Source organism: Papio anubis, chromosome 3 (assembly GCF_008728515.1).
Source record: "Papio anubis isolate 15944 chromosome 3, Panubis1.0, whole genome shotgun sequence".
NCBI classification, from domain to species: Eukaryota; Metazoa; Chordata; class Mammalia; order Primates; family Cercopithecidae; genus Papio; species Papio anubis.
The window spans coordinates 67,650,524-67,794,702 of record NC_044978.1 but is presented as its reverse complement, the minus strand read 5'-3'; the positions used below and the strand labels follow the sequence as shown (position 1 = coordinate 67,794,702).

The window sequence follows — 144,179 nt, the reverse complement described above, 5'->3', positions numbered from 1 at the left end:
CAGGATTCAATGAGCTAACCTCACATCAGCATAGGGCCTGCTATGTGGTAGACGTTTAATATAATTACACACTTTTATTATCATTAATCCAAGATGAAGATACGTGGTGGGCGTGCCAGTGGACATAATCAAGACTACCCAAGAACCTGTTTTTAAGGAGAATTGTGGTGTTTGAGCACAGATCTGAGAGGTGAGATGAATTTCCAAAGGCAGATTCCCTCTTCTAGTACAGATGTTTCATGTAAGAAAATAAACAGGCCGAGGCAATGGCGCATGCCTGTAATCCCAACACTTTGGGAGGCCAAGGCAGGCGGATCATGAGGTCAGGAAATGAAGACTATGCTGGCTACCACGGTGAAACCCCATCTCTACTAAAAATACAAAAAATTAGCTGGATGTGGTGGCAGGCACCTGTAGTAGTCCCAGCTACTTGGGAGGCTGAGGCAGGAGAATCGCTTGAACCCAGGAGGCGTAGGTTGCAGTGAGCTGAGATCACACCACTGCACTCCAACCTGGGCAACAGAGTGAGTCTCCATCTCAAAAAAAAAAAAAAAAAGAGAAAGAAAGAAAAGAAAAGAAGCAGTGAGGCTATGAAGTTAATGCAATTTAATGAATGTGAAGAGAAGTTCAGATCTTGTTATACTTCATAAATTCCTACAAGAGAAAGAATCCAGTTTAGATTATAGGTACGAAAAAAAATTATCATAATTCAGAGACTCTCTACACAGAAGAAAATGTGTAAGTATAATGAATGTGAAAAACACTTCAATTCTGTCTCACCCTTTACTGTCCATCACAGAACACACGCTGGATAAGGCAGATGTGCAGTGACCCTGGAAGCATCCTTAGCAGAGCTCTGCTTTGCCTCATGTCAGCAGCCTTGCTGGGCAGAAACCTCACACACATAATGAATATGGAACCCTCCAGGCCCCATGAACATCAGAGGGCTGGCACTGGAAATATTTAGATCCCAGCATTGCTTCTCTCTCCTCTTGACTACTCAGATGCTCATTATCTCTGTGTTCATAGATTTTTGGCTCTTGATTATGTTTTAGCTAGGTCAAAAAGTTTGCTGACATTCATCAAATCCTATTACTACTACTAACTTTTAATGGTTCATCTGAGCTATTGAATATAGTCAGAACTCTCCAAAATGTCTCTGTGTGCATTCTGAAGTTCTGAGCAGGAGGCTGAAGGACCTCAGGGCACGGAGTGTGTTTTCATCTTTCATTCCAGGAGAAGTCTGTGACTTTGCAAGATTAAAGAGGATGTGAGAAGTAACCAGCCGGCTTTCTGTATGGATAGGGGTGAATATGGATTTCTGGAACAGTGGACTCCTGTGGAGGCTGGACTATTTTTGCATAAGCTAGAAAGAATACATTCGGCAGAAAAGTGCCAACCTGACATTTGCAGGAAGGAAAAAATGCCCAGATACAACTGTACACATATGAAGAATACCAGGAATCACATGGGAAGAACAATAGCATAGGAGCAGACTAATAAGTCTTGGCAGAAAACAAGGAAGTGGATTGGGGACAATACCATGACTTCAGATATCTATATAAATTATCGAAGTATAGGGTAATTCATAATACATCTAGTGAATTTAAAATTTTAGCACAAAGGAGAGGAACACTGTGTCAAACAAAAGATATTGTGAAATGGGACAAAAAAGTAAGAATGCAGTGATGGAAGACTATACTTTGCCTAGCAGAAACACTAGGTAACATTTATTGATCAGTGACTATGTATCACATATGGTCACATATGTTCAAGGTGTTTCTCAAGTATTATTATCTGTCTTTTCAGATGGGGCAACTGAGGCACAGAGAGGCAGTCAGGTGATCAATCTAGGATTTAAATGCAACAGCCTGGCTTCAGTGTTTAAGCACTGTCTCTCTAATAGAGTAGAACTAGCCAACAGAGAGTGAGATAAATTCATATACCAGACAATGGAATCAATCATTGCAAGATCATTTCAATTGCAAATAAAATGAGAGAAAAAAAAGTGAAATTCATGTAAGACAGGCATCCTGGGCAGGCATTAGATATAAGATATAATAATGCAGTTTAATTCAGAGAAATAGCTGGCACAGAGACAAAATGTAGTACTGATTGATTATTTCAGCTGTTAGAAAATCTGTTGTCCAAATGTCCTCCCTTCCTCTGTGTGGGTTCTGAGAAGCCACAGCTCGTGAAGGCAGTTTTGCATCAAAGCTGCAAGGAATGTGGAGGAATCATGGAGAACAGGGTGAGAACCACAAGTTTAGGGGCTGGCAAATGGTCCTCTTTTCAAAAAGCAGACAGAGTGGGCTGGGGTGAGGAGAGGAGTCTGGAAATTATGAAAGAACAAGTTTAATGTCAATCCATATCAAAACTCTGTGTTTAAAAATACAGTCTGTGAGCATGTAGAAGTGCAGCCATCTGAAAACCACTAAAGTCGTACTTTGTATTTTGTAGGAGTGGAGATCAAATTCCAAATGTAGGCCAATAATTTCCAGTTCCTTCACAGTAGATAAGACTGGCTAAAATCTACTGTGCCCACCAGGTTAGAACACACACCAGTTATCTCAGCATGCCTGGTTGTGTTGGCAATAGGGAATCTGGAATCAGTGACTTGCTGTCACTGACCAGACATCCAGTGAGCCCAGAGTAAAATTATGATTTACAGCCTATTCCTATTCATTACCATGTTGGCTCAGACCGTTTGACAAGGCTTCTAACTCACTTTTTTTGCCTAGAGTTTGTCCCAGAGGCTTATCCCTTGCTCTAGTCCACTAGGTTCAGCTTCCTTTAGTTTCGGTCTCTGACCCAACGTAAATGGACTGATTATCCAGATGTACAATGCTACCCACTGCCTGGATACCTACTCTCAGGCTTCACCACATAAGTCTGCCTAAAATGTACACTAATTCAACACCTGTCTTTGAACACTGCCTATGGTGGAGGCAGTCCAACTCAGACTTCCAGGGCCCCATCTTCTTAAGAATCCAGCTTTCTCTCTCTCCCTGCAAGGCATCACTCATTGCCTTCCTGCAATATAAACTGATCCTCTTGGGCCATAATAAGAAATGCCACAAGCATAGTAAAATGTAATTTTCCCCTGGTATCTGACAAAACCTCATGATTTTCTGTTAACAAGATGGGGAGATGTGGTGTGGAGGATAGAACAGTCAGGTGGATTGATATCTAGCTGAATGAAAACTAAACTCAAAGTGTCTTGAGAAATGAATCCATGTCAAACAGCCTAGAGGGAGGTATGGGCATATTCTAAGACTATGTCTGACCCAAACTTAAACAATGATTTTGCCAAAAACCACATAAAGACATAAAAGGCAAAAATGTTAGCTAAGTTTTCTATGACATCAGCCTAAGAGAGTTAATATGTTGGATAACTGTATGAAGAAATTTTTATTATTTCCTTATTTGTGAATTATATGTCAATAAAGCAAAAAAAAAATAAGTAAGTTTAGAAATCTAAGATTTTAACATCTCTTTACAAGTTGGAAAGCTGAGGTTTAATTAAAATCAACCAACCAACAACAAAAATGAAAACACCTTAACTAAAAAAAAAAAAAAGAAAGAAAGAAAGAAAAAAGGAAAATACAAGCTGGGCCCAGAGCACCTTGTAAGAAAGTAAAGAGTGCTCAAGAAAAGAAAGGATGGAATACATAATAGAAATACAGGAGCCAATCCCAAAGAGCTCACCGCCCTCATACAACCATAATCTTTCACCTGGATTGTGGCTGCGGCCTCCAAACAACCATCATCTTTCACCTGGACTGGCTGGGGCCTCCAAACAACCATCATCTTTCACCTGGATTGTGGCTGGGGCCTCCAAACAACCATCATCTTTCTCCTGGATTGTGGCTGGGGCCTCCTAACAACCATCATCTTTCACCTGGATTGTGGCTGCGGCCTCCAAACAACCATCATCTTTCACCTGGACTGTGGCTGGGGCCTCCAAACAACCATCATCTTTCACCTGGACTGTGGCCTCCTAAATCGGTTTCCCTGTCTCCATTCCTGCCCTTTCAAGTCACTTCTCAACATAGCAGAGTGACCTAACCCATTATTCCTCCACTTGAAAGCACTAACCCATCATTCCTCCACTTGAAACTGTCCAATGGCTCCCCATCACACCCAGAATAAAATCTAGCGTTTGTACCATGGTCCACAAGGCCCTCCACTTGCGGCTGCTTTCTCCCTTAGCACCCCTTCAAGCGCCAGCCCGTGGTGGCTCCCTCCACACTGGCCGGCCTGCTGCAGCTCCGTTACATTGGGCAAGCTCCTGCCTTAGCTCCTTCGCGTTCCCTAGTCCCTCTGCCTGGAAGGGCTTCCCCCAGATGCCCACAGTGCCGGCTCCTGTGGCTCCTTCAATCCCTCACTCAACTCTCATCTCAGGACGGCCTACCCGGACCACCTATCTGACTACAGCTTTTCAAGGGCCCCTTACGCTGCTCGAATTTCTCCTTTTTCATAGCAGTGTCTCCTTCTAATGGCACAAGATAATTTGCTAATCAAGTTTTATGTTTCTTTTCTGTCTCCCTGCTCTAGACGATAAGTTCCTAAAGGTAGGAATCATCTATTTTTTTCAGCCATGTACCCGATAACCCAGAACAGTACCTGACACATTGTAGGTACTCATGTCTCTAGTGTGTATGTATGTTTCTCTACAAAGATAGGAAAAGGTGGAATTACTGCTTATGTGCAGTTTAAATGTCAATAGATACTGCCAAATTACCCTTCAATGTATCCATTCAGATTCGCTTTCCTACCATAGTGTATGAGGACTTGTTTACTCACACCCGAGCCAACAGCATCACTTTTTAAGTGGAATGTAATCTAACTGGAGGGCTTCCAGAGGGAGCAAACAGAACGGTAGAGTCTGGCACTCTCTAAAAGAAACTTCGTCTGTTTAACCTAGAGAAGAGAAAATTCTGAAGAGCTCTCATGAAAGAAGAATTCTAATTATTCTTTGACATCCTAGTGCTGTAAAATCCTGCCTTCCCAGACCTACCCACAGGGCAGCTTGACCCATACTTGCTTCTGAATTCCCTGTTCCTAACGATGCTAATGAATTCAATTATTTGTGTAATGACTAAGGGGCAAAATACCAAATAAATTCTCTATCTTTTTTGATATCATGTTTACTAAGGAGCTGACTTCATATCATAAAGTAGTTGTAACAGTGTAACAATTTCGTCTCATTTTCTTTTGTTCGGGCCCCAATATTAAGATGACATGTACTAGATAAAAATGTTCTAATTGCCAATTAGCTTGTTCAATCTCATCAATAACTTTAAACTACAAGAATGAAATGTTTTAATCTATCAGATTGGAAAATATAAAAAAAGATCACGTACTGTTATGTAGAGTATAAATGATTATAACAATACTGGAAATCAATCTAGCAATGACAGAAATACAAAATGTGCACATGCTTTAAGTCAAAAATTCTATTTTTAGGAGTTATCCTAAGGAAAGAATTATGGACGTGCACAAGCACTTAGCTAATAAGGGCTTCCAAATTCATTCATTTATACTAATGAAAAAATGGAAGCTATTTAAATATCCATCTATGTAAGGTTTGTTATGCAAATTATGTTACTAAGTTTAATGGACTACATGCAGCCATTAAAATTTTGAAGTAGGTCTGTGTGCTGGGTGTTTCCCCACTGACCCTCTAGATCTATCTTTCACCCTTCTCCACCCTACCTTGCATCCCAGGAGGGGCATCAATGGGCTCCCTCATCCTCTGGCTTTGTCTGGGTTTGGCCACTGGGAAGCCATGGTAGAAAATGAATGGTTGGAAGGAATGAGGGTTCTGAGTATTCCTTCCCTTTCTTCCCTCCCTGCTGAGTCACCAAGCACTGGCTGTGTTTTCCAAAGACCTTGGCTCCTGTTAAGAGGATATCTCCCATCACTACTCTCCTGAGTCCCAGCAACTGCCCTTCCTTTCACCTTTCTAGACCCAGGGCTGGTAACAGCTCCATCTCCCCACTGTGGCTGTCCCTGAGGTGCTTGTCCAGTCTCTGCTGGTTCCCTAAACCCTGCCCACAGTCCTGTAATGCAGCTTTAATTTCTGCCATCCAGTATTGAAAGTTCAACAAATGGAGAGGAGAGACATACTACATTTTTGGTTCTGCATTTTCATCCTATTTTGATGTACAAAATCATACATCAAAACATAGATTGTGTAAGGGACACAAAAAAATTAGTTTATATACAACATTTAAAATGTGAAAAAAGTTGAAGTTTCTGTATTAGCTATTATATCTTGCTTCGAGAATGTGATTTAAAAAGAAAGAAGATCAAGCTAAGAAGTAAAGAATAAAGAGTAATCCATTACAAAACACTATTATAACCAAATAGGAAAGTGTCCTGAAGTGTTAGGGTGATAGTAAAGACCCACAGACCACCGTGGACTTTAAGCAGTAAAAATCCCATTGAGAGGAGAAATATCAGCTACCTAATCAATCACATGATTACTTTCTCTAATAGACTTAAAAAATAAAATATATAAGGTAATCAGCCCTAATTTTAAAACCTCAGGAAGACTTTTAAATAATAGGAATAACATTTTTCTCAATATTAACACATTTATTTTTATTTTTATATATATATATATATATATATATATTTTTTTTTTTTTTTTTTTTTTTTTTTTTTTGAGACGGAGTCTCACTCTGTTGTCCAGGCTGGAGTGCAGTGGCCGGATCTCAGCTCACTGCAAGCTCCGCCTCCCGTGTTCACGCCACTCTCATGCCTCAGCCTCCCGAGTAGCTGGGACTACAGGCGCCCGCCACCTCGCCTGGCTAGTTTTTTGTATTTTTTAGTAGAGATGGGGTTTCACCGTGTTAGCCAGGATAGTCTCGATCTCCTGACCTCATGATCCGCCCGACTTGGCCTCCCAAAGTGCTGGGATTACAGGCTTGAGCCACCGTGCCTGGCCTATTATATATTATCTTATGTTTCAATACAAATTTTCTAAATATGATAATGTATGGTATTATCAAGGTTAACTTTTAAACATTAATTATTTAGATTATAGATGGGATAGGAACAATCTCTAAGCAGCATTTGGTTTTATTTTCACAGGTAATAGGAGTTTCCTCCAGCTGCAAGGCAGAAGTTATCTTCCAAATCTGTTTTATAAAATGCAGATCAAGGCCCATGAGTGGGTCCTGAAATCAATTTACTGGATAGAGTAAGAGGGGGCAAGTAGTATTTTTTAATGACATAAAATGACTAGAATAGAATTAGAACAAAACAGAAAGTATCAGAGTGCCTTTCACTTAAGTGTACCATATAATGAAACTTGTATTTCATTTATTTTCATGTATATGTACGTGCACTGGGTCACAAGGCAAAATGCATTTCTTACTGGGTCTTGGTCAAAACCTTTTGAAAGCCTCTGTTCTAGTCTGTGCTAACCTCTAACAATTTCGCTGTTTTCAGCCAAGGTTACAGTACAACTAATAAAAGCAGCAGACAGAAGTAAAGGTGAAGATCAAAACAGAACAAATTTATAGCAAATGTATTAGGCTAGAGAACACTTTAATGTTATTATCTTAAAAGCAATCTTTAGACTGATAAAAGCTATGGTATTTAACTGTCATGGCTATAATGGCATTAGCTGTAACTTTTGAATCTCAGTGGGAATGGTAGGGGAATAACTGTATTGCACAACTAGTAACTTACCTTTTCTGATATTTCTCCAAGAGAGGCTGTTCATTAAATTACTTTAAATAGATATCTGGTGTGATTACAAACAACATGGTTCAAATTAAAAAGTAATGTTGATAAAACTGTCACACATTATTGAGAAAAGCAATGAAAAAAAAAAACAGCACTAGAATAGGTTCCAAATTATCACTCAAAAAATAATAAAAATATGTTATATACATGAAAAAATAGGAAAATCTATTAAGGGCATAGGATTATGGAATATCTTTAATAAGTGTCTGAATATTTATACTGAGTACACATTACTTTTACATTCAGAAAAAGAAATAAGGATATATTTGCAATATTCTTCAAAAAAGAAAGCAAAAAGTGAAGGCTCTCCATCTCAAGAATTCCTGGGACCCAGGTTTTCCAGAGTCAAGCAAATCCTGCCTTTGAGCGTTACAACTGGACCAGGGTGACGAGGCCTCTTCCCCTGAAGGCATGTCAGATATCCAAATATTAGGTTCAAAAACAATTTCACAGGCCAGGCCCAGTGGCTCATGCCTATAATTCTGGCACTTTGCAGGGCCAAGGCAGGAGGATCACTTGAGATCAGGAGTTTGAGACCAGTCAGGCCAACATGGTGAAACCCTATCTCCACAAAAAGCATAGAAATTAGCCGGGTGTGGTGGCACGCGCATGTAGTCCCAGCTTCTTGGGAGGCTGAGGCAGGAGAATCGCTTGAACCCAGGAGGTGGAGGTTGCAGTGAGCTGAGATCCCACCACTGTACTCCATCCTGGAGTACAGAGTGAGACTCCAGCATTAAAAAAAAAAAAAGAAAAAAATTCACAAGTGGCTTTCCTAAATTTTAATAAATTTACTTTTTCATTATAAAAGCAGTAAAGCAACATTTTTTTTTTTGGAGACGGAGTTTCTCTCTGTCACCCAGGCTGGAGTGCAGTGGCCTGATCTTGGCTCACTGCAAGCTCTGCCCCCAGGTTCACGCCATTCTCCTGCCTCCCAAGTAGCTGGGACTACAGGCGCCCGCCACCACGCCCAGCTAATTTTTGTGTTTTTAGTAGAGACGGGGTTTCACCGTGTTAGCCAGGATGGTCTCGATCTCCTGACCTTGTGATCCACCCACCTCGGCCTCCCAAAGTGCTGGGATTACAGGCGTGAGCCACTGTGCCTGGCTCTAAAGCAACATTTTTAAAGTCTGGAAAATAGATGCAGGAATTCCAAATCTCACTGTTTAATACAACTATTCTCATTTTATATATTCCCTTACAGCATTTTTTTTTTTTTTTTTTTTGTGACGGAGTCTTGCTCTGTCCCCCTGGCTGAAGTGCAGTGGCGCGATCTCGGCTCACTGCAAGCTCCGCCTCCCGGGATCATGCCATTCTCCTGCCTCAGCCTCCCGAGTAGCTGGGACTACAGGCACCCGCCACCACGCCCGGCTAATTTTTTTTGTATTTTTAGTAGAGACGGGGTTTCACTGTGTTAGCCAGGATGGTCTCGATCTCCTGACCTTGTGATCCGCCCACCTCGGCCTCCCAAAGTGCTGGGATTACAGGCGTGAGCCACCGCGCCCGGCCCTTACAGCATTTCTTTATGTGTATTTTGCATGGTTACCACCATGGTAAATACAAAATTTTATGGTCAGATTTATTTTTCATATAATATTACTACATTGTTCTTTTTGCTACATAGACTTCATATATTTTATTTTTAAATGGCTGTGTATTATTGCATTAAGTAAAATCATGATTTAATTCATCATTCCTCAATTACTGGAATGAATTTCTTAAATATTTATTGAATATTTCTACAATGCCCACAACCTAGATATAGATGATATCTCTATCGACACTTACATAGATAAGTACAGAGAGTACACAAAGACTTTATAAAGACCATCTCCTTTCATTTTTTTAAATGAAAATGTCTTTAAAACATATTTCCAGCACTGGACTAGATATTTTCGCATATTTTCTTTCATCTTATCCTTAAACTAACCCTGCAGCATCAGGCTAACAATCCCTATTATAAGAATAAAATAGGCCGGGCGCGGTGGCTCAAGCCTGTAATCCCAGCACTTTGGGAGGCCGAGACGGGCGGATCACGAGGTCACAAGATCAAGACCATCCTAGCTAACATGGTGAAACCCCGTCTCTATTAAGAAATACAAAAAACTAGCCGGGCGAGGTGGCGGGCGCCTGTAGTCCCAGGTACTCGGGAGGCTGAGGCAGGAGAATGGCGTGAACCCGGGAGGCGGAGCTTGCAGTGAGCTGAGATCTGGCCACTGCACTCCAGCCTGGGCGACAGAGCAAGACTCCGTCTCAAAAAAAAAAAAAAAAAAAAGAATAAAATAAAATACAATAAGGAAGACAGAGGAAGTGTATAGTTAATATTTAAGTAGCTAAATCTCAACCCAAATCTGACACCAAAATCTTAGGACAAGATGTCTTTCTAAAATATACTTTTCAAATCTCTTTTTATTAGAAATAGAGGATAACTTAACCCTGTACTACTAAGACATTTTAGAATCTAAGCATAAAGACTTTGATGTTCTGTTTGGCCAGTATGGTATTTTATAAATTTGTGAACAAAAGCATCTAACAGTAAAGCACATACCATGCAGCTAGCCACAGTCCTTACCCCTCACCTCATGCACATGTGGGCATGTACACACGCACACACATACGAACACACACAAATACACACAAACACAACCACACACAACATACAACCACACATGCACATCGTACAAACACACATGTATAGACACTCAACCACATACACACAAATACACACAGTGTTATAGTACCTTTATGCTATGAACCTGGCCTTTGAAGGCATCTGAGTTCGTGTCCCCTTTGTTAGAATTTTAACCAAAGAGAGGAGACACCTGTTAAGAAACTGGGAAACTGGCCAGGCATGGTGGCTCACGCCTGTAATCCCAGCACTTTAGGAGGCCGAGGCGGGCGGATCACGAGATCAGGAGATCGAGACCATCCTGGCTAACACAGTGAAACCCTATCTCTACTAAAAACACAAGAATTATCTGGGCGTGGTGGCGGGTGCCTGTAGTCCCAGCTACTCGGGAGGCTGAGGCAGGAGAATCGCTTGAACCCAGGAGGCGCAGCTTGCAGTGAGCCGAGATCCCACCACTGCACTCCAGCGTGGGCGACAGAGAGAGACTCTGTCTCAAAACAAAAACAAAAACAAAAAAAACTGGGAAGCAGCTGAAGTAAATCTATAATCCTCAGAAAATTAATAAATTTGGGAGATAATGCTGTTCATAGCAGTAGACAGGTGATTACTGGGATTATTAAATTAAACCAATACATTTACACTGAGATACGCAAAATTCATATTTTTATTTGTTCTGCTTTGAAGATTATGCCTGTTATGATATTGCCCCAGACAAAAAACTGGCAGGATAACAACATGGTCATGAAATCAATAATTCATATTTGTGAAGACAATTTTAACTTTTTAAGTACTTTTACATCTGTAGTACAAGGCTCAGGAACAAAAATAAGAGCAATTAAAATGATGTATAAGAACAACTAAAACTGAAATGGCCACATAACCAAACCATATAGTCTTTAAGAGCTCATACTGAAACATCAAAGGAAAAACATTTTTAAAGAAGATTTGATTATATTGCATTTCCGGAAACCTCGTCCAGTTATTGTCTAATCCTAAATAATTTCACTGATGTTTAATTCTTTGTTTACCTAGATGATGTCAAAAGGGTTTCCTCCCTTGAGGGACTGATAAATTTCCCAAACACTTAAGGACCTGGAGACGGCCCCAAGTTGCCTCATGTTCTAATTATGTTTACCTTGCAATATTTGGAACTCAGTAAATATTCTAAGAAAACCATTTTAGGACATTAAAATCTGATTTTAGACAATTCTTATCCATTTTTTATGGTTTTGTAATTATTACAGATAATTATGAGTGAACCATTTTTTAAAACCTTGTATTTCCTTTATGCCCTGTGTAAAAATAAGCACTGTGATCATCTAATATTAGCACAGATTCATATCTAATTGGCATCCATGTTGATTGGATTATAAATTCATCTTTTTCAAATCTTGATTTAGAAGCACTCAGAAACATCAATTCATAATAGCATGCAGGAGAAATAACTATATTGAGTAATGTGGGCATTTGTCACCTGAGAAATTAGAAGTAAACAAATTGCATCCACATTAAAGTATACATACATAGGTGGACATGAGAAGTACTCATCTTATATTAATCTTATATGTGCTCTGTATGCACATGCCTTCAGATGCCAGATAACAAAAATCCTGCTTTCTGCTTGTTCTAAAGCAATCTTCTGCATGCCAGAATAGCTCACCAAATTGAGTCTAGGAAGTGATTGGATTCTGTATTAGTTTGTTTGGGCTGACATAAAGTACTAAAGACTGGGTGGCTTAAAGAACAGAAATTTGGTCGGGCGCGGTGGCTCAAGCCTGTAATCCCAGCACTTTGGGAGGCCGAGACGGGCGAATCACGAGGTCAGGAGATCAAGACCATCCTGGCTAACACGGTGAAACCCCGTCTCTACTAAAAAAAAAATACAAAAAACTAGCCGGGCGAGGTGGCAGGAGCCTGTAGTCCCAGCTACTCGGAAGGCTGAGGCAGGAGAATGGCGTAAACTCGGGCGGCGGAGCTTGCAGTGAGCTGAGATCCGGCCACTGCACTCCAGCTTGGGCGACAGAGCGAGACTCCGTCTCAAAAAAAAAAAAAAAAAGAACAGAAATTTATTTTCTCACAGTTCTGGAAGCCAGAAGTCTGAGATCAAAGTGTCAGCAGGGTTAATTTCTTCTGAGGTCTCTCTCCTTGGCTTGCAGATGGCCATTGTGATGGTTATTATTATGTGTCAACTTGACTGGGTCACAGGATGCCCAGATAAACATTATTTCTGGGTGTGTCTGAGAGTGCTTTCAGAAAAGATTAGCACTTGAATTGGTGTACTGAGTAATGCAGATGGCCCTCCTGATGCAGTTGGGTACCATCTCATCCACTGAGGGTCTGAATAGAACAAAAGGTAAAGGAGGGAGGAATTCGACCCATTTGTTTCTGAACTGGGATATTTTCTCTCATCTCCTGTTCTCAGACTAGGATTTGCACTATCTGTCCCCTGGTTTTCAATCCTTGGGGCTTGAACTAAATTATACCCCTGGTTTCCATGTGTCTCCAGCTTGTAGACAGTAGATCATGGGACTCAGCCTCCATAATCATGTAAACCAATTCCTCATAATAAACCTCCTTCATATATATTTATATATATAAAAAGGATGCGTGGATGTGTGAATAGATGTTATGTATTGTAATGTACATATGTATATATTTATATATATATGCATACATATATACGGTATACACATACATCTATATATATGTATATATACACATGCATAGTTTTCTTTGGAGAATGCTAGAACAGCCATCATCTTCCTCTATCTACACGGCATGTCTATGTTTTAATCGCCTCTTTTTTTGGATAAAAGTCATATTGAATTAGGATCCAGCCTAATGACTTCATTTAACCTTAATTACCTCTTTAAAGGACCTAGCTCCAAATACATTTTGAGATACTAGAAGACAGGACTTCAGGACTTCAGACTGGGCACAATGGTTCACACTTGTAAACCCAGCGCTTTGTGAGGCTGAGGTAGGAGGATCACTTGAGCTCAGGAGTTTGAGACCAGCCTGGGCAAATAAAGACCTTATCTGTCTTGTTCCTACTGCCTCCTCAGCATCTAAAACTGTCTACAGCAAAATATATGCTTAATAAATATGATTAGATGTTAAATATCTGAAACCCCATCTCTACAAAAAATATAAAAATTAGCGAGGCGTGGTGGCACATGCCTGTAGTCCCAGCTACTCGGGAGGCTGAGGTGGGAGGATGGCTTGAGCCTGGGAGGCAGAGCTTGCTGTGAGCCAAGATAACGCCACTGCACTCCAGCCTGGGCAATAGAGCCAGACTTTGTCTCAAACAATGAGAAAAAGAATAAGTTAGGACTTCAACATATGAATTTTGGAGAAATACAGCTTAGCCCATACAATATTCTTATTTCTATATTTCATAACAGTGAAGCAAGTAACTATTACCTTCGCAGAGTTGGGTTGCCTCGTTTAAAGAAAAGAAAGAAAAAGAAAAATGAAATTAGAAGATATCTAGCTTTTTAAACTATATTCTTCACCAACTCAGCCAGACAAAGGCAGTTTGGTCCATAAAGAGATGATTTCCATCCTAAGTAACAGTGAAAGGACTCCTTTGCCAGCCAGTTTGGTCCCCTCCTGCAAAGCTGTACGCACATCCTGGTGCATAATGAGAACAAAGAAAAACAGAAACAAAAGCAGGGTGACTGAATGACTCTCCTCTTCCATTCATGATCATGTCTGTTGTCACCACTAATCCTCAAAAGCCAAAATTAGACATTAGGATGGTGGTCCTCAAACAACTAGGACAAGTTCACGTCACACTATCTAGGAAGCATTTTTTTGTATGTTCTCAACCTCAAACATATCAGAATATGCGAGTGAAGAAGTGAAGCAGGTAAGATTAAATTCAACTGTATACAACATAAAAGTGAAAATATGGGTGACTTTACACAGAAGAAGTTTGGAGAAAAGTGGTCTTGAGTAGGTATGGTTGCTCCATGGTCATCAGAGATCCAGCTCTTTCCTACTCTCTGGCTGCCATTCTCAGCACAGGCTTCCATTGTCACGACAGACTAATGTCCAAGGGGGCTTCTGGAGCTGGGGCCATTGAGACCCTGCAGGCAGCAGGGAAAAGGCAAGCAGAAATGGCAATAGGGGATGCCCTAGTACATCTGCCTCTTCAGGAGTCTTCTTGGAGATCCTGTCTGGTAGCTTTAGCTTTTAAGTCATCAGCAAGGGAGTCTAGGAGAAGTAATGTCTCAGACACACCATTCTGAATAAAATTAGTTTGGTTCCATAAAGGCCTAGGGATACGTGTGTTGTACGAGCTTACTGAGGGATCCTAATATTAATACATTCTTGAGAACCACTGTAAAAGAAACAATTTCTTGGATAAGTTTCTTGAGTAGGCCATCCCAAAGAAATTAATTGAAGGACACATTTGTCATTTGACTCCCAGCATCCATTCTGCCTGTTCTCAACAACAACCCAGATTTTCATTTGGGCATCAAGCCCTTGCCTACTCTCAGTCTATATGGTCCAGGTGCAGGCCCATCTTTAGCCCTAGGGATCAGGCAAATGATCCCAGCCTAAACCTCATTAGCATGTATCCTGTTGGCCAAGTAATTGGTTCAAAGGTAGGCATATGACCTAAGCCTATTCAATCAGAATGTGTCTCAAGACTTTTACTAGAATGTAAACTCAACAAAAATAAGGACCTTACCTGTCTCATTTCCACTGCTTCCTCAGCATCTAAAACTGTCTGGAATAAAGTACATGCTTAATAAATATGATTGGATATTAAATATCTGAAAATGGAGCTCAGAGATTAGAGAAAAACTAGATTTTGATAACATTGTTTGAATCTCTGTCTCTATGTACCTCAACTAAATCTACCCTTGGTTCTTTCAGTTACTAAATCCATCAATTTTCTTTATTTGCTTACAGCATCTTGAGTTTGAGTTTCTCTTACTTGCACCCAAAAGGTAACAGGGAAGTAGGCAGGACCAGTAGACTAAGTAATTTATAGATTCAATACTATTCCCATTAAACTACCATTGACATTCTTCACCGAATTAGAAAAAACTACTTTAAATTTCATACGGAACCAAAAAAGAGCCTATATAGCCAAGACAATCCTAAGCAAAAACAACAGAGCTGGAGGCATCATGCTACCTGACTTCAAACTATATTAGAAGGCTACAGTGACCAACACAGCATGGTACTAGTACCAAAACAGATATATAGACCAATGGAAGGGAACAGGCCTCAGAAATAATACCACATATCTACAACCATCTGATCTTCAACAAACCTGACAAAAATAAGCAATGGGGAAAGGATTCCCTATCTAATAAATGGTGCTGGCAAAACTAGCTAGCCATGTGCAGAAAACTGAAACTGAATCCCTTCCTTACACCTTATACAAAACCCTAGAAGAAAACCTAGGCAATACCATTCAGGATGTAGGCATGGGCAATGACTTCCTGACAAAAACGCCAAAAGCAATTGCAACAAAAGCCAAAATGGACAAATGGGATCTGATTAAACTAAAGGGCTTCTGCACAGCAAAAGAAACTATCATCAGAGTGAACAGGCAACCTACAGAATGGGAGAAACTTTTTGCAATATACCCATCTGACAAAGGTCTAATATCCATAATCTGTAAGGAACTTAAACAAATTCACTAGAAAAAAACAAACAACTCCATCAAAAAGCAGGCAAAGGATATGAAAAGACACTTCTCAAAAGAAGACATTTATGCAGCCAACAAACATGAAAAAAAGCTCAATATCACTGATCATTGGAGAAATGCAAATCAAAACCACAATGATATACCATCTGACCAGTCAGAATGGCAATTATTAAAGAGTCAAGAAACAACAGATCCTGGTGAGGTTGTGGAGAAATAGGAACGTTTTTACACTGTTGGTGGGAATGTAAATTAGTTCAACCATTGTGGAAGACAGTGTGGCAATTCCTCAAGGATCTAGAACCAGAATTACCATTTGACTGAGTAACCCCATTACTGGGTATATACACAAAGGAATGTAAATCATTCTACTATAAGGACACATGCATACATATGTTTGTTGCAGTACTATTTACAATAGCAAAGACATGGAACCAACCCAAACACCCATCAGTGATAGACTGGATAAACAAAATGTGGCACATATACACCAAGGAATACCATGCAACCATAAAAAGTAATGATCTCATGTCCTTTGCAGGAATATGGATGAAGCTGGAAGCCATCATAGTCAGCAAACTAACACAGCAACAAAAAACCAAACACCACACGTTCTCACTCATAAGTGGGAGTTGAACAATGAGAACACATGGACACAGGGAGGGGAACAACATACAATGGGTCCAGTCGGAGGTGGGGGATGAGGGGAGGGAGAGCATAAGGACAAATAGCTAATGCACACAGGGCTTCAAACCTAGGTGATGGGTTGATAGGTGCAGCAGACCACCATGGCACATGTATACCTATGTAACAAACCTACATGTTCTGAACTTGTATCCCCGAACTTAAAGTAAAATTTTAAAAAAGAAAAAAAAATCAGTGAGTCTTTTCAACAAATGGTACTGGAATAATTGGACATCTACATGCAAAAACACACAAAAATTAATTTAAAATGGGCCACAGCAATGCAAATGTACAATGCAAAACTATACAATTATACAACCCCTGGAAGATAACTTAGGGAAAAAATCTAGGTGACCTTGGGTTTGGTGATGACTTTTATATACAACATCAAAATCATGATTTATGAGAGAATAAATTGTTAAGTTGAACTTCCTTAAAATTAAAAACTTTTTCTCCACAAAAGCCACCGTTAAGAGAATAAAAAGACAAACCACAGACAGAGATAATATTTGCAAAATACCTATCTGATAAAGAACTGATATCCAAGATATACAAAGAACTCTTAAAACTCACAATAAGAAGAAAACAACCACCCAACTATACAATGGGCAAAAGGTCTAAAGAGACATCTCAACAAAAAAGATATACGGATGACAAATAAGCATATGAAAAGATGTTCAACATGATACATCATTAGAGAAATGCAAATTAAAACAACAAGAAACCACTAGACACATATTAGAATGACTAAAATCCAAAACACTGATAACATCAGATGCTGATGAGGATGTAGAGCAACCAGAGCTCATTCATTGCTAGTGGAAATGCAAAATGGTAAGCCACTTTAGAAGACAGTTTGGCAGTTTCTTACAAACTAAGCATAGTCCTACCATACAATCCAGCAATCATATTCCTTGGTATTTACTCAAATGAGTTGAAAACTTAACATCTACACAAAAACCTGCATGAGAAAGTTTATAGCAACTTTATTTGTAATTGCCAAAACTTGAAAGCAACCAAGATATCCTTTAATAGGCGAATGGATAAACAAATTTGGATACATCTGTGCAATGGACTATTACTTAGAGATAAAAAGAAATGAGCTATCAAGCCACAAAAACACATGGAGGAAACTTAAATGCGTATCGCTAATTGAGAGAAGCCAATCTGAATGGCTGCCTTACTGTATGATTCCAATTATATGACATTCTGAAAATGGCAAAACTGTGGACACAGGAAAAAAAAAAAATCAATGGTTGCCAGGAGTTTGGAGGCAGGGAGAGACAAATAGGTAGAGCACAGGTGATTTTTAGGGCAGTGAAACGATTTTGTGTGATACAGAAATGGCGGATGCATGTCATGGTACATTTGCTAAAACCCATAGAACATACACCAAGAGTGAACGTTAATGTAAACTGTAAACTTTAGTTAATAGACAGGACTGAATATTAATGTAAACTCTGTAAACTTTAGTTAATAATGTATTAACATTGGTAATCAATTGTAACAAATGTAACATGCTAATAAAAGATTTCAATAAGAATAGGAGAAACGGAGTGTGGGGTTGGGGAGTGTGGGGTTGGTATGTGGGAACGCTCTACTTTCAACTCAATTATTCTGTAACCTGAAAACTGCCCCTCAATTATGAAATCTATTAAAGAACAAATCAATAAAAATAAATAAAAATTTAAAATAATCAATGAGAATAAATTTTGAAGCAATATTCCCTCTATTTCTATATATGTTTCAAGTTTCTATAACAAATTTGTACAAAATGTATATACCTAGATAGTCCACAGGTAGGAGTTTACCCTATAGATATATGCACATATCAATCAAAGATTTACGTGAAAGGATTATGTACTATTGTCAGTAATAGCAAAAGTCAGGAAACAACTAAATACCTATTAACAAATAATTAAATAAATTATGCTTTTTTTACACATGAAATACTACAGAGCAGTTAAAAAGGGACAGCTGGCCAGGCGCGGTGGCTCATGCCTGTAATCCCAGCACTTTAGGAGGCCGAGGCGGGTGGATCACCTGAGGTTGGGAGTTCAAGACCAGCCTGACCAACATGGTGAAACCCCATCTCTACTAAAAATACAAAATTAGCGGGGCGTGGTGGTGCATGCATGTAATCTCAGCTACCTAGGAGGCTGAGGCAGGAGAATCACTAGAACTCAGGAGGTGGAGGTTGCAGTGAGCCGAGAGCACACCAATGCACTCCAGCCTGGGCAACAAGAGTGAAACTCGGACTCAAAAACAAAAACAAAAAAACAAACAGGACAACTATATGTGTAGAATGCAAGTAAGCTCCACGATAGGGAAGGTATTGTTGCTTTGTTATTGTTCACTAATACAGCCTAAATAGCCAGTGTGTCTGGCACCTGGTAGATCCTCAATAAGTATCTGTTGAATAAATGAATAGAGAAAATGGTTAAATTTGTTTAAAAGCAAAGTAAAAACAATGTGCATATAGTTTGCTTATCTTGATAGGCTGAAACATGAGGGCATCCCTCTTGACCAAGAGCTACCCCAGATGTAGACTGTGATTTTCCATGGAGTTGGGAGCAGAAATAAAGGAAGCACAGTGTTGGGTGGGGATTTTAAAAATGAATCTGAACCCTTTTCAACAAAATTACTCAATCCTCTTAGTGTGTAGACTCAGCCTTAGAGTGGATGATTACAAAAGTTCAAACGCATAATATTTTATGGTGAATACCAAGACTTACAATAAAACTTACAGTAATCAAGACACTGTGGGAATGACATAAGGATGGCCCTATAGAACAGAACAGAGAAACCAGAAAGAGATCCACACTTACGTGGTTATTTTTAACAAAGATATCAAAGTAATCCAATGGGAAAAATCTCTCCAACAAATAAAAAAGCAAAAACAGAAACATTGTTTATATATGGGGAGAAAAATAACCTCAATCTTCACCTCATACCATACACAAAAATTATTTATTTATTTTTGAGATGGAGTCTCACTCTGTTGCCCAGACTGGAGCGCAGTGGCATGATCTCAACTCACTGCAACCTCAACTTCTTGGGTTCAAGTGATTCTCCCACCTCAGCCACCCAAGTAGCTGGGATTACAGGCACCCACCACCATACCCGGCTAATTTTTGTATTTTTAGTAGAAACAGGGTTTCGCCATGTTGGCCAGGCTGGTCTTGAACTCCTGACCTTAGGTGATCCACCAGCTTCAGCCTCCCAAAATGCTGGGATTACAGGCATGAGCCACAGCGCCTGGCCAAAAATTAATTTAATATGGAAAATAGACCTAGTAAAAGTTAAAACTATAGTTTCTAGCTTAGAAGAAAACACAGGAGAATATTTTTGGTGACAGGGTATAGGTAAGTCTCTTAGGACAGAGAAAGCAATCAACATAAAAGAAAAAAGTAGATAAATTAAACTTTAAAATTTAAAATATATCTTTTGAAGACACTGTTAAGAAAATGAATAGGCTAGCCACAAAGTGGGAGAACATATTTGCAAAGCATATATATTTGATAAAGGAGTAGTGTCCAGAAGATATTAAGAATTCCTATAACTCAATAACAAAAGACAAACAACCCAAAACAGGGCACTCGTAGAGAAATAAGGTCCAAGTGATGCTTAGTGTGATGAAACAACCAGATACATAAGAACTAATCCAGTAATATTATACAACCTTCATACTTTATCCAATGGAAGAATCATTTAATATTTCAAGAAGATAACATTAATTGGCATATAAATTTGCCCATTAAAAAGTAAATTTAACATAAAAATAAATATTTCTATCTATGAATCTCATTCTAATTGACCATTAACAAAGTTCGGTAATAATAACTCACCAATAAAAAGCCACATGAAAAACTGTGTTACATATAGTTTATTTTTATTTCATAGCCTTTTAAAAAATATAAGCCACCTAATATTTTGAAAAACATACACAGAATAATCATTTAGCTGCCACAATATTACAAAAATAAAATGACACAGAATAAACTGCACAAGAGAACAAAATAATCTCTGCTGAGTCACTCTGACTGGGAACACATGATAGTCACTAGGAAGGTGAAGTGGAGCCGTACTGCCATTTCTTCAAGATCAGTTATCACTCAAATCAATCACAGGTACTCCCAGGAGACCATTCCATTCACTACACAGGAATATGTGCAATATATAGATGTCAAGTTAACATCTTGAATTTAATTCCAAATACCATTCTTTCTTTTCCTCTGGGAGACAAGTTCAATGGCAAGCTAGAATAGTGAAGACCATGGGACATCAAGCCCATGACTGACCCACACCTCTCCCAGCTGGTTCTACAACGCAAGAAAGAGAATAAAGTATACTGTGCTATCTAACACAAAAGCTAGTAGCCCCATTTGGCTATTTAAATTTAAATTAATTACAATTAAACAAAATTTAAATTTTCCTTCCTCAGTCACACTAGCCACATTTCAAGTGTTCACTAGCCCCATGTGTCTAAATGGTTAGCATATTGGACACTGCAGATATAGAACATTTCTGTCATCACAGAAAGTTCTTTTAGACAGCCCTGGATGTGGGAAGTGTTTCTTCTTTGCTTAGCTAGGATGTAGGCTGCTTATAGAAGCAGCTTTGAGAGGCAATTCTTCTCCCAGGATATTCCTAGACTGGTGGTGGAGTCACAGAAAGGAGTAAGGTAGCCTTTCTTTGCATAGATTCCCCCTCCTCCATGCATGAAAGCAACGGTCTTTTTATAGGAATCAAATACACAAACCCAGACTCCACCAAAATATAACTGACAGGATAATTAGAGAGGAGAGAAATGATGCAGATGAGGGAGCAGCGTGGTAGAACATTCTTTATCCTACACCAACCCTCCATAAAGAGGTTATGGCCACCAAGGAAGTGCGCAGGTACCCAGGGCCCTCTAGAAAATCCTGATGTGGGACAAGGATATTGGCTAAGAGAGGTCAGTCCTGTCAAGAGTTTTGTGAGAACACCTGACATGCCTTCACTCTGCTCACTCTGTCAGAGGGGAGCAGTGCTGCTTGGAGCTTTGACAGTTGTGAAGGAACTAGAGTTTTGATCTTTTTGAACTTTATACTCCTCTGCAACTGTATTTTGTAGCCAGGGCATAAAATGTTAGTTGTCCTCCCAAGATCCACCACCATCTTCTTCCTCATCAAGAGAAAATGGATTTTTGTCAAAGGCAGTTATATATCCAGCTACGAAAACTACATTTCTCAGACAATCTTGCCGATAGCAGTAGCCAATGACACAGTTCTGGCCAATGAGATGAAGGCAAAAGTTATTGGCCTGCTGAGGAAGCTCTTAAAAAGGAAGTGGATTCGAACTGGCATGCCCCGTTTCCTCTGTGGGCTTCCTCCTCCTTCTTGTGGGCAGCTGCAGGGACCATCTTGGAACCTGGAGGAAAAAGCCAAAGGAACCTCAGCAGCCACCCTAATTAAGCCTGACACCCGTGAGCTGCTGAACCAACACCAGCAGCTGCCTGCCTCTAACCTCCTTGTTCTATGAGAAAAGAACAAACCCTCTAATTTGTTTAAGCCGCTCTTCAGTCCAAAACTTCCTATTCCATTATTAAGATAAAAATTCATCTTGATTCCCAATAGGAAAGTGTGATTTTCATCTGAAAGGAAAAGACATCTTGCTTGAAGAATCTGTACCTATTCAATAAATTCAAGTAACTTCAGAGTCATACTAACAAAACAAAAGTCACAGATAAAGGTTTTAGCTCAAACCCACCCATGTCTTCAGGATCTGTCTATACAGACCATGAATGGCAGAAATGTTTGGGTTCATTATACAAAGTGGCTACTATTAAGGAAAATAAGAAGGTTTTTTTTTAACCTTAATCCATCAGAAAGCTTTTCCTGCATGCTTATTAGGTTCTGATTACTGGGTCTAAATGCCCTTCTGATAATCCAGCTTTCTGTATGGAAAGATGCTCATGAGTCAGATACTTAATCAGATCATTATTAACCCATAACATTATTTATTTTGTGTAGACAAAATAAAAAGTGGAGGACTGAGAAATGTATTTCACTGATTCAAACAAACAAAAAAAAACTACATCAAAGATTTACAACTCAATTCTTAACCTTCCCTTGTATGTGACACAGACACCTGACAGTGACATTCTAATGATCCTAGAGTTTTAATTGTGGATTTAGCTTAAATATGCACAAATATCTCGGAGTAGCTGCTAAAATTAAAAACAAAGTACAGCACTGTGTAGATACCTTATATATTACATTAGTATCTTTAGTATTCTACCAGTCTCTAGATTAGTAAGTGTGACTTAGAAAAAAACAAACATTTCCCACTATTCTAAATGGTTTAACCATTTACAAACTTTAAAATTTTGGTCATTTAAAATTTAACTCCATTGCACTGATTTTGAAACTATAGACAAAATTGGAAATATAGAATGTCAAACTAAAAATAGAGTATTTCATATTTTTTACTCACCTAGTTCCAAGTTTCCACCCCTGCAAGCGAACCAAAAACAAATCCTGGCACCTTGCCATTCCCAGAAAAGCCAGTGCATGGCACACTCTGGGTAAATTTTCTCTCTTATTCTGTAGAATCACACCAGATGGCATCAGTTCTGCATCTACAGCTGTGCCCTAAAATTGAAGTTCAGACATAGGAATCTACTTTATTAGACATTTTAGATTTTGCAGGTGTGAGTGTGATGTCATTCTCATTCAACTTAAAATGGTTATCTTGCCAAGTAGAACTGCAGATCCATTGCACTTACAAGTTTGGAAACTAATGCAACAACCAAGCTTGTCTTGATAAGATCTGAAGCCATTTTAAACACCTGAAATTTAGAAACAATGATGAAATAATAATATTTGAAATAAAATACAAATATTACATAATAGAATTATGGCTCATTTCCTTATAATGTAAGAAATTCAAGTCACCTTCTAGCATTGCTGAAGAATCACTAAAAACCTTTTTATTGAAAATAAAACATAGGAATCTTCTATAATGAAGTTACATTTATATAATAAGCAGTTATTTTAAATATTCTTGACTTTTCAAGTGCTTTAATGTCTGTCTCATACTTACACAGTCTTTAAAAATAGACTTGGCCGATAGCGACTGTCAGAACAGGGGGTGGTCAAGGGATGGAGTAGCCAACATGTAGAAGCCTGAAACCTAGATCATTGTGGGTGTCAGAGTATTTGATCTAAGTCAAAAATGCATTAAGGTAGCCAAAAATGTGAGTTTGAAAGTAGTCCTAATTTGGGAGGTCGGTCTATGTCAGGTCTTGGAAAAATGATGATTGAATAATTAAATAAATAGCAAAAGACAGCTCATCTACAGGTGTCAAAGTTTCAAAAGCAGAGCCTCTAACAAAGCAAGGGCAGGGCAGGAGATCAACAGCAGCAAGATCTAAGAGCAAATGTGAGTTACCTTAATTCCCAGAGCTTAGAGTCAAGTTCCAAGCAGAGGTTGAGTAATAGGAATAAATATTCATTGTGGCCTGGATAAATGGGAACTTGGTCATTAATGAATTTGATTACAAGGAGGTAATAAAATGACCCTGGACACAAGATAGAAAGGCACCACTGCTTTCTTAGGAACATGAGTCAGTAGAACCAGCTGAGAGATTGGATTAATACTCAGATGGTAATAAACTAGTCACCCTGACTTTTCAATAGTCTCCTGTCTAGGAAGAATGATGGGCAGGTTAAACTCATGGATACCAGTGGTGGTGCTAGGAAGATTAAAGGATTGCAAACTCAAGAAGCCAAGCATGTGGTTAAAATAATTTCCATTCTGGTTATTCTAAAGTGTGAAATGATTGTTTTCAATCCTTACAAAAACTATCATTGCTAATTAATTACTCCCACACTCATCTTCAATGTCCGTATTAACCATACAACCCTTTAACTAAATGCCACTGCAGAGATATCAACCAATTAGAGAACTATTGTTCAAAGCACAATACAGAATCACTGCAGTTGATTCAGGGAATTCAAACTGGGAATTCAAATCAAGTCTTACCACAACTCTGATAAAGAGGTGAGAATTTGCTCATACCATAATAATTAAAGTAAACCACTTACTTATTAAGAACGGGCCTGTTTGGGGAGAGTGAAATAGAAAGTGGGAAATTATCTGATGTCTTGGGCCAAAATTATTCACCTGAGACTATTTTTCCTTTAAAGCATTAAAATAATTGTCTTACACTTCACTTTTATATTATCAACTTAGGCAAACTTTAGTATTTCATTTTTTTAGCCTCTCTATATGGTCTTTCTTTGTGTCTAAAATTAGTATTTTCGATACTATAGTTATGACTTAGCTTATCCCACACTGACATGACTAACCCAAATCCTCCCTTACTGAAGACAGAGTATCTGCATCACATATTTCATCCCATGAACCCCCGCACTGTTTTTCAAAAGAGCAGAATGATTATTAAAAGTGCAAACACTCCTGACATCTCAGTCAAATTTCCACAATCCTCTACTGAGACACTGATCCTCGAAATGAGTTAGGAGTCAGTTTGGCTTTGTAGTTCTGGTAGAAGCTCACCAGATTTGAGTGGGAGAGAGCCCTTTCCTTGTACCCATTTCCCCCATCCTGAACCTACATGTTTTTAGGCCCTGGATCTTTAGAAGTTTAGTCATAACTAAGGCCAACGTGAAACCATGTGCCATCCCAACCTACCATTTGCAGAAAGCTTCCATCTCCCGTTGTTCCAGCCTTCTTTTTGCAGGCCCAAACTGTCATTGCAGCTGTGGTCCTCTATGCACCAGTCAAGGGCAGCAGCTCGGCTCTAGAAAGAGAGACGACATAAATCTAGGGAAAAGCTTCCGAAGGATGAAGATATTTCCCAAACTAACATTACCGAGAGGGTACTTAGGGCATACTGGTACTCAAGTTTGCTCCTGCCCGCCCATCTTCTGCAAAAGTTCTAGTAATTTAAACTGAAACTACAGACCCGCCTCTCCGTCCTTTTTCCTGTTTCCCTACGCTATGCAAACAGTACCTCTTTTAGCTGGCTTTCCAGGCCATCACCCAAAAGGTCACGTACCGGCGAACCCTAAGGCATCTTTCAAATGACTCTCACTGTAACGTTCACCATCCGCTGTCCCAGATTCCAAACCTACCCTGCACTGCAATCCGCAGACACTAACTGTGGTTGGTGGCTAGAATATAAGTAAGGAACACCGGGAGGAAGGGATTCCTCCCTCCAAATGGGCGACTGAATCTTCCCTCCCCCACGCCCCACCCCAGCACCACCAGACGAACTCCATTTACCATCTCTCAAAGCGCAAAAATGTTTAAAGCAATTTTTAAAATACTTCAAGTGCGCTGTTTCCTCCTGCCACCTGTCCCAAAGCCCACACACTCTTTCTCAAAAATGTGGATATTCAGGTTAACCTTCGATTTTGTTCGAAAATAGCTAAACTGAATTACCCGAATAATTTACTTTTCCACTCCTTGGGTATAACTAAAATGTAGTTGAACCGAAAAGAGCTTGCTGTTGTCCAAAGTCACTCCGGCTCCAAGGGGCGAATTCTCTTTTCGCCATCTCTCCCAGCCCTGGAACAACTTGGGGTCCCTCCCGAAGAGCAAAGCGCCAGCCCAGACCCCATACACCCACCGTCCCTGGCACCCGAACGCTCTGCGAGCCCCGGGCCTCCCACAGGAGCGAAGACGCGGGTACCTGCGCCTCACGCCGGAACCGACCCGTCAGAGCCGCCGAGCCCCGCACCTGGAAACTGGGAGGCCACGAAGACGGAGAATTGAGGCGGAGACCCAGCCCAGGGCCCGCGCAGTTCGGTGCCCTCCCGCCAGTGCCCGCACTCGGGTCACACTGCTTGCTCTCGGGAGAAGCCCCAAGGCTCGCGGTGCACCGAGAGGCGCCCGGGCTGGAGAGCCCCGGCTGTGTTGGCCACGGAGTTCTTCAGTTGCTTGATGACCACGAAGAGCAGGAGGAAAAGTAAAAAGAGCAGGAAGAAGAAGAGCGCCAGGTAGAGCAGCAAGTTGAGTTCCCACTCCATGCTGGAGGCGCCGGCGCTCGCTTGCCGTGCGCGCTCGGCACGGGCTGCAACTGCAGGGCGAGCGCGCCGCCCGCACACCCACCTCCCCGCACTCCCGCCCCTCGCGAGGCCGTGCCGCTTTGGGCGCCGACTCCGGGGTCCGGGCTCTGCCTCCCCCGGCTCCGAGGAAACGCGCCAAGAAGCTGAGGAAATCCGGCGCCGACTCTCCCCGCTGGCACCAGAGCCTTCCGCTTCGCTGAGATCCTTTCAGGTGCTCTCGAGGACGCGAGCGACTTCCCTAGGAGCGAACTTCCGCGGGCAGGGACGCCAGAAGAGGTAACAGCTCAGTCTCCCAGGGGAGGTCGGGACTGGTGTTTTGCAAATGATTTAAAAGTTCCCCCCCAACATCCAGTAGGGTCCCTAGCCCCCTGTCTTCCGAATTCATTTCTTTCGTTATATCCCTCCGTTCCTGCTTTCCGAAAAGACAGGGGTTGCCATGGCCCAGAGGCCCAAAAGAATGAAAGGTGACAGTGAAGACGGGGTCTGAAAGGCTATGAGATGATTTCGTGCTATGAGATGTCTGAGTGAATTCCTGTTCGAGCTGTTTTGCTCTTCAGAGTAGCAGATGCATTCAATGTTGAATGTACTTTTCTATGGACAACAGGTCATTTGGAAAGGCATTAAGAATACAATGTATTTCGGTAGTTATATAGCACAAAGTTTTAAAATATTGGCCTCAAATTCAGTTTCTTTGGTGAAAGGAGGAAAACAAGTTTACTCAGTGTTTCTTGAGTCCCTAAAGCCTTTCTGTATCTAGTTGACGTGACCCGAAGCCCATATTGCGCAGCTTTGAAAGCTGTTCAGTGTATCTATTACTGCGCAACAAATTAAACCCAAATGTAGTGGCTTCAAACAACATAAACATTGATCATCGCTCACAGTTTCTGTGGGTCCGAAATGTAGGAGCACTGGCTGGGTGATTCTGGTGTGGGGTTACTCATAAGGCTCCGTTCAGATGTCAGCCAGGTCTGCCTTCAGCTGAATGCTTGTGTGGAGGTGGAGGATCCACTTCCAGGATGGTTCACTCGCTGGCTGCCAGGTAGGGCTGGTTGTTGGTGGGAGGCCTCAGTTCCCTTCCATAGGTGCTTCCAACACAGCTGCGGGCTTCCCCCAGAACAGGTGATGAAAGAAAACAAAGCAGAGGCTGCAGTGCTCTTTACCACTAGCTTCAGAAGTCATGTGCGGTCACTATCCTACTGGTCACACAGGTCAGCCCTATTCAGTGTAGGAGTCCAAGAACATGAACGCCAAGGAGTGAGGATCACTGGGGCCGGTCTTGGAGTCAGCTATGACAGCTGCTAATACAGCCAGTTATCATTGCCCATTTGTAGGCCTAACTTTATTTTATTCTTTGTTTATGAAGATGCGGAATTGCCTCCTGGACTGAATTCTGAGGATGAGGCCTGACAACATCCCTGACTGTAATAAGTGGCTGCTCCAGAGATGACAGGGGTTCAAAGAGACAGGATGGTATGAAAACAGTGTGTGAACTGTAAGTCTCATGGACCTGATTCTAGTGTCCGCTCTACCTGTCAGGGGTCACTTTTGCTTAATGACTCTCAGTCCCCTCCTCTGTGACATGCCTTGCTTATCTTTCCCTTGGATTTGTTGTGAGGCTCAAAAATGAGCAAATGTTAAATAAAAATGTGTTTTGCTATATAAACGTCAGATACTGTTATTATTCTTTTACCAAGGGCCCCCAATGCTACAAGCTACTGAACAAAATTTCCAGGCCCTAGGCCTCTCCACCAAGCATCTTAGTGCATAAACGAAAAGAATCTTTTTTTTCATTTTCTCTTTGTCTCTCTCTCAATAACATTATATTGATCCACTTCAAGGCAGTGGTATGCTGGAGCTGGCTCATAATGACTCACAGGAGCTGATTGTTAAATTTTGTAAACCAGTTATTAAATTCCAGCTGTTATTAAAAGTTAAATTATATAAAGCTACAATTATGTTAACAACAAAGGTAATTAATACTCAAAACTCATCACTTTCTAATTATTTTATTAGTTTGGTACAAAGGCAAAAACCACGTACTACATTTCACTGCTGTCTGTGCACTTGAGGTTAATTCCATGTGTTGTAGCTGTGTGGTGAAGATGCTGCATAGTGGTATGTTACTGCGCATCTCTTCCCAGCTGTGTTCAGTGCTGTCGTGTTGGTAGCTTGAAATTAGCTATGATGACTGGGTTTGCCTTGAGAAAATGGACAAATGCTACAAATCAGGACCAGGCAGGCAGTTGTTACATTAACCAGCACAACACTGCTCGTGGGGCTATTGAGAGAAATTTAAAGTCTTATACAAGTTTAGCAAAGATTTGTGATTTTTTTTTTTTTTGACCGCCCAGAATCCACACACCTCCACTCTAAGCACCACATGTTCCTACGGATGGAATTCTCCATTTTATGTAATCTTGGCAAGAAGACAGATCCCAGTGCCTACTTTCCCTTGCCACCTCCTGTTACGGAAACCAAGGGGATCAGATATATCTTTTACCCACTCCTGATACAGTGTGGGGAGGAGGGCAAGAAGAGCTATGCCAGAAACTTAGTCAAATATCCTTGTCTCCAGGACTCTGAACCTTGGGAGTTGACAGAACAGGAGGAATGTTCAGAAGTCAGATGCATCCCCGTTGCTCGGGCAATCTGAGCGCCAGAACAGTCCCAAGAGTGACCTAGGCATGGCTACTGCTGCCTGCCTCGACGGCATCCTCAACTCCTGGCCCAGACCGGGCCCTCCTGCTTTCTTTCCATTCCATAACCTTTCTCTGGCTTTCCAGGAAATCTTATTGCTGTGAGGCCAAGTGGTTAGTGCCAGTTTTCAAAGGAGAACGCTGACCAATTATGAAGGCATTGCTTAAGTACTTGGCACATGTGAAGCACTCTTAATTAACAAGGTGTTTGGTAGGAAAGGCGTGTGATTTGGCACATTGCCATCCAGATATCCAAGCTATCGAAGGATGAAAATTGAAGCATGGAGAGGTTAAGTGACCTGCTGAAGATCACACAGCTGGCAAGTGGCAGGAGAGGGATGTGAACCCAGGAAGTCTGGCTCCAGAGCCTGCACTCCCAACCCTCATGATTGTACTGCCTCACAGGGAAAAGTGTACTTTTGTGTGCATGACCATCAAATTAATCAACATATTTTTTTCTTTTGAGCGTCAGACTAAAAAGAAACACATTTCAAGAGACATATGTCTTCTGCATCTCAGCTCCTACTTTTGAAATCTTGAAGGTCAGAACTTCAAATGAGCCAGTGTTTGCCTGCAGAATGCTGTGGGAAAAGGCCAAGGGATGAAGGTTTTATGTTGCCAAGCTCAAACTCGTGTCAGCCTTTCTAACCATAACTCTTTAGATTATCCATTTATCTGAGCAGCTTAAATGGATTTATAGGTATTAACTAACAAATTCTGATACTCACTTTCCATAGAATTTGTATTTAAAATAATATTGCTGCCACAAAAAATAACATATTACATTTAGTAGATGCTCCCAATGCTTTTCAGTCTCTGGTTATATTTATGTACCTCATAAAAGGCTCTGAACTTCAGTTTATATTGTATAAATGACTCCATATGAATAAAGCAGAATCTTTCTCTTCCTAAAGATGCACATTAATGGAAATTCATAGAAAGAAAACCCAAGCATTTTAAAAAGCAGAAAGGATACTCACTATAGATAAGAGCATAACTGCTTCCAGCAACTAAAAGATGCACAAATGGGTAGGTGGAGGGAGCTGTGTCACTACAATCACATACGACTGCCCAGAGTGTGGACCCCACATACACTCCCACTAACAGCATGCCTCGTCCCCCACTCAGAGTTAGACTTCATGCATCTTTCATCTTCTCAGTTTCCTCCCCGTGGGTCTCAAAACAACTAGATGTTGCCCCAGAGCTGCCCAAGGTCTTAGCCTATGGACCTCTATGGCGTGTGGCAAGATGAGGGTTCCCCTTCCCTTTTCCCACCTTGTTCCTCCCAACTCTCATCTCTTATAGGAAGCAGGTATTTGATCATAACAAGCATCATAGATATTTATGAGAAATGATTAATACCAGGAACAGAAAGGTTTATGTGTCTTGTAAATGTGCTTCTCCAAAGAGTCTAAACACCTAAGAAGACACCCAGAAAGGGCTATAAAAATCTACTGTCACAATCCTACCTGGACTTACCTGTTGTTGGCACCTGGAGGATGGAAGCAGCTTCCCCAGGAGAAGGGCAGGATAAGAGCAGGAGACAACAGAAAAAGAGATTTCCAGGCACCTTTCTAAGGCTGACTCAACTTGGCCTGACGTGAACCCCTCCAAAAAACAAAGAAATGTTTTGCAACATGCTCTAGTCTTGAAATGTGTTGTTAACCTGGGTAGTAAGACAGGTTCTTAAGTAACAGCACACCTTCCCAGGTGCTGCAAGCCATAAGAATTGAGTGACCCATAGATGATGTTTGCTTAGATGGGGACACCTTAAAGCACCCATGCATGTGCTGGGGATGAGGTCCATACTCCTTGGAAGCTTCCAGGCCCTAGGACCCTGTCCTGGCTAGTTAGGACCTGAATCAGCCCCAGTGATCTTGATGACTCCAATGGCCCAGAAATATCCCAGCCATACTATTCATGCCTCTGTGGCACCTCACCTCCCTTGCTTCTGCTCTATACACAAAAACACCACCATGTTCATTTCTGCGGAAGAGATACAAACTGGACCTCCTTGAAATTGCTGCTTGTTGATACTCTTTATCACCCCTACAACCCTCTAGATCTGAATTAGAAAGGCTAAGAGAATGCTCGCTGCTGTAGGAGAACAGAAAAGTCAATTGTTCTGCCTGAGGGAGTTGTATAAAGTTGATCAGCTATTACTGTAACACCCCATGAGAGGATTTGCTCTTTACACCATCACCTCTTCCCAGATCCCATCCTCAAATCAACTGTATAAATATGCATTTTATACAGTGCATATAAAATGAGATGCTCTTCAGGAAATAAGTAAAATTTATGTGATAAGCTATTTAAATTTCATGTAACCGTTCAGGAATTCCAGTGAGAAGGAAGTAAGGAAGGGTGGGAGGAAGGGAGGGAGGGAGAAAAGGAGAAGGGGAGGGAGGGAGGGAGGCAGGGAGGGAGGCAGGGAGGGAAGGAAGACAAAGAAAAGAAGTCTAATGAAGAAATTTATTGGAGGGGTATGTGGGAGATAGTCCTATGTGGGTAGCCCTTGAAATCCAGAATTTGCCACTAAGAATAGTTCTGTGAAAAATACTCTGGATTCTGTCCTTGATTTAGAATGTCTTTAAACACAGCAGAAGATACACTAAGTCTGTTCAATATTGGAAAAGAAAAATATTAAGTGACAGATTGTAATTGCAGCCAAATGCTATATCTTCAGTTTGGATTCTGCAGTAAATTAGCAGGAACATTGAAAAAAGTCGATGTGACTGTGGCAGACCCTGGACTTGATCAATACTATGTCATGTAGCAAAATAAAGAATCTGAGCATTATTAAGCAATGTATCTTTTGTTCAGCATAACTTTAATGGCAGTGGAGAAACTGTTGCTGCTGATGACAGGTCTGCAAGCTCCTGCATGAGTTAACGATGAAGAGCAACGAGCTTGCACACACACACAAGACAAAAATTGGGCAGTCCAGAGAGCGGAAAAGAATGGATAAAAGTAGATTTTGTCTGTAACTCCTACATCCTTAGTGAAACACTCGCTTGTGAGATCTAACCACCTCAACACCTAGGGCTTGCACTCCCAGACCCAGTGACCCCATCTGCCTTCCAGACATGTGCAGGTAGACACCGTGGCACAGACTGGCAGCAAACACGCTTGGTTCCAGGCCCAACCCTAGATACTCGACCTTGTACTACACCATATACTGTAGTGCTGCAAATGGCAACAAGACTTTATTTAGGTATCTACCTCTTCTCCATGCATCCCATGTGACTTAGAGGAAACTGTTCCAGGGAATTGGGTCCATAATGGTCTAAAATTCATTCGGGGAATATGAAGATTTTTTTTTCATCCAGGAGGGCACATCTGATGTAAATTGATCTAATCTAATTCAAGTTTTACAGTGTCCAACAAAGAAAACAAAACCACTATAAGTATCTAAAGTAAGGGAATTTAATATTGTTTAAACTCGTAAAATTAGTTACAAGGCTGTTGAATGGTAGAAAGAGTAAAAAGGAGACAGTAAGTTTACCACAAGATTGTAGCTCTCCTGGACTAGAGAAGCAAAGAGGAAAATGGGATTACACAGAGCCCATGATCACTGTATCAGGAAAGACCCCCAAGTGTCCATGGCTGCTGCCGCCAGTGGAGAAGTCGAATCTCCCAACTGGATCCAAGGACTGGGTTCACCAGCCACCTCCCAAGACACCACCAGAAGCCAGGAAACAAAGAGGTATTCTCCCTTCCTCTCATCTTCCAACCTCATGGTAATGCCTCCCATTATGACATTATCTAATGGAAAGCTGGGTGACCGGGGAGTCTAGGCTCTCAGCAAGATGGTTGAGAGGAGAGAAGGGCAAGAATGAAGCTGAAATACAACAGGCACTACCCAGCACAGGAAGTACACATGATCCACGCACTGGGGAGAGGGTTCTCTCTCATGCATGTCAAATGTAAGTAAATAAGAATGGCAGCCCAGTTTCTGGTGGTAGCCACCTTACGTCCATGGGGAGAACCAGCCACAGGATGTGGGTGATTTGATAAATGGCACGGTAGAGAGAACCTGCTTCCCTGATGGCACTACTGGGCCAGTAAATCCGTCAATCTTGAAGGCTTGCCTACCTCTGGGCATTCTATTTTGCACAAAAATGCATTTCATTATTGTTTAAGCTGGTTTGAGTTTGATTATTATGAACTGCTGGAGGCACCCTAAGATACATTCAAAAGTCTCAGTTTTCTTATCTGTCAAATGGGGCTAATAGCATGATAATGACATCTACTTGAATAAGGGTGTTGTAACTGTTAAATGGAATAATACATGTGAAGCACCTGGCATTTAACAGGCACCTAACAAATGGTGATTTGTGTTATTTTTATTACTATCATTTTTAATGGAGGTAACAATATTTCTAACTGTGTTGCCAAGCAAATATAACTTAATAATAAATGTGGTCAGCCACTCCAGGCCAGCCTTCCATCCCTGCCACATACAACTTTCCATGCTGAGGCCTACACACCACCATCCACCACACAGCCTCCACCTCCCTTTTTTCCTCCTCGTAAGAACACTGGCGCCAACACCAGGACCTGGAGAGTGGATCAATCTGGAGCTCTTCATCTGCCACGGCTGTACTTTCCATACCTCACTATGGAAGCACTAGGATGATGTGGAAAGGAACCATGCTGAGAAACTGATAAAACAGCAGAACCAATAAGGTGACCTAATCTTCAAATCCTCAGGAAACCAGAGCATGAGAACTAGGAGAGTAAACCGAGTACAAAGGAGTATGTTTACATTGTTTAAAGTATTGTGTCTTTACTGATATTATCTAAATAGGCCACTGACATTACCCAAATTACGAAACAACCCTGGGTTGTGTGACGTTCTGGAGACTCATTATGTGAATGAGCAGGAGTAAGCAGTTTGCATGAAGTGGTGGCCGTAGAATCTGGCATGTGGAGCATCTCTTTGACAAGCCCATCCTAGGCTTGAGCCTGGGAACTCATGGCCATGGGGTTGACTTTCCATGGTCACCAATATACTACACACATCTTTGGGTTATCTTCACTCTTCCCATAGACTGTACCAAACCATCTGCCTTTTTCCCTTCAATATTTGTATCATTCATTTCAATAAAGTAAGTTGCTACCAGAAAAAAAAAGGAAGGAATGAAACTCTAGCCCCAGACTCCTTGAGGGGATGGATTTGAGGTTTCTTCCTGGCTCCTCCTTGGACCAGCACAATGATTAAACCTCTTTCAACCAAGAGTGTTAGCTCATGCCTATAATCCCACCATATTGGGAGGCTGAGGCAGGTGGATCACTTGAGGTCAGGAGTTTGAGCCTAGCCTGACCAAAATGGTGAAACTCCACCTCAATTAAAAATACAAAACAGTAGCTGGGTGTGGTGGTGCATGCCTGTAATCCTAGCTACTCAGGAGGCTGAGGCACGAGAATCGATTAAGCCCAGGAGGCAGAGGCTGCAGTGAACTGAGATGGCACCACTGCACTCCAGCTTGGGTGACAGAGTGAGACTCTGTCTAAACAAACAAACAAACAAAACACGAAGGAAGGAAGGTAGTTAATTCCTAAATGATTCTGATGATTAACCAGATGTGGGAATCACTATTCTACTTCAACTTCTTTATACTGTAGATAAAGACGTTGAAACCCAATGAGAATAAGTGACTTACCCAAATTCAGACACAAAAGAAGTACAAAAGTGAAAACTGCAATTCAGGCTTACTGTCTGGTAGTTATGTTCTTTCCACCAATTGAGAATTCCTTTCTTTTCTTTTTAAACTATGTAGCAGTTTTCCTATAGTTAGAATTGTTTTTGAAATGCTAATTTTGCCTCTGGATTAGAATTAATTAAAACCCACATTAAACTTTTAAAAAATTATTAATTCACAATATAATAGACTGCAATGTTTTATCTAAGAGAACTCAAAGAAATGAATTCTTCAAAAAATAAGACAATTATAATTTTTCAATCAAAAATAATATTAATAATTTTTTAAAATTTAATGAAAATAATGTGTCTTACTTACCACAGTACCTGGAAGTTCTGCAAATGAATCACTCACTTGAAAGGTTTTGAATAAAGCTAACCTTCTCCTGTCTGTGTTAGATCTTCTCCATGTGCCTTTCAAGTCTACCCTCCACCCTACTGTGTGTCCCATTAGCTCATATTGATTAGTCACTCCTTGCCCTACACTTTCTGCTAGGCTTTCTCCAAGGGAGGCATCACTGAAAGATGGAAGCAGGGAGGGGTTGTGGTATTTATTCCCTGGCCCCTCCCTGCCAGGCTGGAAGTTAATCATAGCCAACTCCCTCCTCTAGAGTCCTCAGTGTCCAGTAGCTGCTGATCTCACCAGGTTCCAGTACCCACCTTCTCCCTTTGCCTCTTTGAGATTATGGATGGTAACAGTTTCCGGCTGTTGCTGTCATCCCTTCATTACCATCTGTTATGAACTAATTGTTTGCTATAGTCTGAATATGTGCCCCCCAAAAATTCAGGTGTTGCCAATGTGAAAGCATAAGAGGTGAGGGTTTAAGAAGTGATTAGGAAGGCCGGGCGCGGTGGCTCAAGCCTGTAATCCCAGCACTTTGGGAGGCCGAGGCGGGCGGATCACGAGGTCAGGAGATCGAGACCATCCTGGCTAACATGGTGAAACCCCGTCTCTACTAAAAATACAAAAAACTAGCCGGGCGTGGTGGCGGGCGCCTGTAGTCCCAGCTACTCGGAGGCTGAGGCGGGAGAATGGCCTGAACCTGGGAGGCGGAGCTTGCAGTGAGCCGAGATCGCGCCACTGCACTCCAGCCTGGGTGACACAGCGCGAGACTCCGTCTCAAAAAAAAAAAAAAAAAAAAAAAAAAAAAAAAGTGATTAGGTCATGAGGGCTCCTCCCCCATGAGTGGAATTGAAACTCTTATAAAGGAGGTTTCTTGCAGCATTCATTTGGCAAGCTTGCCCTTCCACTTTGTGCCCTGCTGGGGCACAGCGTTCCTCCCATCAGGAGGGTGCAGCCCTCCCCAGACAACCAAACTGCAGCACCTTAATCTTGGAGTTTCCAGCATCCAGAATGGTGAGAAATACATTTATCTTCTTTATAAATTACTCAGTCTCAGATATGTTGGTCCAGCAGCACAAAACAAACTATGATAATATTTGTGTCCCCTGGCCCCAATTCATATATTAAATCCTAACCCTGGATGCATAGGAGGTGGACCTTTGATAGACGATTAGGTCATAAGGGCAGCACGCTCACGAATGGGATGAGTGCCCTTTAAAGAGACCACAGAGAGCTCCCTCACCCCTTCTAACGTGTGAGTACACAGTGAGATGACAGCCATCTATGAACCAGGAAGTGGGCCCTCACCAGACACATAAGCTGAGGACACCTTGACCTTGTACTTCCCAGCCTCCAGGACTGTGAGAAGTAAGTTGTTTAAGCTACCTAGTCTATGGTATTTTGGGTACAGCAGCTCAAACAGAGTAAGACACCATCTCTTTGATCATCCCTTTAGAGGATGCCTGGCTCTTGGCAGACCCCTGAGTGATACTCCACTCAGGCATTTCTCTTCTGCCTCTGCATCCCTTGAGGGATGGCATTCTAGATGGCTCCACTGTGGATTAGCTGTGTGTCTTTAGGAAAATTGTTTAACCTTTCTGACACTAAAGTTCATCAACAGTGAAAATAAAACGTTGCAGGATTGTTTTAAGAATCAAATGAGAAATTTATGTGAAAGCATTTTATAATGATTACTACATTAGAGGTAAAACCAATGATCGATGTTTGTTTTGAATTTTATTAATTTTTATATATAGAAGCACATTGTTGAAACTTTCCCTATTTCAAAAAAATTCAGTATATCAGGGGACTGAAAGAGAAGCTATTTTATGTACAAATGATGATATGCCTGTGCAGTAAACTGAGGAACTAATATTGACTCCATCCCTACTGTCTGGTAAAACAATTTCACAGCTTTTTCTGTGGAAATTATGAATCTGCTTGTGTGATGACCTTGATAGAGGGGGTGTTTACGTCATCCAGGTGGTCTCCTAAAATACTGGGAAACATTCTAATCCATTTGATTGGCATCTAGGTAAATGTTTCTCGTAAACAGCATTTTTTCTTTTCTTTTTCTTTCTGAACATGGAAAAATACACTTAACATAAAATTTACCATCCTATTTATTTTTGTGTGTATAGTCCAGTGGTATTACATATATTCTCATTCTCGTGTGACATTACCACCATCCATGTCCAGAATTTTTCCATCTTGCAAAACTGAAACTCTATGCCCAGTAAACAACTGCCATTTCCTCCTTCTTCCAGCCCCTGGCAACAGCCATTCTAATTTCTGTCTTTATGAATTTTACTGCTCTAGGTACCTCATATAAGTGGATTCAGTAACTTTCTTTTCTGTGACTGGCTTATTTCACTTAGCATAATGTCCTCAAGGTTCATTCATGTTGTAGCATATGTCTGGATCTCCTTCCTTTTTAAGGCTGAATAATATTCTGTGATGGTTAATTTTATGTGTCAGTTGGACTGGGCCCTGCGGTGCCCAGACATTTAGTCAAACATTATTCCAGGTGTGCCTGTGAGGGTGTTTCTGGAGGACATTAACATTCTCCTATTGGTTCTGTTTCTCTGGAGAACCCTGACTAATACATATTCCGTTATATGCATATACCATTCCTGTAGATATATTTTATTTTCGTTAAAACTGCAGTTTCACCATATGATCTAAAACATTAAAGTAATCTATTTTAGTCGGAAGTTATAGGAAAGCATACACATATCCCTCCTGGACTATTTCCTGTAGAGTTTAAGTATGCTTAACATAGAAAGCCACAATGCTGTTTTGCACATATGAATAATATTTCTACTTAGTTTTCTATATTTAGAGAGGCCAGTTCCACAGTGGCTAAGGTATAGGCTTGGTATGATTGCCTCCATAATATGTCGTATTAGAAGGCACATTGTCATGAATACCAATTTTAATTTACAACAGAAACCCTGGGTGAGAGATTCTAAGGCCTCTAGTTGGAAATATATCTGGAAATTCATTTTGCTATCCTCGTCATAAACCAGCTATCAAATGACTGCCTACCCAAGCCTCCCTCTGGCTTTTGTATCAGCCATCTGGAAGCCACCATGAATCTATCTAAGGAATCTTCTAACCCTCCCCTCTGAAACCGTTATTCCCGATGAGAAGCTGCTGGCTCGGAGAGACAGGCAAGGACTCTTTTTGTCACTTTATATTTATGTGCTTTGTTGTAGTTTAATGGCTCTGAACACCTAAACACCAAGATGACCAGCATCATAGAGATGGCCAACTTGAAAGCATTGTTTTTCAAGAATTCAAAAGCTATGGTTTTAAATTCACCACAGGAAATTGTCTTACAGTTTTTTTTTTTTTTTTTTAAATCACCTATGAATCATTGCAAAAAAGAAACTGTTCTGGGTGTTTGTGAAACTCGTGTTATTTGAACACTAATACTGTCTTGAGGTTTTCTTCTGCCCCATCACAGATACTGTTGGTTGAACTAAGTGATGCTGTTATAGTCATTACTCAACAATGAAAAAGAGGACTTGTGACATCTGAAGAAAATGCGTATTCCTTGTCACTGGTATACATCTGGCTCTTGTGTGCGGCCCTTCATAATCATGACCTCTTCAAGTGCTGTATGGCTGAGCTGGTGGGCTATGATTTTCACTATACATCACCAAGAATTATGTTTCTCCACCCACCCCAGCTGTGGTTGAACTGTTTCTCACCTTCAAGAAGAAATGAACACACAACTCATTATACAAAGCTCAGCACCTGCTACTTACATATTTTTCACATTTAATGTTTTCATCTATCGTGTGTATCTTGTCAGATGAAAAAGTCTTTTGCAAGAGGAAAACAGCTATATATCAGTTTCATCATTTTGCTGATGCCTTGGTTATATTTACTGGTAAGACTTTTCCTCCTTCTCCAAATTTCTTCATATTTTGTGGTGCTGTGGAAAGAGCATTGGTTGAAAACTTCAGAGCCTGGATTCTCACCGTCCCCTGCCAGCATAAGCCATACAACATCGCACATGTCTCTAACTTCATTGTGGTTCTATTCCTCAAATTGGGGGATTAAATATAATTATCTCCAAATCCCTTCTAGTCCCAAAATTCAAATAGCTTATCATTTTTTACTGCCAAAACCAGGGATGGTGGAAGAGAAAGATTACCAGAATGAGTTGCTGCCAGCTGCCAAGATGACAGAGTAGGTGGGGAACCCAGAGTGCTTTCTTTCAGGAGAGTCATTGGCTCCAGGAAGGGCCTCTGACACATTTGCAGAAGAGGTTCCTTCACGGCTCACTGCTCATGCCAGCCACGACTTTATTCCTTTTATGAATACATTAAGTAAGTGGGGTTACTCATGTGTCACCTATATATCAGCCACCTTTCCACTGTGTGCAAACCACGAACAGGACTCAGCACAACATGTTGTTTCCCTCAAGGAGAAAAATCACTCCACAAAGCACGACTGAACAATGCAGACAGCACCTGGAGTTGTCTCCTTTTCATAACCTTTCTTCCCCAGCAAAGTAGTCACTTCTCCCTCCTTTCCTTTCTTTGTTATGCAGGAAACCTAGGTGCCAACCTGAGCTAATTTCTACCTGTAGGTTTATCAAATTGCCTTTTAAATAAAATTGTCTCTGCCCCCAAGGAATTCTCCTACTAGCTGAGAAGAAGGTATTATTTTCCCTGAGTATTACACATACCTCTTCAACTTCTCTGATCCAGCTCAAACCATTTCCAAGTAGAAAAGGATGTGAAAGAAAGAAAGCTACGTTGATAAGACCTCCCACCTATACTTCTGAGGACAGGGCTTCATGCACTATGTGATGGCATGCAGTTTTTAGTCTCTTTCAGATTACTTATTCAAATAAATAAAAATTAATTTGTACAGGCTTAAGAATGAAACTTTCCCCATCTCTACCACCCTGAGAAAAAGGCTTCTCTTAGTCTTAATTTTGAACAAAAATTGGTCTTATCTTACAAATTCCTTTTTAAATACTGAAGAACATTAGTAGAGCATTTTTTATTATCAAGCAGTTGACAATACATTATTTTATATCTTCTTTAACATCACAATAATTATTTCACAACAATCTTATAAAGCTATTACATTTGGTATGCTATTTGGTATTTATACATTTCTAATGAGATTTACAGATTTACTCTGCCAAAGAAATAATGTGATATTTGCTCCCAGCTTCAACACAAGCAGAATACTAATGTAAAGAATGACTATTTTGTCTACCATCCTGTGATAAACTATTGATAATCATAATTGTAAAATAATTCATACATAATGGCAGTGTGTTTCTACTCTATGCGCTGTTTTTTTTTTAATACTATGAAATTAAATTGTGACATAACCTTGCAGAGATGTCAAAATTATACTCTCCTAGTGAAATATATAAGGGGTAAAATAGTACTGTGTCCTTTCACTGAACTGTTAAATAAAGACAGTCTTTTTCTAAAGGAAATATACAAATTGTTTAAACTTATCACTGCAGATTCAACTTTGTCAAAATTTAACAGTTATTTATCTGGTATGTCTAGTATTTTTTAAAGGCATATTGTGAAAAACATTGTTTCATAGTAAAGTGTGGTGACCTAGTCCCTGGGGTCTGGAGCCAGTGGCCTAAATTAATAAATCTTGGCTTTACTCCTAACTAACATGTGACTTCAACTCTTGGTGCCTCAATTGCCTCATCTATAAAATGGAGATAATAATATTATTCTCATCATTGGGTTGTTGTGAAGATTAAATGGTTTAATACATGTAAAATGCTTAGAACAGTGTCAAGAACATAATAAGCGCTCAATAATGGTTAACTGTTATTCTTATTGTTAACATGTCACAAGTCAGGATATTAACATACCGATGTCAGCGCTAAGCTGTGAGCACTCTTGTGATAACAGAAACCAGCTGTATGCTTCATTGCCCACCTCACTAATCACACTTCCCATTCTCCCGCTATTGTTTCTGCTGGTATTCGGTATGCTTATGGGTTTTTTAACCTTTTTTTTTTTCTTTTTGAGATGGAGTTTCACTCTTGTCGCCCAGGCTGGAGTGCAGTGGCACAGTCTTGGTTCATTGCAACTCTGCCTCCTGGGTTAAGGCGATGCACCTGCCTCAACCTCCTGAGTAGCTGGGATGACAGGTGCCTGCCACCATGCATGGCTAATTTTTGTATTTTTAGTAGAGGCTAGTATCAAAATCCTGACCTCAGGTGATCCGCCCACCTTGGCCTCCCAAAGTGCTAGGATTATAGGCATGAGCCACCACGCCTGGCCTAAACTTTTATATATACTTCTATATATAGGGAAATATAGACATACATTTTTAGAAACAGGGTCTCATGACATTGCCCAGGCTGGCCTCTAACTCCTGAGTTCAAGCGATTTTCCTGTCTTGGCCTCCTGAATAACCAGGACTATAGGCATGCACCAGGGTCCCTGGTTGTTTTTTACGTTTAAATTTTTGATACATCCAGAATTTAATTTTTGATAAATCCAGAATTTAATTTTTGATAAGGTGTAAAGATCCATCCTTTTTTTTCCATTTGACTACCCAGTTCTCCAAGAATCATTCAGTCAGTGAATAATCCATCTTTTCTATTACATTTTCCTTGTTCATTCACTCTCCACAACCTTAGACCAAAAGTCTTCAAACTAGGTTTCAGATATACCTAAGGGTATATGAAGACTTTCTAAAGGGCATACGAAGGTCGGACACAATGGCTCATGCCTGTAATCCCAGCACTTTGGGAGGCTGAGGTGGAAGGATCTCTTGAGTCCAGGAATTCAAGAGTAGCCTGAGCAACACAGTGAGACCCCTTTCTCTACAAACAAATAAACATAAATGAATAAATAAAGGCACACAAACATGGTTAATTTTGTGACTATGTCCAAATACTCAATGTCTACGTACTTTTTCCTAAAATTATTTGTCTAAGAAGATGTCTATCATCAAGGGTACCTTTGCCTCTCTTTTTTTCCTCTCTCTCACCTTTATTTCTTAGAGCAGTTTTCACAACAAAACTGAGCAGAAAGTACAGAGTTTTCTCATATACCTCCCGTTCTCACACAGCCATCCTATCAACATATCACTATCACTGCTCCCCACAGAGCTGTACATTTGTCACCAACAATGAACCTGCATGGGTATGTTATTACCCAGAGTTCACAGTTCACATCAGGGTTCTCTCTTGGTGTTATATGCTCTATGAGTTTGGACAAGTGTGTAATAACAGGTATCCACTATTACAGGATCACACAGAATAGTTTCACAGCTCTAAAAATCCTCCGTGTTCCACCTATTCATTCCTGCCTCTCTCCTAATGTCTGACAACCAGTGATCGTTTCACTGTTTGAATAGTTTTGCCTTTTCCAGGGTCTCATATATTGGAGTCATACAGTATGCAGTCTTTTTAGATTGGCTTCTTTCTACTTGCCATGCAATGAGTCAAGGGTTTGTTTCTTTCTTTCTTTCTTTCTTTCTTTCTTTCTTTCTTTCTTTCTTTCTTTTGTTTCTTTCTTTCTCTCTCTCTTTTTTTCTCTCTTTCTCTCTCTCTCTCTCTTTCTCTCTTTCTTTCTTTCTTTCTTTTCTTTCTTTTTTTTTCTTTTGGGGTGAGTCTCACGCTCTGACCACAGGCTGGGGTACGTGGCAGTCTGACTCACAGCAACCTTTGCCTCCCCAGTTCAAGCTATTCTCCTGCCTCAGCCTCCCAAGTAGCTGGGACTACAGGTGTGTGCCACCACGCCCAGTTAACTTTTGTAGTTTTAGTAGAGATGGGGTTTCAGCATGTTGACCAGGATGGTCTAAATCTCTTGACCTCATGATCTGCTCACCTCAGCCTCCCAAACTGCTGGGATTAAAGGCATGAGCCACCATGCCCAGCCAGGTCTATTGTCATAGTCTGCTTTCCAGATTTTTTCCCCCACTTTAACAATATCTTACTGACTCCTAACTTATCCTAACTCCTATCACACATTGCCAAATCAATAAGAAATCCAGCAATTCCTTTGATCAAGGCACCATAATACATCCTCTCCTATCCCCTCATTAAGAGATAGGTTTCCAATAAATTGTACTTTTTAGGTGACAAGAAACAAGTTTTTTCTCGCTGCACAGCTTCAGTGGTTCTTCCCTACTCCACCAGCTTCTAGCCAATGTCAGCCTCACTGAGCAGCTTCTAGCCACTGTCAGCCTCACTAAGCTCCAACTATTTCCTTTTTCTAAGACAGTCAGCCCACCTCTAGGAAGCTCCACTGTCACATAGTCAAATAAGTGCTCCCTGTCTCCTCTTAGTGCCCCAGGTTTCCACAAGTAAGGTCCTGAACCTACACACTCCTCTCTGCGGGATGATGGTTTGAGAGATTCTGTGTGCTTTGTTGGTGTCTCTTTGATATAAGACTTCCAATAAACCTTACTGCCCCCTCTGTGTATCATCCAGGGGGATTGTGCCACCTAATAGTCATCTAAGAATGGTTTATCAAAATTTATAATGTGTGCTGTTTTAATCAAATGTATATCACCAGTATTTAGAATAACAAGTAAATCCAAAAGAAATTGTTTTACACATAGAGTCACAGGACATATATTTTATATGAAGAATGATTACCAATTGAATTACCAATTGAAGACATTAAATATAAATATATTACATTAGGATAAACATGTATTGGAGATGTAGAATAGAAATGGAAGTTGAAAGAGAAAAAGGATGATGTGAAGTTTCTGACTGTTGGAGAGGAGCTCGTTTATTAATGTCTTAAAGGGACGATGGTGATGGATTCCAAATTACTGTGGTATCTGTACTTCCACTGGAGAGTGATAGAAAAGCTTCATTTTAAAATATAAATATTTACAATGTGCCACAAACAATATCCTTTGCTACTGTTTAAATTTATGATGAAATATTTAAGATGTCAATTTTAAAATATTTGAGAAGGTACATCGCTTTTCAGGATGCTTTTAGAGGGATTGATTTTTAAAGAATCCTAAAATATATTCTAGGCTGCATTGTTTCTTTCTTTTTTTTGAGACGGAGTCTCACTCTGTCGCCCAGGCTGGAGAGCAGTGGTGCGATCTCAGCTCACTGCAAGCTCCGCCTCCCGGGTTCACGCCATTCTCCTGCCTCAGCCTCCCCAGTAGCTGGGACTACAGGCGCTCGCCACCGTGCCCGGCTAATTTTTTACATTTTTAGTAGAGACAGGGTTTCACCGTGTTAGCCAGGATGGTCTCAATCTCCTGACCTCGTGATCCACCTGCCTCGGCCTCCCAAAGTGCTGGAATTACAGGTGTGAGCCACCGTGCCTGGCCCATTGTTTCCTATATTCCCAGCTAATGCCTGTAATCCAAGCACTTTGGGAGGCCAAGGGAAGAGGATTGCTTGAGGTCAGGAGTTAGAGACCAACCTAGGCAACATAATGAGATCCCGTGTCTATTGGAAAAAAAAAAAAAAAAACTTAGCCGAGTGCGTAGGGTGCCTATAGTCTCAGCTACTCAGGAGGCTAAAGTGAGAGGATCACTTAAGCCCAGGGGTTTGAGACTGCATTGAGCTATGATCACACCACTGCACTCCAAGCTGGGCAACAAAATGAGATCCTGTTTCTAAAAATAAATAAATAATAATAATAACATATATTTTTAGACCAATTAACAGGGCACTTTTATATACATTATCTAATTTGATCCCAAGTGCAATCTTCAATTTAGAACGAAGAGCTTTCTGCAAAGTGCACAAATTCAATTCCAACTATGTGAAGAAACATGGGTAGAACTTCCTGAATTGTTTCCAAAGATGAGCATAGTCTAAACCCGAAGAGTTATTTGGCATTATTTTCCAATTTAATAATGTCAGCATTCTTCATTCAAATATAATTTGTTCTTATGTTACAGAAGGTTTTTTAAAATATAAGAGTGGTGGGGGGTGGTTTTATTGTTATATCATCAAAAATTTAGATCTGGAAAGCTTGTTAATAAAACTATGTCAAGAAAAATCAAATCACTTGTCCAAGGTAGTGGCAGAACACAAGTTGGAAACTGGAAACTCTGATCCTCTGTTCAAAAATCAATCATTTAAGAAGGAGTTTATCTTAGCTTGTACACATGGATGGACATTTTGTCTTGTTAAAAACAAGTTTATTGAAATATAATTTACATACACTCCTTGAATTATGTAATTATATGTATCATATATTAATATATAATGTAAGTACACTCCTTTAAAGTATACAATTCAATGGTTTTTGATACATTGCAGACTTTTGCAACCATAATCATAACCTAATTTTAGAACATTTCATTATCCCCCAAAGAAACCTTGGCCCCACTGTCAGTCACTCTCCATTCCCCTTTCTCCTTACCACCTCCTTCCTTCCTCAGTCCCACGATACCACTAATCTACTTTCTGTCTCTAAATTCTTCTTTTTTGGGTATTTTATATCAACGAGAACATACACTATGTGGTCTTTCTTGACTGGCTTCTTTCACTTAGCATACTGTTTCTGAGGTTCATCCCTATTGTGGCATGTAACATGTATCAATAAAAAATTCCTCTTTATTGCTAAATAACATTCAATTTAATGGCTATAGTACATTTTGTCTATTTATTCTCTAGCTGATGGACATTTACATCATTTCTACTTTTTGGCTATTATGAATAATGCTTCTTTGAACATTTGTGTACCAGTGTTTATGTGAGCATGTTTTCATTTCTCTTGGGTAGATATGAAGGAGTGGACTTGCTGGGTCATATATTTAACTCTCTGTTCACTTGTGTAACTCTATGTTTAACATTATGAAGAACCGCCAAACTGTTTTCCAGAGTGGTTGTACAGTTTTACCTTCCCGCCAGCAATATGCAGGGGTCCCAATTTCTCCACATCCTCACCAACACTTGTTATGTCTCTCTTTTATATTATAGCCAACCTAGTGGGTGTGAAGAGTGGATTGAATTAATCAAGATTCACCAAATAGTTGTGCAACTCCCCACTTCATTTCACCAAATAGATTCAAAATCAAAAACACAAACTTTATCATGAACATACAGGGTTATCTAATAAATCAACAAAAGGTTTCTAATGTCTGATTGCAACTGTACTGTGTCAGGTACTAAAGATATTAAAAAAAAAACACTTAACATTAACTCTATATTGTCCACAGTTCACCCTTTATGCATTAGATAGAATACCAATTAATAAAATACGAATCCTGTTATAAACTGAATATATGTTCCCCTAAAGCTCGTATGTTAAAACCCCTAAACTCTAATGTGATGGTATTTGCAGGTGGGACCTTTGGGAAAGTAATTAGGTTTAGATAAGGTCATGAGAGTGGGGCCCCCATCATGAGATTAGTGTCCTTATAAGAAGAGTAAGAGTCCAGAGCTCTTTCTCTCTCTGTCATGTGAGGACACATCAAGAAGGCAGCCATCTGCAAGCCAGGAGGCGAGTCCTCACCAGAACTCAACCATGCTGGCACCCTGATCTCAGACTCCCAGCCTCCAGAACTGTGAGAAATAAACATCTGTCATTGAAGCCATCCAGTTGATGGTATTTTGTTATAGCTGCCCCAGCTAACTAATGCATAATGCACATCCTCATCTTTAAGGAATCCTCAAGGAATTTTTATTTTCTGATTAGGAAGAGACTAAATTTAATAAAACAGATAACAATTACAGAGCAGAATATGGAAAAGAGCTACAGAATTTGATACCATATGTATCAAAGTGATATAAACAAGCAGAAGGAGGTGGGATTCGTAGGAAGGACTGAGGTAACATTTATTGGGTACTTTTCTAGCTAAGAAACTGTTTGTTTTTGGGGGGGCCCATTGCTTCTTTTTAGGCTGCTAGAAAAGGACGATGAGTGGGTGGATGGGTAGAACAAAAAGGCTAAAGGAACAAACAATGCCCACATATATGGAGGCAATAGACTAAATGTTAATATTTCCTGTCTCCAGGAAGTCCCTATTCATATTTAGATTCTTATTTTCACAGGATCATGTCTGGTAAATTGGACTATTAATCTGCTTTGGCAAGCCTGGTACATTCCTGGGATGTCACAAACATACCTTCCTGATATTCAGGAAGCTCTTTTCTGGTCCAGAAGTCACAGGAGAGCCTTGTGGTTCTAGGAAGTTATTTCCCTGTTCCAAGACTGCTGTTGCAGAGATGCCAGCAGCCCTGCATCCCTCTCTGACCCTGTGTGGAACCACAGCAAGCCCACAAAGCCCATCTTGGTGTTTTAAGAACTGTGTCTCATACACAGCTCCTCAAGCAAGCTGTCAACTTACCTTATCTGTAGGTAGCTCACTTAATACAGATGGTGTCACCACCAGAACAGCCACTGATACATCACATATCTGAGGGCATCTTCTTTGTCGCTTATTTCTCGCCCCTCCTTGGAAATGGGCTTGCGTTGTTCCCTTTGCCTTTTTGTTCTACCACCCACCCACAAGCATTCTCTCTTGGCAGCTTGAAAAGCCCTGGCACTCTGAATGTAACTACCAATGGGTGCTCTTCGCCAAGTGGGTTCTGACATCACGTTCTGTTGCCAACAGCCCTGCCTCACTCCAGCTGTTCTGCCTACTTCTTTCTGAGCAGTGTGACACCCACAGAGAAGAGTGGGGTAGAGCTCAGCCCAAGGGAGTGTCTCTATTTCTGCCCTGGGCTCTGCTGGAGGCTCTTAAATATTGGACATGCACAACCAAATATGTACACATGACTGTGCACTGAGCACAGGGTTTTTGCAGAGTGTGGGCTAATCAAATGATCAGTTTGTTTTGTGGCTTGGGATGGAATGAAATCTTCTTGACTGGTGTCACAACAAGACAAAATAGACATCAAAGCCTGAGGGATATGGCCACAGGGTGAAGCTACCTACTCCAGTCCACAGGGCTGCTTTTGCAGAGTTCACCTGGACATGAGCCAGATACTTGAGCCTCCCCACTTGTAGATGGTGCTAGGCAAACCTTGTATTTCTTCCCAAATTCTATCTATGAAAAAACATACAGCATCTCCATAAAATTAAGGGGGAAAAGTCCTACCACTCTAATATCTTCACTGGTTTAAATTTCATGTAATTACTTTGAGTTCTAACTGCTATGAATTTATTTTTACACAATGTTAATCAACCAGCATGTATTTCCTTCAGGGTAAAGCTCAAAGTGTTGCCATCTAAAGCCACTCCATCAACAAATATGCACTGATCACCTTCTCTGTGAAAAGCAGAGTTTTAAATTGGCTTCCCAAAGCCTGATTACCAAAACATTGACTAATCTCCTAAAGAAAAATTGAGTGCACTGAGAAGCTTGTGAAATATATTTTGGATGGCTAGATATGTTGTGAGGTTTTTTTGGATTCTGTAAAATTTTCCAATTCTGAACAAATGTCTTTATGCATCTTAAATCACTAGCCTGGCTCTATCGTACTTGGTTCTTTGCCTCACCTCAGCTGACTTTGGTGTCCTTCACATTATTGTAGATGACTGAAACACCATCTATGCTTCTCAAGGAGATTTTGAAACTATTTTAAAGAAAAGAAGGTAGTTTCATTGAAATGTTCCACATTTCATTTATATAATGTCAACTAAAGGTTCTATAGAGTAATTAATCCTGTTTAACAGTTTTCTCTGGCCAGGCGCCATGGCTCACACCTGAGTAATCCCAGCACTTTGGGAGGCCAAGGCAGGAGAGTTGCTTGAGCTCAGGAGACCAACCTGGACAATATAGGAACAGCTTGTCTCTACACAAAATTTTAAAAATTAGTGGGGCATGGTGATGCATCCCTGTAGTCCAAGCTACTCAGGAGGCTGAAGTGCAAGGATCGCTGGAGCCCAGGAGGTCAAGGCTGCATGCAGTGAGTCACGATTGTGCCACTGCACTCCAGCCTGGGTAGAGTGAGGCCCTATCTGGAAAAAAAAAAAAATTGAAAACAATTTTCTCATAACAAAGGTGTATGTTAATTTTAAATAAAATATTTTCTAATTTAAAGATTTAATGTATTTATTTGTTAGTTTCAGAGAACCTGAAGGCTCACCCTGGAAGTCTGTTATAATCATATTGGTCTTACCTATATGCAATATATGATTAGTTAGTCTATCTTGTTAGATGTCCTAAACATGCATAGCTTCCCCACTAAAGAAGAGAAAGCATCAAACTTATCAATGCCTGACTTTATCAAGTTACCTTATTTATCTCAGCATCAGAATCCTCATCTAGTCCAGGTTGTTGGGAAAATTAAATGTATGGGAGTTGCTTTGAACAGTGCCTGGAACATGGAAGGAATGCAAAGGTGGCCATGAAGATCACTCTTGCTAGGCAGTACCACTTAGGCTTGTGGCTCCAGGTAAACGTGTTCCCATCTTCATCCTTTTCCCGCTCTTCTCCCATTCATTCGTTCATTCATTCATTCACTCGTTCAATATTTACTAAGCTCCTTCCATATTCCAGGCTCAGGCAGTGTGGATTAAAAAGTGACTACAACAGAGCTTAACGGGAGACACACCCAGGCAAGCAGACCACTTTAATCCATGCCATAAATGCAAAGATAGAGGAAGTATCAAATCCTCAGGAGCACAGAGTGGGGGTTTAAGCGGGTCTGTGGTTTTAGGAAAGGCTTTTTGCTTTCTCTGAGATGCAACCTGAAGAATGCTTAGGAATTGGCCAAGCATAAAATGTGGGGGAAAGTCTTTCAGGCAGGTAACCCCAACGCAAATGGCTGAAGTTAAGAGAGAACTTGGTACTTCTGAGTAATTTAAAATAATTCAAGAAAGTTTAAGATTAAATAAGAAAGTTTTAAAAGATGGGTCTGAGGAAATAGGAACTAAATCAGAAAAGGCATTGTAAACCATGGTACAGGGTTCGCAATGTATCTTAAAAGCAATGGGAAGCCATGGGAGGGCTATATATAAAACAGCATTGTTAGATTTGTGTTTTGTTTTCTTTTTGGGATGCAGAGTCTCACTCTGTTGCCGAGGCTGGAGTGCAGTGGTGCAGTCATAGCTCACTGCAGCCTCGGACTCCGGGCTCAAGTGGTTCTCCCACCTGTCTCCCCAGTGGGTGGACTGCAGACACAAGCCACCATGCCTTGTGTTTTAGAAGCATCATACGAGATGTGGAAAATGAACTGTTCGAGGGCAACACTGGAGGCTAGAGAGTTAAGTTGGAGGCTGATAACAATAATTTAGGCAAAAGATGATAGTGGCCTGAATTATGGTAGTGACAATGAAATTGGAGAAAACATATGGGTTAAGTGTTTAGTAGGTGGCCTCAACTGGACTTGGTGATTTATGAGAAGGAGTGGGTGTGGTGAGGGAGGAATCAAGAATGATACTCTGGTTTACTGGTTACTGGGGTATTGCCATTCACTCAAGGGAACACAAGGAAGAACAAGTTTAGAAGAAAGATAGAGTTCAGTTGTGGACACAGTGAATTAGAAATGTCCCTAGAACATCTGGAGACACTGAGAGCCCAGAGAAGAGGTCTGGGCTGGTACAATAGATTTAGATGTCATCAGCATATTGCTGGTAATTGAAACCACAGAAGTGGAAAACTAAAGTGAGTGTATAAAAGGAGACATTTTCTCTGACAGAATCCCATGAAACACTGGCACTTAAGAGGTGAACTGAAGAAGAGGACTCCCCAAAACGAACTGAAAAGGAATATCCAAAGAGGTAGAAACAAACAGAAGCGTAACAAGTCACTAAAGTCAAGAGAAAAAGGTACTTTGAGAAGCTCACTAAAGTCAAGAAAAAACAACATTTCAAGAAGACAGATGATATTAAATGATACAGAAAATTAAGAGACTCAATATTTATTAGTTTTAACAAGGAGATGTAAGTCTATCTAGATTCCACAAACACACACAGAGACACTTACATATACATACACATACTCACAGATTTTAAACCCTTAGATAAGAGGCTAATGTTCCCCTAAGAGACAACAAGGTCTGCTCTCTCTTGTTTTTTTCTCCTACCACCTCCATCTTTTGCAGTTTCTTTGTGACTCATCTGTAGCCCTCAGCATACCAAAAGCAAAAAGAGAAAAGAAACAAGGGGTAGGGTACAACTCGAAAGTTCTGGGACCAAAACTGAATCCATTTCAGTAGTACCCTGATTCTGGCTGGGGTTTTTTGGTTTTGGTTTGGGGGAGGGGGAGTTGTTTGTTTTTCTTGTTGTTGTTATTGTTTTTGGTGCAATCATGGCTTACTGGAGCCTCAAACTCCTTGGCTCAAGGGATCCCCCCAACTCAGCCTCCAAAATAGGTAGGACCACAGGTGCATGTCACCACACCTGGCCTTCCTTTCTTTCCTTCCTTCCTTCCTTCCTTCCTTTCTTCCTTTCTTCCTTCCTTTCCTTCCTTCCCTCTTTCCCTCTTTCTCTCTCTCTCCTCCTTCCCTCCCTCCCTCCCTCCCTCCCTCCCTCCCTCCCTTCCTTCCTTCCTTCCTTCCTTCCTTCCTTCCTTCCTTCCTTCCTCTCTCTCTCTCTCTTTTTTTGGTAGAGACAAGGTCTTGCTATGTTGTCCAGGGTGGTCTCCAATTCCTGGGCTCAGGCCATCCTCCCCTGTCAGCCTTCCACAGTGCTGAGATTACAGGCGTGAGCCACTGCATCTGGCCAATTCTAGCTGTTGAACTGAAACTTCCCAATAGAAGCAAGTTATCATTATTTTAAAAGTAAACTGCAGAGATAAAATGCTAACTTGACCACTGAAGTCATGAAGTTTAATTCTCATCTTCTAAGAATCCAATTGACTCCTAGAAATTTTAAGAAGGGAGATAATGGACTATAAACTTTAACATTTCAGAACTTTTACTACCAACTTTTGATTCAGGTGATACCATCCAGACAAAACAACAACAACAACAACAACAACAACAAAAGTACACATAACTCAGTTTCTTTGCTATGTTTAAATGATCACAAATTATTTATTAAATAAAAAATGCAGTGGGAAAAGCTTGCCACAAAGAAAATGACTGACTTATTCTTAAAGTCCAAGTATAACTCTGAGAAATTCAAATATATGAAAGATATAATTGGTCAAGGGGTTAGATATATGAACATTTTTACATTTTCATTTTTTAAACTCCTTTAAAACATATGGTTTAGTTAAATAGGATTTATTTACAGGGCAGAAGAATGTCACATTATATGACTCACATCCTACCTAAATTTTCCTGTTGGAGCTTTTCCTCTGACAGATGAGTAATCTCATTTTATGTTGGATCAGACCCACAATTTGATACAGAGTTATGGCCTGAAATAGGAGCCAGTTGCTAGCTGCATAATTCAAATGCTCTTCAAGCACAATATAGTCATCTCATTGCTTTAAGAAAAAATTAACATTATATGGGAAATTTTTGATGGTCTTCATCACTAATGAAGTATACACAATTTTGATCCTGAAGAGAACCAGAAGTTCCCCTAAATTCCAAAATATGCAAAGAAGGCAAATACTGTAGTACACTAAATAGAATGAAGAGAGAGCCTGAATTCAGCAAAATCTGGTGCCAATCAGATTAAAGACCCGCACAGAGGAACAGAATCAGCATGAGATTACAGCTTCTTCATCTACCTGCCCCATGTCTCCACCCTGAACTCTTCAACCAATCAATGATCTCTTCACTTCCGCCCACTCTCAAACCTTTGAAAATACAAGCTCAAAGTCATTGAGGGGATGGATTTGAGGTTTCCTCCTGTCTCCTAGTTGGGCCAATCCAATGGTTAAACCACTTTCTTTGCAAACAGAAACAAAAACAAAAAACAGTCAAGTGAAGCTGAAGAAGGAAAGAAGAAAAGAAAGAAAAAGAAAGAAAGAAAGAAAGAAAGAAAGAGAGAAAGAAAGAAAGAAAGAAAGAAAGAAAGAAAGAAAGAAAGAAAGAAAAAGAAAATGAAGAGCTTTATACTGATTGCACACAAAAATCTAAAACAGGTGATCAGATAGTCTGTAATCATTTAGAAATGTAAGAGGTGACGATTAGGCATCAGCATGGGCTCATCACAATCGAATTTTACAGATAATATAATGGTCCTATCAAAATAGGGTTATTTTTGGAAAATAGATTGCCAAGCTGCTACTGTACACACCAGAGAACCTAAAAAGATGAAAATTTGAGTTATTTAGCCATAACAGAGTATACAAATATTCTATTGGCTATGTTATAATTTACTATGACTTTGCAAAGTCACTTGTTCAACAAATATTTAGTGAGGGCTTGCTTCGTGTCTCACATTGTGCTGAGTGCTTATCTATGAGGTAGAAATTGTTATCAAGAGGTAGCAGTGTGTGACTTAAGCACACAGACTTGGAATGAGATAGCCTCCATTCAGATCCTGACCTTGTCACTTAAATGGACATGTGACCTTGAGAAAGTAACTTAATCTCTGCCTCATTTTGCTCATCTGTAAAGTGGAGTGCAAGGGAATTGTGAAGATTAAATAAATTAATAAATGCAAACATCTTAGAACAGTGTCTGGCATGTAGTAATTGCTCTATGAGCATCAGCTGTAACAATTGCATTTTAGAGAGGTGCTATTGACAATGTTTGTGTTTCTCTCAAAATAATCCCCTGATAATCCTCAGTGTGATGGTATTAGGAGGTGGTGCATTTAGGAAGTAATTAGGTCATAGGGGTACCCTTCTAAAAAGAGACACAAGAGCGAGGCTGTCTCTCCACCGTCTGAGAATATAGCAAGAAGGTGGCCCTCCGCCATCCAGTGTCTTGATCTTGGACTTTCCAGCTTCCACAACTATGAGAAATAATTTTATGTTGCGTAAGCCACCCACTTTGTGGTATTTTATTATATAGCAGCATGAGCTGCTTAAGACAAGAGGTAAGATCATGTGTCAAGGACATCACAGTTTCCTCAGCCAAGATCTAAGCCCGAGACTGTCTGAGGCCAAAGCCCATGCCCTGAACCACATCAGAAATGACATTCAAAATGTGTGACGTTTTGGGCTTTCAAAAAAACCTTTGACATCCACTTCTTTATACTTTTACTTTAATCATGTATCCAGATATGCAAAAGACCTAACTTGTCTGGGAAGTTATTTCTGGGTCTATATGCCAAAACTTTCCTAGAGGCCAGGAAAGTTACTTAGAACATTGGGCTTGCAACTTTGAAGGCTATACCTCTCCTATTTTAAAAGGTATGTCATGGCCAGGTGCGGTGGCTCTCGCCTGTAATCCCAGTACTTTGGGAGGCCAAGGCAGGCAAATTGACCGAGGTTGGGAGTTAGACACCAGCCTAACCAACATGGAGAAACCCTGTCTCTACTAAAAATACAAAGTTAGCCGGTCATGGTGGCACATACCTATAATCCCAGCTACTCGGGAGACTGAGGCAGGAGAATCGCTTGAACCTCCCAAAGTTCTGCAATTCCAGGCATGAGCCACTGTGCCTGGGCCATTTACTTAATTATTGACTCCTCACATTTTCAGGTTTCCTCAAATGCCCCCTCATCAAAAAGGCCTCTCTCCTGATCACATCACTGCACAGTAACTTCTTGGCCACCCTCCCTCACCTGGCTTTTCTTTTCTTTGTATCACCTCTCATTACCAGACACTGTTGATGGTTTGATTATTACTGTATTGTCTACCTGTCTCTATAATATAGCTCCAAGTGACCTGTTCTATTTTGTTTACATTATCCCAGTGCTTAAAACAGAACCTGGCACATAGTAGGTTCGCAAAGAATACTTATACAAATGATTGAATTCTTATAAATTTTTACTTCTTACAAATCTAATTTTTATTAGTAATACTAGAAACAAAAATTAAAGGAAACTCCCATTATCAAACTTTTTTTTTTTTTTTTTTTTGAGACAGGGTCTCACTCTGTCACCCAGGCTGGAGTGCAGTGGCATGATCACAGCTCACTGCAGCTTCAACCTCCCCAGGCTCAGGTGATCCTCCCAAGTAGCTGGGACTATAGGTGGGTGCCACCACACATGGCCAATTTTTGTATTTTTTTGTGGGGACAGGGTTTTGCCATGTTGTTCAAGCTGGTCTTGAACTCCTGGGCTCAAGGAATCCTCTTGTCTCAGCCTCATAAGTAGCTGGGATTACAAGCGCACACCACCATACTTGGTGTTAGCAACACCAAGTTTCCCAAATGTTGGGGAAAAAAGGCAAACAGGGACTTTATTTATACTATCATTGAGATGAGAATAGTCTAGCGAATTATGAGATTTATAAGTAATGCTCACCTGAGAAGAGTTTGTGCTCAAAGTTGCAGTAGTCATCTTTTGCTTCTTAGCAGCTTAAAGCAGCACACACTAATTATCTCATGGTTTCTGTGAGTCAGGAATCCAGGCACAGATTAACAGGGCTTGCTTAAGGGTCTCTCTTAAAGCTACAATCAAGATGTCAGCAAGGGCTAAAGTCTCATGTAAAAGCTCAGCAAAGGAAGCTTAACAAGCTCACTTCTGTGACTGTTGTCAGGCTTCAATTCTCTTTGAGATGTAGATTTAGGTCGTAAATATTGACCTGGCAACTGGCTGCAGAACACCCTCAGTTCCTTGCCATGTGGGCCCCCCAACATGGAAACTTGCTTTATCAAATGCAGCAAGAGAGGGAGTCTGCTAGCGTGATCAAAGTTATATTTTCTTATAATCCAATAGCAGAAGTGCCATCCCCTTAATGCTGAGGTATTCTGTTGATTACAAGTAAGTCATTCGAGGGGAGGGGATCACATAAGGCCCTAAATATCAGGAGGTATGAATCACTGGGGACCATCTTAGGGGCCTCTTACCACTGAAATACTATCTCAAAATAATATTATATTGCTTGCTAGAGAAATGTATGCTTGAGCCAGGCACAGTAGCTCACACCTGTACTCAGGAGTAACTCACGAGTAACTCAGGAGGCAGAACTGAGATGATCACTTGAGTACAGGAGTTAGACTAACCTGGGCAATACAGTGAGACCCATGTCTAAAAAAAATAAGATAAAGAAAAGAAATGTGCCTACATGATACCACCTTCCAGCCTAGGCTGTCCATGATCACCTCACGGGACAGTCAGCATCGTCTGGTGTTCTCCCACTTCTGCTGAAGCTACTGCCTCTGAAACAGCCTAAGCCTTCCTTGTTAGACAACTTTAGGAAGAAGCAAACAGGGTGAGAGTGAATAGATACAAAACAGAAACTTTTCCTCTTAAGTCATTTATTTGATTAAGGAGTGGATCAACGGTATGGGTGCAGCATCCCTGGGAGCTGGGCTAATGGAGAGTGGCCAACGTAGTACAAATAACATATTCTGTAAAAGCCTCTCCATCAAGAACCAGGGCCACTTTTGCACGTCCAACTCCTCCTATTGCTTGTGATAAAAGCTCAATATCAACATCACTCTTGCCTGTACGCTAGCTTTGGAATTGTAGTCAGACTTCATATGTCTCTTTGCATTAATGAGCCCTACTTCATCATTATACTTCTAATTGTGTGTCAGATTAAAGCATGAGAAATTGAGTTTGGATAATCTAATAAGAGCAGCTTTATTCTCTACATGGATATCAGATGGCAAAGTAATCAAAAGAGGAAAGTTAAGATCCTCACAGACAGATAGGCAATAACCTGGTTTGGTGTTAAGAGTGAAGAGAATACACTCGCCATAGAAATGAATTCCCATTTACAAGCAGCAGCACAGAGTACAGTCTCTGGAGTCAGGCTGTCTGGGTATGAATCCCGGTCCTCTGTTACTAGCTGTGCAAACTTGGACAAATTACTCAATCTGTCTGTACCTTGTAACATAGGCATCTGTAAAAGACAGATAACAAATACCGTTTCACCGTAACAAATGTACCACACTGATGAGGGCTATTGATGGTGGAGGAGGTTGTGTATGTGGGGGAAAGGTATATGGAGACGTTGTGTACTTTCCACTCAATTTTTTCTTTACCTGAAATTGTTCTTAAAATTGTCTATGAGTTTATAAAATCATGATGTTAAAATATGCCTCAAGATTAGATTGTCACTGAAAGCGCTCCTTCCACAAAATGAGTGAACACCAAGTTAGCAAACACTGTACAGAAGTACCTCGTGTTGAACTTTGCTGGCACCAATCACAATGCCTAGCACATAGCAGAAATTCCACCTAACTCAGGAAATCTGTAAGCATGCAGTTAGCACTGCCCTGTGGGAACAGGGGAGTGAGGACACCTCCCAGCACATTTTGCACAAAACAGACAGGGAATCCTAGAGCTAGATAAGATTGGGTATATCTCTCTCTCCGAGAAATTTAGATCAAGGCTTCTCCAACTTTAATGTGTATAAGAATTACCTGGAGGGGGCTGGGAGCAGTGGCTCATGCCTGTAATCCCAACACTTTGGGAGGCCAAGGCAGGCGGATCATTTCAAGTCAGGAGTTGGAGAACAGTCTGGCCAACATGGCAAAACTCCATTTCTACCAAAAATACAATAAATTAGCTGGGCTTGGTGGCACACGCCTGTAGTCCCAGCTACTCGGGAGGCTGAGGCAGGAGAATCGCTTGAACCAAGAGGTGGAGGTTGCAGCGAGCCGAGATCCCGCCACTGCACTCCAGCCTGGGTGACAGAGTGAGACTCCATCTCAAAAAAAAAAAGAAAAAGAAAAAGAATCACCTGGAGGTATTGCTGGAGTGGGTTGTAAACTAGTTTCTGATTCAAATCGTTTGGGACAGGACCTGGGAATTTGCATTTTTAAGTGGCTCTCTGGTGATGCTGATGCTGCCGGGCAGTGGATCACATTTAAAAGTTGCAAGAGTTTGGATAAAGCTGAATTCTGTTCAGTAGACCCTCTGGGAAGAGTTTGGGATCAGTAATCTGTCCGAAAGAGACTGAAGAACTCAGAAGGCTGCATTTGCTTGGTAATCACACCGTGTTTACTTAGAATGAGAGTTTATTTGGATGGATCGAGGGTGATAGAGGTTATGAGAGAGGAACTAAACAGGCTAGCAAGCTATGTTTTATTTTTCTCTCAAATAGTTTTAACAATATTTGAATCATTTTGGCAGGGCGTGTGTTGAAGGCCAAAAGAATGAGGGCCGTGATGAACTCAGTATACCACTGGAGGCTATATGAGTAAACAGCAAACTGTTTCTCATGAAAGCAGGATGTTGGCAAACTGACAAACTGCGTCTGCCTCCCAGAAGGAACGCTGAGGGGAGGCATGACCCAGGCACAGGTGTTTCTTGTGATTAGGCACATTTGAAGCCTGTCAGCAATAACGTGAACCTGTGATCAATCAAGCAGCTGACCCACTTTTACCTCCTTCTCCCTGCTCTTTCTACCCAATAAATACAAAGGGCTGTTGCCTTTGCTCACTAGAAGCAGGGAACCTTCTTCTTCTTCCCCTGGTTCCTTCCTTTAAAACAGTTTCTTTGAAGTTTTCATTGCTGCGTTCGTCATCCTTTGTTCAGTCTCGTAATTACTGTCTCAAACAGTCACAGTAGTAAGTCTTATAATTAGTCTCAAGTAGTAACAGTAGTAACTGTCGTAGTGACGGTCGCAAGTAGTAACCATGACAGTCAGCCACAGGCATGTGTTACATGGGTCACCACAGTCTTCCCTACTTTCTATGGTCCTATATCTGACCAGCTTCACTCATTTGTAATTGGCCTGGACCCTGAAATCATTTGGCTTTGCAAGCCCTCGCTCTTCTCTTTCTCTCCTTCCTCCTGTACTAGAAAATATTTCAGAGCCCATACAGCTTTAAAATTAAGAGATGTTATCTACAGACTTTCCCTTTTGTGTCAGAGAACAAGTTCCTACTAGCACAGAAAAGGGCCATAGTTACACAGTATTTTCAACGACATACCCTTATGCTGCAATGAGGATTTCTCAGGTAAAAATGTCTTTATAAATAATCCCCCAAACATAATTTATATTGAACACAAGCACTCTTTTAAAAGAAAAATTCACAAATAAAACTGGAGATCAAAATTAATACATAAAGGAATAAACAGGGTGCATTATAATAGTTTATGGTTGCCAGATTTATTTTTTAAAAAATATGTCGTTACATTTGAATTTCAGATAAACAACAAATAACTTTTTACTATAAGTATGTCCTGGGCAATATTCGGAACAAATTAAGCACACTTATATTAAAAAAAGTATTCATCGTTTATCTGAAATTCAATTTTAGCTAAGCATCTTGTATTCTATCTGGCAATCTATATAAGTTTTCTATTTATCGACTGAATATTTGTGTCTCTGCAAAATTCGTATGTTGAAATCCTAATTCCCGATGTAATAGTATTGGGTGGGGCTTTTGGGAGGTGATTAGGTTGTGGGAGCAGAGCCCTCATGAATGGGAATCTGAGGCTCCTTATTAACAAGACCTCAGAGAACTCTCTTTCCCTCCCACCATGTAAGGACACAGCAAGAAGATGGTTGTCTGTGAACCAGGAGGTTGGTCCTCACCAGATACTAAATCTGCTTGTGCATTGGTCTTGCACTTCCCAGCTTCTAGGACTGTGAGAATAAATTTCTGTTGTCTATGAACCACTCAGTCTATGGTATTTTGTTACAGCAGTCCAGACCAAGGCAAACTTACTGCAAACTTAACTGGCTCTGAACAACATAAATTTATTATCTTATAGTTCTAGAGGTCAGAAGTCTAAAATGTGTCTATAAGGTGACTTTTTTTGGAGGCTATAGGAGAAAATGCATTTCCTTGCCTTTTCCAGCTTCTAGGGACCCCCTACATCCCTTGACTTGTAGCATCCACCTTCAAAGCTAGCAGCATAGCATCTTCTCTCTTCTTTCTTTTTTCTTTTTCTTTTTTTTTAATTGAGATGGAGTCTTGATCTGTGGCCCAGGCTGGAGTGCAGTGGCACGATCTCGGCTCACTGCAATCTCTGTCTCCCAGTTCAAGTAATTCTCCTGCCTCAGCCTCCCAAGTAGCTGGTATTACAGGTGTTCACCACTATACCCAGCTAATTTTTGTATTTTTAGTAGAGATGGGTTTTCACCATGTTGGCCAGGCTGGTCTCGAACTCCTGATCTCAGGTGATCTGCACATTTCAGCCTCCCAAAGTGCTGGGATTACAGGTGTGAGCCACCACAACTGGCCATCATCTCTCTTCTGACCTCTCCTTCTGTCATCCTCACTTCTCTCTCTTTCCTGCCTCCTTCTTGGGCTCACCCAGCTAATCCAGGAAAACCCCCCTATTTCAAAATCCATAATTTAATCATTGCTGCAAAAAAACTTCTGCCACATAAGGCAACATATTCACAGTTTCCAGAGATTGGAACATGGACATCTTTAAAAGAGGCCATTGTTTTGCCTACTATACAACCCTATAATAGTTATTTACATGACAATTAGTTTAATTCACTAAAGCAAAGTCTACTTATTTTATTTGTAGAAGACTAATTGACAAATAACTTTTCTAGATTGTATTTATTGCTTAGACATTAAACAGTACAATTTCCTACAGATTTCTATCAATGAGCATGAATCTTCTTTTCATAGATGAGAACAGATCCAAGGGCATCAGTGATGTGTCCAAGATAGAGCCATATGCATAGTCTGAGTAAAGTGAAATGAAAATGTCCCTTCCTTGACTTATCCTCTCATTTGTTGTATTTTTGATAAGCCAAAAACGGATACTTTTTTATTCCTCTAAATACGTTGGAAAAGCTTAATAATAATAATATGAGAGATCACATATAGCTTCCTGGACATAACAAATGATACGATCAGAGTCAAATGAAGAGCTCTTTTCAATATCCAAGGAAGCCAGAGATGGACTGGATAGTCTAATGGACTTAAAAATCTATAATTCCAATAAAACATATGCGAGGGAAATTTGCACTACATTTGACATATTAGTGTTCAGCTGTCAATACATAAAATCTTTTGAACATATTAACTAAGTGGTTTCCAGTTTGAATCTTGAAAAACAACAAAACAAATATCTTTGTTAAATGTAGTTGAAAGTCAAAATTCCCTTAAATTAAAAAAATAGCTGAGTGTGGCAGAACAATAAAAAGAAAACATAACACTTTTTTACTTTTTTCTGACAATAAAAGCTATTCACATGCCTTACAGAAGATTTGGAAAGTTCATAAAGAAAAAATATCAAAATGAAAAAAAAAAAACTTTTCCCAGACTCCTACCACTCAGAGATAACCATTCTTAATATTTCATCTTATTCCCTTCCAGGATAATTTTTGGGTACACCAAATTCTACACAGACAAATTGTACAGCAGACATATGGTACATAAAATGAGAAACTTTCATTTGTTCACTCATCCACCCAGTTTTTTCCTTTTTTTTTTTTTTTTTTTTTAAGATGGAGTCTCACTCTGTCACCCAGGCTGCAGTGCAGTGGTACAATCTCGACTCACTGCAACCTCTGGCTCCCAAGTTCAAGTGATTCTCTAGCCTCAGCCTCCCAAGTAGCTGGGATTACAGGTGTGTGCCACCGTGCCCAGCTAATTTTTGTATTTTTAGTAGAGACAGGGTTTCACCATGTTGGTCAGGCTGGTCTCAAACTCCTGAACTCAAATGATCTGCCTGCCTTGGCCACCCAAAGTACTGAGATTATAGGCATGAGCCACGGTGCCCAGGCCTTTTTTTTTTTTTTTTTTTGAGATGGATTCTTGCTCTATTGTCCAGGATGGAGTGCAGTAGTGTAATCTCAGTTCACTGCAACTTCCACCTTTTGGGTTCAAGTGATTCTCCAGCCTCAGCCTCCTGAGTAGCTGGGATAGGTGTGTGCCACCATGCCCAGCTAATTTTTGTAATTTTAGTGGAGACGGGGGTTTCACCATGTTGGCCAGGCTGGTCTCAAACTCCTGACCTCAAGTGATCTGGCCGCTTTGGCCTCCCAACGTGCTGAGATTACAGGCGTGAGGCACCGCACCTGGCCTCCACCCATTAATTCTTTCACCAGATATGCTATAATAGGCCATTCATCCTTTTATTCACAAGGTACACTAACAGTCTCAGTGGGTGCTACAAAGGTTCAGAAGACATGGACTTTATATTCTAGTAGAAATGTATTAGAATTCCTTTGGACACACTTTTACAAAGACCAACTCAAATGTATTGGCTCACTAGAATCGCATGGGGTCAGGAAAGTGCATTTCTCCAAGAAATAAAAGGATGCTGGTCAGACAAAGCAACTGATGTTCAATAAAGAGAATGCACACTCAAATAGTTTGTTGAGAACTAGGTTATTTTTAGACAGATCATCCAGGTTAACATGCTGATTCAAATTGATTCTTCTTTTAAGAACAGAAAGTAAGGCCAGGTGCGGTGGCTCACGCCTGTAACCCCTGCACTTTGGGAGGCCAAGGTGGGCAAATCACCTGAAGTCAGGAGTTTGAAACCAGCCTGACCAACATGGTGAAACCCCGTCTCTACTAAAAATACAAAAATTAGCCAGGTGTGGTGGTGCATGCCTACAGTCCCAGCTACCCGGGAGGCTGAGGCAGAAGAATTTCTTTAACCTGGGAGGTGGAGGTTGCAGTGAGCCAAGATCATGCCGCTGCACTCCAGCCTGGGTGACAGAGTGAGACTCTGTCTGAAAAAAAAAAAAAAAAAAAGAATGTATCACATTATCTGAACTTCTTCTTAATCTTCCAAACCTATTTTTCCCTGAAATCATGAAACAAATTTTCCTTTGGCATTCAAAAATTTCTTATAAACACAAGGTTGTAAAGTAGATATATTTTATGATGGTATGTAGTAGTAAGTGGAGATGGGTCATACACGTTTGGATTAACTCAAAAATAAAAAGACAAAAGCAGGAGTGTTAAAATTAGAATATAAAAGTGAAAGTAGAAAAGAACAGTGGAAATCCAACAAAAGCGGAAGGAAAGCAAAGTAATCAAGCAGCAATCTCAGAAAAGCAATCTGTCATACTGAGTTTGGGCAGTTGCATGGGAAGCCTTTGCCAAGCCAACAAGGAAGGAGGAAACTAACATTTGAATAGCTATCATGTCCAAAATGTTTCATTAGATACTTTCATTCAGACCACTTAACACAGAGTAATTGTTACTTCCAATCTGAAGATACAGAACTCCCAAATAAGAAAGATTATTTAGCTCACTCCAAGTCCATTTGAGCTGAAGTTTATCTGAAGCCAAAGTCCATTCTCTTTCCATTACCAAGCTGCCTTGCAGGAAGTAACAGGCTATTTCAACAAAGGCCTATTTCATTGCTGAAGGGAAAAATTACCAAATGGCCACTGAAAGAACCCAAGGATTTAAATGAAGAACTTATCTACCAGCAGTTCTGGTGTGAAACTGTACGATAAAAATGAACTTATGTTGTTAAAGAACTTAAGTGGTTAGTACCCTGTAATCCCCTTGCCGATTTTGAAAATTAATCATTTCTGTCCACTTTCCTCCTTCTTCACAATTTCTGTCTCCAGACCATGTGGAGCTCATCCCATTTCAGTTTTTGCATATGTTACTCTTTCTGCTTGAAACACTTTTCCTCTCCAGATGGCATCAAGGGTGCTCCTGCTCAACACCAAAGATTTACTTTACTTAAATGTCACCTCTACAAAGTCACCTGTTCCTGCAACTACCTCTATTAAGATAGCATTCCTATTCTCAGAGAGTGCTTACCATTGTGTGAAATTGTTCTATTTGTTTAGGGTTTTTTTGTCTTTCCAAAAAGAATGTAAATTCCTTGAGAGAAAGGATCTTGTCTACCCTGTTTCTCCAGCACTTAAATTATTCTTGGACAGAGTAGGCCCTCTTCAAGTATTTATTGAGTACATGGATTGCAAGTGGTACAAAGTGAGACTAAAATGTATCACTGGTAGAAATAACGTGTGAGAAGCTACCAAAGAAGCCAAAGAGAGACTGCGTAGGAGTTACAGTGCCTACCACCTCTAAAGCAAAAGGAAACAAAATAATAATATGCAAACACTTAAATAGTGCTTACTCCATGCCAGGCACCGTTCTAAACATTTTATGTATCTATTTACTCATTTTATTCCTCATAATAAATAGGTTTCTCACTCCCCGCCGCCCTCTTTTTTTTTTTTTTTTTGGCAGGTGAGTAATGTGAAGCACACAGGTTAATTTGCCCAGGGTTATAGTAGTTAACGACAGACTTAAAATTTGAACCCTGGCAGTGAACACTTTTTAAAAGTACTATTTGATACTGCCTCTCCAAAAAAGCTGATTGGTGGCAGCATGGCCCAGCTAAGGTTTCTCTGTGACCATAAAAATAAGTCTATCGACTTAAAACAACTGGAGAGGGGATGAGAAATAAACGGTACATTTAGTTTCAGCCCACAGAAGTAGTAACATCATTGGTTATTACGTGCGAAAGTTCTCCATTCTCATCAACTTCTCAGATCCCACAAAATTTCACCTTTGGCCACAAAAACATCCCATTTCACCATCTTAACTTTCTCCCGCAACCCTTATGCCGCCTCATTCCAGTGTTTGTTCATTTAATATGCTCCAAATCCTGCATCTGCGGCTTTCTAGGGGCCAATGTCAACTCATCTGTGAAATTGCAGTAGTATCTCTCTAGTCTCCACCCCGCAAGAGGACTGAGCGAACGGTGAAGTGTGAGAGCGGTCTACTGATATTAATTTCTACCACTCTGATGGTTATTTTGAGTATCCTTTTCTCCTCCGCATTTTATGAGAAAAGAAACGCAATTTCACGTTCAGAAACGCCCTCCCTAAGCCGCACTGGCTTCTTGCTGACCGCTGGCCCGCCCCAATCACGCTTTGAGTCTGCGCAGTAGGGACTGCCCAAGCCCTTGCCTATTTCCTGCCGCCACGTTTTGATGACGAAATTTTCCTGCGCCTCGGGACCGGCAGCAGCGCGTAAGGAAAAGTCAGTTTCCGTTTTTCCCGCGGATTCTGGTGCCTGTGGGGCCGGTGACCCAACACCATGAAGGAAACGCCACTCTCAAACTGCGAACGCCGCTTCCTACTCCGTGCCATCGAAGAAAAGAAGGTATAGTTTGGTCCCCGCAGAATTGCGCGCTGCATGGGCGCCCGGGTCTCAAGGTGTGGACTCATACCTGGCCCGCCTGGGCCGGGGGAGCCATTAGGGGAACGACCGGCACGTTCACCCCATTCCCCAGGCTTTATTTTTTTTCGACAGGTTCTTTTCAAGTCTCTAGTCACCCCAGCAGTTGTCCGTGCTGTAGTTTCCACTTTCCTGTATGGGCGGGGTGGTTAGGATTCCACTTTCCCCGAAGTGCTTAGCCCAGGGCCAGACAAAAAGTAGTTGCTTAAGACATACTTGTTGAAGGAATAAATGAATGAATGAATTTGTGCTTAACAGCGGCTGGATGGCAGACAAACCTATGATTATAGGAACATCAGGATCTCATTTGGAACAGATTACGGATGCTGCATTGTGGAACTTGGCAAAACAAGGTAACAGGATTTAAATGAGATAACACATTGAAAAGGGAGAAGTTTGAAAAAAGACCTTATTGACTCGGTTGTTTATAAAGCAGCTAAGAAGTCTGCACAGTATTCTTTGTTTAGCTGACAAAAATAAGTATTTTTTATGCAAGATTTTTTGATTTTGTGGTCACACTTGAACTTTTTAATCATAAACGTATTTTCTGTCACCTATCACATAGTTCTGACTTCTGTAAATCGTGTAGACAACCAGTAGTGCTCATATCGAATTTGTTTCTCACACTAATATAGAGATCTTGAGCATCTTGTCATTAAGTGTACATCCTGATTTCCTGTTTTTCGAGTGACATGAAAGTTAGGTTTTCAAATATTCATTTGAAAGTTGTAAGGCTATTTGGTCAGTTAATGGTGGTGAACTATGGCATGTGAAAACACTTAAATCTCAAGTTTTCATGCCATCTTGTATCAATAAATACTTGATTTAGAGGTAAAGGTCATTGATTTTTTAGAACAATCTGTGGAATAGTAAACATTGTAATAAGAAGAGAGGTGTTTTTTCTGTCGTGTTTTTAGTTGCACCAATTTATGTTTTATTTCTGTGTATATTATACTTTACATATATTTTTTACTTCCTATGATTTATCTGGCTGACTATGATATTACTCACATTAAGAGTGAAACTTGTGATCTGTTTCAGATTTTTTTTTTTTTGGAAGGAGAGTCTATTTAGTTAATACTTTGTACTTTATCTTTGCAGAGTTCTTGGACAGGTTTCCTGTGAACTTGTTTCTCCAAAACTCAATAGGGCAACAGAAGGTATTCTTTTTTTTAACCTTGAACTCTCTCAGATGGCTGCTCCAGCTTTCGAACCTGGCAGGTATTTAAATCTTTTTCTTAAGCTGCTTTAGTCATAGGAGAACCTAACAGCAATGAGCTTTTGTTTTAATACCTGGTGTTATATTTCATGACAGTAGCCCATTCCTATTTTCTTATTATAGGCAGTCAGATCTCTTGGTGAAGTTGAATCGACTCTTGGAAAGATGTCTAAGAAATTCGAAGTGTATAGACACTGAATCTCTCTGTGTTGTTGCTGGTGAAAAGGTGGGGAATATGCCCATAATTCTTAATCTTAGGATGAATACTGTTGATTCATGGATCCCAGTGTCTGAGCTTTTATTCTCAGAACTTTAGTCAACTCAAGTTTTGTACTGATTCACTTCACTTCAGATGTTCTTGAGTGATACCCTTAGAACTTTGTGCCACCTCTATCTCTCTGAAGGGATAAAAAGCATTATCCTAAAAGGGTGAAAATAGCAACTTAGATTTTTGTGTAAAAATATTTTATTCAAAGAATTTGTGGCTTTTTCATATAATCTCATTTTCTTATCTGCATGTGTTCATAGAAGCAGGTAGTTTTCCTTTTTCATGCAGAACTCAAGAACAGAAGAAATCCTTCATTTGGATAGGTTTATTGATTTACACAGGGCCACACCATATCAGTGGCAGGGATAATTTTGAAAATCTTAGTCCCAATAAATTGTGCTGCATTAGGATATTAGAATTATATTCTTTTTTTTTTTGAGACAGAGTCTCACTCTGTTGCCCAGGCTGGAGTGCAGTGGTATAATCTCAGCTCACTGCATCCTCTGCCTCCCCTGTTCAAGCAATTCTCCCACTCAGCTTTCTGAGCAGCTGGAACTACAGGCGCCTACCACCACGCCCGGCTAATTTTTGTATTTTTAGTAGAGACGGGGTTTCACCATCAGACTGGTCTTGAACTCCAGACCTCAAGTGATCCACCTACCTTGGCCTCCCAAAGTGCTGGGATTATAGGCGTGAGCTACTGTGCCTGGCCAGAATTTGATTCTTGATTAGGGTATTTTGACAAGCATTTTTATTCCAGAGAAGTCATTTAGCTTTCCATATTCCATACCTAAGTATAATACTTCCTATTTGCATTACTTGTAAGGTTATTAAAAATATCACAAAACCTAAAAGGTTAACGTTTTTTAATTTTTGAAAATATTCATTATTTTCTGTTAGGGACAGTGACACTTTCGTCCAGGCAGGAGTGCAGTGGTGTTATTATAGCTCACTGTAACCTTAAACTCCTGGGCTCAAGGGATCCTCTCTCCTTAGCCTCCCGAATAGCTAGGACTACAGGCGCATGCCACTCCACCCAGCTAACTAAAAAACTTTTTTTTTTCCGTAGAGATAGGGTCTTGCTGTGTTGCCCAGGCTGGTCTCGAACTCCTAGGCTCAAGCAATTCTCCCATCTTCGCCTCCCGAAGTGCTGGGATTACAGGTGAATGCCACTGTGCCTGACCTAGAGTTTGTGGTTTTTAACAGACATGATAAAAATGTAATTAGATTTGAGGTTAGGAAAATCTTAGTATTAAACATTAGAGTAGTTCTGTCTATTTAAAGTATGTGTTCTATGATTAAATGACTCACATAGTATTTCAGATGTTTGGCTTAAATTTTCTAAAATACATTTTTTGTTAACAAACTAGAAGGAGTAACTGCATGTTTTAACAGCAAGAAAAATTACTTTGTGCACAATGTTACTTTTCTTGATAAATAGCCACTGGTTGTAATCGGATTTATTTTATTTTAAATTCACTATCAGGTTTGGCAAATACGTGTAGACCTACATTTATTAAATCATGATGGAAATATTATTGATGCTGCCAGCATTGCTGCAATCGTGGCTTTATGTCACTTTCGAAGACCTGATGTCTCTGTCCAAGGAGATGAAGTAACACTGGTAAGCTCTTATGTGAACCAGGATCCTTGATACGAATGAATGAGGAGGGTCCTAAATGTGCAGGAAACTTGTTTTTAGTGAAGTTATGTTGTAGATGGCAATTGGGTAGGTTCTAAAAATTTGTTCATAAGACTAAAACTGCATATGGTCAAAATCGCCCTTGAAATCTCTTAACAGTTCCTCTATTGAAACATTTGTCAGTAAGAACATACCGTAGCGTGGTTTTCCAGAATAGAATTAGATGACTATTTTGGATTGAGCATTAGATGAAGTGTTTGACTTATGTTTAAGGGCCATATGTGTGAAAAATAAATGAATCTCAGCACAGTGAGATGCTTACCCTGCAAGAGGTATGCAATAGCTGAAAAGCACTGAGGAATCAACAGTTTCATATTTGTCTCCAGGATGTTTGTTCATTAGGCAAAGAGCTGATGAAAGTCCATCAGAAATACCCGGAGGGCTTGTTAAAACATATTGCTAGACTCTACTCCCAAAGTGAAACAGGGCTACAACTTAAGAATTTGTACTTCTAACTTTGAGTTCTTAGGTAATACTGATGTTGCTGGTCCAGGGAGCACATTTTGAAAACCATTGACCTACATTTTCTTTATCTTTTGTTCTGAGTATGCCAGTTTTAATTTATATAAATTACATGCTAGAATAATGAAAGTACACCGTAGTTGTAGTTTGAATCCTGAAGTTGCAAAAGGACCCATCAGATGCACAGATTTTCTAAACAATGATTCATAATTTTGCTTTTGGGCAGTAGACTGGAGCAGAACCGTTAAAAAGTGAGAAGTAGGGACAAAGGTTTATTAACAGTAGAGGTAATATTCTTTTAGAGGAGAGAGTTTATATAAGGAAGTGAAAAAAAAGTAGAAAGCGATTACTACACTTGAAAGATCAATTAAAGAATACTGTGGTGTTATTGCTAGTGGGAATGTAAAATGGTACAGCCATGTTGGAAAAGTTTGGCAGCTTTCTTAAGTTTTAAGTGTAGACAACATTCTATATTCAGAAAAATAACATTAGAAGGAAATACTCTTTTTTTTTTTTTTTTTTGTTTTTGAGACAGGGTCTCACTGTGTTGTCCAGGCTGGGGTGCAGTGGCGTGGTCTCGGCTCACTGTACCCTCTGCCTCTTGAACTTAAGCAATCCTCCCACCTCAGTCTCTTGAGTAGCGGGGACTACAGGTGTGTGCCACCCGCTTGACTAATTTTTGTGTTTTTTGTAGAGATATGGTTTCACCAAATTGCCCAGGCTGGTCTTGAACTCCTGGGCTCAAGTGATTCTCCCACCTCGGCCTCCCAAAGTGTTGGGATTACAGGCATGAGCCACCATGGCCAGCTGAAAATACTCCTCTCTTATATGTACATCTTTCAGCAGATTTGACCTTGTAATTTTTTTTTTTTTTTTTGAGACAAGAGTTTCACTCTTGTTGCCCAGGCTGGAGTACAATGATGTGATCTCAGCCCACTGCAACATCTGCCTCCCGGGTTCAAGCGATTTTCCTGCTTCAGCCTCCCAAGTAGCTGGAACTACAGGCATGCACAACCACGCCTGGCTAATTTTGTATTTTTAGTAGAGACAGGGTTTCTCCGTGTTGGTCAGGCTGGTCTCGAAGTCCCCACCTCGCCTGCATCGGCCTTCCGAAGTGCTGGGATTACAGATGTGAGCCACCGCCCCCGGCCGACTTTATAATATTAAGACAAATTGCAATGGCTTAAAATTGGAAAAAAAAAAATTCTAGCAATTCCATGCCTAAGAATCTACAGGAGGAATAAGAGCTTATTGTGTTCAGAGACTTGAATGCAAATATTCATAGCATCATGTATTAGCCAGAAACTGGAAACAATTCGAATGTCCAGCTGGTGAGTAGATAAATAAAATGTCATATATACAAATAATGAAATACTGTTCAGTAATGAAAAGAACTGAGCTAGTGACAAATGCTGCAAGGTGCATGAAGCATGCTGAGTTGAAAGAAGCCAGGCACAAAACATTACAATTTTTTTTTTCCATTTATATAGAATGCTCAGAAAGTCAGATTTACAGAGACAGAAATAAGATAGATCAGTGGTTCCTTGAGGCTAGGGTGGGAGTACACCAGACTCCTATGGACTACAGACAGATTCAAAGGAATTTTGGGAAGTAATGGAAATGTTAAAAAACTAGATTGTGGTGATGAGTCCATAAATATATCCATAACTATACATTTACTAAAAATTGAATCATATACTTAAAATGAGTGGGTTTTGGCTGGGCGCGGTGGCTCACACCTGTAATGCCAGCACTTTGAGTGGGCGAGGCAGGTGGATCACCTGAGGTCGGGAGTTTAAGACTAGCCTGACCCAATGTGGAGAAACCCCGTCTCTACTAAAAATACAAAAGTAGCCTGGCATGGTGGCACATGCCTGTAATCCCAGCTACTCGGGAGGCTGAGACACGAGAATCGCTTGAACCCGGGAGGGGCAGGTTGCGGTGAGCTGAGATTGTACCACTGCACTCCAGCCTGGGCAACAAACTTCGTCTCAAAAAAAAAGTGGATTTTATGGGATGTAAATTATATGTATGTCAGTAAATTTTTGAAAAAGATTTTTGAAAAAGTTGTACAGTTTACATGAGTGGCAAAATCAAACAGGTAATTATTAATATAAAAGAAGTTATTTGGGTAGTCAAAGGAATAAAGGAACTTCATTTTTATTTTAGTATTTGATGTGCAGGATGATTTTTTTGTATGTTCATAACTTAGTGACTATAATTATTAAACATTTTCTTTTGAAACAGTATACACCTGAAGAGCGTGATCCTGTACCATTAAGTATCCACCACATGCCCATTTGTGTCAGTTTTGCCTTTTTCCAGCAAGGGTAAGCCTCACCTTGTTATGGGCCAAAATTACAAATGCAGCTAGGAATTTTATTCTACTCAAGTATGTCATGTTAATATTAAATACTTCCCTTAATATTAAAACACCTTATAGTTCCTTTCTTTCTTTGTAAGGGCATTAGTTGGCAAAGAGCTTTCTCAATAGAAGTAACAAAACTCTTATACTATGATGAAGATACTTCTCAACATTTTTCTTTTCATGGCATACTTACAAACTTAGGAGTTTACTATGGCATGGTAGTGTTTTATGTTTCCTAAGGATGTACAGGGGTTAAGAGAATTATATGCTGGGCTCTAATTTGGGAAAGTGGGATGACAATTACTGTGGGTTATTGGAAGACAGGGGACTTTGGAGCATATTAGATGGAGTAGTTCTAGGAGTCAGTTACAAGAGGGGATGGTTCACAAACTGGAGGAAAAAAATTTAATGTTCTTCAGGTTTCCAGTGTTTACTTAACTGCTAAATCCTGTGGCTGAAAACTTGGAGTTTTTCAGGTCCATTTAATGGTACTTTCAAATGAAAACTTGAGCCTTAAATTCCTTTAGAAACAAGGGAAGATAAAAATATTTCACACAGTGTTGTGTACAAGGACTAGAGAAAAACTTTCAAGTTTTAGTGATTGTAAGTGTAGAGTTTCATCAGAGGAAAATGGGCCAGCATTGTCCAGTAGAAATAAAATGTGAACCATATATATAATTTTCTTATTTTTCTTTTTTTTTTTTTTTTTTTTGAGATGAGGTCTGGCTTTGTTGCCCAAGCTGGAGTATAGCAGTGCGATTTTTGCTCACTACAACCTCTGCTTTCTGGACTCAAGCAATTCTTCAGCCTCAGCCTTCTGAGTAGTTGAGACTACAGGCGTGCACCACCATGCCTAGCTAATTTTTGTGTTTTTTGTGAAAAAGAGGTTTTGCCGTATTGCCCAGACTGGTCTGGAACTCCTGAGCTCAAAAGTGATCTGACTACCTCAGCCTCCCAAAATGCTGGATTACAGGGATGAGCCACCATGCCTGGCTGTTTCTTTTTCTTTTTTTTTTTTTCTTTATTTTAAGACAAGATCTCCCTCTGTCACCCAGGCTTGAGTGCAGTGGCGAGATCGTGGCTTATTGCAGCCTCAACCTCTCAGGCTCAAGTGATTCTCCTGCCTCAGACTCCTGAGTAGCTGGGACCACAGGTGCACACCATGCCCAGCTTATTTATTTTTTGTAGAGATGGGATTTCACTGTGTTGCGCAGGATGGTCTGAAGCTCCTGGGCTCAAGTGATCCGCCCATGTCCACTTCCCGAAGTGCTGGGATTATAGGCTTGAGCCACCATGTGCAGTCTTTGTTACTTTTTAATTTTTTTTTTTAATTTTTTTGCGACAGGGTCTCACTGTCACCCAGGCTGGAGTGCAGTGGTGTGATCATAGCTCACTGCAGCCTCCCAACTTCTGAACTCAAGTGATCCTCCCACCTCAGCCTTCCAAGTAGCTGGGACTATAGGTGTGTGGCATACCCAGCTAATTAAAAAATAATTTTTTTTTTGTAGAGACAGGGTCTCACCTTGTTGCCCAGGCTGGTCCCAAACTCATGAGCTCAAGTGATCCTGCAGTCTTGACCTCCCAAAGTGCTGGGCTTACAAGCATGAGCCATCATGCCTGGCCTCATATGTGTAATTTAAAATTTTTAATGTGACTACTTATATTTTAAGTACTTATATTTTTAGTAGTCACATTAAAAAGGTAAAATTAATTTTTATATATTTTAATGAATATATTTTCATTTTAATGAAATAAAATGAAATAATCAGTATTTTAGTAATTAGTCACGAGATAGTCTACATTCTTTTATTTCCACTAAGTCTACATTCTTTTATTTCCACTAAGTCTCTGAAATCCAATATTTTACATACTCTGATTACATTTCAAGGACTCAGTAACCACAGGTGACTATTGATGAGTGTACCGGACAGTGCAGAAATAGACAGTATTTTTTTTCATGAGCCATTAGCAGAACACAGTAGAACTTTGGAGTGTAGGACATTAGGGCAACTTTAGGGTTAGCCAAATTAACATTATCTAAGTTTTTATTAATGAGCCAGAAGTCATTTAATCAAAGAGATAGCATTATGTTTAGATGATCATTTAAGTAAATCCAATCTGAATTTAATGTGATTTCATTATAATAACTAGAGATATCCACTTAGCATTCATTTGTGTTCATAAACACAATAATTTTCTTGTCTCTTTCCCCATTTCAGTGACCCAAATCCATAGGCTCAGACCTTTATTCTTTGTTGACTTTATTGATGTCGTCTTTTAAAAATTCATTACCCAAGAAATGGTAAGCATTCGGTCTCAGATTTGTTCAGGTCCATTTAACATTCGTTTCAGAACATATTTATTGGTGGATCCCAATGAACGAGAAGAACGTGTGATGGATGGCTTGCTGGTGATTGCCATGAACAAACATCGAGAGATTTGTACTATCCAGTCCAGTGGTGGGATAATGCTACTAAAAGATCAAGTTAGTGCTTTGATTAATGTCCCATTAAGAATAGGTTGCTTCTCTTTAGATGCTTTTTTTGTCTTTTAACAAAAATCCAATGGGGATACTTCCAGTGATTGATTCTAGGATGTGTTAGAATGTGGTTTCAGTACTGTCACTATTAAATACATTCTGTTGACTGGTGGCTATGAGGTATCCTCCTCCTTCCTACCTTGGTGCTCCCATGTCTGGCCTGCTAGAGGCTGACCCTTCCATCTAGAAGCAGGGTCTAGTGAAGAAAAAGATTTATATCCCTATTAAAAAAAAAAGTGGCCAGGCATGGTGGCTCACGCCTGTAATCCCAGCACTTAGGGAGGCCGTGGCTGGTGGATCACTTGAGGTCAGGAGTTCAAGACCAGCCTGGCCAACATGGTGAAACCCATCTCTACTAAAAATACAAAATTAGCTGGGCGTGGTGGTTGGCACATGCCTGTAATCCCAGCTATTTGGGAGGCTGAGGCAGGAGAATCTCTTGAATATGGGAGGCAGAGGTTGCAGTGAGCTGAGATCGTGCCATTGCACTCCAGTCTGAGCAACAAGAGCCAAATTCCATCTGAAAATATAAATGAATAAATAAATAAATATTAGCCGAGCTTGGTGATGCATGCCTGTGGTCCCGGCCACTTGGGAGGCTGAGGTGGGAAGATTGCTTGAGCCCAAGAGGTGGAGGTTGAGTGAGCTGAGATCGTGCCACTGCATTCCAGCCTGGGCTACAGAATAAGACCATGTCTCAAGAGCAAATAAAAGTTTTTAAACATCCAATAGTAGAAATTATGTAAAAAGGTAGTTTTATTTTTAGGATTTGGGTACAATTGGCAGTAGTTCTGAAACCCAGCTACATATCAGATTCACATGGGAGCTTTTAGAAGATAGATCTCCATATAGCATACAGTGTAGGTGATTAAAAGCTGCTTTAGTTTGAATTCTAGTTCTGCCCCCGTACTAGCTGATCTTGGGCAAATGATTTTATATCTTTGGGTCTCACTTTCTTTATCTGTAAAATAGGGAATGATGTTATTGCCAACACCTTGTTGTTATAAGGATATAAAGATAGATATATTGCACAGTGTCTAGCATATACTAAGTGTGCAATAAATGTTAGTTTCTGGTATCATCATCATCATCTTTACCAGCATCACAAGTACTACCCAGATTAGTCACAAAGAAAGGAAGTTAGTGCATCCTGGAGCATATGTGTCTGTGGTTTCTTCCATGGTATTAGTATTTATACTGTTGTGTAAGAAAGTTTTTGTGTCTGTTCCCATAATGTGATAGTCCTTCACATATCTTAAAACAACTTTCACTTCTTGCCTTAATCTGTGTTTATATTGTATTCATGTTTGGAAAAGCCAGGCTTAAATTTATAAAGGTAGAAAAATTAATTTCATGGTTTTAGTTTCGTTAGAGAAAACCATTTGGTTTACTGTCTTTAAACAACATAATTCACTTTTATAAATAGGTTTTGAGATGCAGTAAAATCGCTGGTGTGAAAGTAGCAGAAATTACAGAGCTAATATTGAAAGCTTTGGAGAATGACCAAAAAGTAAGGTAAGTAACTTTTCCAGAACTAAATGGTCTTTTATTTTCATTTTTTAAATATTTACTTTTTTTTTTTAGTATAGGCAAACTTTATTATGCATGAACTTGATTTCACAAAGTTAGAATGGCAATTTCACTTAAAATTAACTCATTAAAAAGTGTAAATACCATGGTATAGATATGTTATCCAAAACTCCGAAAGGTAGTGAAACTGGTAACAGATATTGCTACTCATCTTTGGACAGACACAATAAAAGTATTAATAAAACTGGTTTCCAGACAAGTATGTGTCACTTGCTGCTGTGCCTTAGGGAGGAGAGGATGTTATAACACAAGCATTATTGATGCAGTGACTCGTGGATAGTTGCTCCTTATTAACACTGCTAAAATTAGGATCACAGTTTTTACTTTGTGTGGGAGCTGGTGATTCTTGTTTTATGAGGATATCTTTCAGGGTGTTGGCATCAAACCCACTTACTGCAAAATGCATCACAGATGGGAATTTAACGCTGGGTCAAGTCCAGAATTCCAAAACAATGAAGAGGAAAGACCCGCCTAAGAGCAAGAGGTCTTCATTGCTCCAGGCCCCAAGACACAACACAGGGAACAGGAAGTGGCCCTAAATGGTCTTTTAATGTATTTTTTCTCTTAAGGATTTTCCTTGAACAAGGGCAACCATATAAATTTCACACTTGATCTTTCCTTATTTGTTAATCGCAATTGAGTGTACTACTTAGTGTGTTTTTAGAAAGTTGATTGGACTTACTATATTTTCTGCAATTTAAATATAACCTATATTGAAAAATCATGTAAGATTTTTGTTTGTTTTTTGAGATGGAGTCTCACTCTGTCACCTAGGCATAGTGCATTTGTGCAATCTCAGCTCACTGCAGCATCTGCCTCATGGCTTCAAGTGATTCTCCTGCCTCAGCCTCCCAAATAGCTGAGATTACAGATGCATACCACCATGCCCGGCTAATTTTTGTATTTTTAGTAGGGATGGGGTTTCGCCATGTTGGTCAGGCCAGTCTCAAACTCCTGACCTCAGATGATCCACCCACCTGGGCCTCCCAAAATATTAGGATTACAGGTATGAACCACCACACCTGGAGACATAAGATTTTTCTTTAACAGTTAACATTTTCTTAGGATAAAAATAATCTAGTAACTCAAATTAACGTAAGGAAACAGGTTGATTCCCATCTCTACTTCTTACTGTGCTATCTTAAGCAAGATATATAACCCAGCATTTCAGTGTCCTCTTCTATAATATGGGATATTAACACTACCTGGTAGGGCTGATTTGAGGGTTAGAGAATAGTGTATTTTAAGCACCTAGCACATGGTCTGGCACATGGTTTAATAAATGATTATGCTATTGGCTCTTGTTAGGCATAATAAATTGGTGAGGTTAAGTTAGATAAACTAACTCTCTTTCAATATTTTTCATCCACCAAAGGATAAAATAATAGTTTTTTTTCCCTTCCTGTCTTCTGTCTAATCTGTTACCTTCCTCCCGCTTCCTTCCCACCAAAAAACCCCCCACATACAGGAAAGAAGGTGGAAAGTTTGGTTTTGCAGAGTCTATAGCAAATCAAAGGATCACAGCATTTAAAATGGAAAAGGCCCCTATTGATACCTCGGATGTAGAAGAAAAAGCAGAAGAAATCATTGCTGAAGCAGAACCTCCTTCAGAAGTGTATCTTTATTTGGTGGTTTTTGCAGTAACAAGATTCATAACACTTGGCATTATAATATTAGGGTATATGAAGGATGTGTATACTGAAATTAGTTTTTGTAAACACTGTACTTTGTTAGAGAAAACACTTAAAATACAAGATAGTGATGTGAGTCATATTCTGTTGATGGTATAACATTCAGCTTCCCTTCAGTTATCCTGGAAAAACCAGATTGTGTTTTAAGGACCAATTTAATTTAGTATTGTAACTAAAATGTTGAAGCTGTCTCTTCACATTTCTTATTATTAATTGCATCCATAAAATCTTGCCTGAGTTATTTTTTCTTCTTCATTGTTCAGCCATCCATAGTGTAGCTATATTAAGTTTTTTTTTTCCCTAGGAACTTGAGGCACACTTGAATCAATCTTACAAGAAGAAAACTTTCATTCTCATCTTTTTCAACAGTCCATCAAATAGCAATATTTTTGTTACTCAGTTTTCTTAACTTGTTAAGTGTTTCTACACCTGTGCTGTGGACTCCTGGAACTGCCCAAATTGGAGAGGGAGTAGAAAACTCCTGGGGTGATCTTGAAGACTCTGAGAAGGAAGATGATGAAGGCGGTGGTGATGAAGCTATCATTCTTGATAGTATAAAAATGGACACTGGAGTAGAAGTCTCTGATATTGGAAGCCAAGGTAGGTGACACTTTGTGGCACACTTATCACTATATATTACATATATATAGTATTACCGTATAGTTATATATACAATAATGCATAAAATGTGTATATTAATTTATATTATCACTATATATAGTAATATATAGTAATATATAGCATATCAGCTATATAGAGATGTATATTAGATAAATAACATACAGGATACTATATAGAGAGAATATAGATATATAGTTAAATATAGGGATATAAGTATTGCATTTTTAGAGGGGCTAAATATTGTGATTTAAATTTCAACTAAATTATTGTGGCTAACTGCAGTACTAACACTACTTTCTAAAAGAATATGCATATCTTTGTAGAGTAGTGGTACACTTTGGCATAAAATGATAGTGACATTTTTAATTAAAAAAAATTTTTTTTTGTAATGTATTTGGGTGGGTTTTAAGGGAATGAGTTTCTGGAAGATCTTATTCCTCCGTGCTGTCTTTTTTTGTGGTTTCTAGACTGAAACAAAAAGCCCATCCTTTATCAGAACATGTAATACTGTCTAAATAAAACTTTCTGGGATAGAAACATTACACTGGTATAGCAGCCACTAGCTCCACGTGGCTATTGAACACTTGAAATGTGGTTTGTATTACTGAGAACTGAATTTTAAATTTTATTTAATACAAAATTAAGCAGCCACATGTGGCTAGTGGCTACCATACTAGACATTGCAGTATTAGAACATAAAAAAATTCTAGAAGTGACTAGAATACTGATAGTCCTAGACGTTGCTTGCATTTTGAAAGCCATAGAACTGAAGAAGTTGTTTTTGTGTATGGTTATTTTCACTTAAAAAAAAAAACAAATTCTTGCTGGTCTATATAATAGAATAATGACTTATTTTCTTATGTGGTAAGAACAGAAATCCTACAAGGAACTGGGAACTAGGCTGGCAGGGAAAACTGAAGGTGATATGTTTAGTAGGAATGTAAGACAAATACTTCTGTTTTCAAAGAGAGAAATTATGAACACTACTAGAGCCTGAGCTTTTTGTTTTTTTACTTAATAGGTAAGGAAGAAATTTCCCATTGATTGGGACCCTTACTCAAATTTCCCAGTGGTTACTTCTATTTGGTATAATTCTTCCAAATACTTGTCCCAGGTATTTATTTACTCTCTGTGCAGTGATGTAAGCTAATGCTGCATAGACTTATGTAGCATTGAATATAACTAGTTGGCTTAACAATTCTCTTATTGTTGAAGATGTAAGTTGTTTCCATTTTTTCACTGTTAACAATATCCTTGCACTTGCATATACCTTATATGTTTGTTTAGTGTATTCTTCTAACAGTGAATAGTATTTTCAATTGAATATAATGAAGGTGGACCTAAGAATTGGAAAAATGGAGCAGGTACAGCCTTTCTAAAGCATGTGAAGAAAGGGAGAAACTAACTGAAAACTAAAAATACAAAGAATTGATATGGGTTAATTCACATTTTATGTATATCATTAACTAATGATCAGGAGAAAAATGGGCAAAAGACAGGGAGCAGTACTCAAAATATACAAATGGCCAGTAATATTTTTCATGGTCAGCCCTGATAGTAATACAAATAAAATCCAAAGAAAAATGACATGGCATTTTTTGTTACTGTATTTTGGGCAGTATTAAAAATACCAGCAATGCCAAAGGTATATGGGAAATGGGTTCTTTTATTTATTGGAATGTAAACTGGAACTATTTCTGGAGGAATAGAGTAGCACAAACAATTCAATTGTCTCTACAAAAGATGCTATATAGATTTCCCCCTAACTTTTCTATTATGACATGTACCAAATTGTCACGCCATTCGAGCACCTGTAGGAAATAAGAGTTTAAAGAAACAAATGTTACAGACGAGTTCTAGAGTGCTCTAAGAAGCTGATTTAAAGAGAAGAGTAAGCCTCCACCTAAAGAGTGGCATGGGCTATTATATGCAAATAGTCTTATTTTTATTTATTTTTTGGGATGGAGTCTTCCTCGTCACCCAGACTGGAGTACAGTGGTACTGCAACCTCCACCTCCCTGGTTCAAGCGATTCTCATGCCTCAGCCTCATGAGTAGTTGGGCCTGTAAGCACATGCTACCACAACTGGCTAATTTTTCTGTTTTTAATAGAGATGGTGTTTCACCATGTTGGCCAGGCTGGACTCAAGCTTCTGACCTCAGGTGACCAAAATGACCTCAGCCTACTAAAATGCGGGGATTAAAAGTGTGAGCTACCACGCCCAGCCCAGCCCCAGCCCCAGCAATGAGTTTTAGAACGTCTGATAGAAATAAACTCGTGCAGAAATAAATATTGCAAGAGATTGCTTACCCTTTTCTTTTCTTTTTTTTTTTTTTTAAAAAGATGCTCCCATAATACTCTCAGATAGTGAAGAAGAAGAAATGATCATTTTGGAACCAGACAAGAATCCAAAGAAAATAAGGTAACACATTTCTGGTTTATTTCAAATGTATATATATATATATTCAACACTTCTAGAGGTTTGCTCTCTGGTTTTACTCTCATCTTGCCACATGACTATAAACAAAAAGACGTCCCTTTTTCATTAGCGATCCATCTGTTCTGTGATTTCTTTACCTTGTGATTTATAAAAATTAGGACCAAAATCTATAGAACTCTTTGGATGCCAGTCTTACACATTTTATATCCTATTGGAAAACTAAGAAATGCCTCTTATTTCAATAATCCAAAACTTAACAAGCGTACGCTTAGTAAATTCTTACTTTATTCACAGAACACAGACCACCAGTGCAAAACAAGAAAAAGCACCAAGTAAAAAGCCAGTGAAAAGAAGAAAAAAGAAGAGAGCTGCCAATTAAAGCTAACAGTTGTATATTTGTATATATAACTATTAAAAGGATATTTATTCCATTCTAAGAACCCTGGGTATTTTTTATTCACAAATCCATTATAAAATCTAGCAGGGTTTTAAAAATAGTTTTTTGTTTTTAATGTTATGCTTTAAAATAATAAACCTTCTGGAGCATTTCTCGTCTGTTAATTTGCACGTAAGCTTCCCACCCTCTTCCGCTCCCAGCCTCTGTTTAGTTTGCAGAACCTAAACAGGTTTTATAAAGAGTGAAAAAGTCTGTATTCAGAGGGGATTATGCCCATCAGCAAATTGATCCAGTTGCTTAGGAAAATGAATGTTAGAATTTGAGGGTCTGTTTTCCTAAACCTACTTTAATTTTAGAGGAAGGTTTTCACTTCCCATTATATAGTAAACCAAGTAAACTTTTTAAATTGAAATCCTGAAGAAGTTAAATTTGACTTGCGAAGTTTTCCAAATCAATTTATTATCCTGACAGCTGGCATCATTAATACTTTAACAAAACCACTTAAAATTAGCCAAATATCTAAGACAGATACATATACAAAAGATATACAAATTAAAACCATTTAAAAAGTAATAGATACCATAATTTGTACTTGGCCATAACTTCTGTACTCAGAAATGATTGTAAAATTAAAACCTAAGTTAAAAACTGTACACCATATACTTTGAGTGATTTACATCTTAGAAAACAAAGGCAGTCTTTCATTGTTACAGATTTAGTGTCTCTGGTGGGTTGAGGAGAGAAACACCATGATACCTGTAAGTAGGAAAAAAAAACAAAAACATTTTTAGTAAACAGTCACTGGGTAAAGGAGATCATGGAATAATGTTTGTACTCATGTATTGGGAACTAAAAAATGCTATTTCTCTCTGACCGAGTTGATGGTTTTAGAAACATTGGTCCCTGAAACACACATGCATGCCCCTCTTCTCTCTCCTCCCCCAGACCCAGGGCAGAAAGCATGAACTGCAACTTTCTTCAAACACATAACCAATTAAGAGAACAGCTTCTTAAGGAGGCTATGGCAGATTCATGAATGAAGTTAAAATGTCAAAGATCTCTGAACCATAATCTAGAAAAGTAAGCTTCAATATTCAAATTAATTCTTACTTTGAATTTTTGTACTTTTCTCTTATTGACTGTTGTGCATGCTGTGGAGCTTTGAGGTAGGTCTGGTGAAGGTCCATGAGACAAGGCTTAAGACTTTCCAGGGTATATCCAGTCTTTCGTATTAATGATTCAGGCTACAGAGAAGGGAATAGGAAGCCCTGAGTTGTGCTTTTAGTAACAGACACCAGTTAATAGTTAGCATTAAGCTTATGTTAAATTTCAGTACTAATCTTTAACTTTTCCAACTACTAGCTTTCTCAGGGCATTATTCCATCTCTCGATCCATTTTTTACTACTTTCTCTGCCAGCAACAGGTCAGATGCTTTTTAAAAAGCTCACCTTTCAATCCAAGTTACAACTAAGCTTACTACCTAACAAAAAGCTACTGTTCAACAGGTAACGTGCCTTAAACAGTATATAATCATCCCTCAGTATCCATGAGGGATTGGTTCCAGGACCCTCCCCAAGTATACCCAAATCTGTACATATTCAAGTCCTGCAGTCACCCTTCCATATATATGGGTTTTGAATTCCCTGAATAATGTAGTTTCAATCCACATGTAATTGGAAAAAAATCCATGTGTAAGTGGACTCACACAGTTCAAACCTGTATTTTTCAAAGGTCAACTGTATATATTTGAAGTTTTTCCAAGTAAGACCATCTAGGCAACCCTCAGTTTTGTAGGACAATTATTATTTAATCTGGCATAGGCATTTCAGTCACAAGATAGGTGTGTGAAGACCGTAATACATACCCAGCTTTGTCCTGTGACTGTGTAGAGTGCTAAATGAAAGGCGGCTCCAGCAATAACTGATGGCAAATACTTTAGGTATGGGTCAGCATCTATCAAACTTAATTCTCCCAAAAACTGGAATAAAAAATACTTTATGATCACAAGAGCGTTTAGAATTCAAATGTCAAACCTCTGCCTTCTAACCTAATTTTTTCCTGCCTTTGATAATGGCTCTGTAGCAACCCTAGAAAAAAATATTTCACAGCCTCATCTTTAAACATATCAATCATTTTAGTGTTTTGTTCCATCCTCATCCTGTATTTTCCCTCCTTTATTAACTTTTAAAAAACAATTCTTCTGACTACCCATCCCCAAGATGTCATCCTTAGACCTCTGCTTCTAGTGCTTTCCTGATACAGATTATCTTTTGCCAGCAGCAGGCTTTCTTCCATACTGCAGCATTAATCTCCATCTGAATACTAAATCTCTTCACCATGCTGTACAAAGGAACTATGTTCCTGTACAAAGGAATTAGGGCTTACATTACCTAAGAATTGCCATTCAACAAAATGAAAGTTAACTCACCATTGCTAAACTTTCAACTTTGCTGTTTGCAGGCTGCTGATGCAGAAAGTATTGGGTAAGAAACTGATTTACTGTTGGAGCAGCTAAGTCAAAAGTAAGGACTTTCAAAACTAGATGCTCCATTCTCAGAACTTGTTTCTTGGTGTAGGTATCATCTGTAATGTACACAAACTCTGCTACTTCTGGGGGGTATATTTCTTCAAACTTTCTACAATGAAAAAAGTTTTAAGTAATCAGTCCTAAAAGAGAAGCAAGCTTCCTTATCCCAATTCTGAAATCCCATTAGCAGAATATATGGAATGAATCCAAAATCCATACCAACTGCATTTCCAGACACTTGATCATCATTTCTAGTAAAGACTGGATAGCTAATTGCTAATTAAAAGGCCCAAATCAATAAAGGACTTTTGAGATATTTTTCCCAGTTCAGTCAAAGGAAGTAAATGAAAGGCATGAGACTTCTCAAGATGGGAACAATGCCGGAGTTCACCAAGTAGCTGAAAATTTAGGAAATACAAATCTTAGGAAAACATGTTTCATGTTTTCATTTTTAAATTTAGTGTTGTTTTTTTTGAGACAGTCTTGCTCTCTTGCCCAGGCCAGAGTGCAGTGGTCCAATCTTAACTTACTGCAACCTCCCCGCTCCAGGTTCAAGCGATTCTCCTGCCTCAGCCTCCCCAGTAGCTGAGATTACAGGCATGTGTCACCATGCCCAGCTAATTTTTGTATTTTTAGTAGAGACAGGGTTTCGCCATGATGACCAGGCTGGTCTCGAACTCCTGACCTCAAGTGATCCACCCACCTTGGCCTCCCAAATTGCTGGGATTATAGGCGCAAGCCACCGCACCCAGCCTTCTTAATAAAAGAGACACTGCTTATATGCCAGAAAGTAATATTGGAAGGAAAATGTTTTAAAATTTCTAACCTAGTGTACTATATCGTCTTCAAGGAATCCAGTTTGGGGAAAAACAGTGTTATAGATTAGAACACAGTTTCATCCTCCTCCACTTCCCCAACCCCACCACATTGCCATCCCTAAAGTAGTCACTGACTCTCTGCCTGGTGTATGTTAAAAGGTCACCATTAAAAATCAATTTCTTCCCTAGACAAAAGATCGTGATCACTTTTAAACAAACCAAGGTGGACTTACGAGGCTAACAGCATAGCAGCAGTGCCCACAAGCTGAAGCTTTCCTCTCAGCACTGACATGGAAGAAAGGAACCTATCAATGTAGTTCACAGCCAAATGCAGGGTCTCATTCTGTAGTTTATATTCTTCTCCTACTTCAACTAACCAGTCCACGAGGATAGCTCTCATACTGTTAGTGATGTCTGGCTGTTTCTTCATGTAACCCACTTTAGGTTTACATTTAACCTATTGAGAAAAGTGTTTAGTAGTGTTAAAATTGCAATTAGATTATTTTACAATTAAGAGAGGCTACATGCTATAAACTTAACTGTAGCATTAGAATAATTCATTAGTTTAAAAATTTAAACATTATTCTCTCAATTTCATTTAGACACATTTAACAAATACATTACACAAACTGGATTCAGAGAACCTTTACCTCCATTTCCCTAAGGTATGTGTGAATATCCTCATGGTAGTCTGGTACTTCATTAACACTCACTGGCTTTTCATCTTCTAATACAATTGACATGTCCATAGTATGTGGTGACTCTGGGACAATTAAAAAGATATGATTAAATTAATTGTTTGTCTACTTAGTTTAATAGCTAAAAATGACTGCCCTTGTAAGGAATTTCGTATTAACAAAGCACTTATTTCATCAAACTAAAAAGAGCTTCTCATGACGAAAAAGGTAGAATATTTTACCTTAGTCTCAGTATCTCTGTACATATAGCTTTGGAATGATTTTAGTTAATGAAGGGGGAAAGAAAACCATATTGGTAGGCCCCTAACAGGAAAACGAGAATCAGGTATTATCTTAAAGTATCCATCTTCCACAACAGAAAGGAGCAGATGGCATGGTGGTTCTGTTAGGACAGAACACTTAAAATCCAAGTTTTGAGATAATATCTAAGATTTGCCCTAAGAGAGACTGCAGATCCCAGAGTCTGACATATACAAAGCCCAAGTAGGCGATAGCTAGAATCGGTTAAATGGCCTCCATTAACAAGTGTTATTAAGAAATTAGGTTTGTTATGGGCAAATGGATTAACACTATAAATAATTTATTTTTTGTAGTATAAATTATCTTTTGAAGCAAAGAGTATCATCCATTATTCTTTTCGCTTCAAAGATCACCTTGAGATTAAACATTTTCTGCAAAATTTTGATAAAAACACACAAATTATTATTTCCAAAGGACTTTTCCTGCTCACCCCTCCTTCCCCACGATTAATACAACTAAAAACTAAAATGAGACTGGATTTAGTGAGCTGTCCAGTGACTCGATATCCCTAGGGCAAAGAAACAGTACAAACTGCAAAGAGCTGTTTGCAGCAGCTACTTTAATACATGGGTAAGAGTAAACAGCTATGGTACAACTGTTTACTTGTAGGAGGAAAAGTGTCACTTTCTGGTATCAGATAATCCAGACTGGTTTTATAGAAACAAAATTATAAAACTGGAAGAGATGTTATGTAATCACAATATTTAAGACTGCATCTTCAAATATCACTCTCTAAGTGATATATAAGTGAGTTAGATAAAACTGAAATCTATTCTCCCAACCAAGAACACATTTATGGGATCAGATTAAAATAAGCATTTAAGATCTAATTATAATTAGACTGATGTGACTGGCAGTGAACCTGAAAGAACACTAGATTAGGATCCTTTTGTACATCACCAGGTCGAGTGTTAGCTGTGAGATCTGAGATAAGTCACATCCTTTCTAAGCCTTGTTACACTAAACCTAACTCACTGTAATCAAAATGACTACATAAGACATCTTAAAATGCAAATCATTAATATCTAATAATTATAATTACCGTAAATTCATATAGATTTTCCTTAAAACTTACCAAAACTACCATCCATTGGATAATCAAGAGGGACCAATGGTTTTCTGGGTCCAGGTAAACTAATGGCTGAATTAAAAGCCAGGGCATCTTCACGCTCCGTTTTTTGAGATTCAGCTGGCTTCTTCTGAGTCTCTTTTTCTGCTTCATCCACATGAATGGTGAACGCAGGCTGTTTACTGTTTGCTTTCCAAGGAGGAACGGTGACATGCTCATCATTTACAGGAAGATCCTTAAGGGGTGCAACCTAAACAAAAATAAATAACTGGCTTTGAGCCTACTAAATAGTTTTGCATTCTTTCTCTTATGGGTGTTGGCCTTTGCTTTTTCTCCCAAATACTCTATCAGGAATTAAACTTTCTGGGACAAACAATAGTTTGAGTATTCAAAAGAGAAGGGATGTTCCCATTTGTCACAGGCATTCCCACAAAGGCTATCAATAGATAACACTAGGTGGAATTATGCAAAACTAATCAGGGCCACAAGAAGGGTCGGGTGGCAAGTCAATACATGACAAGTTTAGGAAAGACATGGCAAAAAAGTGTTGGTTCACCACTGTCGCCCGAGGGTGGAGCAACAGAGCAAATCCGGCTAAAATGGCGGAATTTGCCAAAAGCAAAGTTATTTCGCACACCCTTTTCTAAAGTAGAGGTTATCTCTTAACCGTGAGGAGGAAGGGGGTCAGAGTCCTACAGTAGTGCCTGGGGTTTAAAAGTGGAGAGAAAGGCGCGGAGCTGAGCGAAGACTACACGTTTTAGAGCTTGGTTTGACCCCATTATGTACAGGCAGATGCCACCTATAGAGAGCAGACAGGCAGCATACACACAGTGTTGCCGGGGTCCTGATGCTAATAATGGGAGGATTCCTATTGTGGCATCCCACACACCAGCACCAAGTGGACTCCAGACCCTGGCCCCCTTCCAAAAGCCCAGGACATGCCTTCTCGCCACTCTTCTCTGCCTGCTAAGCCAGTGCCAAACCCTGCTCGACCCACCCTCCTGCAGATATCCCGCATCCCTTTACCCGTCGCGTCTTCGGCCTCTGCTGCTGCGCTAGACCCCGCGGGTTCCCGGCCTTCAGTACCGCCAGCGCGGCCCGGGTCCGCGGTTGCTGGACGGGCGCTGCCTTTTCCGGGTTGATATTCTCCTGGTCCTCTTGGAGCGCAGTCTGCTGCAATGCTAGCAGCGCTGAGCCCGCCTCGCGGGTCGCAGGCCCCGGCGCGGAGTTGCCCAACATCACTGCTCCCGGGAGTGGACGGCGGGATCAGCCTGCGGCGCCAAGCAGCGTGCACTCTGCCCAGCCCACCCGGCCAAAGAACAGTCGTAGCCGCCGGTCGCAGCCCAGGCCAGCCTACCCGCCCGCCCGCTCACCCAGCTCGAGACCACGCAGGGTCGAGGAGGTTGCGAAAGGCGCAGGAAGGCACGGCCGGGCGTGGCGGGCCAAAGACACCCCGAGTTGTAGCGAGCAGCCCGCCGGAGCGGCGGCTGTTCTTGCAGTTCAAGTATCCCGCGACTATTGAAATGGACCAATGAAAGCGCTCGCAGCCTTGACGTCATTCGAGGCGACAGGGTCGCAAGCGAGTGAAGGAAGCACCAAAGGAAACTGAGCAGGGGCGGGGCAGGAGGGAGAAACGAACTGGGGCTGGGGCGGGAGAAAACGCCTGCGCGGGTCGGGGAGAGGTAGGGGTACTCAGACTCAGGGCCCGAGCTTCCGATTACTTTGAGCCACCTAGAGAGCGAGGCGGTCCAAAGGCTGACTCTAAGCCTTTTAGGGAATTAAACGGAATTAAACTGTGGCGACTATCATTTGGGCTGCCCAGCGTTTAGCTCTGGGACCTCTAGTTAGCTCAAGTGACTTTTTCCCAAGGTCTAAAATCTGGACCACGTTTTTCAGTATCTCCGATTCTCCGTTTTCTTATTTGTTAATAGGGACTAATAACTACAGTCATACGGTTGTTAGGATTAAATAATGTGCATAAATTAACACGGAGCTCACATAGTAATACAGTACTCAAGTGTCAGACTGTAGTAATATCATCTTAACATTTAGGCATTTATTCATAGTAACCAGAAATTGTGTTTTATGCTTTTTATTTTTCCTAATGAAGATGCAATTAAGTGCCACCTTGAACTACTGTTGATATATATATAATAAATATACAATGCATTACAAGATATTCAAATAGAGTCATTAATTTTTATCTATTTTTCCCCAAGCTGTGGCAGCCAACAAAAAATACAATGACATTCTAGTGACCTAGATATAATTATGTTCCTTTCAGAAGTAAAGTTTCTTTAAATATAGTAAAAACAATACGATCTTATTAAAATAAAATTCTCTTAACTATATGTGCCTGTAACAAATTTTTATATTTATATACGAAGCTTGCACGTACCTAGTAAGTATAATAGCATATCATTAAGAAGCATTGTTTTCTAAAAAATTAGTGAGTCTGCCCTTCTTGAAACAAAGCTTATTTTCCATTATCTTTATGCCATTTTAAGACGTTTCAATATTTCTTTGAAATTAATAAATATGAATTAAGATTAATGTACAAAACTTCTATAGCCTTAATGTCATATATGATAAAAAGAGATCATACTGGTGTAGGAAAATCTAAGATGGCATCACTATTTCTGCACTCTTCACTTGTAGCATGCTTGAATAGCTCCACTGGTTACAGCATGTCTAGTTAAGATCCCCTGACTCTGTGTAAGCTCTTCTTATTTCCCTGACTACAATTTATAGCACTGAGCCAAGTCCAGCATTTCCACAAACTGCAGCAGAGTCATAAAACATCACCAAGCAAAAGGAAAATCAGTTGCAAATAAATCCTATCTCCTAGAAAAAATAATTGGTAGGTTACTTCCACTAGCTGGCAACATACATAGTAACCAGGACACAAAGCAAGTACCAGTACTTGGGTTCTGGTCCCAGCTTTATAAAATACTAGCATGTCCTCTTAATCACAAAATTTCACTGAGAATCAGTTTTCTTATATGATTTGACAAACTTATACAACAGTTGTTAAGATCAAATAAGGTAATATATAAAAATACATTTTGAAACCTATAAAGCAGTTTATATATTTATGTGTTTATGTACCTTGTAATACATTTGAATATATTTTCATTTTCCACATATTACTTCTCAATTTAAAAATTAAAACAGCCACTTATCAAAAATTCATTAAAATCCTATTTAAATCATTCTATTTGTGTTTTAAAAATAAAAACTCTTTTAGAAAGTTCAACTTGTCAAAAGAAACAGAAGCATTACTTTAAAAAGCCATTATATCTCAAATATTTTTAGATATAAAAAAGCAGTTGAAATTAAAGTATGTACACAGTTAACTTCTAATTCTGTTTTAACATTTTTCATTTAAACAGACCACTTCTTTGGGACTTTACCTTATTTGTATTTCATGCTGCATCAAAGAATGAAATCAATGCATTTTGGTCATAACTGTCCAGAATTTCCAATAGAAGGGGTACTTTAGTTTTTACATTGGTGCCTTTGAACTTAAATTTATCTATGAAAAGATCAGTGATCATGCCTATAAAGAAAAAACATAAATTTCCTGTCAGTGATTAGTTATATTTAATTACACAGTATTTCACTAAAGTAATTGCTTGATAATCTATTTTTAAGCACCTGTAATTCCATTATTTAACATACACAAACCTAAAAGCCATGATGTTTTTAAAAATATTCATTTTGGGGGGGATTTTAAAACAAGTTTCAAGATATAAATAGTTTGCCTAATAACCCTCTTAACAATTGATTACAAGCTATTAATTCAGACAATCAACTACTGGTCATTTTTGAACTGCTATCAGTATATATAACATCACAACAAGTGGTATCTTTTTTCCACCAAGCAGACCATTTTGACATAGTGTAGGCAGATTCTATTTTTAACAGCTTATCTGAATTAAAATATTCCATCTACATGTTGACCATTCTTGGGATTTGACTTGAAGGCAAATAGTCCTAAGTTCAAAGATCTGGGCAAATCATTTCGCCTTGAGTTTTCTCATATGTAAAATAGGAATTATTCAAGCTGTAAATCCTTTATCCAAAAAGCTTGATGCAAGATGTATTTCAGAATTTTTCCTATTTTAGGAAGATAATGAAAGGAATATACTATAGTATTAACCCTAAGGGGACTGAGTGGCAGCATTCAATAGCAAAACATAGTACTATTTCTGTCACAAAATATATGGATGAATATTTGCACTAAGTGGAATAAAAAAGATATAACTTCGGGCTGGGCACCGTGGCTCACTCCTGTAATCCCAGCACTTTGGGAGGCTAAGGTGGGCAGATCACGAAGTCAGGAGTTTAAAAGCAGTCTGGCCAATCTGGTGAAACCCCGCCTCTACTAAAAGTACAAAAAAATTAGCTGGGCATGGTGGCACGCACCTGTAATTCCAGCTACTCAGGAGGCTGAGGCAGGAAAATTGCTTGAACCCAGAGGGCAGAGGTGGCAGTGAGCCGAGATTGCACCACTGACTCCACCCTGGGGACCAAGCAAGACTCTGTCTCAAAAAAAAAAAAAAAAAAGAAGAAGAAGAAAAAAAAAAGAAAACCTCCTGTCAGGTTAAGTCAAGTTTTGTTATTAAATTAATTCAGATTAAGTCAAGATTTTGCTGTCAAATTACTTATGAAAAAAACTTTGATTTACAAAGCTGTCTGGATTTTGCAATCAGTGATGTTATGTACAGCCAATCTCATAAGTTATTACAAGGATAAAAGAGATCATATGCTTGCCATGTAATAAAGGTTAAGACATTAAATACAGCCACAGTTTGCGAGAAAGTCTCTGGATATGTAATAAGAAATTCAGTAGGCAGGCTTAAGGATCAGTGTGGACTAATGATACCAATGGCTCTACAGTGACTATGGAAGACTTGGCATAGTGTAAAAGGCATGCATTTTGGAGTGAGAAGATTCTAATGCAGGCATTATCACTAGCTTGCTAGGTGACAACAAATTCCTTAGACTCAGATTTCAGTTAAAGTGTATGAAAAATGAAGATAATACCACTTAACGTTGCAGAGCTATTGTAAGGATTAAATATCTCACCTGATTATGAAGACAGTGTAAATAGTGTGCTATATACAACAGGTCTTATGTAAAGATTGCTAATAAAATTGTTTGTCTTAAGCTGTTTCTTCCTTCCTCACTCCTTCTTTCCCTCCCCTCACCTCCTTTACTCTGTTTCAATACAATTTGTGAAACATTCAACTTCTCACCACCAAAGTAAGTTTGGAATTGTAAATTGACACAACACGAATACTGTATATCCTTATTAAATTTTGCCTTAAAATTTTTAAATGCTGCATTTTTATATTTCACAATAGCAACAAAACATGACAAATATTTATGTGAAATACAGTCTAAGCTCTAAAGGTTCATAGATTACATTCATTTTATACCAGGTTTGTTCATATATATAGATTAATTCATCACGGTATACTTATTTCTTAATATACTTGTATTTTATCAAAAGCAACGGCAGCAAAAGCCAAAATTGACAAATGGGATCTCATTAAACTAAAGAGCTTCTGCACAGCAAAAGAAACTACCATCAGAGTGAACAGGCAACCTACAGAATGGGAGAAAATTTTTGCAATCTACTCATCTGACAAAGGGCTAATATCCAGAACCTACAAAGAACTCAAACAAATTTACAAGAAAAAAACAAACAACCCCATCAAAAAGTGGGCAAAGGATATGAATAGACATTTCTCAAAAGAAGACATTCATACAGCCAACAAACACATGAAAAAATGCTCATCATCACTGGCCATCAGAGAAATGCAAATCAAAACCACAATGAGATACCATCTCACACCAGTTAGAATGGCGATCATTAAAAAGTCAGGAAACAACAGGTGCTGGAGAGGATGTGGAGAAATAGGAACACTTTTACACTGTTGGTGGGATTGTAAACTAGTTCAACCATTATGGAAAACAGTATGGCGATTCCTCAAGGATCTAGAACTAGATGTACCATATGACCCAGCCATCCCATTACTGGGTATATACCCAAAGGATTATAAATTATGCTGCTCTAAAGACACATGCACACGTATGTTTATTGCAGCACTATTCACAATAGCAAAGACTTGGAATCAACCCAAATGTCCATCAGTGACAGATTGGATTAAGAAAATGTGGCACATATACACCATGGAATACTATGCAGCCATCAAAAAGGATGAGTTTGTGTCCTTTGTAGGGACATGGATGCAGCTGGAATCCATCATTCTTAGCAAACTATCACAAGAACAGAAAACCAAACACCGCATGTTCTCACTCATAGGTGGGAACTGAACAATGAGATCACTTGGACTCGGGAAGGGGAACATCACACACCGGGGCCTATCATGGGGAGGGGGGAGGGGGGAGGGATTGCATTGGGAGTTATACCTGATGTAAATGACGAGTTGATGGGTGCAGCACACCAACAAGGCACAAGTATACATATGTAACAAACCTGCACGTTATGCACATGTACCCTACAACTTACAGTATAATAATGATAAATAAATTTAAAAAAAAAAAAAAAAAAAAAAAAAAATTAAATATTAAAAGTGGCTTGACAAAATTATCCTGTGCAATAAATTGGTTGTCAAGCAATTTACTGATTCATGACTGGTTCATGAATCATGACTGATGTAATCTTTTTATCTTTCTGCCCAGCTTCTCTTATATGATCCTTGGGAAATAGACAGTTGAAAAGAAATATGTTAAGGTATTCTAGAATGGTCCACTAACCATAGAGTCTTTCAAGATGTGCTGGTTGCTTTTTGTATTCTTCCTGTAGGTGATCTGCCTCTTCTAGAATACAGCGATATTCTGGTATCAAAAAGTTCATATTTCCCTCATGAATCTGCAATTCCTTATTTAAAATTAAAAACAGAAGCACCTTAATATTCAAAATTCAATCCAATGTAATGTTAAAGTAACGATAATTTTAGAAATCCTGTGACTTAAAATAATAATCACCAGTCCACGACAACACATGTACTTACTTTTAAAGCATCAATTAACTGCACTTTCTTAGCCAAAAGCAACTGGTACTCCAGCTTTGGGTGGATTAGCTTTAAAGTGTGTTGGACTGATACTTCATTTATCTCTAGAAGGAGGTGACCAGATGCAGTTAGATAAATCACTTTGATCAGAAACATTAATAATGTAACAACAACACAAAATAAACATCAGAAAGAATTATTAATTTTGTTTGTTTCTTTACCGTATGATATGTTGAGGTTAATTTTCCTTTTTGTAGCTTCTTTAGAAAGCACATCTTTTAGGATGGAGATAGTAGAAATGTTGTCAGATTTAAAAACTCCCTCTCCTTTTCTATAAAATTAATATATTTTTTAAAAGAATAGCTGTAGAAGGAAATTGTCCAGTACATATATATTTTATGATTAGTACTTAGTGAATAGATTTGACTGTAGATTTCTTTTGTATACATATATCATTAAAGCAAATTTAAACATGTAATCCTTTACTATTATATTAATTCAGCTTCTGAATATACTCGTAAAACTAAACAAAGGATATATGCCTCCTAAAGATGTGACAATTTGTATAAAAACTTCATTTAGAACAACTTTTACCTTCACTTTTCACTAATATTTCCAACAGCCAACCTCATATATATACATATATAAAATGCACTTAGAATTGCTTACTTACATAAGTGTGTTTTTCTTTCATGTAATCACACAAATTACAATGTGACTATATGCTTTATCCTTAAAAGAAATCTGATATCAAATATGTAAGAATGAAATCTGCTGTTTTTCATGCTCAGCATCCAATGCCACTGCTTATGGTCAGAGGACCGTTATTTTTCTTTTCTTTTTTTGAGACAGACTCTCATTCTGTTGCCAGGCTGGAATGCAGGGGCGCGATCTTGACTGACTGCAATCTCCACCTCCTGGGTTCAAGCGATTCTCCTGCCTCAGCCCCCCAAGTAGCTGGGATTACAGGCAGGCGCCACTACACCCAGCTAATTTTTTTATATTTTTAGTAGCGATGGCATCTCACCATGTTGGCCAGGATGGTCTCGATCTCCAGAACTTGTGATCCGCCCGCCTTGGCCTCCCAAAGTGCTGGGATTACAGGCATGAGCCACCACGCCCGGCCAGGATCGTTATTTTTCTTTAGGGTACCACTCCTCTTTCTCTTGCCCTCTTCAGTCCATATAGTTTCAGTGGCATTGGTCTCAATCTATTTATGGGACTTCAGGAGGAAGCATTGAGCAGTACATTCCATACCCCTGACCACAGTGGTTCATGGCTTGACAGTGATACTCAATCCTGGGATTTTTACTGGAGCTAGTGGGCAAGAGAAGTTCTATAGCAGCTGAAAATATATACAACTGGATTCTAGGAACTGCTGGTGGCCATAACACTGCATGGTAAAGCCAAGAAAAGATAAAAGCAGAACTGAACATGGGATAAAATCTTGATGACATCAATTAAGCCACTGATCCAGTTGTGCATGAGGCAGATTATTGCTAGACTTTTGAGTTATGTGAGATGATAAATTTATTTTATTTGGTTAAGTTGCTTGCATTTGGTTCCTTTTTACGATGACCAAGTTTCCTAATTAATATATATCATCTTTCATATAGTTAATGCCTTTTCATTTGGTTTTCACACACACACAAATGATGTATGCCAACTAGCTATATGCAAATGATAATTGCTTTGGCCTGGTGTAGTGGCTCACGCCTGTAATCCCAGCACTTTGGGAGGCCAAGGCAGGCAGATCACTTGAAGTCAGGAGTTCAAGACCTCATGTTGGCCATGGTGAGACCTGTCTCTACTGAAAATACAAAAATTAGCCAGGCGTGGTAGCACACTCCTAAAATTCCAGCTGCTCAGGAGGCTACGTCATGAGAACCACTTGAGCCTGGGAGGAGGAGGTTGCAGTGAGCCGAGATTGCGACACTGCACTCCAGCCTGGGCTGATGAGTAAGACCCTGTCTCAAAACAAACAAAAAAAAAGATAATTTTTTTTTTCTAGAAATGAATAATACACTTACTACTTTGATCTCAATTGTGTGTTAGAAATCATGACATTTCTATTAGTCTTTAATCTTAACAGATGATCTTTAGTAAACACATAGTGCCAGCTACTATAGAATGACTCAAATGGTTATCTTCTTTTAATCATCATAACAATTCAATAAAGTAAGTGCTATTATTTTCATTCTTCAGAAAAGAAAACTGAAGCTCAGAGAGTTAAGCAACCAGCTAGGGTCACATAGCTGGTTAAGTCACAGAGCCAGGATTCAAATCTAAGTACATCTGCCTGCAAAGCACATACGTCTACACTACCTCCATACACATATATTTTATTCAGGCATCTGAAAAACATCTGTTGAGCATCTATTATGTGCAAAACTATGTTTTAGGTCCTTGGAGGCTACATACAAAAATATTTAAAATTAGACTGTCCACAAAAATAAAGTTTAACGTAGAGAAATAAGTTTATATAAAAATTATTAGGGGCCAGGCGTGGTGGCTCATGCCTGTAATCCCAGACTTTGGGAGGCCAAGGCAGGCAGATCATGAGGTCAAGAGATCGAGACCATCCTGGCCAACATGGTGAAACCCTATCTCTACTAAAAATACAAAAATTAGCTGGGCATGGTGGCACATGCCTGTAGTCCCAACTACTCAGGAGGCTGAGGCAGGAGAATCACTTGAACCCAGGAAGTGGAGGTTGCAGTGAGCCAAGATCGTGCCACGGCACTCCAACCTGGTGACAGAGCGAGACTCTGTCTCAAAAAATATATAATAAAAAATAAAAAATAATTATATACTTTAAGCAGATAACAATAAATATCACAGACAAGTAAGAAAAAAATGCTATGGAAACAGAGAAGAGAATCAAGGAAGGCTTCAAAAATGTAGCTACTGCTGGGTACGGTAGCTTGCACCTATAATCCCAGCTACTGAGGAGGCTGAGGCAGGAGGATTACTTGAAGCCAGGAGTTTGAGACCAGCTTGGGCAACACAGTGTGACCCTGTTTCTTAAAAAAAAAAAAAAAAAAAAAAAAGTAGCTATTAAGCTGGACCTTAAAGGATAAACAGTTTTGAATCTTAAGAAAAAATATTCAAAGCCACAGAATGATAAAGAGCAAAGGTGTGCTATTATAAAAGTATATAATATGCTAGGGGCATATTGAATTGTCTGCTATGATTAATGTGTGAGGTTCATTGTGGTACTTCAAAATGGGAGTAATTATTACAGGTTTAGACACAGATAAGCTTCCTTGGACGGTATAGTGAAAAACCTCCATAGAATGGATGTTAAAACCAATTAGATTTCTGAAGAGTTCTTGGTTCTAAAAGGCTGAATTCTGAGGTAAAATTATGTTTTTAGAACAATACCGTTATTATTTTAAAATAACAAGAGAAGCAAAAGGTATTCTACTTCTTGCTCCTGAGTTGAGAGAACTTAGGAGAATACCACAATTATCTGCTTAGGGAAAGACCCTTAAGAGGCCAGAGAAAGAATAATGAGCTCTCTCCCAGACAACACAAAGCAAAACAAAAACAAAAACAAAAACACACACACAGAAAACAAAAACAACCTACAGGCCAGGTGTGGTGGCTCACACCTATAATCCCAGCACTTTGGGAGGCCAAGGCAGGAGGATTGCTTGAGCTCAGGAGTTTGAGACCAGCTTGACCAACATGGTGAAACCCTGTCTCTACAGAAAATAAAAAAATTAGCTGGGCATGTTGGTGAATGCCTGTGGTCCCAGCTACTCAGGAGGCTGAGGTGGCTGGATCACTTGAGCCTGGGAGGTCGAGGCTGCAGTAAGCCAAGATCATGCCACTGCACTCTAACCTGGGTGACAGAATGAGAGCCTGTCTCAAAACAAACAAAAGGAACAAACAAAAAACAACCTACAGATGTGAGAAAGAATGAAAAAGGAAAGACTCTGAAGAAGCAGGAGGATCCAAGCTCAATGGGTAGATGTAGAGAAATTAGCCTTGCCCAAGAAGTAGGCCATTTCACATTCAGAGACAGGTTAAAAAAAAAAGGAAAAGTTTAGCTTCTACTATATTGAGAAGTTGAGAGGAATTATTGGAACTTGCAGAAGATGAGTTAGAGGTAATGGTGGAGGAGCGACGGGTGTAACTAGAAGCTTGAGAAGAGTGTAAAACAATATAATGACCTCCAAACTGTATCAGAATAGCTGCCAAAAGCCTGCATTTTCTAAGCCCTAAACTTCTAATCCATGTTATATTTGTGCATAAAGAAATTCAACTGGAGTTTTTACTGGAATTAGGATAAATATTCAAATCAATTTGGGTAGGACTGTCATCTTTTACAATGTCTTCATATTGATGACTATAGAATATATTACTCCATTTAATCAAGTCATTTATGTCAATAAAATCTTACAGTTTTTGTCATGTAACTTCTACATATTTCTGATTAAGAATATTCCTACAGATTTTATCTGGCTATTTTGTTATTGTTATTGCTACTCTGAAAGGGTCTTTTAAAATAATTTATTTTCTCACTAGTTATTGTTATTGTTGGGAACTTAAGAAATGTATTGATCTTTGCATATACATCTTTACTCAATCACTTTTCCAAACTTACTAATTTGATTTGTTTTTCAATAGATTATCTTGAACAGTATAGATTTTCAATCAGATTACTCACAACTCCTAACTTAAAGGAAAACTTAGAAGCTACATTTATATAAAATGACACTTGTGAACCAGTAATAAGTTTGATTTACCTGTAGATACTTTCAAGTTGTGTATCTAGAAAGGTGTTCTGAAAGTAAAATGTCACACATTCTCCTGCTGGAGGTTTTTCTGGAACTTCAGGCAGACAAAAAACCACCCAGGAGTGAACTTCAGCAAAACTGAACTGGCCTGTTAGAGTCAGTGTATTCATGGGTCTGTAATACAATAGTAGAGGCACATATTTATGTGTGGGAATACATGAAGGTATTATCTGTACGCATTAATAAGCAGAATTTTGTAATATTTGTTAAACAAATATAAATGAAAACATTCAATTTTCTCAGATTAATCTTATACGTAAAATAAATGAACATTTCAATTTCATGAAAAAAAATCGAACACTTACCTATACCTGCACCTGTGCTAAGTATCAGTTAACTGATATATGTAAACAGGTTTTATTCATTATAACATGTTTTCAAATAAAATTCCATTTATTTGGGAATATTTCATTTTTAAAAAGTTTATTTATTTTTTTTATTTTTATAGAGATGAGGTCTTACTATGTTGCCCAGGCTGGTCTCGAACTCTAGGGCTCAAGCAATCCACCTCCCTCGGCTTCCCAAAGTGCTCAGATTACAGGTGTGAGCCACCATGCCCAGCCCTCATTTTAAAAAAGCTTATCTACTATTTCTACTACATAAACTACAAAACATACTTATACAAGAATCTCCTTAGGGAAATAATCAGTATAGTGTGAAGGCAAAGAATTGGGCTTTTGAGTAAGACAGGCATGGGTTGTTCCATTATTTACTAGCTCTGTGCCATTGGACAACTTACAGAATAATACCTTCTATCTTCCCGAAATATGGGGTCATACTTTCTATCTTGCAAAAGCACACACTAAAGTAACATAAAAAAACTGTAAAATAAATCAAATTTAAAATAAATCAGATGGATAATTATAAAGAGTTAAGAAAATGCAATTTATGAAGTGAAAAGTTCAGACCAATCCTCTCATTTGCAGGTGAAAAAACTAAAACCTAGAGACTAAATTAAATTATACCCCCAAAGTCAGACAGGAACAGATTGTAATCCAAGTCTCTTGATTACCAATTTGCTGTTCTTTCTAGCACACCATGCCGCCTCCATTAATACAACCTTGACTTTTAATGTTTTCCAAAAATCTTCGTTAGGAATAGTCTGCCTTACATCTTATTTAAATTATATATTTTAAATTATAGGCAGCAATACAAAGAACATGGGTTTTCGCTTAAATTCATAGCTTTAGTCCCTTTATGAGCAAGTTACTTACTTTTCTAAGCCTCCATTTCTCATTTATAAAATGGAGACATTATTACCTGTCTTGCTATAAGATTTAAATACTACATAAGCTCCCAGCATAATACATGGCACAAAGAAAGTAATCAGTAACTGTTCCTCTCTTTCCCTTCTCTTTAAGCCCATGTTCTGAAAAACTACAAAAAGGTGGATGCCTAAGTTGGCATGGAAATAAAAGGCACTATCACAACCAATTGCTTTATCAGTATTCCCTAAGAAGAAATATAAAGGAAATATAATATTTGAGGCTAATACAATGAGGTCCTATTCACAGAGAACTATTATACTATCTAAAGGTTAAATGGTGGGGGGGGCGGCGTGCCCAAGGTGGCCAAATAGGAGCAGCTCCAGCCTCCAGCTCCCAGCGTGAGTGACACAGAAGACGGGTGATTTCTGCATTTTCAACTGAGGTACCGGGTTCATCTCACTGGGGCATGTCGGACAGTTGGCGCTGGTCTGCAGGTGCAGCCTGACCAGTGAGAGCTGAAGCAGGGAGAGGCATCGCCTCACCTGGGAAGTGCAAGGGGGAAGGGAATTCCTTTTCCTAGCCAAAGGATATTGAGACACACAACACCTGGAAAATCGAGTAACTCCCACCCTAATACTGTGCTTTACCAAGGGTCTTAGCAAACGGCACACCACAAGATTATATCCCACACCTGGCCCAGAGGGTCCCACGCCCATGGAGCCTCCCTCATTGCTAGCACAGCAGTCTGAGATCTAACTGCAAGGTGGCAGCGAGGCTGGGGGAGGGGTGCCCGCCATTGCTGAGGCTTAAGTAGGTAAGCAAAGCTGCCGGGAAGCTTGAATTGGGTGGAGCCCACCACAGCTCAAGGATGCCAGCCTGCCTCTGTAGAATCCTCTTCTGGGGACAGGGCATAGCTAAACAAAAAGCAGCAGAAACCTCAGCAGAGGTAAATGGCCCTCACTGACAACTTTGAAGAGAGCAGTGGATCTCTCAGCACGGAGGTTGAGATCTGAGAATGGACAGACTGCCTGCTCAAGTGGGTCCCTGACCCCTGAGTAGCCTAACTGGGAGACATCCCCCACGAGGTGCAGACCGACACCTCACACCTCACACGGCAGGGTACACCCCTGAGACGAAGCTTCCAGAGCAAGAATCAGACAGCAACACTTGCTGCTCAGCAAGATTCTATCTTCTGCAGCCTCCACTGCTGATACCCAGGCAAACAGGGTCTGGAGTGGACCTCAAGCAAACTCCAACAGACCTACAGCTGAGGGTCCTGACTGTTAGAAGGAAAACTAACAAACAGAAAGGACACCCACACCAAAATCCCATCAGTACATCACCATCATCAAAGAACAAAGGCAGATAAAACCACAAAGATGGGGAAAAAGCAGGGCAGAAAAGCTGGAAATTCAAAAAATCAGAGTGCATCTCCCCCTCCAAAGGAATGCAGCTCATCGCCAGCAACGGAACAAAGCTGGACGGAGAATGACTTTGATGAGTCGAGAGAAGAAGGCTTCAGTCGATCAAACTTCTCAGAGCTAAAGGAGGAATTACGTAACCAGCGCAAAGAAACTAAAAACCTTGAAAAAAGAATGGATGAATGGATAACTAGAATAATCAATGCAAAGAAGACCTTAAAAGAACTGATAGAGATGAAAACCATAACACAAGAACTATGTGACAAATGCACAAGCTTCAGTAACTGACTCAATCAACTGGAAGAAAGAGTATCAATGATTGAAGATCAAATGAATGAAATGAAGCAAGAAGAGAAGTGTAGAGAAAAAAGAGTACAAAGAAATGAACAAAGCCTCCAAGAAATATGGGATTATGTGAAAAGACCAAATCTACATCTGATTGGTGTGCCTGAAAGTGAGGGGGAAAATGGAACCAAGTTGGAAAACACTCTGCAGGATATCATCCAGGAGAATTTCCCCTATCTAGTGAGGCAGGCCAACATTCAAATTCAGGAAATACAGAGAACGCCACAAAGATACTCCTCGAGAAGAGCAACTCCAAGACACATAATTGTCAGATTCACCAAAGTTGAAATTAAGGAAAAAATGTTAAGGGCAGCCACAGAGAAAGGTCGGGTTACACACAAAGGAAAGCCCATTGGACTAATAGCAGATCTCTCGGCAGAAACTCTACAAGCCAGAAGAGAGTGTGGGCCAATATTCAACATTCTTAAAGAAAAGAATTTTCAACCTAGAATTTCATATCCAGCCAAACTAAGTTTCATAAGTGAAGGAGAAATAAAATTCTTTACAGATAAGCAAATGCTTAGAGATTCTGTCACCACCAGGCCTGCCCTACAAGAGATCCTGAAGGAAGCGCTAAACATGGAAAGGAACAACCGGTACCAGCCATTGCAAAAACATGTCAAAATGTAAAGTCCATCGATGCTAGGAAGAAACTGCATCAACTTGCGAGCAAAATAACCAGCTAAAATCATAATGACAGGATCAAATTCACACATAACAATATTAATCTTCAATGTAAATGGACTAAATGGTCCAATTAAAAGACACAGACTGGCAAATTGGATGAAGAGTCAAGACCCATCAGTTTGCTGTATTCAGGAGACCCATCTCACATGCAGAGACACACATAGGCTCAAAATAAAGGGATGGAGGAAGATCTACCAAGCAAATGGAAAACAAAAAAAAGCAGGGTTGCAATCCTAGTCTCTGATAAAACAGACTTTAAACCATCAAAGATCAAAAGAGACAAAGAAGGCCATTACATAATGGTAAAGGGATCAATTCAACAGGAAGAGCTAACTATCCTAAATATATATGCACCCAATACAGGAGCACCCAGATTCATAAAGCAAGTCCTTAGAGACTTACAAAGAGACTTAGACTCCTATACAATAATAATGGGAGACTTCAACACCCCCACTGTCAACATTAGACAGATCAATGGGACAGAAAGTTAACAAGGATATCCAGGAATTGAACTCAACTCTGCACCAAGCGGACCTAATAGACATCTACAGAACTCTCTACCCCAAATCAACAGAATATACATTCGTCTCAGCACCACATCACACTTATTCCAAAATTGACCACATAATTGGAAGTAAACCACTCCTCAGCAAATGTACAAGAACAGAAATTATAACAAAATGTCTCTCAGACCACAGTGCAATCAAATTAGAACTCAGGACTAAGAAAATCAAACAAAACCGCTCAACTACATGGAAACTGAACAACCTTGCTCCTGAATGACTACTGCGTACAGAACGAAATGAAGGCAGAAATCAAGATGTTCTTTGAAACCAGTGAGAACAAAGATACAACACACCAGAATCTCTGGGACACATGTTAAGCAGTGTGTAGAGGGAAATTTATAGCACTAAATGCCCACAAGAGAAAGCAGGAAAGATCTAAAATTGACACTCTAACATCACAATTAAAAGAACTAGAGAAGCAAGAGCAAACATATTCAAAAGCTAGCAGAAGGCAAGAAATAACTAAGATCAGAGCAGAACTGAAGGAGATAGAGACACAAAAAACCCTCCAAAAAAATCAATGAATCCAGGAGCTGGGTTTTTGAAAAGATCAACAAAATTGATAGACCGCTATCAAGACTAATAAAGAAAAGAGAGAAGAATCAAATAGATACAATAAAAAATGATAAAGGCGATATCACCGCCGACCCCACAGAAATACAAACTACCATCAGAGAATGCTATAAACACCACTACGTGAATAAACTAGAAAACCTAGAAGAAATGGATAAATTCCTGGACACTTACACTCTCCCAAGACTAAACCAGGAAGAAGTTGAATCCCTGAATAGACCAATAGCAGGCTCTGAAATTGAGGCAATAATGAATAGCCTACCAACCAAAAAAAGTCCAAGACCAGACAGATTCACAGCCAAATTCTACCAGAGGTACAAGGAAGAGTTGGTACCATTCCTTCTGAACCTATTCCAATTAACAGAAAAAGAGGGAATCCTCCCTAACTCATTTTACGAGGCCAACATCATCCTGATACCAAAGGCTGACAGAGATACAACAAAAAAAGAGAATTTTAGACCAATATCCCTGATGAACATCGATGCAAAAATCCTCAATAAAATACTGGCAAACCGAATCCAGCAGTACATCAAAAAGCTTATCCACCATGATCAAGTGGGCTTCATCCCTGGGATGCAAGGCTGGTTCAACATTCGCAAATCAATAAACATAATCCAGCATATAAACAGAACCAAAGACAAAAACAACATGATTATCTCAAGAGATGCAGAAAAAGCCTTTGACAAAATTCAACAGCCCTTCATGCTAAAAATTCTCAATAAATTTGGTATTGATGCAACGTATCTCAAAATAGTAAGAGCTATTTATGACAAACCCACAGCCAATATCATACTGAATGGCCAAAAACTGGAAGCATTCCCTTTGAAAACTGGCACAAGACAGGGATGCCCTCTCTCACAACTCCTATTCAAAATAGTGTTGGAAGTTCTGGCTGGGGCAATCAGGCAAGAGAAAGAAATCAAGGGTATTCAGTTAGGAAAAGAAGAAGTCAAATTGTCCCTCTTTGCAGATGACATGATTGTATATTTAGAAAACCCCATTGTCTCAGCCCAAAATCTCCTTAAGCTGACAAGCAACTTCAGCAAAGTCTCAGGATACAAAATCAATGTGCAAAAATCACAAGCATTCTTATACACCAGTAACAGACAAACAGAGAGCCAAATCATGAATGAACTTCCATTCACAATTGCTTCAAAGAGAATAAAATACCTAGGAATCCAACTTACAAGGGATGTAAAGGACCTCTTCAAGGAGAACTACAAACCACTGCTCAGTGAAATAAAAGAGGACACAAACAAATGGAAGAACATACCATGCTCATGGATAGGAAGAATCAATATTGTGAAAATGGCCATACTGCCCAAGGTAATTTATAGATTCAATACCATCCTCATTAAGCTACCAATGACTTTCTTCACAGAATTGGAAAAAACTGCTTTACAGTTCATATGGAACCAAAAAAGAGCCCGCATCTCCAAGACAATCCTAAGCCAAAAGAACAAAGCTGGAGGCATCATGCTACCTGACTTCAAACTATACTACAAGGCTACAGTAACCAAAACAGCATGGTACTGGTACCAAAACAGAGATATAGACCAATGGAACAGAACAGAGCCCTCAGAAATAATACCACACATCTACCGCCATCTGATCTTTGATAAACCTGAGAAAAACAAGAAATGGGGAAAGGATTCCCTATTTAATAAATGGTGCTGCGAAAATTGGCTAGCCATAAGTAGAAAGCTGAAACTGGATCCTTTCCTTACTCCTTATATGAAAATTAATTCAAGATGGATTAGAGACTTAAATGTTAGACCTAAAAGCATAAAAACCCTAGAAGAAAACCTAGGGAATACCATTCAGGACACAGGCATGGGCAAAGACTTCATGTCTAAAACACCAAGAGCAACGGCAACAAAAGCCAAAACTGACAAATGGGATCTCATTAAGCTAAAGAGCTTCTGCACAGCAAAAGAAACTACCATCAGAGTGAACAGGCAACCTACAGAATGGGAGAAAATTTTTGCAATCTACTTGTCTGACAAAGGACTAATATCCAGAACCTATAAAGAACTCAATCAAATTTACAAGAAAAAAACAAACAACCCCATCAAAAAGTGGGCAAACGATATGAACAGACACTTCTCAAAAGAAGACATTCATACAGCCAACAGACACATGAAAAAATGCTCATCATCACTCGCCATCAGAGAAATGCAAATCAAAACCACAATGAGATACCATCTCACACCAGTTAGAATGGCAATCATTAAAAAGTCAGGAAACAACAGGTGCCGGAGAGGATGTGGAGAAATAGGAACACTTTTACACTGTTGGTGGGACTGTAAACTAGTTCAACCATTGTGGAAAACAGTGTGGCGATTCCGCAAGGATCTGGAACTAGAAATACCATTTGACCCAGCCATCCCATTACTGGGGATATACCCAAAAGATTATAGGTCATGCTGCTATAAAGACACATGCACACGTATGTTTATTGCGGCACTATTCACAATAGCAAAGACTTGGAATCAACCCAAAGGTCCATCAGTGACAGACTGGATTAAGAAAATGTGGCACATATACACCATGGGATACTATGCAGCCATAAAAAAGGATGAGTTCATGTCCTTTGTAGGGACATGGATGCAGCTGGAAACCATCATTCTCAGCAAACTATCGCAAGAACAGAAAACCAAATACCGCATGTTCTCACTCATAGGTGGGAATTGAACAATGAGATCACTTGGACACAGGAAGGGGGTCATCACACACAGGGTCCTATTGTGGGGAGGGGGTAGGGGGGAGGGAGAGCATTAGGAGATATACCTAATGTAAATGACGAGTTAATGGGTGCAGCACACCAACATGGCACATGTATACATATGTAACAAACCTGCACATTGTGCACATGTACCCTAGAACTTAAAGTATAATAATAATAAAAAAGTTAAACAGTATTTGCTCTCACATTAAGTATCTGAGAAAGAGAACTGCTATTCCAATAATCCCAGAATAGTAATATATGAGAAAGATGGAAAAGTACAACTCAAACTAGCCTGTAAAATAAAACAAATAATCTTATATTTATTAGAAATATTAAATCTATAATATTTAAACTATTTAATTTTTAAAAGTAGAACTTGCTAACAGAATTTACACTATAAAAATAAAAAACAGGTCTATTTGAATTGTGTAATATCCTAAAAAGAAACTGCTCTTTCCTTTGTCCTACCTGTCATGATCAATAAAGTGAGTTCTTTGATGGAGTGAAAGAGGTTTGATGTGGTATTGGCGGACCTGACAGGTTTTGGGTTGAATTCTTGGAGTCACATATGCTTGTAGTGTGCCATACTGGCCTTCAATTGAGCGAATCTGATTCAACAGAAAAAAGAAAACAAAATAAGAATATTTAGCAGCAAAACATATCTTTAAAACATTCAACACAAGTTATCAAGTACTTAAAATTCACTAAGATGTGAAGACCTAATTTAAGAGGAGTTGGAAAGCTGTCTAGCTTCTTTCTCCTGTCCCACTCTGTTCCAATTCACGGGACAGATTGTAGTACCTCTTGTACTACACAAAGGTAACTTCTCTAATCTAATTAATACTTTAACTCATACTTTTCATGGCATGAGGGGGAAAACATCAAAATTTGACCTAAGTGGGAAACATTAAAAAGTTTAAGTAAGATGTTTTGCAAATGTTGCACTGTGAATATTGCTGACAAGGAAGAGGATAAGAAAACATAATAAGTAAAACTACAGAAAGAAAACAAAAAATAGATCTGATAAACCTATATTTTGGTGTTAAGTTTTAAAGAGAAATAAGCTCATATTGGCAGAGATTTTTTTCCACAAGAAAAAGAGTTTTAATATAGAACATAATAATTTTATATGAAAAATTATTTTGTAATAATCAGCATAACAATTAATATTCCTTATTTACAAATTCAAACAATAAAGAAAAATCTGGACAAACATGTAGGTCACCTGAAATCCTCCCACCCCAGATGATCATTATTACTACTTTGGTAGTTATGCTTTCATATGTCTCTCCATGTACAGGTACAAAAAAAGAGTATTTAGCATATAGCTGTTATTATAAAAATCTATTGACAGAAAAAATGTTTCAAATAACTTAATTATTGACATTCTGTGAAAATAGAGATGCATACCTATAATCTAATTATGGCATATTTGAACTGGAAATTCTTTTGGGCTATTTTGAATATAACTGGCTGGATATCCTGAGAATTCAACATACTTAACAGGAAATAGTAATTCACTGAGCTGGGAAGATCTAATTTAAAAGAAGGACCTAATTTAATATATCATTTCACATGACTAAGTCTATTGGATATCCTACACATCTTTGCTTTCATTTCTAATGTTCACATTTTCCCCCTTATCTCTGCCTCTCCTATCACCACCACCTTGCTGCTCCTCCCATCCCACTTATGCCTTCCCATATTATATAACTGGCTATATCAGACAGGTGTGTTTCTTTTCATACATTTATTCATATTTATATTAATATAAATAAAAATCTATTCAAATTATATAGAGAGATTTTATCCGCATTTTGTGTGTTTTATGAAATTCCCTCCATGTTAATCTGTATACATCAACTCATTCTTTATAGTAGCTGTGTAATATTCCAAGATATGGATAAATAGTTATTTATTCAACCATTCAATCATTAATGAGTATTCACCTTGGTTCTACTTTTCTGCTTCTACAAGCAATGCTGCAATTAATTATATTCATGTCTGTATGTATATTACTGTTATTTTATTGCTATTAATAGATTTCCCCAAAGGAGCTAATGTCTATTTTCCAAAGTGGTTGTAACAACTTATATTTCCACGAGCTGTGACTGACAGTGTCATTTTCTTCATCCCCGTCCCCAGTGTTGTTCTTTAACTATTAATTTTTTGCCATTCGGCTAGATAAAAGAAACTGCTTTTTGTTATTTTAATTTGAATTTCTCTGGCTAAAGATGAGGTAGAACGTTTTTGTTTGTTAGCTATTTTGATTCCCTCTTCTGTGTTTTGGGTTTTTTGCTTGTTTGTTTGTTTTTGAGATAGAGTCTCACACCATTGCCCAGGCTGGAGTACAGTGGCACAATCTCAGCTCACTGCAACCTCCATCTCCTGGGTTCAAGCGATTCTCATGCCTCGGCCTCCCAAGTAGCTGGGATTACAGGTGCGTAATCCCAGCTAACTTTTTTGTTTTTGTTTTTTTTGTAGTAGAGACAGGGTTTCACCATGTTGGCCAGGCTGTTCTTGAACTCCTGACCTCAAGTGATCTGCCCGCCTTGGCCTCCCAAAGTGCTGAGATTACAGGTGTGAGCCACTGTGCCCAATCTTCTCTTCTGTGACTTGCCTGTCCATATCCTTTGCCTATTTTCCTTACTTGGTGGTTTTTATTGTAACAATAGGCTGTTTATACGTTATTGACAATTACTGTTAGACAATTAAGTCTTCTTTCTTTAAATAAGTAGGTACTTAATTCATCTGAATTTATTTTTTATATATGGCATAAGATAACAATTCATTTGATTTTCTTCTAGATGGATGCTAGTTGTGTCAACAGTAATTTTTAAACAGAAATAGTGATTTAATAGAAGTGTTCCCTTCTATTAAAATAGAAATGTCATGCACTAAATTCCCATAAATGCGAAATATATTCTGGGTTCTATTTCTAGATTATTCTGTTGTATGGCCTATATATTTAGGCTTGGAAATATCCTCCATTATTTTTATTATGGTAGTTTTATGGTATGTTTTATCATATGGCAAAGCAAGTTACACCTTACTTTTCTTCTTTTTCATAATTTTCTTGGCTCTTTTCAGGCATTTTATCTTTCTTCTACACTTTAAAATTATTATGTCCAACTAAAAAAAGGGGAACATGGCCGGGTGTGGTGGCTCACACTTGTAATCCCAGCACTTTGGGAGGCCAAGGTGGGTGGATCAACTGAGGTCAGGAGTTCGAGACCAACCTGTCCAACATGGTGAAACCCTCTCTCTACTAAAATACAAAAATTAGCCAGGCAGGGTGGTGCACGCCTATAATCCCTGCTACTAGGGATGCTGAGGCATGAAAATCGCTTGTACCAGGGAGGTGGAGGTTGCATCGAGCCAAGATTGCGCCACTGCACTTCAGCCTGGGTGACAGAGCAAGACTCCATCTCAAAAACAAAACAAAACAAAACAACAACAAAAAAAGTGAAACATTACTTTTAATCAATTTTTACTCAACTTTCAAATTTGTCAGCAGAAACTTGCTCAATGTAAAATGTTTAATTAGGTCACTTACTGATACTTTTTTTTTTTTTTTTTAGAAATAAATTTATCCTAGTTTTCCATTTTTCTTTCAAAGTACATAAAAAGGAATGTATGCAGACCAAAATGAATTGTTCAGGGGAAACATCATATTTAACTGGAACTTCCTTAACCAGATGTGAAAAAAATATTGTGTAACAGCATCTCTCTTGAAAAATAAAAAAACCTTTGAGTTTCAAAACATCAGCAACACCAGGAAAAAAGTTACAGTCCTTAATTTTTAGATCATACGTCTATCAAAATTAATCCCACTATAAATAACTAAAACAGATTTGTGTGCTATGGTAAGTATTTAATTATAAAAATGATTATGTCAAACTTTAAAAGGTTTTCTCTAGAATGTATGATAATAAATGATATCACTGGAATGCAATCAGCAAAATTCAGGTGGTAGGAAAATATATGACAAATGCTCAGATACTTTAATAACTAAGTTAATTTAGAAGATGACTCTGAGGACCAGCCTGGCCAACATGGTAAACCCTGTCCCTACGAAACAAACAAAAAAAAGTACAAAAATTAGCCAGGTGTGATGGAAGGCACCTGTAATCCCAGCTACTCAGGAGGCTGAGGCAAGAGAATTGCTTGAACCTGGGAAGCGGAGGATGCAGTGAACCCAGATCATGGCACTGCATTCCAGCCTGGGCGACGAGAGCACAAGAGTGAGACTGCATCTCAAGAAAAAAAAAAAAAAAAGATGACTGGATTAAACAAGCTGTAAAACAAAAATCAGTAAAATCTGAACATTAAATATTTTATAATATTAAAAAATTGTTGATTTTTCTTAGGTGTGATAATAGTGTAGTTATGTTTAAAAAAAGAGAGAGTACCTATCTTTTAGACACACTAAATGAAATTATGAGTATCTTGTATTTGCTTGAAAATATTTTAGGGTAGTAATGATAGCATAAACAAGGTGGCCATGAGTTGATCACTGCCGAAGCTGTGTGATTAATACATGGGGATTCATTACTTTTATAAATGTTTGAAACTTTCTATAATAAAACATTTGAAAGAAAATTTTCAGTTAGAGGAAACTTTAAGACCAATAATTTTAGGCTGGGTATGGTGGCTCATCCCTGTAATCCCATCACTTTGGGAGGCTGAGGCATGTGAACTGCTTGAGCTCAAGAGTTTGAGACCAACCTGGGCAACATGGCAAAACCCAATTTCTATTTAAAAAATAAAAATCAATAATTTTAGAGAAGATGATTAAGAAATAATAGCAGAGATTGTGGTCTGGGCTAAATTATATCCTAACTGGTCATTCAAAATTCATTACTCCAAAACAATTCATTTCAGGGAGAAATTAAATGCAAACAAATAATATCATATGTTATAAGACATACCAGGAGGAAAAAGGAAATTTAAACATTCAAGTAAAGGTAATTTCTAATATTTTTACCTTGAGTTCCAGCCTTGTAGTATTTGCCTGGCACCGATAAGTGGCGAGAAGGAAGTTGTCATTTGACTGGGAAGAATACAAAGTGGAGGAAAAGAATGAATCCATGTTTTTAGCAACAAAAAAAAGGCATCAATAATAATAATGGTTACCATTTACTTAAGTACCTGTCACTGGTGCTAAGTGCTTTTGAAACATGTTCTAACTTATACTTACAAAAACCCTATGCACTAAGTTTTACTAATTAAGCTTTAACAGATGAAGAAACTGAGGTTATGAGGAGTTAAATAACTTCCCCACAGCCATTAAATGATGAAACTGGAATTCAAATTCCTATCTAAAGCTCATGCTCTTTCCATCTTGAGTTTTTACGATAACATTTTTAAACATTAAGAATTCTTCTAAAAATCTGACAATGCAAACACCAAATGTGATATGGTTTGGCTGTGTCCCCACCCAAATCTCATTTTGAACTGTACTCCCGTAATTCCTATGTGTTATGGGAGGGACCCAGTGGGAGATAATTGAATCATGGGGCCAGTTTCTCCCATACTGCTCTCATGGTAATGAATAAGAGCTGATGGTTTTATAAGGGAAAATCCCTTTCTCTTGGCTCTCATTCTCTTTTCTCTTGTCTGCCACCATGTGAGATATGCCTTTCACATTCCTCCATGATTGTGAGGCCTCCTCAGCCAGGTGGAACTGAGAGTCCAATAAACCTCTTTCTTTTGTAAATTGTCCAGTTCCTAGTATGTCTTTATCAGCAGTGTAAAAATTGACTAGCACAGTAAATTGGTACTGGTAGAGTGTGGTGCTGCTATAGAGATACCCAAAAATGTGGAAGTGACACTGGAACTGGGTAACAGGCAGGGGCTGGAACAGTTTGGAGTACTCAGAAAAAGACAGGAAAATGTGGGAAAGTGTGAAACTTCCTAGAGACTTATTGAATGGCTGTGTCCAAAATGCTGATAGTGATGTGGACAATGAAATCCAGGCTGAGGTGATTTCAGATGGAGATGAGGAACTTGTTGGGAAATGGAGCAAAGGTGACTCTTACTATGTTTTAGCAAAGAGGCTGGCAGCATTATGCCCCTGCCCTGTAGATGTGTGGAACTTTGAAGGGAGATAATTTAGGGTATGTGGCAGAAGAAATTTCTAAGCAGCAAAGCATTCAAGAAGTGACTTGGGTGCTGTTGAAAGCATTCAGTTTTATAAGGGAAGGAGATCATAAAGGTTCAGAAAATTTGTAGCTTAACAATGCAATAGAAAAGAAAATCCCATTTTCTGAGAAATTCAAGTTGGCTGTCGAAATTTGCATGAGTAATGATGAGCCGAACATTAATCATCAAGACAATGGGGAAAATGTATCCAGAGCATGTCAGAGGTCTTCATGGCAGCCCCTCCCACCACAGGCCTGGAGGCCTAGGAGGAAAAAGTGGTTTTGTGGGCTAGGCCCAGGATCTCCATGCTGTGTGCAGCCTAGCAACTTGGTGCCCTGTGTCCCAGTCACTATAGCCGTGGCTGAAAGGGGCCAACGCAGAGCCTGGCCTGTGGCTTCAGAAGCCTTGAGCCTTGGCAGCTTGCCTGTGTTGTTGAGCCTGTCAGTGCACAATAGTCAAGAATTGGGGTTTGGGAACCTCCGCCTAGATATCAGCAGATGTATGGAAACACCTGAATGTTCAAGCGGAAATTTGCTGCAGGGGCGGGGCTCTCACAGAGGACCTGTCCAGGGCAGTATGGAAGGAAAATGTGGGGTTGGAGCCCCAACATAGAGTTTCTACTGGGGCACTGCCTAATGGAGCTGTGAGAAGAGGGCCATTGTCTTCCAGACCCCAGAATGGTAGATCCACCAACAGCTTGCACTGTGAGCCTGGAAAAGTCACAGACACTCAATGCCAGACTATGCAAGAACCCAGGAGTGGGAAGTACACCGTGCAAAGTCACAGGGGTGGAGCTGCCCAAGGCCATAGGAGCCCACCTCTTGCATCAATGTGACCCAGATGTGAGACATGAAGTCAAAGGATCATTTTGGAGGTTTAAGATTTGACTGCCTTGCTAGATTTTGGACTTGCATGGGGCCTGTAGCCCCTTTATTTTGGCCAATTTCTCCCATTAGGAATGGTTGTATTTACCCAATGCCTGTACCCCCACTGTATCTAGGAAGTAACTAACTTGCTTTTGATTTTACAGGCTCATAGGCAGAAGGGACTTGCCTTGTCCCAGATGAGACTTTGGACTGTGGACTTCTGAGTTAATGCAAAAATGAGTTAAGACTTGGGGGACTTTTGGGAAGGCACGATTGGTTTTGAAATGTAAGGACATGAAATTTGGGAGGTGCAGGGGTGGAATGATATGGTTTGGCTGTGACCCCACCCAAATCTCATCTTGAATTGTACTTCTGTAATTCCCATGTGCTGTGGGAGGGACCCAGTGGGAGAAAACTGAATCATGAGGGTGGTTTCTGCCATACTGTTTTTCATGGTAGTGAATAAGTCTCATGAGGTCTGATGTTTTTATAAACCCCATTCTCTTGGCTCTCATTCTCTCTTGTCTGCCACCATGTGAGATGTGCCTTTCACCTTCTGCCATTATTGTGAGGCCTCCCCAGCCAGGTGGAACTGTGAGTCCAATAAACCTCTTTCTTTTGTAAATTGTCCCATCTTGGATATGTCTTTATCAGCAGTGTGAAAATGGACTAATACAAAATGTTTATACTATAAAGGCACATACATCAGAGTTTGATATTGAATCTCTTGGATTTTTCACAAATACTTACAGAGGAAAGAAAATATCTCTTCTCTCTATTCCCAGCAAATGGCACAGTGCCTGGCACACTGTAAGCACTTAATACATGTTTGTTGAACTAACCTAGAGGAGTTCCTTCAAATATTATAACTTCTTGAAATTGAATATTAAACTACTAGAAATAGAGAAATGTAGCTAGGTTCATGGATTACAAAAACAGACATAGCAACGTAAGATAATTTATATGTTATTTTCGAGACTATTTCTCTATTTTTATTAAATAATCAAAGAAATGAAAAGGATGGTAATATAAAATATAAAACTCAAACATTACAATTTCAAATCATTTAAACTCAACAGAGAGGACCGATCAATTTAAAAGTAAATATATTCTTTTTTTTTTTTTTTTTTTTTTTTAGACAGAGTCTTGCTGTGTTGCCCAGGCTAGAGTGCAGTGGTGTGATCTCAGCTCAATGCAACCTCTGCCTCCTGAGTTCAATTGACTCTCATACCTCAGCCTCCTGAATAGCTGGGAGTACAGGCGCATGCCCCCACATCCAGCTACTTGTTTTGTATTTTTAGTAAAGAGGGTGTTTTACCATGTTGGCCAGGCTGATCTTGAACTCCTGGCCTCAGGTGATCCACCTGCCTTGGGCTCCCAAAGTGCTGGGATTACACATACGAGCCACGGTGCCAAGCCGTAAATATATTCTTGTATGATTAAAAACAAACGTTATATACTACAGTGTTTATTGATAAATGATACAGATAACATGTTTGGGATGAGGTTTGGGAGTGGGGAAGGAGAGGGTGAAGAGCATGAGAAAATAAGACTGGGCTGGGCATGGTGGCTCACACCTGTAATCCCAGCACTTTGGGAGGCTGGGAGGTGGAAGGACAGCTTGAAGCTAGGAGTTCAAGACCAGCCTGGGCAACAAAGTGAGGCCCCATCTCTACAAAATGTAAAAAAATAAAAAAAAATTAGCCGGGGATCATGGCATATGCCTATGGTCCTATGTACTCAGGAGAATGAGACAAGAAGGTAAGTTTGAGCCTAGAAGTTTGAGGCTGCAATGAGCTATGATCACACCACTGCACTTCAGCCTAGGTGACACAGTAAGACCCCCATCTCTTGAAAAAAAAAAAAAAAGACTAACCATACGTTGAACATTAGTGATGGGTACATGCAAGTTATTATACTAGTCTTTCTACTTTTGTGTATACTTGAAATCTCCATAAGTTTTTTTAAAGCCACTGTCCTAGAAAACATATTTTAAATTAGTATGAAATAGTCATTTCAAAAAATCCTTCAGTGATGTAATTAAAACAGATTAATCTTTCATAGTAACTTAAGAATCAAAGATCTTAAGTTTATGTTAACTTGATTTTCTAAATAATCATAAAAATGTAGGCCATATCTTTTGTGTTTTGTTCTCAAACAGGGATGACAAACCATATACTGATAATGTAATACAACTGTTATAAAATCTCTTATTAAAAATAAAATTTTTACTATGAAGTTATATTGAAAAATAGGCTGGGCATTGTGGCTCACACCTGTAATCCCAGCACTTTGGGAGGCCAAGGTGGGTGGATCACCTGAGGTCAGGAGTTCAAGACCAGCCTGACCAACATGGCAAAACCCCATCTCTACTAAAAATACAAAAATTAGCCGGGTGTGGTGGCGTGTGTGTGTAGTCCCGGCTACTTGGGAGTCTTGAGACAGGAGAATTGCTTGAACCTGGGAGGCGGAGGTTGTAGTGAGCTGAGATTGTGCCGCTGCACTCCAGCCTGGGTGATGAAGTAAGACTCCGTCAAAAAAAAAAAAAAAAAAAAAAAAAAAGACAGAAAGAAACAAAAATAAAGAAAGAAAGAAAAAGAAAGAAAGAAAGAAAGAATGAAAAAGAAAGAGAAAGAAAGAAAGAAAGAAAAGTATTCTTATATCTATCAATATTTTACTTTATCTACTCTTTTATTCCTCCTTTTTAAAAAATATATAAGGCCAGACATGGTGGCTCATGCCTATAATCCCAGCACTTTGGCAGGCTGTGGTGGGAGGATCACTTAGGCCCAGGAGTTTGAGACCAGCCTGGGCAACATAGGAAGACCCTGTCTCTACAAAAAATTTCAAAATCAGCCAGGCATGGTGGCTTGTGCCTGTAGTCCCAGCTACTTGGAAGGCTGAGGTGGAAGGATCTGCTTGAGCCCAGGAGGTCGAGGCTGCAGTGAGCCATGATCACGCCACTGCACTCCAGCCTGCGCAACAGAGTGAGACCATGTCTTAAAAAAAGTAAATAAGTAACAAAAACCAAATAAGTAAAATATATTCTGCAGCAGTGCCAATGCATAAAAATAAAAATAAAATACATATTAATACAACTACCCACCAACTCCAGTTACCATCTCCTCCTGCTCTGGCTTGCCTTCTCCAATGCAATTAATCCAAACCTTATCTATACCTTGACTTCTCTTCAGGAGTCACACGTAGCTCTGAGACTGCTTATCGGCTAGTACTAAGCAGAAAGAAGAGATACAGAAAGCATGTCCAAAAGCACGTCCAAAAGCACTGACGTGATCTCATCTCAGGTACTGTGCACATGTTAAGTGCTCAATAAAAGTCTGTTGAATGAAGTTTATTACGCATTCAACAAACCTAGAAAAAGTGGGGCAGGGCAGGAAGAGCGGGGGAAGCAACAGATCATGTTCCAATGCAGGGATGTGTGAAACTATATAGCATTTTCAGGAATTTTAAGAACTTCAGTTTGGCAGAAATAATGTGCATGGGAGGGGTGGTAGCAACCAGTGAGAGAGAAGTTAGAGATGTAATCAAGAGCTGAATCATGGAAAGTTTTCTATGCCACAATAAGGAATCTATATTTATATCTAGCAGGAAATCAGGAATATTTAAAAGGTTTTGAGAAAAGAAAGATACAGTGATGTTTGTGTTTTAGGAAGGAAGACTTTCTGGTGGTAGTGTACATACAGCATATCCCAGAAGTCAGAGGCAAGACTAGAGGCAGAGAAATGTATAAAGTAGTTCAAGGAAGACATGATACGGGCCTGGACTAAGTTAACAGGGGTAGGAATGAAGCCAAGTAGAAGTAAGAAAGCCATGGAGGTAGAACTGACAGAAACTGACTAATTGGGTCTATAGGCTGAACATTCCAAAACTGAGTATCTAAAATGCTCCAAAACCCTAAACTTTTTGAGTGCCAAGATAATACTTTAAGGAAACGCTCACTGGAGCATTTCAGAATTTCAGATTTTCAAATTTGGGGTGCTGAACCAGTAAGTATAAAACAAATATTCCAAAACCTAAAAAAATCCAAAATCCAAAATACTTCTTGGTCCCAAGCATTTCACATAAGGGATATCAACCTGTAACAGATCACAGAAAGGAAGGAATCTAGGACAACACTAGGTTTCTCGACTGAGGACAGGGAAAGAGAACCGACACAGATTTTGAAGGAGAGGTTACATAAGAAATGACTGAAAAAGAAACATCAAAACCTAACAGCATTTATAGACTTTAATCAAAATGGCATAATAGAAATGAAAGCATGTGAAGAATTCTTTTATATTTTTTACTCACCTCAGAATCACAGCTGCTAAAGCTAACAACAGCAGAATTTTTATCCACATCAAGTAAATCTATTGGAACATCACTCTACAGTCAATATTAAAAAAAAGAAGGTTTAGATGGAAAACCTAAAAATGTTCATAAATTATGTTTTCTCTAAGAGTTCTCCTTAGTTCTAGTTTATATTCATCTTTAAATCTGAGAGTATGAATTCTCTTAATTTATACTTGATAGTATATACTTCTAGAAAATAAATATAATAAAGAATAAATGTTATTTTACAATCACCTGTTTTGTTCTAACTTGGAATATAAAAATCACAGAATATAATCTCTTACCACCCCCTTAGAAGTCCAATTGCCCCACTTATTTTTGTAAAGTACTAAAAATGTTACTATGAGCTATAAATAATCACATGGCCATTCTGATTCATTTTTAGCAGTTTCAATTTCACCTGTAACACAGAAAGAAGATAATTTTTGGTCTCCTCTGGAGAGGCAGTTTCTAGGACAAAGCTGTTGCACTGTGTTCTACGTGAATGGCATTCCCAGAGTTGCTCAATGCAACAACCCGTGAGCTAGCATTACTTAAGAGAGTTTTCTGCCTTTAGGTTTTTTAAAATAATCTGATATCTTCATTACGTCTTTTTAAACCTTCTCTTCCTCCAATTTATTATGTTCTCATTTTGTGATTGGTTTACTATCTGTTGCTTGTTTTCTATTCATCCTATTATTCTTTTCTACTTCCTGAATACCTTCTAATTTAAATAAGTCAGCAAATGTATACATTGATGAATGGAGTCATACATTATTACCCCTAAATTTCACCCTTTAGGATTTTCTACTTTGCCTGTTGACCTGCCAGAAACTATTGGGTTAATGAGCAAGCTGTACTTTAACGTTTGGGGCTTAAAAAGAAAAAGTTCTAGCAAGGGCGTTAAATATGGTAGTTTTCTAAGTCACATCTTTGTTAAGATTCTCCCAGAGGGTAGCCAAAGAAGAAAAACTTTACTGTCTTTTCTATTTCTTCTTAAAATTTAAGCCCATCTTTGGTTTATTAAGTACATAAATAAAAAGTAAAAATACAATTCAAATAATCTATGAGCAAACAATAGATTAAAAGGCCATAAACATTTAAAATTACTGTCTATGGCTGAGTGGCGTGGTTCACGCTTGCAATCCCAGCACTTTGTGAGGCCGAGGCAGGTGGATCACCTGAGGTCAGGAGTCCAAGACCAGCCTGGCGAACATGGTGAAACCCTGTCTCTACTAAAAATACAAAATTAGCCAGGCGTGGTGGCACATACCTGCAGTCCCAGCTACTCGGGAGGCTGAGAGGCAGGAGAATCACTTGAACCTGGGAGGCGGAGGTTACAGTGAGCTGAGATTGCACCACTGCACTCCAGTCTAGGTGACAGAGTAAGACTCTGTCTCAAAAAAATAAAAATAAAAAAATAAAAAATTACTGTCTAAAACTAAAAATGTTCAATAATGATTAGTATATATGACTGGTTTGTAAAATAGATCCAGTCATAAAACTAAGAAATTAGACATTTTGCTTACCTGTATTAAGACATTATCTATTGCAGTCTGTACCTCTAAGATAAGGCTATAACTGGCATCATCTTTATTTAGTGTAAATTTATCATTTATACCAAAGGAAGGTACTGCTGATTTTGCTTTGCTTGATTGAGAAGACTGCTGATAATTCTCTCTTTCCTGCAATACCTTATACTGCAGATGTTCCAACTCATTCCTGGAGAAAAACATACACAAATTTGTCAAATGTAAGTATAAACATTTGAGGTCCTTAGAATGTTTACAAAAATTTGAGACATTTGCTTTTACAAAATGTGTTTTTATTAGTTGAGCTAATAAAATAAAAATAAAGGGAACAAAATTTTTGCTTCTATGACTGACTAAATGATTCCACATTATTTATCCTTAACCCAAAAATTAAAACACGTACTCAGTCCCATACTAGCAATATTAATAGAGAGTTTTAAATATCATGGTAGGCTACAAAATAATCAATCTTAACACAGGAATCTTAGTACAGTTACATAAAATACTAATCAGAAGAGAAACTTATTATACTAAAGAGAAATTAATATTGCAGAACATACTAGACTTAATGAAAAGAGACAAAATGTGTGAAGCTAGTAAACATGTAACTTTAAGTAAGACACTAGGGAAGACATAAAAAATAAAAAGGAAGCTGCAGAATATTAGCATTTTGGGGACCACAGGGATGATCATGAGCCAGTGGTACAGCTTAACTACCAAGTGTTGGAGAGGATTCTGCTGAGACTGAACTACACAGGCATTGCTTAGAGCTCCAGTTAAGGGGAAGGTCCACATGCAAATGGAGTGAACAGTCATTGGGATAGAACAACATGAAGCTTAACTAGCCACAATTTAGGAGGAAAAGTCTAGGGAGGAGCTTGGAAGGGATTTGTGTGATGAACAAAGGAAAAGATTCATTCATTAAAGAATATTTACTGCTAAATATTACAGATTTACTCCTATGTACCTAGCAGTGTTTGGGTATCAAATGAACAAATCAGACATAAGCTTCTTGTAAAGCTTACATTCCAGTGTGGAATCAAGAAATGGTAGACTTGGTTATAAATAAAAGGTACTATATTGAGGATGTGAGAGAGTAGTCATTAACTATACTTGTATCCTTGTTGCATGAAGTAGGATATCCTGAATGAATCTGGCATACTTGTTTGCATGAACATTACAGCTTGCTCTCTGGTGGCTTTGGTGAAATGGCTTGTACTACTAGTACTTGTGGCATTTGCTGCCTTAAAAGTCTCTGTAGCCTTCAACTACCACCAAAAAAAGATCATCCTTCACTCCACAAAAGGTCAGCATGGGTTGAAATGGGGAGAGCAGTCATTAAAAGTTTCAGCAACTCCTACTTCTTTATTGTATGAAGCATCTTTATTTGAGTTTGAGGTCCCCCTTTTCATAGCACACGTCAAATTGAGCATACCATAAAAGCAATTCTTGTGTCTAGGGGAGTCAACATTACTCAGTTCCAGTTAAGAAAATTTATAAGCCAATATTACAGATTCAGAAGGGTCCACAGGAAGAGTAAATGTTAGAGTTAATGAGAAATAATACAGCCATCTGTGTTGATTTATTTCTAATGTCTGTGAAAATAAAAAAATAAAACACTACAAGTGTCTATGACGTAAAAAAAAAAAAAAAAAAAAAGAAAAATACAACTCTTGACCTAAGAAAAAGTCAATTCAGAATAAGGCATACAAAAAAGTATATTTCTATCTCCAAAATATTAATCAGCACTTACTGCTAATTTTCTCAAAACTGTAAACTTTCATTTTAAAAGGTGATTAATTAATTATATAATTCCTTCCAACAAAATATACTCCATCTATAAGTAATAAAAAGCAACAACCACACACTTCATGAGATTTTTAAAAAAGCAAATAAAAAACTCAAAGTTACCGTAAGGAAGAAATTTTATTCTGCATCTCCTGATTAAATTTTAGTTCTTCTCCTGGTCCACTTTCCTTATGAATGGGCTCTGTTGTCAGACCTGTAACCCAGCCTGTAGAGATGAATTACAGTCACGCACCACTTAGTACTGCTGGTGTTAAAAAAGATAAATTATGCATTGTGTAGCAGAAACTCCAATGTACATGCCCCTTTGTCCACCAATATCAGCCTGTCTTAACCCTAGGACTTCATTCAAAAACAAAACACAAAATCAAGCTGGAAAATATTCAGACTATAGAGAAATTACTTAAGCATTTCACGATATCTTTTTTTTTTTTTTTTTGCCTGAAATACCATAATACTATAATGAAGGGAATCTTTTACTTCTTAACAGATTTAAAATATGGAGTAAGTCAACATAGTCTAGCAATTTCAAAAATAGCTGAAAAATAAGAATTGCCTTTTAAAAATTACTTTCATGGAAATTTAAACTCTCACATGACTACTATGAGGATGCAAAAATTACCAATTCAAAAGAAGTTTTGGCAAGTTTTTGAGACCCTGTCTCAAAATAAAAGTTTTTTTATCAGACACATACATAGTCCAAAACATAAAATAAATCTCAATAAGTACTTCTCTTTAAATCAAATAAGATAATTTAATAAAGGTAAGAGTGACATGCTAAACACTCTTAAAAAGTATTATTCAAATATCAACTATTTTATAAATCAAGAAGCCTATACTTTCTCCTTATTTTTTAACCAAGAAAGTTTTTAATGCTATAAGTAAGAGTGATTGATTAACACAGCAGCCTCCCCTTATCCACGATTCCACTTTCTGCATTTAAGTAACCCATAGTCAATGGTAGGCTGAACATATTAAATGGAAAATTCCAGAAATAAGTCCTAAGTTTTAAATTGTACAACATTCTGAATAGGGCGATAAAATCTCATGCCATCCTGCTCCATTCTGCCCAGGATGTAAATCATCCCTTTATCCAACATATCACCTGCTGTATATGATACCTGCTACCAGCCTATCTATTGTTCGCTTAGAAGCCAAACCAGTTATCAGATCAACTGTTGCCGTATCATAGTGCTTGGGTTCAAGTAACCTTACTTTATTTAATAAGGGTCCCAAAGCGCAAGAGTAGTGATGTTAAGCATATTGTTATAATTGCTCTATTTTATTATTCATTATTGTTAATCTTGTACTATGCCTAATTTGTAAGTTAAACTTTATTACAGGCATGTAGGTATAGGAAAAAAATATACACAGGGTTCAGCACTATCTGAGGTTTGAGGCTTCCACTAGGGGTCTTGGAACAGATTCCCTATGAATAAGGGGGGACTACTATAACTCTTTTTTAAAAAGAGACATCAAAAGCAGTTTATTAAGTTTAGATTTTTTGTTGCTGACTCTTTCTTCAATTACCTATTATCATTTACTTTACCTGAATATGTGGACACCACGATTTCATCATAGCTGTCTTTTCCTACACAACCACCCTGGATAGATGTGACACTTTCAGACAACATCTAAGGAAGTTTAAGACCAAGCACTTCATTAGTAACTAAAAAATTCAGACATGTTAAAAATAAGCTACACAACGTTTTCCCTGGCTCCAGACATTCAACATATATTTACTGAATGCTTATGTGCAGACACTCAGATTAGAAAGACAAAATATCTTGAACAAATGGCAGGAAACTTCAGTGTTTTTAAATTTGGGAAAGAAGATTCAAAACGATCCTAGTATATTTGTGGGTACCACTCAACTAACGATATACTCATCTAATGAGCTAAAATAGTTTATTTATTTATTTAGAGACAATGTCTCCCTCCGTCACCCAGGCTGGAGTGCAGTGGTGCAATCACAGCTCACTGCAGCCTTGACTTCCTGGACTCAAACGATCCTCCTGCCTTAGGTCCCAGAGTAGCTGGGACTAGAGGTGCGTGCCACAACGCTGGGCTAATTTTTCTATTTTTTGTAGAGATGGGGCTTCGCCATGTTTCCCAGGCTGGTCTTCAAATCGTGGGCTCAAGCAATCTGCCACCTTGGCCTCCCAAACTGCTAGGATTATAGGCGTGAACCATAGCTCCCGGCCAGTTTATTTTCATAAAGAAAGGTTTTTTTAAAACTTACATAAGCAAGGCTGGGCGCAATGGCTGACGCCTGTAATCCCAGCACTTTGGGAGGCCGAAGTTGGCGGATCACGAGGTCAAGAGACCGAGACCATCCTGTCCAACATGGTGAAACCCCATCTCTACTAAAAATACAAAAAAATTAGGTGGGCGTGGTGGTGCGTGCCTGTAGTCCCAGCTACTTGGGAGGCTGAGGCAGGAGAATTGCTTCAACCCCAAAGGCGGAGGTTGCAGTGAGCCGAGATCATGCCACTGCACTCCAGTCTTGCTACAGAGCCAGACTCTGTCTGGGGAAAAAAAAAAAAAAAAAAAATTACATAAGCAAAAAGCAAAATACCCTGTAAGTTTAGTCTATTATCTGAATTCCATGCACCATCTCTTATGTGTATTCTCAAAATAGTTTTTTTAGATAAATAAAGAAGATGGTAACCTATATGGAATCTTTAGGAAAACTGCTATTGTGGAGAGAAATCAAGTTTTTTCAGATGACTCAGTGTTTATAATAACCATCTTTTAAGCAATACTTCCCAAACTTATTTGACAACCACTTAGGTAACTCAACTAGGAATCTGTATTTTTTTTTTTTTCTTTCTTTCTTTCTTTTAAAATAATGCAGGGAGCTGGTTTTTTGTTTTTGTTTGTTTTTTTAGACAGGACATTGATCTGTTGCCCAGGCTGGAATGCAGTGCATGATCACGGCTCACTGCAGCCTCAACCTCCCAGGTTCAAGTGACCCTCCCAATTTGGCCTTCCAAGTAGCTGGGACTACAGGTGTACACCACCATACCTAGCTGATTTTTAAATTTTTTTTTTTGCAGAAATGGGGTCTCCCTATGTTGCCCAGGCTAGTGTTGAACTTCTGGGTTCAAGCAAACCTCCCACCTTGGCCTCCCAAAGTGCTGGGATTACAGGTGTAAGCCACTGTGCCTGGCCAGAAACTCTGTTTTTAACAAACACTCTAGGTCGGTGGCTTTCAAGCTATTTGGAAAGCAAGCAATAAATTTTATATTACAATCTGGTATACATTCACACATAAACATATAAAGCAATGTATCTAACTTAAAAGATTTGTGTCATACTCTGATATGTTCTAATCTATTCTGTTTTTTAAAAACTGCACTGGCAACACACTAATTGGTTTTGACTAGCAGTTTGAAAAACTCTGGTATGTAATTCTTAGCAGGCAAGACTGAGAACCTTTGTTTTAAAGGAGGGAGTGGAAGGAAGGGACACTAGCATTAAACCAGACAATCAACAAAACACTAGTTCTCTTCACCTACCCTATAGGGGGCAAACCTCTGAGCTATCCTGCAAATTAGGATGTGATAGTTGTTCCTGAGGCTAATTACCTGAGAAATTCAAGTAACAAAGGTTTGATTATAAATCACATAAAGTTAGATTTACAGGTGGGGTCAAATATCTGCATTTTTAACAAGTGTCCAGTTGATGTGTATAATAAAAGTTTTCAAAAAATTGTTTTTTATTGATCTGACAACTTGATTAGATCTTCCTTTAATTTACTGAACACAAAACACTGGAAATCACCTGACTTGCAGAATAATGTTTTACTCAACCAATAGAAACACGCACATTCTCACTTTCTGAGTGGTTTATCAGGGAACTATTAATTACAACTTTAAAGAGTATTTTAATGCAATATACTTGGAAAACATTTTTAAAACTATTCATTTCCTTTTTTAACTGTTCATTTCTATATATTTTTTTGCTAATAGAACATTTTAATGAAATTCATTTATCTTATGTACTTATATAAAAAAATTGGGGCTACTCTGCACACTGCCTATGGGGTAGCCTTGTTCTGCAAGGAGCAGGAAAAGAAAAACAAAGGAAAAAGGAAGGAAGGAGGGAAGGAAGGGAGGGAGGGAGGGAAGGAGGAAAGAAAGGGAAGAATGGGAGGAAGGCAGGGAGGGAGGGAGGGAGGGAGGGAGGAAGGAAGGAAGGAAGGAAGGAAGGAAGGAAGGAAGGAAGGAAGGAAGGAAGGATCCTATAACCATAAAATCAGAGATCCTGGGCAATATACTATGGATAAGTTTTATGTAAGAAAACATGGAACTAAACTTACAAAAAAAAGACCTTGGTCCTTCCTCAAAATATTGGCAAATGAGTATATGTTTAAGTTAAAATGCAATGTTCAAGGTATACATATTTTCTCTTTTTATGATTTACCCCTTAACTATCTTTTTTGATTAATCAACCATCTACCAGTCCAGACTGTGTCAGACAGTAGGTCTCCTCCTGATTATAAAAGCAACATAGTAAGTGATGATGTGAATCCAAGATGACGCAGAGTACTCCCAACCTAAGCATAACCTGAAAGCAGGACCTCTGTCATTAGACAGAAGAAATAAGAGGAAGATAGGATTTCTTAGTGCCAGACCTGGCAGAACAGGTAAATGCTATGACATTTCTGGGGTTTAGAATAAAAGTCAAAGAGGAGACTTGGGGTCCGAATAGGAAAGTTTCTCAAAGGGCTGATGAAGAAAAGCAGGAGATCATCAACAATGGATTATTATTTCTAAGCCTAGACTATTACTTGCCTCATTAGCAGGATGACTTTTTACACCAAAACAAGATGAACAAATTTGAAACCAATCTAAAAAATAACCTCAACTGTGTAACATTTTTATCCCTATATTTTCTAAATGATATGTTTTACCTGTGCTTCAAACCACTTGTATTTTCTGAACTGCAGTTAAAGTTAGGATTGGGAGATACCACTAGTAGAGAAATTAGACAAAAAAAAAAAAAAAAAAAAAAAAGAGTTGACACTTGAGTTGTGAACTCTTTTATTTCCTTTAAGTTTAATAGCCTCAGTATGTCCTATATGAGGCAGGATAGGGAAGCCCGGGATTGGAGAACACTAGTTCATGAAAAGGAAAGATTCAATTTATGCCAGAATGCTTCTCTATGTAACTTTATAGCTTGGCATAAATCAGCTTAATTACATTTAAAATTTGTGAACTAAAATTACTTTTATCTAGTATTTCTTCTTATACAGGCAGCCCTTGAGTGCGTAGAGTGAAACTGCTACTTTTTTCCTTTTGCTTAAGGTTATTTCTGATACTGTCCTAACAATATGAAGTTTATTCCTAAAATCTTATTATTTTAAAACAACAGACTCATTTATATTAACCAAACATATAAATATTACTCCTATAAAGTGTCATTATATGTTATAAACTAAGGCAAAATATTTAATACTTTAGATACTTATAATAATATTTTAAAGTATAATGAAAAAGTAATTTATTATCCTGCTTAAACGCAAAAGTCTATTATTCAAACATAAGAGAAGTCTGGAGAAGATTCTGATAACATCAAAATAGCAATATTTTAAACCAAACACAAGATTTTAATATATTTTCACTTAATAAAATTCAAACCATCTGTCATCTCTATAATAATTTGACAAATAATAAGCATATATAGTCTTTTTTAATGAACTTACCTGATCAAATCGTAGAACAGGTTCATTTGCATTATCAAAACTATACACTTCCACCATTCCGTCATCTCTCCCAACAAGTAAATCTTTAACCCCATCACCCACAATGTCAAAGCTGTCAATACACAAAATACCTTTAAAAAGAGATATGTGATAAGTTATTAAGAAGACTAATAGTTATCGTCAAGTATATGCCAAGTAAGAATGAAAATAACACATATTCCGACTCAGAATGCTGAGTAAAAATCTTTGAGCAAAATCAAGTGCTCTTCTCTTGTCCATCCACATTCATCTATTTCCAGGTCTTTAAATATAATCTGTGTGAGAACGGCCCCTACATTTATATCTCCCTCCAGCTCTGGCCAAAGCTCCAGACTGATATATTCAATTTGGTATCTTCTCACAGACATCTGCATCTTAAACTTTCCATACCCCAAACAAAACTCTTTATTCCCCTTTTTACCATACCCTCTCAATACTGCTCCTCCCTCTGTCTTCCCCCATCTCCATAAATTATTCTACCTAGCTGCTTAGACAAAAATTCTGGGCTACATCTCTGATTTCTTTTTTTCTCACCACCCCTCATATCAAAACCACTAGCAAATTCCATCTTCTCTACCTCCACAATATATACTGAAATTGTCTCCTTTAGGTTTCCAGCTACTGATAGCCTAGACTAAGCTAGCCTAGACTAGAATAAATTATAATAACTCTTCCAGCTGGTCTCCATGCTTCCAATTTTGACCTGCTTCCTCCCGCCCCCTCCAATCCATTCTCCAAACAGTGTCCTTTGTTTTGTTTAGGCTTAGTAAATTAAATGTCACACTCCCACTGAAAATTTTCTGATGAATTCCTACAGCACCTAGATTAAAATTCAAACTGTTTTCCAAGGCTTACACAGTTTGGCTCTACTCTACCTCTCTGACTCCATCTCCTGCCATGTTAATGCATTTAGCCAAACTGACCTTCCTACTGTTCCTCAAATGAATCAAATCTACCTCCACCTCAAATCTTTCGCACTTACTTCCTCCTCTTCCTGAAACATTTTTTCCCCGCAAATCTGCATATTGCTAACTCTTTTTCTTATCAGTTGAATCTCATTTCAAATTTCACCTCTTCTAAGAGGCTATCTTTGACTACCTGGTCTAAAAGTGACCCTCCTCCTTCTATCATCACTCTCCAATACACTGCCCTGTTTTATTTTCTTCAGGTGACTAGGTAAAGCTGTCTTTATGTATTTATTTGTTTTTACTCTGTCTCTCCTAATAAGTATTTGTTGAAGGAATAAATGAATATATGAACATCCTGAACATATACATAGGCATCTCACTATCTACCAAATCAGTTATAAATTCTCCTTAGAAAGTTATAAATTCCTTAGAAAACAGGAATATTCTCTGACCCACTGCACTTCTTCTTTGCTTCATAACAAAGACTCCTAGATTCCAATTAATTCTGTACCTCAGACAACTAAGTTACCTCAGACAACTAAAATCCAATTAAAACTGGATTTTAGCATAAAATGATATTAGCCTGTAAAAACGCATCAATACCAAATTACTATAAGCATTTCTTACTTTAAAAGAATTATGCCAATAGTATAACAGACCTGACAAATAAACAAATAGTAGATAAATCAAGGTGTGAATTGCTAAGTCTGCTATGTAGTATAAATAAAATAGAATAAATTATATAATTTAAGATACTTAATAATCATTGACACCTCAGAATCTGAACTACATGAAAAGCATACCTCCCCTCTTTTTCTCATTTCGAATTTCCCACTTGTGTATTGGTTTGGATGTAGTAATCTGAATAAGCCCAAGTTTTCCATCTGATGTCCCAAACAAAAGGTCTTCTCCAGAGTCACCTAGTTATAATTAAAGTCAACATATTATATTTCTCCTACAATTAGTAATCTCTTTAAAATTAAAATATTGTTATGTAAAAATCTCATTTAAAAAATATTATAAAAAGACATAAAACTTAATTTTTGAGAATGGTTATTATATATTCACTCAATTTTATAGTTATAAGAGATAAGACATTTCCCCATTATCTAATTTTAAGATGAAGAAACTAGGTTGGGTGCCATGGCTCATGCCTGTAATCCCAGAACTTTGGGAGGCTAAGGTGAGAGGATCATTTGAGCCCAGGAGTTCCAGACTAACCTGAGCAACATGGCAAAACCCTGTCTCTAAAAAATGCCAAAAAGCTAGCCGGGCATGGTGATGTGTGCCTGTAGTACTAGGGAGGCTGAGGCGGGAGGATCCCTTGAGCCTGGGAGGTCGAGGCTGTGGTAAGCTGAGATTGTACCACTGTACTCCAGCCTGGGAGACAGAGTGAGAGCCTGCCCCCCAGGCCCCCAAAACCAAAAAAAAAACGGAGAATTAAAAGTTCAATAACTTGTGCTGTTAGTTACTGGCAAGATCCCAGAAAGACAACTGTCTCGTTTCTAGTTTATGTCCTTTCTACAATTTCCCATTTTCACTTAATATTAAAACACATAGTTGATTTGTGAAAAATAAAATCCTGATTACCGCCATTTCCATTGTGTAGTGCTAAGACAGTAGGGGGGCCAGGAACTTCAATTTCATACATCACATCAGATCCCTGAAGGAAAAGAAGTATTTAAAAACTGAAACAGAATACAGACTGAAAATAATAGAGGCATTCATGAATAACATCAATATTCAAATATAGTACTCTTAGTAACACCTAGAATAAAATTGCTTTAAAAATTAGGTTATGAATACAACTTGCATTTGTTAGCAATTTTGCATATATCAACTGATTTGAACACATATATATACACACACGTATATATATACACACATATATATACACACACGTATATATATACACACGTATATACACACACACACACACACATATATATATATAGTGTAAAAGACCATGGAGAAAACATTTAAAATATTGTCTACCCTTAATATATTTTAAATACGTTGTTTGCCTGAAAACTTGACACTGGTAGATTTTCCTATCAAGTCTCTAGGAACAAATTATTCCCTGTCCTCTCTAGGTGAACTGGAGAGCTTTAACTTGGAATACATCCAAATATTTTAATAGACACAAAGTTACTTCCTAAGGAAAATGTTGGCCTTGCCTTTGGGTATTCCCAAAATCTGCTCCAGTTAGAGGTAGAATGACCTGCTACTTAGATAAAAAAAAACAAGTTAGGTCCTTTTATATTTCTCAGTTTTTCAATTTTGCTACTTGTAATGCTTGTCATTTGAGGCGCAGTATTTGTGATGCTGTTAAAGAATGATTTAGAAGAACTTATACTCACATGGAAAAAATACCCATGATCTAGAATTGAAAGAAAACACAATTTGCAAAATGGGCCGGGCGTGGTGGCTCACGCCTGTAATCCCAGCACTTTGGGAGGCTGAGGCAGGTGGATCATCAGGTCAGGAGTTTGAGACCAGCCTGACCAACATGGTGAAACCCTGTCTCTACTAAAAATACAAAAAGATTAGCCAGGCATGGCGGTGCGTGCCTGTAATTCCAGCTACTCAGGAGGCAGAGGTTGCAGTGAGCTGAGATTGCGCCACTACTCTAGCCTGGGTGACAGAGTAAGACTCTGTCTCAAAAAAAAAAAAAAAAAAAGAAAAGAAAAGAAAACACAATTTGCAAAATTATAGTAAATATGGTATGACATTTTTGTTTTAATTTTTTTTTTTTTTTTTGAGATGGAGTCTCACTCTGTTGCCCAGGCTGAAATGCAATGGTGTGATCTCAGCTCGCTGCAACCTCCACCTTCCGGGTTCAAGTGATTCTCCTGTCTCAGTTGCCCGAGTAGCTGGATTACAGGTGCAGGCCACCATGCCTCGCTAAGTTTTGTATTTTTAGTAGAGACAAAGTTTTGCCATGTTGGCCATGTTGGTCTTGAACTCCTGACCTCAGGTGATCCATCTGCCTCAGCCTCCCACAGTGTTGGGATTACAGGCGTGAGCCACGACACCGGGCCTAAAAAAGTTTAACGTTTATTTAGAAAACATAAGAAAGCCATATACTTTATCTCTTTTTTTTTTTTTTTGAGCCAGGATCTGGTTCTGTCATCCAGGCTGGAGTGCAGTGCAGTGGTGTGATCATAGCTCACTGCAGCCTTGACCTCCCAGGCTCAAGTGATGTTCCCATCTCCGCCTCCTGAGTAGCTGGGACTACTGGCATGCACCACCATGCCCAGCTAAACTTTTTTTTTAAGAGACAGGGGTCTCACTATGTTGCCCAGGCTGGTCTTGAATTCCTGAACTCAAGTGATCTTCCAACCTTGGCCTCCCAAAGTGCTGGGGTAATAGGCCTGAGCCACTGTGCCCAGCCCGCTTTATCTTTTATTTAAAATATCATTTTAAAATTTACAGTTTTCTACACGTAACTATATAAACACAAAAGAATATACACAAAACTGTTTAAAAAAGGCAACCTCTGGAGTAATGGATTATTCATAGAGATAGATGGGGAGTCAGAAAAAAGTATGCAGTGCAGAGGGAAAGATTTCAACTTTATTTTCTGCAGATCTTTAGTAATTTTTTTTAAAAAGTAATAAGCATATGGCTCTCTTGTCAAACAAAGCAAAATCCTAGAATTCAGTCAATTTCTAATTGAATGCTAAACAGTTCCTGTTAAAAGCCTTGTTCAAAATAATTCATATTTAAAAGCACAGGCTATGGGGGAAATTAATCATTCATAACTCTAAAATGAACCTTTCTTCTTTTCCTTTTTTTTATTTTTATTTTTTTGAGATGGAGTCTCCCTCTGTTGCCCAGGCTGGAATGCAGTGGCGCAATTTCAGCTCACTGCACGACCTCTGCCTCCTGGGTTCGAGTGCTCTCGTGCTTCAGCCTCCTTCCTTCTGAGTAACTGGAATTACAGGGGTGTGCTACTGCAACCGGCTAATTTTGTATCTTTAGTAGAGACGGGGTTTCACCATGTTGGCCAGGCTGGTCTCAAACTCCTGGCCTCAAATGATCTTCCTGTCTCAGCCTCCCAAAGTGCTGGGATTACAGGTTTGAGCCAAGATGCCAAGCCTAAAATGAACCTTTAACATGACTTTGTCCCTGGGGGGTAAAAACCTCATAGACTCACTGGATCTTTCCTTCTACAAAAGCGCTGATGCCAAGAAATGGCCATCTGTCTATGGAATTCCAAAGAGTAAGATAGCCTGTGCTGGCATGGACTTAACAGCTAAACTTTTTCATCAACTGCGCCAACTATTACCAGCCTGTTTCTGATCCAGTTGATCTACCTGTTATATGCTATTTACATTTAAATATTATTTTAAGCATCCTATAGTGTGTGTGTGTGTGTATGTGTGTGCATGCATTTTATTGAAAGCCACTCTCAAGAAGATATAGTGGTAACTATTATTACTCATAACAATGACCTGAAGCCATTGTTTTAGTCAATCGTGGTTTTTACCAGAAATATAAGGACATCAAAACGATTTTTCCCTCTATCACTCATTTACTTATCCAACAAATATTTACTGAGTGCTTATTTCATATACTGCCATAAATGCTGGATAAATTCAAGTTATATAAAACCCTCCCCCCAGCCCAATTTCTTCCTTTAAATTGATTTTTTGGAGAAGAGAAAGGTGATGGAAGAAGAAAACAAAACAAAGAGGCAGGCAAAGGTTATCTGTAGTCAAAGTACTCCATTCTGATAATAGCTCAGAAATTGTGGATGGTGAGGCAAAAAATATCCCTTTTCTCCCAAATATGCTTCTCTAAAAACTTACAAAAGAACACATTTGACTCAAGTTAAAAAAATTAATGTGTCAAATTATTTAAAAATTGTTTCCATATATTTATATAAGCACTTAAAACAGTAACCACTATCGTTATTTATCTCAAGTACATAATGTTCATCAATATTCTCTCACATAAATTATAAAAAATTAGAAAAATACAAATAACAGCAACCTGTAAAACTCTGAGCACTCTGTCCTGGCAGGCCAATACAGGTGTGATACGAGATAATCTTTCCACTGGAAGGCAGATAACATCATTGATTTTATCCCCAGAAAGGTAATAATGTTGGTCTTTGCAATCACAATAATGGTTATAGATGTAACTTGCACTGAGAAAGAGGTCTGAGCCAGATATGTGCCTGAGAACATTAAAATAGTAATTTTTAAAAATAAGCACAGGTACTGAATTTTTTTTAGAGATAAAAACAGAACAATTTATAGTTTACTAACATTTTATTATAGACTTAGAGAACACAGTTTTTAAAACTTTCTCCTACTTAATTTCTAGTCTTTTTGGTATAACACTGTTTTTGATTTTGAAAGCTGAAAATGAGGATGTTAAGGCCTCAGCCTTCCCAATAAAACTGAGCTCAGAAAAATGGAAAACAAAGACAAGATAATGATAATTTAACTGTCTATATCCAAAGGCAATTAATACGTCAAAAAATGACTTCTTTGTGTACTTGTGCCAAGCACTATCTTAAGTGATTTTTATGTATTAGATCAATTAATCATCATAACTCTATAAAATAGGGACCATTATTATTCCTTTTTACAGGTGAATAATAAAATGTTAAATAACTTGCCTAATGGCACCTAATTATTAAGTAGTAGATTAGACTGCAACTCAGTTTTTTGCTCTAGAGTTAGCTTTCTTACCAGCACACTAATTTGCCTGAAAAAATCTATTTTAAGTGACTCTACCTCAAACTAAATGATAAACAGCAGAAAAAAAATGATTTCATTAGAACTTTATCTTGAAAAGAGAAATGAAAACAAGTTCATTTCAAATTACACTTAACAAAATTTAGTCAATAGTCATAACTATGTTCTAATTCTTAGACTGAATCAAGTTTTCACTTGGGTGAGCTAAAAGGGCTTGACAAAAATTTATATGTAAGTGTGATATATTTTTCACTTCTAGATTGTTATTACCATATTTATCATAAAGAGGATAATTTTATTTTAATGTTTCATGTATTCCTCTACCTCCAAGTTCTATTTAAAATTTTTTACATTAAAATTATTATCTAAAGAGCTTATCCTATAATAATCCTCCCTGATTTTCTCTTCTTCAGTTATTAAGTGGCCTCACTTTGTGGCTCTGCATATCATTGAATAGTCCTCTTACTATTTTTATCAACTTCATGAAATTCTGTTTTTCAAAATTTTAAATTCCATTTTGAAACCAATCTGTATTATATTTGCATTATATTGGCCAAAGTACTATTTAGCAATCACTATTGCTGACATGAGTGGGGATACATGGCAGCATTAAGCAGGAAAGGATGTGTAGTGACTAATGTTAAGCGGTCAGTTTCCTTACTGAGTATCTTCAAGTTATAACTTTTGTTTTCCTATAAAACCTTACAAATGTGGGGATTCAGACAATCAATTTTCAAAACTTGAGTAAAGAACTTTTCTATCCCATCTTTGCCACTCTAGTAAAAACATTTAAGAAACCATTTAAAGAGACTATTACTAAACTCCGTATCTTTCTCACACTACTATCCATATACCTGTCCGAATGTAGTTATGCTATTAACACATTACTTTTAGTATTTCACAATTATCATTGGCCATGTCTATATATAAGTGTATTTCAAAAGTGTTACTATTCTTGTTAAACCATTTGAAATTACATATTTCCACTTACCATTGTTTGTTATCTAATTTCACCAAGCCAACATTTTACATCTCAAACATCAGGAGATATGCTGTGCATTATACAAAACTCTGGGCTGAATCAGTTGTTTCTAGCCTAAGAGTCTGACTGATTATACAACTTGGCTGCACTAGATTCAAAGGAAGAACTTAAAAAATAAAAACAAAACCTACTCTGGGTTATTCTGATTCAGTAGGTATGAGGTGGGACAAGGAATTAAGTGTCCCAAGGGATTCTTCTAAGTAGCAAATTTAAGAAACAGTGAATTAGATGAATTTTAAAACCCTTTTCAGCTCCCTGTGATTCAAAAACTAAAATCTGAATTGCAAAATTTCACATCAGGAAGCCATTTAGGGAGCTATATTTCACTTAGAGTCTTACCTGATATACCTGAAATTATACCCTATTGGCAATCACTAACTTTGACAGTCAGCCTTTTAACATAGCGATGCTACCTGAAAACCAGAACTAGCAAAAAGAGCCAAGGAACATAAAGCTAAATATCTAGAGATTTATTTTCCATTTTTTCCCATACCTTGATAATGAATCAAAACTGAACCAAGTAGTCAAAAATGATTGTATAAATACTATGAAGTTCTTTAAAACAAAATTTCAACAACCAATTTCATATTGATTGTAGGTCAAATTTAGTTTCTGACTAATAAAATACCTTTAGTTAATTTTATTTTCCAGAACGCCTATTAAGATATGATAATCAGTTGCCTTACATCTATCCAAAATATTATAAATAAGTATGTAAAAATACAAAAAGGAACAATAGACATACATAGCTTTAATGCTTTCAGTGAGGTTTGTTTCAAAAGAGAGGAACTGTTTTCCTCTTTTTGTGAAGGCTCTAATCTCAGATGCTGCAGCAATAAAAATTTTCTCCTGAGGTGTGTTAAGAACCCCTCCTAGTTCCAGTCTTGCAATCTTCGGCCCCGGTAAAGTCTTGAACACTGCCTGAAAAAAATCATTCATGAAAAAAGTACATAAATTACTTTATTGTGAGCATTTTTTCCTTTACAATACAAAATGTTAAGATGTTAAATTTGCAAAATATTACAGTTCCACTATATAGAAATAATTTTAGATAATAATCTGTATACTTTAGTAGCTCTTCAGGTTTTTTGCTGTACTCAACTTTTAAATATATATTCCCACACATATTTGCATGTCATTGAAATCTAAATCCTTGCAATTCAAAGTACAGTTCACTAAGCAGCAATGTTAGCATCACTAAATTGATTTAAAATGCAGATCAAATGAATGAGAATCTGTATTTTAACAAGATTCCCCAGCAAGTTCCTATGCATATTGAAGTTTTAGAGGCACTGGCTTAAACAATACTCCTATGAACAGGGAAGTCCATTTGGCAAATTATTTAATGAGGTCCAATGAACATGTTTTTACACTTCAATCATCTTTTAAAGCTAATCTTTCCTGGTTTCTTTACAATTTTTATAAATTTTAATAGTAAAGGACTATAGAATTTACTGAAAATGTGAATGTATGACTTAATACCTATAATCATATATCTATTTAACTGAAAACAATATTCATTTCATTAATTTTTTCATGGTTATTTTCCATTTTATTATTTGCACCAGCTTTTTCTCCTCCACTTCCTCCCCATGACTTTATATACAGAGAATAAGATATCTGGGAGAATATGAATAATGGAAACACTGAGTTTCTGGTAGTTTTTATTCTCTTCATCTCTTGGAAATTCCATATAGTATATAATGAATACCAGAATCCACATCTCAGACTCATCATTCTAAATTTCTAATTATGACCTGTAAATATGATAATGTAACAGTAATAACTTCCTTGATTAGGTTAAATTAAGTGGCAAAGGTTGTAGGTTAGTTGCTTCCATGATTACATTATGCTACATAAGATTCTTTCTTAGCAGACTAGAGAAATTTCCTGCTGGCTTTGAAGAATTAGATTACCATGTTGTGAGAAGGACTGTGAGAGGACCACACAGCAAGGAATTGTAGAGACCTCAAAGAACTGAGAGCAAAAAAAAGAAATTTACAGATATTAATAAAGTGGGGACCTCAGTCCTGTAATAGCAAGGAACTGAATTCTGCAAACAACCACATGAGCCTGGAATAAGACCCCACACTCTAGAAAGGAACACAGCTCAGCTGACACCTAAATTGCAGCTGTGTGAAACCTTGAACACAAACTCCTGTGCTACAGAAACTGTTAGATAATAAACGTGTGTTGTGTTAAGGCCCTAAATTTGAGGTAATATATTACACAGCATAGAAAAGTAACCCACAACCACAGGATGCCAAAGGTGCCTTACAACTAGCTAGCAAATGACTTTTGTGCTGCCTGCAGACTCATACCTCACATTAACTACTTCCCTCAGAACCCATTTTCCATTATCTGTATTTTAGGAAACTTTTAACCTAGTATATTCAATAAATAGTGCATTCTGTTTTAGAGAACTATTTTTCCCCTTCACAAAGCTATACTTACTCCTGCTTCTCCTTTCTTCATGCCAAAGCACATAACTACCCCATCATGATCCCCAATAACCACCTGTAATAGATGGAAGAGAATCGAAAATTACTATTGTTAATATTATGACCTAATAATTATATACAGGGAAAGCAAGATTCTTAATTTATAAATATTGACTTAATAGAGAACAGAAAATCTAGGAAAGACACCCCCACAAAAAATAATCCTCAAAAGAACAAGAGCCAAAAGAGAAGGATATGGAGAGTCATTAGAAAAGTAATTGGCCATAGATTTTGTTCCTATAATGTTAATAGGACAACACAAATATGGTTGGGTTTTTTTTGTTTTTCAACTTTTATTGTAGGTTCTAGGAGTCCACATGCAGGCTGTTATGAAGGTATACTTCCGGATAATGGATTATGGTCAGAAATGCCTACAAAGTAATTTTTTTTTTCATAACTGGAGCATAAGAATATTTTAACTTTTAAAACAGATTATCAAATAAAGTTGTGAGTGACATATTTAATAATTTTAAACACCTTTTTTAAAAGTAAAATTTTAATGTATGAAAATGTACACAAAATATTATAATGAATTATCATGTGCCTATCACCTAGTTTCAACAATTACTAACATGTAGACAATGAATTATTTTGAAATAAATATAGAGGGACATTTTAACACTTCTTCCTCAAAAGGAGATATCAAACAACCTTGGACCAGTTCCAGTCCATGGCCTGTTGGGTACCAGGCCACACAGCAAGAGGTAAGCAGCGGGAAAGCAATCATTTACAGACTGAGCTCCGCCTCCTGTCAAATTGGCAGCGTCATCAGAGTCTCATAGAAGCACAAACCCTATTGTGAACTGCGCATGGTTGTATGCTCCTTAGGAAAATCTAACTAATTCCTGATGATCTGAGGTAGAACACAGTATTATCACAAAACAATCCCAGCCCGATTGGTGGAAAAACTGTCTTCCACGAAACTGGTTCCTGGTGCTAAAAAAGTTTGGGAGCTCTGGTTTAAGAAACTACTAATCAAGTTTAGGCATAGTATCAAATAGAAAGAGTCACAATCATCTGAAAAAGTTATTTAAATACCCCTCCTTATTTCCAACTATGTATCTGTGTAAGCTGATTTTCTTCAAATATTTCAACCAAAACAACATAGCACGAGATTGAATGCAGTAAACAAATATGAAAATCTGTGTGTGTATGCTTATGCCAGACATTAACCAAGTTGCAAAAAGTATAACATAATGATACTATACTCATTAAATTCTTTTTTGTTTTGAAAAATAATTATTTTTCATAAAGACGTGTTATATAAACATGTAATGAGTTAATTTTTTAATAAAAGAGTTTAAACATTTCTTAGTCTTCATTTTAATACAGTCAGTATTGATACATACAACTTACATTAAAAAATGTTCTTTGGGATCCTCAATCCTTTAATTGTGTAAAGGGGTGCTGAGACCAAAAAGTTTGAGAAGTGCTAATCTAGGAGACTTAATACAATAAATGACAATCAGAAATCTGTTGGTTTATCTTTTTCATTTTATTCATTTAATTTTATTTTTAAATTGACAACAATTGTACATATTTGTGGGGTACATAGCAATGTTTCAATACGTATAACATATACTGATCATATTGGGATAATTAGCATATCCATCATCTAAAATACTGATCACTTCTCTGTGTTGGGATCAGTCAACATCTTCTTTTTAGCTATTTGAAACTATATATTGTTAACTATAGTCATCCTATAGTGGTATAGACTACTTGAGCTTATTTTTCCTATCTAGCTATTTTATATCCTTTAATAAATGCCTCCCTATCCCTTCCTTCCCTCTACCCTTTGCAGCCTCTAGTATTCTCTGTCCTACTTTTTACTTTAATGTGACCAAATTTTTTTAGCTTCCACATATTAAGGAGAACATGTGGTGTTCAACTTTCTGTTCCTGGTTTATTTCACTTAACATAATGTCCTCCAGTTCCATCTGTGTTATTGCAAATGACAGGATTTCATTCTTCTCGCTCTTTTTTTTTTTTTTTTTTGAGACAGAGTTTTGCCCTTGTCGCCCAGGCTGGAGTGCAATGGCACCATCTCAGCTCACTGCAACCTCTACCTCCAGGGTTCAAGCGATTCTCCCACGTCAGTCCCCCAAGTAGCTGGAATTACAGATGTCTGCCACCATGCCTGGCTAATTTTTGTATTTTTAATAAATACAAAATGGGGTTTCACCATGTTGGCCAGGCTGGTCTCCAACTGCTGACCTCAGGTGATCCGCCCGCCTCGGCCTCCCAAAGTGCTGGGATTACAGGCGTGAGTCATCATGCCTGGTCAGGATTTCATTATTTTTTATTGCTGAATAGTATTCCATTGTGTATGTATACCACATTTTTTTATACATTCATCTGTTGTTAAACACCCAGGCTGATTCCGTATCTTGGCTATTGTGAACAATGCTGCAATAAAACATGGGGGTGCAGTTGTCTCTTTGATATAATGATTTCCTTTGGGTAAATTCACAGTAGTGGGGTTGCTAGACCTATTTGTAGTTTTTGAAAACTACAAATGGTAGCCCTATTTGTAGTTTTGGTAGCCCTATTTGTAGTTTTTGAAAAATCCTACATACTGTTTTCTATAGTGGATGTACTATCCCACCAACGGCACAGAAGAGTTTCCTTTCTCCACATTCTTGCTAGTATTTGTTGTTTTTTGTTTTTTTTTCTTGTCTTTTTGATAACAGCCATTCTAACTGGGGTAAGATGATACTTCATTGTGGTTTGATTTGCATTTTCCTGATGATTAATGATAAGTATTTTTTCCTATTTTTTTGTCATTTGTATGTATTCTTTTGAGAAATGTCTGTTCAGATCATTTGCCCACTTTTTAATCAGATTGCTTGTTTGTTTGCTATTGGTATGTTTGAGTTCCTTGTATATTCTGGATATTAATTCCTTGTTGGATGAGTAGTTTGCAAATATTTTAAATCCCATTCTATAGGTTGTCTTTTCACTCTTGTTGTTTCCTTTCCTGTGTAGAAGCTTTTTGGTTTGATATGATCCCATTTGTTTATTTTTGCTTTTGTTGTTTGTGCTTTTGAGGTCTTATTCATTAAATATTTCCCCAGACCAATGTCCTAAAGCATTAACATTTAGGTCTTTTTTTGTTTTTTGTTTTGTTTTGTTTTTTTGAGATGGAGTCTTGCTCTCCCAAGTAGCTGGGATTATAGGTGCCTGCCACAACGACCAGCTAATTTTCTGTATTTCTAGTAGAGATGGGGATTCATCATGTTGGCCAGGTTGGTCTCGAACTCCTGACCTGAAGTAATCCACAAGCCTCGGCCTCCCAAATTGCAGGAATTACAGGTGTGAGCCACCATACTTGGCCACATTTAGGTCTTTGATCCATTTTGTGTTCATTTTTATATGGGGTGAGAGGGTGAGAGGTGGAAGTCTTGGTTTCATCCTTCTGCATATGAATATACAGTTTTCCCAGCACCATTTATTGAAGAGGCTGTCCTTTCCCCAGAGGGTGTTCTTGGCTCTTTTGTCAAAAATCAGTTGGTTGTAGATATGTGGATTAATTTATGAGTTCTCTATTCTGTTTTATGTTCTCTGTGTCTCTGTGTTTTTATGCCAGTATTATGCTGTTTTGGTTACTACAGCTTTGTAGTATATTTTGAGATCTAGTAGTATAATGCCCCAGCTTTGTTCTTTTTATTCAGGATTGCTTTGACCATTTGGGGTCTTTGTGGTTCCATACAAATTTTAAGATTTTTTTTCTCTTTCTGTGAAGAATGACATTGGTATTTTGATAGAGATTGCATTGAATTGTAGATTGCTTTGGGTGGTATTGTCATTTTAACAATATCAATTCTTCCAATCCATGAACATGGGATGTTTTTCCATTTGTTTCTATCCTCTTTAATTTCTTTCATCAGTGTTTTATAGTTTTCCTTGTAGAGGTCTTTCATTTCCTTGGTTAATTTATTATTACGTATTTTATCTTTTATCTATTATAATTGGGATTGAGTTCTTGATTTCTTTTTCAGCTAGTTTGTGGTGTATAAAAACACCACTAATTTCTGTATATTAATTTTGTATCCTGCAACTTTACTGAATTCATTTGTCAGTTCTAAAAATTTTTTGGTACAGTCTTTAGGTTTTTCTTTCTTTTTTTTTGAGACAGAGTCTTGCTCTGTTGCCCAGACTGGAGTGCAGTGGTGCGATCTCGGCTCACTGAAAGCTCCACCTCCTGGGTTCACGCCATTCTCCTGCCTCAGCCTGCCGAGTAGCTGGGACTACAGGTGCCTGCCACCATGCCCGGCTTTTTTTTTTTTAATTTATTTTTATTTTTATTTTTTTTAGTAGAGATGGGGTTTCACCGTGTTGGCCAGGATGGTCTCGATCTCCTGACCTCACGATCTGCTCGCCTCGGCCTCCCAAAGTGCTGGGATTACAGGCGTGAGCCACCGTGCCCAGCTGAGTCTTTAGGTTTTTCTATATATAGGATCATGTCATCTGCAAACAGAGATAATCTGATTCTCCTTTCTAATCTGGATACACTTTATTTCTTTTTCTTGTATAATTGCTCTGGCTAGGATTTCTAGTACTATGTGTAATTGTTGATTCATCTTGCTAAAATGTTTATATATCAGGATAAAGTATTTTTTGCAGTTTTAAAATACTTGGCTAGTCTACTAAGAAACTGTAATTGTTTTGTGGAAATCATAGGATCAATATTTCTTTAAACATAATCAGTGTTGTTAAGTACAAAGTTTAACATCAAAATATTTAATGACTTTAAAATATGAGAAAGTTTAAAGAGAACATTTTCTTGATATCTTATTTTGCTTTATATTTCTTTTTTCATACAGCTGATACATAGAAAAATGGAGTATGGTTTTTAAGTTTGCCTACACTATTTACTAATGGTATGTAATAATTTTAATGTCCAAGAAAATTATTGTCTATAAATGTCCCTTGGTATTCCAATTTCTGTTCAAATTTAAAAAAAAATCATTTCCATTTTAACATTAGCATTTTTAAGAGAATAACTTAATAATAAAGAAGGAAATAGGAGCCTCTCCTCTGTCAGTACTAGCGAATAGTGGAGAAATCAGAATCTATACAGCACCTTTTGTGTAGCTCTGTGTCTTGAGGCAGGAAGTAGCTTCATAGTCTTCTGAGATGTTACTCCCACCTAAAGAAAAACACCAGGTGCTTAGTGAATTTAATTTGAAGTTATTACAGAGATTAAAAGGATCAGCAGATTTAGGTTATAGTGAACCTTTTTGTTAAACTGAAATTAGTGATATAACTATTATCAGTAATTAACTTATTTTCTAATGAGATATGTCATATTAGTCAGAATACATATACAAAACAACCAAAATAGTAAAACTTATCCTAATGCCAAGCCAAAAATAGTTGTGTAAGATGACTGTCAAGATACTTTATTTAAAAATATCTCTAGAAGCCTTCTTTCCCAACTGCATACAGTTGTTGAGCAAAGTGATTCAAGAACTTTGAAAATAGATTATAGTTATTAGAAATGCAACGTAAGACCACATGCAGTGGCTCATGCCTGTAATCTCAGCACTTTGGGAGGCTGAGGTTGGAGGATCACTTGAGTCCAGGTGTTCAACACCATCCAGGCAACACAGGAGACTCTGTCTCTACAAAAAATAAAAAATTAGCTAGGCAGGGTGGTGCATGCCTGTAGGCCCAACTACTTGGAAGGCTGAGGCAGGAGGATAACTTGAGTCCAGGAACTTGAGGCTTTGGTGAGTCATGATCATGCCACTGTACTCCAGACTGGCTGGGTGACAGAACAAGACCCTGTCTCAAAAACAACAACAACAACAACATATATTTCTGCTAAAATAACAAACATGATGATGGCCATAATATCCAATCTAACGAGTGAAGATTATTTTACAAAAAAATACAGAGGATGAAAGCAGCAGGGAACTGTCACTGCTGGTGTATAGTTAGGAGAAGAGGATGGGACCAATGGGACAGAAACTGGTGAAAACAACACATCATGATAAAACTTTCATATAGTATAAATGACTTTATTCTGAATTCCAGAAAATTGTATTAAAGTCATCTGTTTAGATTTATATTTCTGAAACATCAATCTAGCAAGTGATGTGAAGGATGGCTTGGAGGGAGATGAAGCTGGTGTTCAGGAGCCCAATTTGGAGGTTATTTCAATTATTCAAGCAAGAGAAGATGAGAACTCAAATGAGGGTAATAGAGATGAAAGACACGGGACAGATTCAAGAGATATTTGGGAGTTAAAAGCAGCAAGATGTGACCAGTTGGATATGGAAGATATTAAGGTGGGAAGTACATAGCATAAACCCCTAGAAAATTGACTGGGCAAACATTTGTACCATTAGCTGAAATGAGATGGCCTAAAAATATGGTGAGGAATTGGGGTAGAGAGAATTTTAGGTCTGAAAGAAATTCTGACAGGCAGTGTGGTGTAACAAAAAAGACACCAGTTCTGGAGTCCGAGACTTTGATTCAAATAGCAAATCCCTAATTTTTAGCTACTAAGCAAATTACTTACCTTCTTTAACCCCTTAGATCCTCATTTATAATATTGTCTACTTTGCAAATTCTTATGAGGATTAAATATGTTGGTAGGTACGCTAAATTCTTAGAATAAGCTAGATGCACATTAAACTGTTTTCATGGCTTTTTTTCCCCCTTCTGTCTGTCACCCTGGGTAGAGTGCAGTTCCATGATGTCGGCGCACTGCAGCCTGCCTCCCGAGTTCAAGCGATTCTCCTGCCTTAACCTCCCGAGTACCTGGGATTACAGGCGCCCGCCACCACGCCGGGCTAATTTTTGTATTTTTTGTAGAGACGAGGTTTAACCGTGTTGGCCAGGCTAGTCTTGAACTGCTGACCTTAGGTGATCCGCCCGCCTCGGCCTCCCAAAGTGCTGGGATAACAGGCGTGAGCCATCGCCCCCGGCCCAGTTTTCATTGCTTTTACTATGATCTGCCTGGTGCGGTCCAGCTCACAGTAAGAAACAAGTGCCTGGTGCTTGGGCGAACGATCCAGGTAGAGATGGAGATTGAGGATTAGAGGCCCTCAGGCAGCCACGGCTAGGGAGGAGGAGAAGGGCCCTGGGGGGAATCCGGGATCAGACCGTGTCAGCATTTTCAGAGCATCCTCGGGAACCGGCAGGAGCCAGCACCGTGGGGGCTTGCGCCGCTTTTCCCCGGTCCCCTCGGACCGTCACAGACAAGAGGGAGCTGCCCAAAGGCGGGGTGCTGAGAGGTCGGCACCCAGCCCGGCTCCTTCGCCTCCGCACCAGCTCCTGGAGACCCAGACTTTCGGCAGTGAAAGGAAGGAATCCTCTCTGGGAGCTGGGCTTGTCCAGCGCGGTGCCCGCCCCATCCTTTGGGTTTACCTGTAGATAATCCATTCGGTTTAAAATCGGATCCATGATGACAAAGCTGAGGGGCTAAGCAGCGCCGGACAAGAACAGGAGGGACAGAGACTGCCGGCCCGCAGGCCTCCGACCCAGTCTGAAAGCCGCCCGCGCCCCCTCAGAATCCAGCTCCAGCTACCGCGCCCACTTCCTGGGCTGCAAAGGCCGGGCGACAGGGCAGTGGCGTCCTGCGTGACGTCAGTACGCTGCTGCGAGGGGCTCCTGGATGAATATGAAGGCCCGTCCCTTTCCCGAAGCACCGCCCACTGTAGCGTGTTCCAATCAGAGGCGGAGAGGAACTAAGGGCGCGAGGTCTGGGAGACTCAGACAGGGCGGTTTCCACAGAGACCGCAGACGCAGCCTTGGCTCCACCCTCACCGCGGCCCAGGTCTAATACTGGACTTCTTTCCTCATCGCTGTAGAGAAAACTAGTTAAGCCTGCTAGATTCTGACCGATTTCACTCTGACATTGGAAAGGGTCCCGCGAAGAATTAGGTTCCACCGTTACAGGTGTTAGCTTACAGCAGCGGTTCTCAGACTT

At 38.8% G+C, this 144,179-nt stretch overlaps 4 protein-coding genes and 2 long non-coding RNA genes across 12 annotated transcripts; 2 read left to right on the top strand and 4 right to left on the bottom strand.

The window, feature by feature from the left end:
• Positions 1 to 20,614: 20,614 nt before the first annotated feature.
• Positions 20,615 to 26,942, bottom strand: TMEM155 (transmembrane protein 155). 6 transcript variants are annotated; one of them, XM_009207505.4, is made up of 5 exons: positions 26,488 to 26,942; positions 25,437 to 25,545; positions 23,509 to 23,571; positions 23,217 to 23,374; positions 20,615 to 22,151 (listed from the first exon to the last, which is right to left on the bottom strand). In XM_009207505.4, the coding sequence occupies exons 2-5, from the start codon at positions 25,497 to 25,499 to the stop codon at positions 21,971 to 21,973; spliced, it is 465 nt and encodes a 154-aa protein (XP_009205769.1). In that variant the 5' UTR covers positions 25,500 to 25,545; positions 26,488 to 26,942; the 3' UTR covers positions 20,615 to 21,970. The 6 variants fall into 6 exon arrangements, with proteins under 6 accessions (XP_009205769.1, XP_009205768.1, XP_009205772.1 ...); XM_009207504.4 differs by having other exon boundaries at positions 26,440 to 26,886; XM_009207508.4 differs by lacking the exon at positions 26,488 to 26,942 and adding an exon at positions 26,190 to 26,368.
• A 42-nt stretch (positions 26,943 to 26,984) lies between these two features.
• LOC103884600 lies at positions 26,985 to 28,478 on the top strand. The gene is made up of 2 exons (XR_004182696.1): positions 26,985 to 27,091; positions 28,179 to 28,478. It is a non-coding gene; the product is annotated as an uncharacterized LOC103884600 (long non-coding RNA).
• A 10,849-nt stretch (positions 28,479 to 39,327) lies between these two features.
• On the bottom strand, positions 39,328 to 40,016 carry LOC110743327. Its single transcript, XR_002522185.2, has 2 exons — positions 39,724 to 40,016; positions 39,328 to 39,501 (listed from the first exon to the last, which is right to left on the bottom strand). It is a non-coding gene; the product is annotated as an uncharacterized LOC110743327 (long non-coding RNA).
• A 25,271-nt stretch (positions 40,017 to 65,287) lies between these two features.
• On the top strand, positions 65,288 to 80,897 carry EXOSC9 (exosome component 9). Its single transcript, XM_003899145.4, has 12 exons — positions 65,288 to 65,482; positions 65,816 to 65,910; positions 66,659 to 66,778; positions 66,900 to 67,002; positions 68,531 to 68,668; positions 71,456 to 71,538; positions 73,929 to 74,061; positions 75,542 to 75,630; positions 77,174 to 77,320; positions 77,815 to 77,996; positions 80,361 to 80,439; positions 80,752 to 80,897. Exons 1-12 carry the CDS (start codon positions 65,417 to 65,419, stop codon positions 80,834 to 80,836), a joined length of 1,320 nt encoding a protein of 439 aa, XP_003899194.1. The 5' UTR covers positions 65,288 to 65,416; the 3' UTR covers positions 80,837 to 80,897.
• On the bottom strand, positions 80,436 to 87,775 carry CCNA2 (cyclin A2). The gene is made up of 8 exons (XM_003899148.4): positions 87,294 to 87,775; positions 86,274 to 86,517; positions 84,851 to 84,963; positions 84,434 to 84,657; positions 83,284 to 83,491; positions 82,720 to 82,833; positions 81,965 to 82,098; positions 80,436 to 81,610 (listed from the first exon to the last, which is right to left on the bottom strand). Exons 1-8 carry the CDS (start codon positions 87,504 to 87,506, stop codon positions 81,562 to 81,564), a joined length of 1,299 nt encoding a protein of 432 aa, XP_003899197.1. The 5' UTR covers positions 87,507 to 87,775; the 3' UTR covers positions 80,436 to 81,561.
• A 528-nt stretch (positions 87,776 to 88,303) lies between these two features.
• On the bottom strand, positions 88,304 to 143,833 carry BBS7 (Bardet-Biedl syndrome 7). Of its 2 annotated transcripts, XM_031664306.1 has the most exons (19): positions 143,618 to 143,833; positions 141,324 to 141,389; positions 136,191 to 136,253; positions 134,482 to 134,657; positions 131,982 to 132,168; positions 128,574 to 128,646; positions 127,787 to 127,903; positions 126,037 to 126,167; positions 121,876 to 121,960; positions 120,432 to 120,534; positions 118,518 to 118,710; positions 116,968 to 117,042; positions 110,634 to 110,699; positions 106,115 to 106,254; positions 98,068 to 98,232; positions 93,535 to 93,644; positions 93,314 to 93,417; positions 93,057 to 93,180; positions 88,304 to 89,826 (listed from the first exon to the last, which is right to left on the bottom strand). In XM_031664306.1, the coding sequence occupies exons 1-19, from the start codon at positions 143,651 to 143,653 to the stop codon at positions 89,693 to 89,695; spliced, it is 2,148 nt and encodes a 715-aa protein (XP_031520166.1). In that variant the 5' UTR covers positions 143,654 to 143,833; the 3' UTR covers positions 88,304 to 89,692. The 2 variants fall into 2 exon arrangements, with proteins under 2 accessions (XP_031520166.1, XP_031520167.1); XM_031664307.1 differs by lacking the exon at positions 127,787 to 127,903 and having other exon boundaries at positions 88,344 to 89,826.
• Positions 143,834 to 144,179: the final 346 nt, after the last annotated feature.

Excerpts from the sequence above, each read along its gene's own strand:
- TMEM155 (XM_009207505.4), bottom strand. The coding sequence starts at position 25,499 with ATGACAGTTTGGGCCTGCAAAAAGAAGGCTGGAACAACGGGAGATGGA. Across the intron at positions 23,572-25,436 it reads ATGGAAGCTTTCTGCAAATG|GTGTTTAAAATGGCTTCAGA; the intron begins GTAGGTTGGGAT and ends TCTAAATTTCAG. Across the intron at positions 23,375-23,508 it reads TTGCATTAGTTTCCAAACTT|GGCACAGCTGTAGATGCAGA; the intron begins GTAAGTGCAATG and ends CTTCAATTTTAG.
- EXOSC9 (XM_003899145.4), top strand. The coding sequence starts at position 65,417 with ATGAAGGAAACGCCACTCTCAAACTGCGAACGCCGCTTCCTACTCCGT. Across the intron at positions 68,669-71,455 it reads AAGGAGATGAAGTAACACTG|TATACACCTGAAGAGCGTGA; the intron begins GTAAGCTCTTAT and ends CTTTTGAAACAG. Across the intron at positions 75,631-77,173 it reads GAGAATGACCAAAAAGTAAG|GAAAGAAGGTGGAAAGTTTG; the intron begins GTAAGTAACTTT and ends CCCCACATACAG.
- CCNA2 (XM_003899148.4), bottom strand. The coding sequence starts at position 87,506 with ATGTTGGGCAACTCCGCGCCGGGGCCTGCGACCCGCGAGGCGGGCTCA. Across the intron at positions 83,492-84,433 it reads GCTGCTATGCTGTTAGCCTC|AAAGTTTGAAGAAATATACC; the intron begins GTAAGTCCACCT and ends TTTTCATTGTAG. Across the intron at positions 81,611-81,964 it reads GAAAAGTACAAAAATTCAAA|GTATCATGGTGTTTCTCTCC; the intron begins GTAAGAATTAAT and ends TCCTACTTACAG.
- BBS7 (XM_031664306.1), bottom strand. The coding sequence starts at position 143,653 with ATGGATCCGATTTTAAACCGAATGGATTATCTACAG. Across the intron at positions 136,254-141,323 it reads GACACAGAGCTACACAAAAG|GTGGTTATTGGGGATCATGA; the intron begins GTGCTGTATAGA and ends CATCTATTACAG. Across the intron at positions 110,700-116,967 it reads TTAGCAGCTGTGATTCTGAG|TCAAATGACAACTTCCTTCT; the intron begins GTGAGTAAAAAA and ends TATTCTTCCCAG.